This window comes from Leiobunum rupestre, chromosome 1 (assembly GCF_980474605.1).
Source record: "Leiobunum rupestre chromosome 1, qqLeiRupe1.1.hap1, whole genome shotgun sequence".
In the NCBI taxonomy this organism is placed as follows: domain Eukaryota; kingdom Metazoa; phylum Arthropoda; class Arachnida; order Opiliones; family Sclerosomatidae; genus Leiobunum; species Leiobunum rupestre.
In genome coordinates this window covers 83,304,926-83,435,386 of record NC_143384.1, presented here as the reverse complement: position 1 = coordinate 83,435,386, position 130,461 = coordinate 83,304,926, and the positions used below count along the sequence as shown (strand labels likewise).

At 38.9% G+C, this 130,461-nt stretch overlaps 5 protein-coding genes and 115 non-coding genes across 124 annotated transcripts; 89 read left to right on the top strand and 31 right to left on the bottom strand.

The window, feature by feature from the left end:
* The first annotated feature begins 3,142 nt into the window (after positions 1-3,142).
* Positions 3,143-4,801, top strand: LOC149968360 (uncharacterized). Its single transcript, XM_090167795.1, has one exon. The coding sequence runs from the start codon at positions 3,143-3,145 to the stop codon at positions 4,799-4,801; it is 1,659 nt and encodes a 552-aa protein (XP_090023921.1).
* Positions 4,802-37,472: 32,671 nt separating this feature from the next.
* On the top strand, positions 37,473-37,544 carry TRNAE-UUC (transfer RNA glutamic acid (anticodon UUC)). Its single transcript has one exon. It is a non-coding gene; the product is annotated as a tRNA-Glu (tRNA).
* A 115-nt stretch (positions 37,545-37,659) lies between these two features.
* Positions 37,660-37,731, top strand: TRNAE-UUC (transfer RNA glutamic acid (anticodon UUC)). The gene has a single exon. It is a non-coding gene; the product is annotated as a tRNA-Glu (tRNA).
* A 115-nt stretch (positions 37,732-37,846) lies between these two features.
* TRNAE-UUC (transfer RNA glutamic acid (anticodon UUC)) lies at positions 37,847-37,918 on the top strand. Its single transcript has one exon. It is a non-coding gene; the product is annotated as a tRNA-Glu (tRNA).
* Positions 37,919-38,033: 115 nt separating this feature from the next.
* TRNAE-UUC (transfer RNA glutamic acid (anticodon UUC)) lies at positions 38,034-38,105 on the top strand. The gene has a single exon. It is a non-coding gene; the product is annotated as a tRNA-Glu (tRNA).
* Positions 38,106-38,220: 115 nt separating this feature from the next.
* TRNAE-UUC (transfer RNA glutamic acid (anticodon UUC)) lies at positions 38,221-38,292 on the top strand. Its single transcript has one exon. It is a non-coding gene; the product is annotated as a tRNA-Glu (tRNA).
* A 115-nt stretch (positions 38,293-38,407) lies between these two features.
* Positions 38,408-38,479, top strand: TRNAE-UUC (transfer RNA glutamic acid (anticodon UUC)). The gene has a single exon. It is a non-coding gene; the product is annotated as a tRNA-Glu (tRNA).
* A 115-nt stretch (positions 38,480-38,594) lies between these two features.
* On the top strand, positions 38,595-38,666 carry TRNAE-UUC (transfer RNA glutamic acid (anticodon UUC)). Its single transcript has one exon. It is a non-coding gene; the product is annotated as a tRNA-Glu (tRNA).
* A 117-nt stretch (positions 38,667-38,783) lies between these two features.
* On the top strand, positions 38,784-38,855 carry TRNAE-UUC (transfer RNA glutamic acid (anticodon UUC)). The gene has a single exon. It is a non-coding gene; the product is annotated as a tRNA-Glu (tRNA).
* Positions 38,856-39,157: 302 nt separating this feature from the next.
* Positions 39,158-39,229, top strand: TRNAE-UUC (transfer RNA glutamic acid (anticodon UUC)). The gene has a single exon. It is a non-coding gene; the product is annotated as a tRNA-Glu (tRNA).
* A 117-nt stretch (positions 39,230-39,346) lies between these two features.
* On the top strand, positions 39,347-39,418 carry TRNAE-UUC (transfer RNA glutamic acid (anticodon UUC)). Its single transcript has one exon. It is a non-coding gene; the product is annotated as a tRNA-Glu (tRNA).
* A 115-nt stretch (positions 39,419-39,533) lies between these two features.
* On the top strand, positions 39,534-39,605 carry TRNAE-UUC (transfer RNA glutamic acid (anticodon UUC)). The gene has a single exon. It is a non-coding gene; the product is annotated as a tRNA-Glu (tRNA).
* Positions 39,606-39,720: 115 nt separating this feature from the next.
* On the top strand, positions 39,721-39,792 carry TRNAE-UUC (transfer RNA glutamic acid (anticodon UUC)). The gene has a single exon. It is a non-coding gene; the product is annotated as a tRNA-Glu (tRNA).
* Positions 39,793-39,907: 115 nt separating this feature from the next.
* On the top strand, positions 39,908-39,979 carry TRNAE-UUC (transfer RNA glutamic acid (anticodon UUC)). Its single transcript has one exon. It is a non-coding gene; the product is annotated as a tRNA-Glu (tRNA).
* A 492-nt stretch (positions 39,980-40,471) lies between these two features.
* Positions 40,472-40,543, top strand: TRNAE-UUC (transfer RNA glutamic acid (anticodon UUC)). The gene has a single exon. It is a non-coding gene; the product is annotated as a tRNA-Glu (tRNA).
* A 492-nt stretch (positions 40,544-41,035) lies between these two features.
* TRNAE-UUC (transfer RNA glutamic acid (anticodon UUC)) lies at positions 41,036-41,107 on the top strand. Its single transcript has one exon. It is a non-coding gene; the product is annotated as a tRNA-Glu (tRNA).
* A 317-nt stretch (positions 41,108-41,424) lies between these two features.
* Positions 41,425-41,496, top strand: TRNAE-UUC (transfer RNA glutamic acid (anticodon UUC)). Its single transcript has one exon. It is a non-coding gene; the product is annotated as a tRNA-Glu (tRNA).
* A 492-nt stretch (positions 41,497-41,988) lies between these two features.
* Positions 41,989-42,060, top strand: TRNAE-UUC (transfer RNA glutamic acid (anticodon UUC)). The gene has a single exon. It is a non-coding gene; the product is annotated as a tRNA-Glu (tRNA).
* A 492-nt stretch (positions 42,061-42,552) lies between these two features.
* Positions 42,553-42,624, top strand: TRNAV-UAC (transfer RNA valine (anticodon UAC)). The gene has a single exon. It is a non-coding gene; the product is annotated as a tRNA-Val (tRNA).
* A 116-nt stretch (positions 42,625-42,740) lies between these two features.
* TRNAE-UUC (transfer RNA glutamic acid (anticodon UUC)) lies at positions 42,741-42,812 on the top strand. Its single transcript has one exon. It is a non-coding gene; the product is annotated as a tRNA-Glu (tRNA).
* A 306-nt stretch (positions 42,813-43,118) lies between these two features.
* TRNAE-UUC (transfer RNA glutamic acid (anticodon UUC)) lies at positions 43,119-43,190 on the top strand. The gene has a single exon. It is a non-coding gene; the product is annotated as a tRNA-Glu (tRNA).
* A 116-nt stretch (positions 43,191-43,306) lies between these two features.
* On the top strand, positions 43,307-43,378 carry TRNAE-UUC (transfer RNA glutamic acid (anticodon UUC)). The gene has a single exon. It is a non-coding gene; the product is annotated as a tRNA-Glu (tRNA).
* Positions 43,379-43,494: 116 nt separating this feature from the next.
* Positions 43,495-43,566, top strand: TRNAE-UUC (transfer RNA glutamic acid (anticodon UUC)). Its single transcript has one exon. It is a non-coding gene; the product is annotated as a tRNA-Glu (tRNA).
* Positions 43,567-43,869: 303 nt separating this feature from the next.
* Positions 43,870-43,941, top strand: TRNAV-UAC (transfer RNA valine (anticodon UAC)). The gene has a single exon. It is a non-coding gene; the product is annotated as a tRNA-Val (tRNA).
* Positions 43,942-44,057: 116 nt separating this feature from the next.
* On the top strand, positions 44,058-44,129 carry TRNAE-UUC (transfer RNA glutamic acid (anticodon UUC)). Its single transcript has one exon. It is a non-coding gene; the product is annotated as a tRNA-Glu (tRNA).
* Positions 44,130-44,435: 306 nt separating this feature from the next.
* Positions 44,436-44,507, top strand: TRNAE-UUC (transfer RNA glutamic acid (anticodon UUC)). Its single transcript has one exon. It is a non-coding gene; the product is annotated as a tRNA-Glu (tRNA).
* Positions 44,508-44,623: 116 nt separating this feature from the next.
* TRNAE-UUC (transfer RNA glutamic acid (anticodon UUC)) lies at positions 44,624-44,695 on the top strand. The gene has a single exon. It is a non-coding gene; the product is annotated as a tRNA-Glu (tRNA).
* Positions 44,696-44,811: 116 nt separating this feature from the next.
* Positions 44,812-44,883, top strand: TRNAE-UUC (transfer RNA glutamic acid (anticodon UUC)). The gene has a single exon. It is a non-coding gene; the product is annotated as a tRNA-Glu (tRNA).
* Positions 44,884-45,187: 304 nt separating this feature from the next.
* TRNAE-UUC (transfer RNA glutamic acid (anticodon UUC)) lies at positions 45,188-45,259 on the top strand. The gene has a single exon. It is a non-coding gene; the product is annotated as a tRNA-Glu (tRNA).
* A 116-nt stretch (positions 45,260-45,375) lies between these two features.
* TRNAE-UUC (transfer RNA glutamic acid (anticodon UUC)) lies at positions 45,376-45,447 on the top strand. The gene has a single exon. It is a non-coding gene; the product is annotated as a tRNA-Glu (tRNA).
* A 116-nt stretch (positions 45,448-45,563) lies between these two features.
* TRNAE-UUC (transfer RNA glutamic acid (anticodon UUC)) lies at positions 45,564-45,635 on the top strand. The gene has a single exon. It is a non-coding gene; the product is annotated as a tRNA-Glu (tRNA).
* Positions 45,636-45,751: 116 nt separating this feature from the next.
* TRNAE-UUC (transfer RNA glutamic acid (anticodon UUC)) lies at positions 45,752-45,823 on the top strand. The gene has a single exon. It is a non-coding gene; the product is annotated as a tRNA-Glu (tRNA).
* Positions 45,824-45,939: 116 nt separating this feature from the next.
* Positions 45,940-46,011, top strand: TRNAE-UUC (transfer RNA glutamic acid (anticodon UUC)). Its single transcript has one exon. It is a non-coding gene; the product is annotated as a tRNA-Glu (tRNA).
* A 116-nt stretch (positions 46,012-46,127) lies between these two features.
* Positions 46,128-46,199, top strand: TRNAE-UUC (transfer RNA glutamic acid (anticodon UUC)). Its single transcript has one exon. It is a non-coding gene; the product is annotated as a tRNA-Glu (tRNA).
* A 116-nt stretch (positions 46,200-46,315) lies between these two features.
* TRNAE-UUC (transfer RNA glutamic acid (anticodon UUC)) lies at positions 46,316-46,387 on the top strand. Its single transcript has one exon. It is a non-coding gene; the product is annotated as a tRNA-Glu (tRNA).
* Positions 46,388-46,503: 116 nt separating this feature from the next.
* On the top strand, positions 46,504-46,575 carry TRNAE-UUC (transfer RNA glutamic acid (anticodon UUC)). Its single transcript has one exon. It is a non-coding gene; the product is annotated as a tRNA-Glu (tRNA).
* A 117-nt stretch (positions 46,576-46,692) lies between these two features.
* TRNAE-UUC (transfer RNA glutamic acid (anticodon UUC)) lies at positions 46,693-46,764 on the top strand. The gene has a single exon. It is a non-coding gene; the product is annotated as a tRNA-Glu (tRNA).
* A 116-nt stretch (positions 46,765-46,880) lies between these two features.
* TRNAE-UUC (transfer RNA glutamic acid (anticodon UUC)) lies at positions 46,881-46,952 on the top strand. The gene has a single exon. It is a non-coding gene; the product is annotated as a tRNA-Glu (tRNA).
* A 116-nt stretch (positions 46,953-47,068) lies between these two features.
* On the top strand, positions 47,069-47,140 carry TRNAE-UUC (transfer RNA glutamic acid (anticodon UUC)). The gene has a single exon. It is a non-coding gene; the product is annotated as a tRNA-Glu (tRNA).
* Positions 47,141-47,256: 116 nt separating this feature from the next.
* On the top strand, positions 47,257-47,328 carry TRNAE-UUC (transfer RNA glutamic acid (anticodon UUC)). The gene has a single exon. It is a non-coding gene; the product is annotated as a tRNA-Glu (tRNA).
* Positions 47,329-47,444: 116 nt separating this feature from the next.
* TRNAG-UCC (transfer RNA glycine (anticodon UCC)) lies at positions 47,445-47,516 on the top strand. Its single transcript has one exon. It is a non-coding gene; the product is annotated as a tRNA-Gly (tRNA).
* A 303-nt stretch (positions 47,517-47,819) lies between these two features.
* On the top strand, positions 47,820-47,891 carry TRNAV-UAC (transfer RNA valine (anticodon UAC)). Its single transcript has one exon. It is a non-coding gene; the product is annotated as a tRNA-Val (tRNA).
* A 116-nt stretch (positions 47,892-48,007) lies between these two features.
* TRNAE-UUC (transfer RNA glutamic acid (anticodon UUC)) lies at positions 48,008-48,079 on the top strand. Its single transcript has one exon. It is a non-coding gene; the product is annotated as a tRNA-Glu (tRNA).
* A 306-nt stretch (positions 48,080-48,385) lies between these two features.
* On the top strand, positions 48,386-48,457 carry TRNAE-UUC (transfer RNA glutamic acid (anticodon UUC)). The gene has a single exon. It is a non-coding gene; the product is annotated as a tRNA-Glu (tRNA).
* A 116-nt stretch (positions 48,458-48,573) lies between these two features.
* TRNAE-UUC (transfer RNA glutamic acid (anticodon UUC)) lies at positions 48,574-48,645 on the top strand. Its single transcript has one exon. It is a non-coding gene; the product is annotated as a tRNA-Glu (tRNA).
* Positions 48,646-48,950: 305 nt separating this feature from the next.
* Positions 48,951-49,022, top strand: TRNAE-UUC (transfer RNA glutamic acid (anticodon UUC)). The gene has a single exon. It is a non-coding gene; the product is annotated as a tRNA-Glu (tRNA).
* Positions 49,023-49,514: 492 nt separating this feature from the next.
* Positions 49,515-49,586, top strand: TRNAV-UAC (transfer RNA valine (anticodon UAC)). Its single transcript has one exon. It is a non-coding gene; the product is annotated as a tRNA-Val (tRNA).
* A 116-nt stretch (positions 49,587-49,702) lies between these two features.
* TRNAE-UUC (transfer RNA glutamic acid (anticodon UUC)) lies at positions 49,703-49,774 on the top strand. Its single transcript has one exon. It is a non-coding gene; the product is annotated as a tRNA-Glu (tRNA).
* Positions 49,775-50,080: 306 nt separating this feature from the next.
* Positions 50,081-50,152, top strand: TRNAE-UUC (transfer RNA glutamic acid (anticodon UUC)). Its single transcript has one exon. It is a non-coding gene; the product is annotated as a tRNA-Glu (tRNA).
* Positions 50,153-50,268: 116 nt separating this feature from the next.
* On the top strand, positions 50,269-50,340 carry TRNAE-UUC (transfer RNA glutamic acid (anticodon UUC)). Its single transcript has one exon. It is a non-coding gene; the product is annotated as a tRNA-Glu (tRNA).
* Positions 50,341-50,456: 116 nt separating this feature from the next.
* Positions 50,457-50,528, top strand: TRNAE-UUC (transfer RNA glutamic acid (anticodon UUC)). The gene has a single exon. It is a non-coding gene; the product is annotated as a tRNA-Glu (tRNA).
* Positions 50,529-50,832: 304 nt separating this feature from the next.
* On the top strand, positions 50,833-50,904 carry TRNAE-UUC (transfer RNA glutamic acid (anticodon UUC)). The gene has a single exon. It is a non-coding gene; the product is annotated as a tRNA-Glu (tRNA).
* A 116-nt stretch (positions 50,905-51,020) lies between these two features.
* Positions 51,021-51,092, top strand: TRNAE-UUC (transfer RNA glutamic acid (anticodon UUC)). The gene has a single exon. It is a non-coding gene; the product is annotated as a tRNA-Glu (tRNA).
* A 116-nt stretch (positions 51,093-51,208) lies between these two features.
* Positions 51,209-51,280, top strand: TRNAE-UUC (transfer RNA glutamic acid (anticodon UUC)). Its single transcript has one exon. It is a non-coding gene; the product is annotated as a tRNA-Glu (tRNA).
* Positions 51,281-51,396: 116 nt separating this feature from the next.
* TRNAE-UUC (transfer RNA glutamic acid (anticodon UUC)) lies at positions 51,397-51,468 on the top strand. The gene has a single exon. It is a non-coding gene; the product is annotated as a tRNA-Glu (tRNA).
* A 116-nt stretch (positions 51,469-51,584) lies between these two features.
* TRNAE-UUC (transfer RNA glutamic acid (anticodon UUC)) lies at positions 51,585-51,656 on the top strand. Its single transcript has one exon. It is a non-coding gene; the product is annotated as a tRNA-Glu (tRNA).
* Positions 51,657-51,772: 116 nt separating this feature from the next.
* Positions 51,773-51,844, top strand: TRNAE-UUC (transfer RNA glutamic acid (anticodon UUC)). Its single transcript has one exon. It is a non-coding gene; the product is annotated as a tRNA-Glu (tRNA).
* A 116-nt stretch (positions 51,845-51,960) lies between these two features.
* On the top strand, positions 51,961-52,032 carry TRNAE-UUC (transfer RNA glutamic acid (anticodon UUC)). Its single transcript has one exon. It is a non-coding gene; the product is annotated as a tRNA-Glu (tRNA).
* Positions 52,033-52,148: 116 nt separating this feature from the next.
* TRNAE-UUC (transfer RNA glutamic acid (anticodon UUC)) lies at positions 52,149-52,220 on the top strand. Its single transcript has one exon. It is a non-coding gene; the product is annotated as a tRNA-Glu (tRNA).
* Positions 52,221-52,336: 116 nt separating this feature from the next.
* Positions 52,337-52,408, top strand: TRNAE-UUC (transfer RNA glutamic acid (anticodon UUC)). Its single transcript has one exon. It is a non-coding gene; the product is annotated as a tRNA-Glu (tRNA).
* Positions 52,409-52,711: 303 nt separating this feature from the next.
* Positions 52,712-52,783, top strand: TRNAV-UAC (transfer RNA valine (anticodon UAC)). Its single transcript has one exon. It is a non-coding gene; the product is annotated as a tRNA-Val (tRNA).
* Positions 52,784-52,899: 116 nt separating this feature from the next.
* On the top strand, positions 52,900-52,971 carry TRNAE-UUC (transfer RNA glutamic acid (anticodon UUC)). The gene has a single exon. It is a non-coding gene; the product is annotated as a tRNA-Glu (tRNA).
* A 306-nt stretch (positions 52,972-53,277) lies between these two features.
* TRNAE-UUC (transfer RNA glutamic acid (anticodon UUC)) lies at positions 53,278-53,349 on the top strand. The gene has a single exon. It is a non-coding gene; the product is annotated as a tRNA-Glu (tRNA).
* Positions 53,350-53,465: 116 nt separating this feature from the next.
* TRNAE-UUC (transfer RNA glutamic acid (anticodon UUC)) lies at positions 53,466-53,537 on the top strand. The gene has a single exon. It is a non-coding gene; the product is annotated as a tRNA-Glu (tRNA).
* Positions 53,538-53,842: 305 nt separating this feature from the next.
* TRNAE-UUC (transfer RNA glutamic acid (anticodon UUC)) lies at positions 53,843-53,914 on the top strand. Its single transcript has one exon. It is a non-coding gene; the product is annotated as a tRNA-Glu (tRNA).
* Positions 53,915-54,406: 492 nt separating this feature from the next.
* Positions 54,407-54,478, top strand: TRNAV-UAC (transfer RNA valine (anticodon UAC)). Its single transcript has one exon. It is a non-coding gene; the product is annotated as a tRNA-Val (tRNA).
* A 116-nt stretch (positions 54,479-54,594) lies between these two features.
* Positions 54,595-54,666, top strand: TRNAE-UUC (transfer RNA glutamic acid (anticodon UUC)). Its single transcript has one exon. It is a non-coding gene; the product is annotated as a tRNA-Glu (tRNA).
* Positions 54,667-54,972: 306 nt separating this feature from the next.
* Positions 54,973-55,044, top strand: TRNAE-UUC (transfer RNA glutamic acid (anticodon UUC)). The gene has a single exon. It is a non-coding gene; the product is annotated as a tRNA-Glu (tRNA).
* Positions 55,045-55,160: 116 nt separating this feature from the next.
* TRNAE-UUC (transfer RNA glutamic acid (anticodon UUC)) lies at positions 55,161-55,232 on the top strand. Its single transcript has one exon. It is a non-coding gene; the product is annotated as a tRNA-Glu (tRNA).
* Positions 55,233-55,348: 116 nt separating this feature from the next.
* Positions 55,349-55,420, top strand: TRNAE-UUC (transfer RNA glutamic acid (anticodon UUC)). Its single transcript has one exon. It is a non-coding gene; the product is annotated as a tRNA-Glu (tRNA).
* Positions 55,421-55,724: 304 nt separating this feature from the next.
* TRNAE-UUC (transfer RNA glutamic acid (anticodon UUC)) lies at positions 55,725-55,796 on the top strand. Its single transcript has one exon. It is a non-coding gene; the product is annotated as a tRNA-Glu (tRNA).
* A 304-nt stretch (positions 55,797-56,100) lies between these two features.
* Positions 56,101-56,172, top strand: TRNAE-UUC (transfer RNA glutamic acid (anticodon UUC)). Its single transcript has one exon. It is a non-coding gene; the product is annotated as a tRNA-Glu (tRNA).
* A 116-nt stretch (positions 56,173-56,288) lies between these two features.
* Positions 56,289-56,360, top strand: TRNAE-UUC (transfer RNA glutamic acid (anticodon UUC)). The gene has a single exon. It is a non-coding gene; the product is annotated as a tRNA-Glu (tRNA).
* Positions 56,361-56,852: 492 nt separating this feature from the next.
* On the top strand, positions 56,853-56,924 carry TRNAE-UUC (transfer RNA glutamic acid (anticodon UUC)). The gene has a single exon. It is a non-coding gene; the product is annotated as a tRNA-Glu (tRNA).
* Positions 56,925-57,040: 116 nt separating this feature from the next.
* On the top strand, positions 57,041-57,112 carry TRNAE-UUC (transfer RNA glutamic acid (anticodon UUC)). The gene has a single exon. It is a non-coding gene; the product is annotated as a tRNA-Glu (tRNA).
* Positions 57,113-57,228: 116 nt separating this feature from the next.
* Positions 57,229-57,300, top strand: TRNAE-UUC (transfer RNA glutamic acid (anticodon UUC)). Its single transcript has one exon. It is a non-coding gene; the product is annotated as a tRNA-Glu (tRNA).
* Positions 57,301-57,416: 116 nt separating this feature from the next.
* On the top strand, positions 57,417-57,488 carry TRNAE-UUC (transfer RNA glutamic acid (anticodon UUC)). The gene has a single exon. It is a non-coding gene; the product is annotated as a tRNA-Glu (tRNA).
* A 116-nt stretch (positions 57,489-57,604) lies between these two features.
* Positions 57,605-57,676, top strand: TRNAE-UUC (transfer RNA glutamic acid (anticodon UUC)). The gene has a single exon. It is a non-coding gene; the product is annotated as a tRNA-Glu (tRNA).
* A 116-nt stretch (positions 57,677-57,792) lies between these two features.
* On the top strand, positions 57,793-57,864 carry TRNAE-UUC (transfer RNA glutamic acid (anticodon UUC)). The gene has a single exon. It is a non-coding gene; the product is annotated as a tRNA-Glu (tRNA).
* A 116-nt stretch (positions 57,865-57,980) lies between these two features.
* TRNAE-UUC (transfer RNA glutamic acid (anticodon UUC)) lies at positions 57,981-58,052 on the top strand. The gene has a single exon. It is a non-coding gene; the product is annotated as a tRNA-Glu (tRNA).
* Positions 58,053-58,168: 116 nt separating this feature from the next.
* Positions 58,169-58,240, top strand: TRNAE-UUC (transfer RNA glutamic acid (anticodon UUC)). The gene has a single exon. It is a non-coding gene; the product is annotated as a tRNA-Glu (tRNA).
* Positions 58,241-58,356: 116 nt separating this feature from the next.
* On the top strand, positions 58,357-58,428 carry TRNAE-UUC (transfer RNA glutamic acid (anticodon UUC)). The gene has a single exon. It is a non-coding gene; the product is annotated as a tRNA-Glu (tRNA).
* A 116-nt stretch (positions 58,429-58,544) lies between these two features.
* On the top strand, positions 58,545-58,616 carry TRNAE-UUC (transfer RNA glutamic acid (anticodon UUC)). Its single transcript has one exon. It is a non-coding gene; the product is annotated as a tRNA-Glu (tRNA).
* Positions 58,617-58,732: 116 nt separating this feature from the next.
* TRNAE-UUC (transfer RNA glutamic acid (anticodon UUC)) lies at positions 58,733-58,804 on the top strand. Its single transcript has one exon. It is a non-coding gene; the product is annotated as a tRNA-Glu (tRNA).
* A 116-nt stretch (positions 58,805-58,920) lies between these two features.
* On the top strand, positions 58,921-58,992 carry TRNAE-UUC (transfer RNA glutamic acid (anticodon UUC)). The gene has a single exon. It is a non-coding gene; the product is annotated as a tRNA-Glu (tRNA).
* A 116-nt stretch (positions 58,993-59,108) lies between these two features.
* TRNAE-UUC (transfer RNA glutamic acid (anticodon UUC)) lies at positions 59,109-59,180 on the top strand. Its single transcript has one exon. It is a non-coding gene; the product is annotated as a tRNA-Glu (tRNA).
* A 116-nt stretch (positions 59,181-59,296) lies between these two features.
* Positions 59,297-59,368, top strand: TRNAE-UUC (transfer RNA glutamic acid (anticodon UUC)). The gene has a single exon. It is a non-coding gene; the product is annotated as a tRNA-Glu (tRNA).
* Positions 59,369-61,290: 1,922 nt separating this feature from the next.
* On the bottom strand, positions 61,291-61,362 carry TRNAE-UUC (transfer RNA glutamic acid (anticodon UUC)). The gene has a single exon. It is a non-coding gene; the product is annotated as a tRNA-Glu (tRNA).
* A 116-nt stretch (positions 61,363-61,478) lies between these two features.
* TRNAE-UUC (transfer RNA glutamic acid (anticodon UUC)) lies at positions 61,479-61,550 on the bottom strand. Its single transcript has one exon. It is a non-coding gene; the product is annotated as a tRNA-Glu (tRNA).
* Positions 61,551-61,666: 116 nt separating this feature from the next.
* On the bottom strand, positions 61,667-61,738 carry TRNAE-UUC (transfer RNA glutamic acid (anticodon UUC)). The gene has a single exon. It is a non-coding gene; the product is annotated as a tRNA-Glu (tRNA).
* Positions 61,739-61,853: 115 nt separating this feature from the next.
* On the bottom strand, positions 61,854-61,925 carry TRNAE-UUC (transfer RNA glutamic acid (anticodon UUC)). Its single transcript has one exon. It is a non-coding gene; the product is annotated as a tRNA-Glu (tRNA).
* A 304-nt stretch (positions 61,926-62,229) lies between these two features.
* On the bottom strand, positions 62,230-62,301 carry TRNAE-UUC (transfer RNA glutamic acid (anticodon UUC)). The gene has a single exon. It is a non-coding gene; the product is annotated as a tRNA-Glu (tRNA).
* A 116-nt stretch (positions 62,302-62,417) lies between these two features.
* TRNAE-UUC (transfer RNA glutamic acid (anticodon UUC)) lies at positions 62,418-62,489 on the bottom strand. Its single transcript has one exon. It is a non-coding gene; the product is annotated as a tRNA-Glu (tRNA).
* A 116-nt stretch (positions 62,490-62,605) lies between these two features.
* On the bottom strand, positions 62,606-62,677 carry TRNAE-UUC (transfer RNA glutamic acid (anticodon UUC)). The gene has a single exon. It is a non-coding gene; the product is annotated as a tRNA-Glu (tRNA).
* Positions 62,678-62,792: 115 nt separating this feature from the next.
* TRNAE-UUC (transfer RNA glutamic acid (anticodon UUC)) lies at positions 62,793-62,864 on the bottom strand. Its single transcript has one exon. It is a non-coding gene; the product is annotated as a tRNA-Glu (tRNA).
* Positions 62,865-63,544: 680 nt separating this feature from the next.
* Positions 63,545-63,616, bottom strand: TRNAE-UUC (transfer RNA glutamic acid (anticodon UUC)). The gene has a single exon. It is a non-coding gene; the product is annotated as a tRNA-Glu (tRNA).
* A 116-nt stretch (positions 63,617-63,732) lies between these two features.
* On the bottom strand, positions 63,733-63,804 carry TRNAE-UUC (transfer RNA glutamic acid (anticodon UUC)). Its single transcript has one exon. It is a non-coding gene; the product is annotated as a tRNA-Glu (tRNA).
* Positions 63,805-64,108: 304 nt separating this feature from the next.
* TRNAE-UUC (transfer RNA glutamic acid (anticodon UUC)) lies at positions 64,109-64,180 on the bottom strand. Its single transcript has one exon. It is a non-coding gene; the product is annotated as a tRNA-Glu (tRNA).
* Positions 64,181-64,296: 116 nt separating this feature from the next.
* TRNAE-UUC (transfer RNA glutamic acid (anticodon UUC)) lies at positions 64,297-64,368 on the bottom strand. Its single transcript has one exon. It is a non-coding gene; the product is annotated as a tRNA-Glu (tRNA).
* Positions 64,369-64,484: 116 nt separating this feature from the next.
* TRNAE-UUC (transfer RNA glutamic acid (anticodon UUC)) lies at positions 64,485-64,556 on the bottom strand. Its single transcript has one exon. It is a non-coding gene; the product is annotated as a tRNA-Glu (tRNA).
* A 116-nt stretch (positions 64,557-64,672) lies between these two features.
* TRNAE-UUC (transfer RNA glutamic acid (anticodon UUC)) lies at positions 64,673-64,744 on the bottom strand. Its single transcript has one exon. It is a non-coding gene; the product is annotated as a tRNA-Glu (tRNA).
* A 116-nt stretch (positions 64,745-64,860) lies between these two features.
* On the bottom strand, positions 64,861-64,932 carry TRNAE-UUC (transfer RNA glutamic acid (anticodon UUC)). Its single transcript has one exon. It is a non-coding gene; the product is annotated as a tRNA-Glu (tRNA).
* Positions 64,933-65,048: 116 nt separating this feature from the next.
* TRNAE-UUC (transfer RNA glutamic acid (anticodon UUC)) lies at positions 65,049-65,120 on the bottom strand. Its single transcript has one exon. It is a non-coding gene; the product is annotated as a tRNA-Glu (tRNA).
* A 116-nt stretch (positions 65,121-65,236) lies between these two features.
* On the bottom strand, positions 65,237-65,308 carry TRNAE-UUC (transfer RNA glutamic acid (anticodon UUC)). The gene has a single exon. It is a non-coding gene; the product is annotated as a tRNA-Glu (tRNA).
* A 116-nt stretch (positions 65,309-65,424) lies between these two features.
* TRNAE-UUC (transfer RNA glutamic acid (anticodon UUC)) lies at positions 65,425-65,496 on the bottom strand. The gene has a single exon. It is a non-coding gene; the product is annotated as a tRNA-Glu (tRNA).
* A 304-nt stretch (positions 65,497-65,800) lies between these two features.
* TRNAE-UUC (transfer RNA glutamic acid (anticodon UUC)) lies at positions 65,801-65,872 on the bottom strand. The gene has a single exon. It is a non-coding gene; the product is annotated as a tRNA-Glu (tRNA).
* Positions 65,873-65,988: 116 nt separating this feature from the next.
* Positions 65,989-66,060, bottom strand: TRNAE-UUC (transfer RNA glutamic acid (anticodon UUC)). The gene has a single exon. It is a non-coding gene; the product is annotated as a tRNA-Glu (tRNA).
* A 116-nt stretch (positions 66,061-66,176) lies between these two features.
* Positions 66,177-66,248, bottom strand: TRNAE-UUC (transfer RNA glutamic acid (anticodon UUC)). Its single transcript has one exon. It is a non-coding gene; the product is annotated as a tRNA-Glu (tRNA).
* A 116-nt stretch (positions 66,249-66,364) lies between these two features.
* Positions 66,365-66,436, bottom strand: TRNAE-UUC (transfer RNA glutamic acid (anticodon UUC)). The gene has a single exon. It is a non-coding gene; the product is annotated as a tRNA-Glu (tRNA).
* Positions 66,437-66,552: 116 nt separating this feature from the next.
* Positions 66,553-66,624, bottom strand: TRNAE-UUC (transfer RNA glutamic acid (anticodon UUC)). Its single transcript has one exon. It is a non-coding gene; the product is annotated as a tRNA-Glu (tRNA).
* A 304-nt stretch (positions 66,625-66,928) lies between these two features.
* Positions 66,929-67,000, bottom strand: TRNAE-UUC (transfer RNA glutamic acid (anticodon UUC)). The gene has a single exon. It is a non-coding gene; the product is annotated as a tRNA-Glu (tRNA).
* A 116-nt stretch (positions 67,001-67,116) lies between these two features.
* TRNAE-UUC (transfer RNA glutamic acid (anticodon UUC)) lies at positions 67,117-67,188 on the bottom strand. The gene has a single exon. It is a non-coding gene; the product is annotated as a tRNA-Glu (tRNA).
* A 116-nt stretch (positions 67,189-67,304) lies between these two features.
* On the bottom strand, positions 67,305-67,376 carry TRNAE-UUC (transfer RNA glutamic acid (anticodon UUC)). Its single transcript has one exon. It is a non-coding gene; the product is annotated as a tRNA-Glu (tRNA).
* Positions 67,377-67,492: 116 nt separating this feature from the next.
* Positions 67,493-67,564, bottom strand: TRNAE-UUC (transfer RNA glutamic acid (anticodon UUC)). The gene has a single exon. It is a non-coding gene; the product is annotated as a tRNA-Glu (tRNA).
* Positions 67,565-67,680: 116 nt separating this feature from the next.
* On the bottom strand, positions 67,681-67,752 carry TRNAE-UUC (transfer RNA glutamic acid (anticodon UUC)). The gene has a single exon. It is a non-coding gene; the product is annotated as a tRNA-Glu (tRNA).
* Positions 67,753-67,868: 116 nt separating this feature from the next.
* On the bottom strand, positions 67,869-67,940 carry TRNAE-UUC (transfer RNA glutamic acid (anticodon UUC)). The gene has a single exon. It is a non-coding gene; the product is annotated as a tRNA-Glu (tRNA).
* Positions 67,941-74,115: 6,175 nt separating this feature from the next.
* On the bottom strand, positions 74,116-79,626 carry LOC149968244 (uncharacterized). Of its 2 annotated transcripts, none has more exons than XM_090172773.1 (2): positions 79,572-79,626; positions 74,116-74,761 (listed from the first exon to the last, which is right to left on the bottom strand). In XM_090172773.1, the coding sequence occupies exon 2, from the start codon at positions 74,747-74,749 to the stop codon at positions 74,189-74,191; it is 561 nt and encodes a 186-aa protein (XP_090028899.1). In that variant the 5' UTR covers positions 74,750-74,761; positions 79,572-79,626; the 3' UTR covers positions 74,116-74,188. The 2 variants fall into 2 exon arrangements, with proteins under 2 accessions (XP_090028899.1, XP_090028902.1); XM_090172776.1 differs by lacking the exon at positions 79,572-79,626 and adding an exon at positions 77,858-77,937.
* A 13,775-nt stretch (positions 79,627-93,401) lies between these two features.
* Positions 93,402-96,214, top strand: LOC149968243 (uncharacterized). The gene is made up of 4 exons (XM_090154749.1): positions 93,402-93,661; positions 93,735-93,885; positions 94,348-95,464; positions 96,024-96,214. Exons 3-4 carry the CDS (start codon positions 94,349-94,351, stop codon positions 96,033-96,035), a joined length of 1,128 nt encoding a protein of 375 aa, XP_090010875.1. The 5' UTR covers positions 93,402-93,661; positions 93,735-93,885; position 94,348; the 3' UTR covers positions 96,036-96,214.
* A 123-nt stretch (positions 96,215-96,337) lies between these two features.
* Positions 96,338-99,101, top strand: LOC149968242 (uncharacterized). 2 transcript variants are annotated; one of them, XM_090154737.1, is made up of 9 exons: positions 96,338-96,499; positions 96,705-96,908; positions 97,112-97,351; positions 97,652-97,717; positions 97,782-97,895; positions 97,993-98,202; positions 98,297-98,526; positions 98,584-98,743; positions 98,828-99,101. In XM_090154737.1, the coding sequence occupies exons 2-9, from the start codon at positions 96,710-96,712 to the stop codon at positions 98,956-98,958; spliced, it is 1,350 nt and encodes a 449-aa protein (XP_090010863.1). In that variant the 5' UTR covers positions 96,338-96,499; positions 96,705-96,709; the 3' UTR covers positions 98,959-99,101. The 2 variants fall into 2 exon arrangements, with proteins under 2 accessions (XP_090010863.1, XP_090010856.1); XM_090154730.1 differs by having other exon boundaries at positions 97,993-98,223.
* A 4,011-nt stretch (positions 99,102-103,112) lies between these two features.
* On the bottom strand, positions 103,113-124,300 carry TBC1D16 (TBC1 domain family member 16). 3 transcript variants are annotated; one of them, XM_090154702.1, is made up of 11 exons: positions 124,219-124,300; positions 116,054-116,655; positions 113,284-113,500; positions 111,967-112,126; positions 110,273-110,550; positions 109,293-109,548; positions 108,468-108,708; positions 108,238-108,379; positions 107,149-107,432; positions 104,299-104,485; positions 103,113-104,233 (listed from the first exon to the last, which is right to left on the bottom strand). In XM_090154702.1, the coding sequence occupies exons 2-11, from the start codon at positions 116,647-116,649 to the stop codon at positions 103,718-103,720; spliced, it is 2,877 nt and encodes a 958-aa protein (XP_090010828.1). In that variant the 5' UTR covers positions 116,650-116,655; positions 124,219-124,300; the 3' UTR covers positions 103,113-103,717. The 3 variants fall into 3 exon arrangements, with proteins under 3 accessions (XP_090010828.1, XP_090010837.1, XP_090010845.1); XM_090154711.1 differs by lacking the exon at positions 124,219-124,300 and adding an exon at positions 124,102-124,157; XM_090154719.1 differs by having other exon boundaries at positions 103,114-104,233; positions 112,000-112,126.
* Positions 124,301-130,461: the final 6,161 nt, after the last annotated feature.

The window sequence follows — 130,461 nt, the reverse complement described above, 5'->3', positions numbered from 1 at the left end:
TAAAATAAATTACTATAAAATAAATAAAATAAATTACTATAAAATAAATAAAATAAATTACTTTAAAATAAATAAAATAAATTACTATAAAATAAATAAAATAAATTACTATAAAATAAATAAAATAAATTACTATAAAATAAATAAAATAAATTACTATAAAATAAATAAAATAAATTACTATAAAATAAATAAATAAAATAAATTACTATAAAATAAATAAAATAAATTACTATAAAATAAATAAAATAAATTACTATAAAATAAATAAAATAAATTACTATAAAATAAATAAAATAAATTACTATAAAATAAATAAAATAAATTACTATAAAATAAATAAAATAAATTACTATAAAATAAATAAAATAAATTACTATAAAATAAATTACTATAAAATAAATAAAATAAATTACTATAAAATAAATAAAATAAATTACTATAAAATAAATAAAATAAATTACTATAAAATAAATAAAATAAATTACTATAAAATAAATTATTATAAAATTAATTACTATAAAATAAATAAAATAAATTACTATAAAATAAATAAAATAAATTACTATAAAATAAATAAAATAAATTACTATAAAATAAATAAAATAAATTACTATAAAATAAATAAAATAAATTACTGTAAAATAAATAAAATAAATTACTATAAAATAAATAAAATAAATTACTATAAAATAAATAAAATAAATTACTATAAAATAAATAAAATAAATTACTATAAAATAAATAAAATAAATTACTATAAAATAAATAAAATAAATTACTATAAAATAAATAAAATAAATTACTATAAAATAAATAAAATAAATTACTATAAAATAAATAAAATAAATTACTATAAAATAAATAAAATAAATTACTATAAAATAAATAAAATAAATTACTATAAAATAAATAAAATAAATTACTATAAAATAAATAAAATACATTACTATAAAATAAATAAAATAAATTACTATAAAATAAATAAAATAAATTACTATAAAATAAATAAAATAAATTACTATAAAATAAATAAAATAAATTACTATAAAATAAATAAAATAAATTACTATAAAATAAATAAAATAAATTACTATAAAATAAATAAAATAAATTACTATAAAATAAATAAAATAAATTACTATAAAATAAATAAAATAAATTACTATAAAATAAATAAAATAAATTACTATAAAATAAATAAAATAAATTACTATAAAATAAATAAAATAAATTACTATAAAATAAATAAAATAAATTACTATAAAATAAATAAAATAAATTACTATAAAATAAATAAAATAAATTACTATAAAATAAATAAAATAAATTACTATAAAATAAATAAAATAAATTACTATAAAATAAATAAAATAAATTACTATAAAATAAATTATTATAAAATTAATTACTATAAAATAAATAAAATAAATTACTATAAAATAAATAAAATAAATTACTATAAAATAAATAAAATAAATTACTATAAAATAAATAAAATAAATTACTTTAAAATAAATAAAATAAATTACTATAAAATAAATAAAATAAATTACTATAAAATAAATAAAATAAATTACTATAAAATAAATAAAATAAATTACTATAAAATAAATAAAATAAATTACTATAAAATAAATAAAATAAATTACTATAAAATAAATAAAATAAATTACTATAAAATAAATAAAATAAATTACTATAAAATAAATAAAATAAATTACTATAAAATAAATAAAATAAATTACTATAAAATAAATAAAATAAATTACTATAAAATAAATAAAATAAATTACTGTAAAATAAATAAAATAAATTACTATAAAATAAATAAAATAAATTACTATAAAATAAATAAAATAAATTACTATAAAATAAATAAAATAAATTACTATAAAATAAATAAAATAAATTACTATAAAATAAATAAAATAAATTACTATAAAATAAATAAAATAAATTACTATAAAATAAATAAAATAAATTACTATAAAATAAATAAAATAAATTACTATAAAATAAATAAAATAAATTACTATAAAATAAATTACTATAAAATAAATAAAATAAATTACTATAAAATAAATAAAATAAATTACTATAAAATAAATAAAATAAATTACTATAAAATAAATAAAATAAATTACTATAAAATAAATAAAATAAATTACTATAAAATAAATAAAATAAATTACTATAAAATAAATTATAAAATAAATAACTTTAAGATAAATTATAAAATAAATAACTTAAAGATAAATTTCTAAAAAATAAATTATAAGATAAAGTACTTGAAAATAAATTATAAGATAAATTACTATAAAATAAATAAAATAAATTACTATAAAATAAATAAAATAAATTACTATAAAATAAATAAAATAAATTACTATAAAATAAATAAAATAAATTACTATAAAATAAATTATAAAATAAATAACTTTAAGATAAATTATAAAATAAATAACTTAAAGATAAATTTCTAAAAAATAAATTATAAGATAAAGTACTTGAAAATAAATTATAAGATAAATTACTTGAAAATAAATTATAAGATAAATTACTTGAAAATAAATTATAAGATAAATTACTTGAAAATAAATTATAAGATAAATTACTTGAAAATAAATTATAAGATAAATTACTTGAAAATAAATTATAAGATAAATTACTTGAAAATAAATTATAAGATAAATTACTTGAAAATAAATTACTATAAAATAATTAAAATAAATAACTATAAAATAATTAAAATAAATAACTATAAAATAATTAAAATAAATATACTGTAAAATATTTAAAAACCGATAAGGTAATAGATTTAACAGTAAATATTTATAGAAGAATGTCCAGAACGTGGTTTTCCGTTTTTATATTTTATGGAGCTGCCGTTTCTTTTCCCCCACATTCACTATTTTTAACGCAACGGTCGCGCCACCTATCGAAACTTAAGGGTTATCTAGCCTTTGATAGTGTAATCATTGTGATTATTTCAACTTATTGGTGCCCATTGATAAAGTTGTTCGGCCGTCTTGGTAGATTTTCGCTAATATTTAATTTTTAATTGGTTTTAGGCCTTGGTATAAGCAACAATACTTCATAAATCCAAAAGAGCCTTTAATTCAGAGTGAAATTGGCAAAAATGAGCAGCAGAGAAGTGAAGATACACAAGTGCTCAGAATGCGTTTATGCAACGAACTATAAGTGTAATTTCATTTGCCACAGAAGAACTCACACCGGCGAGAAACCCTTCAAGTGTGACCAGTGTAACTTCGCATCTGCACACCAGAGTGCATTGATTCAACACAGAAGAACTCACACGGGCGAGAAACCCTTCCAGTGTGACCAGTGTAACTACGCATATGCATATAAAAAGGATTTGATCAACCACATAAGAACTCACACGGGCGAAAAACCCTTCCAGTGTGATCAATGTAAATACGCATCTGCATATAAGAAGGATTTAATCAACCACAAAAGAACTCACACGGGCGAGAAACCCTTCAAGTGTGACCAGTGTAACTTCGCATCTGCACGCAAGAGTACATTGATTTGCCACAGAAGAACTCACACGGGCGAGAAACCCTTCCAGTGTGACCAGTGTTACTTCACATCTGCACAAAAGGGTGCATTAATTGGACACAGAAGAACTCACACGGGCGAGAAACCCTTCCAGTGTGACCAGTGTTACTTCACATCTGCACAAAAGGGTGCATTAATTGGACACAGAAGAACTCACACGGGCGAGAAACCCTTCCAGTGTGACCAGTGTAACTACGCATCTGCATATAAGAAGGGTTTGATCAACCACAAAAGAACTCACACGGGCGAAAAACCCTTCCAGTGTGATCAATGTAACTACGCATCTGCATATAAGAAGGGTTTGATCAACCACAAAAGAACTCACACGGGCAAGAAACCCTTCCAGTGTGAACAGTGTAACTTCGCTTCTGCACAAAAGGGTGCATTAATTGGCCACAGAAGAACTCACACGGGCGAGAAACCCTTGCAGTGTGACCAGTGTATCTACGCATATGCATATAAGAAGGATTTGATCAACCACAAAAGAACTCACACGGGCGAAAAACCCTTCCAGTGTGATCAATGTAACTACGCATCGGCATATAAGAAGGATTTGATCTACCACAAAAGAACTCACACGGGCGAGAAACCCTTCCACTGTGACCAGTGTAACTACGCATCTGCATATAAGAAGGGTTTGATCAACCACAAAAGATCCCACGCGGGCGAGAAACCACGTCACTCCCAGGCGGCAAAGGCCCACAAATGCCCCACTTGCGACCGGAACTTCGCTAAAACCTCTCAAGCGCGTTGTCGAATTCATAGTCCATTTGAAATCCAAACTTCCGATTCAAACAGTCACCACACAGAACCAGAGCGCCAATCTCAGCCTCGTAAATTTGACCTCTCTGGTCGTCAAACGGGTGGTAGGTATTGTTTGGTGCGACTGCGACGTTTAACGGCGGAACAGATTGGATCCCTCATTGAAAAGTCCCACTGCGCCCACGCCTTAAAAGCTGAAGCTGCCCAACCTGACGCAGACACCGCAGCTGTCGACAGAGAAAGGGTGTTTGGTTCCGATGGCGACAAACTTGATGTCAGCTGCGTCAAACTAGAGCCATTTTATGACTTCATCGACCAAGTTCCAATTGCGACAGTCGTCACTAGAGAAGAGTTGGAATATCGCCCAGTTGGGGACAATAACGACGGTGTCCCAAGGAACCCAGACACCCCGATCAAGATCGAGTTCTCTCTTGAAGAAGAATTTTCTTTTGGCTGAAAGACAGTGATCATTTTAATTTCATATTTTCATTTGTTCCCAGCTAATTTGAGAGAGGTTGAGCAAGGAAAATACTTCTCAAAGCATATTTTTTTAAACTTAACGCAAGCAGTTTGTAGTGTTAGCAAATGCCTTGAGAAAGACTGATTTTGCAGACGTCTTCAAAGACGTATTTTGCATTTTTGAAATTTTTGCAATATTGTTCGTAAATTAAATATGAATTTGAGACGTTTCATTTTTTTATATTGGTTAAACATTATTTTTATGGCAACATAAGTCGTATTTGCAGGTGTAACTCGCCCAGAAATTGTTTTGACAGTAAACTAGATGCTATATATAATTAGAAAATTATTAAAGTGATTTAAATAATCAAGTTTCCTGTGGCATTAGATAAGCCTCGTTGCTTTGGCTAAATTAAGCGTTAGTTTCATTTTGAAAGCTTTTTCAAGTCTTGACCTCAAATGGTAACGGAGGATGGTAATATGTATTATTCAATAAATCGCTACAAGATGGCGTAATTTTGGGACATTCAGTGCCGTATTTCCGCCTAGGCCAACCTAGGCCGTGGCCTAGTGGCCCATCCTTGGAAGGGGCCCTCCAGTGACCGTAATTACTGTATTCGAAGGCATAAATCTATAATATCAATCGAAATTTATATTGGAGAAATTCCTTGGTAGAAGATTTTGTTTTAAAATTACCAAAATTTCTGCCTGGCAGTTTACGTTCGCAGCCTTAAATCGCAATGTTGCATAATTATCGCATATTTAGTCGACGATTGTTAAGAGCTTTTATTTAGTAATATAACCGTAGAGCTCAGACTTCTACGCTGAATCAGGGAAATTCGGGGACAGCCTAGTTCCAAGGATAAGAGTAAATGCAGCGCGTGAAAAGGGGTCCGGCCCTGGGGACATTAAACAGTTAGTAGGCCCAATTTGGTACTTTTGCTAATTTTACTTGTCTTGATCATTTTATAGCTCTTGGACTCTTTGGAGCCCAGAGCACGCCCACCTCTGAGTATTACACTTACCTTGTCCAACATTATCACACTTACCCTGTCCAAGAATATCACAATCACCCTGTTCACCACTATCACTAACCAAGAACATATCGTAGTTCTGCAGTTGGAGAGAAAGTCACATGGCATTGTTTACAAAATTTACATTTTATGGCGTTTTTCTTTTGGATGGTCCGATTGTTCCGTAAGGGCTCTTAATCCAACTTCCAGAATGCTCTTTGAGGCGCTTCGGGTGCAGTCGGAACAGGCCAAACAAAAACTCCTTTAGTTTCTCGGCTTACCGACGATGGCGCCGTGATCGCTATCCCAGGGCAGTATCACAATGACTTGTACCATTTCGTTGTCTTCCCCCATTCCTCCCCCTTTCGGGTAGGAACCTCTGGAGCTTATTGGGCATATTCGGCGCGTATCACTTGTAAACTGTAACAAATTTCAGGTTTCAAAACTTCCGCAGTCGCCCTTAAGAAACTATTAATAAGCGCGGGAGTTCATCAACTTTGAAGAGCGTGAACGGGACTCGCCGAAGCTGACGCTACACGTCATCATCTTTTAAAAATATATTGGAAGGGATTAAAGGGGTTCAGACTTTTGGCTGGCAACAAACGTGATTCCTTTCTCTCCCGTTGGTTTGTGGATCATGTTTTAAGGTCACTGATAATATATTAAGAGCCTAAAAAACACTCTTTCCTTTTTTGTTTTTGAAATATATCTTAATTTAGTGTCGCAAATGCACGATAGGTGGCGTCATGGTAAAGGCTAGATTTTAAATTATTTTTTAGCTGGACAATTATTGCAACAGATGGTGTTTTGGACGCTACAATTTACTGAACGTAGCGCATCAGCGTGGGTTCGTTTGCAACTAAACTGTTTTTGAATAAACCTAGATTGATGAACTAGCCTAATCTTACGCTACTCATGCCGTCATCTAAGATCATGAAATTTAACCTGACACAGCAAAGGCCTCATCACGCTATCCAAAGTTTTTGCTGAACTTTGTTTATGAGCAATTTTCAACTCGTGTTCCCCAAACATGTTGCGTTTCGTTCACTCGCTCCACAAAAAGATGTCGAGATTTCACGCCTTAAAGGTACACAGCATCGTTAGCAAAATTCAGGTCAAATTTCTGGTAGCTCCTCCTCAGGCATATCTTTCCGTTTTCTATGACACGTGGATCTGTTGCCCTACTTTCAAAATCCAAACGATAACCAGCAATGAAAATGACTCGTAAATATTTTAAAACACCTCTTCTACTACAAAATTGTCAATTAACACCAATAATTAATTTTTTTAATGATATTATCATTTTATTTTGTGTAACGAAAATGAAATTATTATATTGAAATAATTAGAGCTAAGCTTCTTTTTTGCACCCAATTTATTTTCCAAATAATAAACAAATGTTTCGCAAAAATGCGGTCTGATGTGAATAGCATTGAATTTTAAGTAATTGAAGAACTTAACGACAGATAATTGAAGTAATGACGAATAGAGATCATGGCCATTACACGTGGAGACAATGTTTACCAAGGAGAACCTTTCGTCCATTCTTTGCTCGGTTTCAAAAGTGGATCGTGTTGCGACTTCTGCTTCAGGAGTGAAGACGAGCCTGTTTATGATCCGGACGATATTGCTAGACTTCGGAAGAAAAGGGCCAGCCCAAAACGTTGCAGTCGTTGCAACCTACTCTGTTTCTGCGACGTTAACTGCCAAACGAAAGCGTAGACTAGCTACCACAAATTGAAATGCCAGGCAAGGACCTAGCTATTGTAAGGCTGTTCGTGAAAATTAAAAGTTCTGGTCAGAATATGACGGAAAACATTGGCGGCTATAATCGTTCGTTTGCCGATTTAGTTGACCACAGAGGAAAGTTTGATGTAGACAAAAAGTATTATTAACTCGGTTCTGTCCCGACCTCTTCGATGAAAACAACGAAGGTGACCGGAATCTGCTGGTTGAAGTGATTTGCAAACTGATGATAAACGGTATTGAAATTATCGATTGGAAATTCGACGTGATCGGTTTTGGATTGTACTTGGGTCTTAGCATATTTAATCACAGCTGCAATCCCGATGCCTATTTGACATTTAACGGCAGGTCGTGCGTCGTCAGGTCGGCTAAAGACGTGGACCACGATGACGTTAAGCGAATCACAATTGCTTACTTTCACGACGTTCACGAAATTCCCAAGGCTGATAGGCAGCTACTATTCGACAGGGTGTTTGGATTTAAATGCGAATGCCGTTACTGTTTCGATGATGGCGGAAAAGAAGAGTCGTGGTTTGAAGTCCAGGATCAGGAAAAGGCTACTTCAACCAAAGTTCTCGACTTATCTCTAAAATATTATTAACTGCGTCGAGAAATTCGTAGACCGGTTTCCCTCAACGAAAAATGCATTGCAATTTTGGAAATTCAGAACGGTGTGGTTGGCTAAAACCACATCTGGTGTTTTCGCATGCTTGATGTAGTTTTTGAAGAGTGCTTCCTTATGGGCGACAACGCAAATGGCGTCAAATTCGGCCATGAATTTTTGGAATTGCACAAATTACGCTACGGAGCAACTCATTTCTTCCACGGTGTTTTGTTCTACAAGATGGCACTCCTCTACTTTGAGAATGGTAATATTAACACAGCCATCTCGTACTTCGAAAAGGCAACAACCGTGTTCGACAGTATGGTCGATGGCGATCACACTTTGTTTCTTTCTTTAAAGGACATGTCAATTAATGCAAAGAGCATGATGTCTTGGATATCACAACAGGTATTGGTTTTGAGACCCATTTTTTAAGTGATGTTTTTATATCAAATCAGGTATGGTTTCTGATATCCATTTTTTTGAAGTGTTTGGATAATTCCATTTATCCTCTTGGTGCGTTAAATAATTTTACAGCGATTGCCTTTATATCGAAAGTTTCTATATCTTTGAGCACATTTCATTTCCATTCATAAATTAGATAAAAAATTATTTCGTTTCAGTAACATAATTTTAAATTCTTTATTTAATTGTATCTTTAGGGTATAAGACGTAAAAATATTTGTAACATATTCCTCTAAGTTTCGAATGAAAACTGTTATAATTTTAATAGATAGTTTTAGCAAATTATGAAAATTTACAAATTACAGTGTTCGGGAAGTTTCTTTTTCCGAAAATGTTTCAATTTCAAATGCCTCTTATGCCAATGTTTAGACGTCAAAGTCTTTGAATTCGACGTATAAGTTCGCATTGATAACTTTCATGGCATGCTAAAACTTCATTCCTTAATTTTAAATGCTTACCTGTAAGATAACGTTGTTTAAGCATTCAATTGGTCGATTCCTAAGAGTCTTAGTTGAGACGCAATATCTGCCCTCTACTGTAGCGTTGGCGAGGAAACGGAGATCATAAAAATGTCACCTTTAGATCTGATTGAAAAAATTTGTGGCTAATATTTCAGATTGTAACTATTCGTTTTTATTAAAGCAAGTGTCGGCTCTAGTATAATTGCGTTCTTTATCGACATTTGTCGCCACCGTGCAAATTTAAACAAGCTGATTAGGCACATTACCCAGCATAATTTACCTATATGGCGTGGCCAAAAAGCATGCTTTTAGTTCATTGGGTAATCGTAATAACGTATCAGAAGGATTATTTGTAATCACGTGCTCATTCGACCTCGCTTGGATTGGCTTTTCGGCAAACACGTAATTGTCGACTTGAAAATAAACGAAAAAATGTTTTTGCAAGTCGATACTAGGTGGAAGCACCTTCCCAGCGATCTGAGCAACCATAGCCATCTTCGATACATAGACCCAATCAAAAATAACGTAGGCAATGATAGAGCCGACACTTGCTTTAATGTTAAGTTTTACTAACATTTTGTATGAATAATATGCTTAAATTAAAAGGAAGTATGTAATTATAAACCTATGTATATTTCAATGCCTAATAATAAAACCATTTGATAACTAAAAAGGATGCCATTTGTGATTTGAATAGATCGATTCATATTTGATAGGGAAAAGTTAGTTTCACAGGGGTAACGCTATAAATAGTCAATTTTTAAATAACTGCATTCTTACTAGAGTCTGAAAGAAGTAAAATTAAGATTTGTTACAATTGATTATTTGCATATTTTATCTGAGCTTCCGGTTTCTGGTTCGATTCCCCTCGTTACAATTGAAGATTTAAACGCTCAAGGTTGAACTTAAGAGTATCCTAGAAAAAAAATATTCAATATAAGTTCTTTTCGACGGTAAAATTAAAAAAAAATTAAAAAAATCTATTTTGCACGTAGATTAGGTAGTCCGAATTAGAATTTTCATATGAAATATTCGAGGTCAGAAGCAACTCCATTTTTAGTTCTATGAGCTATTCCTGGAAACAGGTAGAGCCGAGATAGACTGAAATGTTGTGTTTATTGCGAGGGGCGGAAAACTCTGGGACCGTCGCAGCTAATGGCCACTGCGAATTATTCAATTCGGAGCTGAAACAAGATAACGATGCTCAGAATACACACAAAACTTCTAATGTGTTAAGTTTGGTTGAGCTATTCACAGCAAACCGCAACGCCGGTATCACTACACTGGTTTCTGTAACAGAAAGTGTACGCAATGTTGAACGAATAAGCAAATTAACAATTCTACCCTTTCATAAAATAATAATAATTTTAATTAACAGCTTTATTCGGATCATCTTTTCAGTATAAAATACTGCTTTACAAAAGAGTCCAGAGATCTTTCCTAAATTAAATTAAAACTCAAAACCAAAACAAAAGTCCAATGAAGTCTCATGGAAATTACATATTTAAGAGGAAAAATTAATATTTCTTTAAATTGTTATTATAATTAGAAATTTATAAAACAAAAATGTTGGGGAGATTATCCCGCATTTGAATACCAATATATTCCAAATTTTTTACACATACTTATTGTAGACTTTATCCTTGTAGAAATTATCTATTGCAACTCTTGGAATTACAGATTGTCATTTCCGAAAAGTCATATTTGATCGGCCTCTAAGGCGAGTTTTCCTCGATGAACGATAGCGTTGTATCCCCTGAGGATATGGCCAATTTTCTAGGTTCCATATAATTGCATCATACTTTACTTTTGGCAAAATAATAAGAAGGCGCTTCTCGCTTGAACTTTAATTTAACTAGAGTCTCAGTGTGAAAATGCGATCAATGGTTTCACCCATTTTATCTTAATTAAATCTCTTGGGCAAAATACAAGAGTAGCTCCTGCAAAACATTTACATTTGAAGCCTATAGTTTTAAACTACTAATCTCGTTGTGTTTTTAAAATTATCTTCACTAGTGAACGTTACCCCATTCCATCTTCAGTTCACTGTACGGATATGCTTGTCCGAATAGACCTATACTCTCCGCGCTGTGTTCCGCGCTGTGTGTCAACGTAGCGCTACCTTAAAATAAACTTGAACTGCCGAATCCGACGTTACTCGAGTCCCGTTTGGTGCAAAAGAGATACATTTCGATACTCCCTCGGAAAATTCGTTCCCCCGCGTAGGAAAAAAACTCGTTTTTTCTATTGGTTTATTTTTCTCACGTAACTTAACTAAAAAGGCATGGTTATTGGCTAATGAAAATAGCCGACAGTTTTAACGCGCGAATGGGAGCGATGTTTCTATTTGATGTGTTGGAAGTTTAAATTTCTCAAGTTATAATAATTTTAGTCTGGCTAATTTGTCTATAAAACAAAGTCGGTGCAATCTTGCGGCTGAAAGAGGTATTATATTGTGTGGGGAAAATCATCCCAAGTCGATATTTAAGAGAGACATTTAAAATCAAAAATCGTTAAAAAACCATTAAATCAATAGCGAAATCAAAAGCTAGATTTCGAAAACCGCTGGAACAAATGTCCAGAGGATAGTTTGCAAAATAATTGTTATGTGGTTATTTCATTAAGAATTTATCTGTTTTAAAAGTGCAATCACATAAACTAGTGATAATTCTTACTATTTTTAAAGAGCTTAATAAACAAATAGTTATATTTTTAAATGAAATTGAACTTTTATTTATGGACGTTATACTGTTGTACATAAATACATTATGTGTAGGGATTTTGTAACGTCTCAAGAAATGAGATTTCTGGCTAATTCGCGGGACCTTACTTAGACTACGTCAACTTGAAAATATAGACATAGTACAGGCTATAGTCGAGTTTTGGAATCAAGTCAGTACACTGCTATTACACTACGATCTTAACCTAAAGGCTGAGAAGCTGCCCGTTGCTGTTTGACTGGTGGTATATTTTCAGGCGACTAATTCAACAAATGATAATTCAACTAAGCAAAACATGAAATTTTTTAGTATTTACAGCGCGATGGACATTAAGCATACACCAGTAGTGCAGCTGGATAGAAACCAGGGTAATGTTAAAAATTATCTGTCAGAAATAACCTTTTTGTCAAGGAAAATAAGGCTTAGTAATGAATATTTAAGTCATGAAAATCCTCGCAAATGGGAAATCCGCTCTAATGAGAAACTGTGCAAACGGAAATCTGCGCAAACTGCGTAAATTTGGTCTTAACCAACTTGTTAGAATGGGAAAACAAAATCACGTGACTACCTTTTCACAGCGAACTTCGATTCGGTAACTCGTCTAAATAATTGGCCGTGTGACGTTAAAGAAAAAAATTATTCCTTCCAGATACGGCAGACAGCTAATTAACTTACACTTTTCTATTGCAAAATGTTTTAAATAATAATAATAAATAAATTATTTAGACGAATCGATCAAAATTTAAACCACCATTAGCAAAATACAATGAATAAAAGTTCGTATTTCTTAGGATAGATGGCGCTGCAGTTCTCCAAAACGTCACGTGACTACCATCTTTTCAGCCCCCCTGGACTTTATAGTTTCGCCTATTGTCAACTGCGCAAATGTCAATTTTGCAAATGGGAAACGAGCAAATGTAAAAGTGCTACGTTGTCGTCTCTTCGTTTACGGGTTTTCTCGTTCCTCGGTTTACGTTAGATGCCCGACACACGCACTTCACAGAACGGGACGTCTTTGGGGATTGCTTGTTTACGCGTTTCTTTTTTCAAAATTTCCTTTAATTATCTTTATTTACTCGTCTACGGTTTGGCGGCCGGATTGCTTGTGTCTTCCTATATTCTTTTACTTCACAAGCTGAGGGGGGCATAGGTACTTCGGGTTTCGGTCTAAAATGTCCGGTTAGGCTAGGAAATCGGTCTCGGGTATCTGGCGGGGATGCGGGTACTCCTGATGAAATGGCTGATAAAGGACCCTCCTCAATTTTATCGTTAAGCGCGGCTAAGAGACTGATTTCTACTTCCACTGGTAGTGACGATGGTGTCCGCCCCACTGGTAATTTGTCTTTGCCCGCCTCGACTAGTAGATCGTCACATTCTAAAAGGCTCCGTGACAATAAAACTTTTGAGAAGGCTATCGCTATCAGGCGGTTTGGTTCGTGGGAAAAGCTTCGGATGGAGGCGCCAGAGAACGGGGATCAGTTGGCGGCGACGGAGAAAGTGGATGGCGGTGGGACCTAAGTCTCTATGCTGCGTTTGGCCAGTTGTAATATTCGTGGACTGCGGGATGATCAGAAGATTTTAGAGTTTTTGGAACTTAGTAAGCCGTATGACATTATTTGTCTTCAGGAGACGCATTGGTTAGCGGAGCACGCGCATCGGTTTAAGTCTCTTTGGCGTGGGCAAGTATTTTTTGACAATGATTCGACGACCGGTTTTCGCGGCGTGGCTACCCTAGTTCGTCCGGGTTTCAACGTTACCATTTCCCGCGTTGTCGTCAGAAATGAAGGACGGTTCGTGATTGTTTCACTTACATTGGATGACGTGGCTTTTGATGTTGTCAACGTGTACTTACCCAACGACGCGAATGATCGGGTGCCGTTTTACGCGCGTCTCCGGGCGGAAATATCTCGTTTGCAGCGCCCCGTGGTTGCGGGGGATTTCAATGACGTTGTTCTTCGCAGTCAGGATCGTTGTCCTATTCCTTTGGTCATCACGCGCTTCCGACATACTGATCTGTTTCGCTTCAAAAGTGCCTTAAATCTTGTCGATGTCTGGAGGGACACACACCCCCATGTTTTCGACTGGTCATGGGCTGGTTATGTTTTTGGGAACTATGTACAATCTCGGATCGATTATATTTTTGTACCGGCGTCGGAGCGTAAGAATGTAAAGCTTTGCCAAATTATACCATGTTCACTTACGGATCATAAACTAGTTGAACTCCGCTTCAATTTGGACGGTGTCGCTATGGGCCAGGGCACATGGTCTTTCAACGCGAACTTCCTCGACTTAGACTCGTATCGCGACGCGGTGGCTCGTATTATTCGTCGAAGTCGTACGTGGCCGGAATTTTCTACGTCGGTTATTGACTGGTACGAAAAGTTAAAGTCTTCTTTGAGTGATCACGCGATGTTTTTTGGTAAAATACAAGCGGCGCGCTCGCGTGATTATCGTACCGCTTTACGGTTAGCGGTGGTCCGCGCTCAGGAGGACTTTACGAATGGACTAATTGACGTGGTGGAGTTAACTTCCAAGGTGGACGATCTGAAATTGTTCGACCGGAATGTCCTTCGTGGAACTGTAGCTCGTTCTAATCAACTGTGGCGCACAAAGGGTGAACCACCTACGGCGTATTTTTTACGCCTTGCGAAGTATCGCCAAAGTAAGAAAAATTTACGATACATTTATTCCGCGTCCCAAACTCTTCTCGAGGATCCGTTATGTGTCAGGCGCAGGGTTTTTGAACATTTAAGCGACATGTACCGCGGTAGACCTACTAATAACGCCAGTGCTGAAGAATACGTATCATATATCCCGACCCGGTTGTCGGAGGCCGATTTCGCTATCTGCGAGAGTTCAGTGACTTGGGCGGATGTATCCTTAAGCCTCCGGAACCTTCCAAATGGTAAGAGTCCCGGAAAAGATGGCCTAACTAATGAGTTTTGGAAGTTTATTTTCCCGCAAATCAAGGACGAATTTTTAGCGTTGATTGCCTTTTGTCAAAGTGAGGGCCGTTTGCCTCCGAGTATGAAAGAAGGCATGATCGTTCTGCTTCCGAAGACTGGCGACTTGCGGCACATATCTAATTGGCGTCCAATTACCCTCTTAAATGCGGATTATAAGATTTTAGCGAAAATCCAGGCAATGCTGTCTGCAGGTCAACTTAGGCAAGGGCAAAACTGCAACCTCTGCGCTTAGGCAGTCTTGCCAGGAAGGCTCTATAGACATTGCCTTACTACAGGAACCATATGCAATTAACGGTCGGGTAATAGGTTTACCCATGGGAACAAGGATCGTCTGTTCCCAGGACAATCCAAAGGCAGCTGTAGCTGTCTTCAACCCTCAGGCACAAGTGATCGTGCTCTACGAAGACTCTCACATGGTTGTGGTGGACGTGCTTTTGGGGAATCTAAGCTTATGCCTGTTCTCCTTTTACATACCACCAAATGATGACATTGAATTCCATATCGATAAGATTGCGAATCAATTGGAAGTACAGAGTGGAAAAAAGGTTATCTTGTGTGGTGACTTTAACGCCCATCACGCGCTTTGGGGATCAAAGCATCACGATGAGAGGGGTAGGTTGTTAGTCGACTTGTTCAACTCGTTTGATTTGAATGTCGAGAACGATCCGGGTAGTGGCCCGACGTTCTGGACCGTTAATGGTAAGAGCTGGGTGGATCTTACGGTATCCAGTATGGCAATTGCGAGTAGAGTAATTGAATGGCGTGTCAGCAACGAGGAAACATGCAGTGATCACAAATACATTTTCTTTGAAATTGGTGATCTTGTCCTGGAGAATGATTCGAATGCAATTCGTGTCAAGGATATCGATCTTGAAAGGTTACAAGATATTATCGTGCCTGACTTGGAGAGGTTGATGGAGTCTCCACTCAACAATGAGGTTGAGGTCGAGGCATGCGCGGTGGAGATTAATAATCTCATTATTGAGCGTTCAAAAGAATGTTCAAGGTTGCGTAAGAATAAGGGGCACAAGTCCACTCCCTGGTGGACGAGCGAACTCAGTGAGAAGAGGAAGGAGTTACGAACGCTCAGGAGGAGGTTCCAAAGAACCAGGAACCATGCAGCCCGGGAGGCGCTAAAGGTCGAGTACCGTCGTGAGTCAAAAAGCTATAAAGCACTTATAGCGGACTCAAAGCTTAAGTCCTGGCAGGATTTCTGCACTAGGGTTTCAAGGGAGGATCCTTTCTCCCTACCCTATAAGTTGGCCACAAAGAAGGTCAAATGTAAGAATGCATTAAATTGCATCAAGAAACCGAATGGTTCTTTGACCTCAGGTATTGAGGAGACGTGGTCTACTCTGATGGATACTCTTTTTAAAGAGGACTCCTTAAATGATGATGAGGAGGTTCATACGACGATAAGGGAGTCATTGCACGAAGACTTCATGAGTCAGAATGATGAGCCATTTACGAGTGATGAGGTCTTGGAGACTATCAACTCTTTTAAGAAGGGCAAGGCTCCTGGTGAGGATGGTATCACCATCGAGCTATTCAAGATATTTTTCTTAGCTTGCCCAGCGTTGTTTGTCAGGTTTTTCAACACTTGCCTCAGTATGGGATACTTCCCAAAACTTTGGAAGGTTGCTAAGTTAGTTTTTCTTTATAAAGAAGGCAGAGACAGGCAGGACGCTAAGGCCTACAGGCCAATCTCGCTTCTTCCGGTGGTAGGGAAGGTGCTTGATAAGCTGTTGTCAAGAAGGTTGTATTACTTTCTCCACAGCAACAAATTGCTTAGCGATAAGCAATTTGGGTTTAGACATAGTCGATCCACGACTCACTGTCTAACCAATATGGTGAACCAAATCAGGGATAACAAAGAAAATAATTGTCACACCAGTCTGATATCTCTAGATATCGAGGGTGCTTTTGACAATGTGTGGATTCCAGGAATCCTACACGGTTTAAGGAACTTTAAGTGTCCGAAGAACATATATGAGACATATGTTAACTATCTGAAGGATAGAGTTGCAGTGGTGAGGGCAGGTAGTACCTGTGTACGGAGAGTACTGACCCGCGGCTGCCCTCAGGGTTCATGCAGTGGACCTCTGCTATTCAATGTGGTTATGGATAGCGCACTGAGGATTGAGTATCCAGAGGATTCTCTAATCCAAGCCTTCGCGGATGACTTGCAGTCATTATTTTGGGGCACGTCCAGGCGTGCTCTTGAAACCACGGGTAAGGTGATCGTGGATAAATTGACTAAGTGGAGCCAAGTCTATAAGCTGAGTTTTTCCATTAAAAAGTCGGCGGCTATCACCTTCGCCGCAAAATCCATAATGAAAAGGCTCCCAATCTATAAGATGGGAGCCGTCAACATTGCAAATGTTGACAAGTTGAAAGTTGTCGGTGTCACCATCGACAGCAAGCTTTCCTTTCTTCCTCATCTCGAAGAAGTAAGTGTCCGGGTGACGAAGCTGGTGCAAAGCATTGCTTGTTTTGCAAAGGTTGAGTGGGGCCTCGACCATAAAGCGTTAAGGACTATCTACAATGGGTGTATTGTGAGAGTAGTGGCTTACGCTTGCGGTGCTTGGTGGAAGAGCACGCAAAATAGTGTGATGGTGAGGAAGTTGAGCTCAATTCAGAGAATTGCGGCCCTTCGTATTACTTGTGCTTACCGGACTGTCTCGAGCGATGCGCTGCGGATCCTTGCTGGTATTCAACCGTTAGACCTGGTGGTTAGTCAGGAAGCTGCTGTGTTCAGGTCCTTTTCTTTTAGAGAAGATAGTAAGCACTGTGGGGTGGAGTTACGCGGTGGTAACTACCTCTACCCAGGCGACCCATGGGAGGACCACCCAGCGGTCAGTAGCAGTATAAACATCACAGAGCAACTACCCAATGGCAATGGGATAGAGGTGTTTACTGACGGTTCGTTATCCGGTCGGGGTGCCGGAGTGGCATTTGCTGTGTACAGAGATGGTGTGGAAGTGTACAATGAGGTCACTCGCATTAAGGGTAAGGTGGATGCGTTTTCTCTTGAGCTGTTAGCAATACACGAGGGTATTTGCTGGTTAAGGACGCATGGTCAACGTCCTGGTGATGGTGCAACGGTTTTTACAGATTGTCTTTTTGCTATCAACGCTTTAAGCAATCATAAAAACAATCATGGTTTATGCCATGATATCCGTAAGGTGTTAAAACGGATGGAGACTCAAGTCAACTTTACTTGGATAAAGTCGCACACTGGGTGTGCAGGGAATGAAAGGGCTGACTTTCTTGCAAAATCAGCAACCGATCTTCCCGAGGAGAAGGAGATGAAGCCAACTAAGTTGGTGATTAAAAGGTGGCTCAATGAGGTGACGACTCAAAGGTGGCAGGAGTCATGGGATGAGAGTGAGAAGGGAAAGGTAACTAAGAGGTACTTTCCTAAGGTCAATGGTAGCTTCAACACGAATTACTATTTGACGCAAATACTAAGTGGACATGGTAAGTTCCCACTCTACCTGTTCAACTTGGGTCATATTGCATCGCCCAAATGCATATGCGGTGCTCTGGAAGCAGACTCGGAGCACTATGTTCGTAATTGTCCTAGAACGAACCATTTGTTAAGGAGACCAATCCGCGAGAATGGTCTCCACAATCTGGATAACGAAACGATCAACGATCTTGAACGCGTAATGCGTTATATCGTTGTGAATTTTGACGAACTCACGAGTGAGTCGTGAGTAGGAGATGCAGGTATACGGGTGTATACCGTTGTGTGTATGTGATTTAGGAAGCATTTCCTATCTTTGTATACAGGTCGACGGCTCGGCCGGGACAGATGATGAGTAACCCCTGTAATGCTTTGGCGGTGCACGGGGTATAAAAATACAACAATCTGATGTCCCACAGAGCATTCCCACTGTCCCTATCTAGTGGTGTGATGGGGTCACTGGAGCCTGTGGGGGGCTCCATACCCGGCTCTCAAGGTCATGTGATCGGGGCGCTGGGTCACTGGAACCTCATGGGTGTTCCACACTCGTCATTCTGTGACCTACTAAGGAGGGTAGTTTGCAGTGGAAGAGGAAGCCACTCTAGTCCTCAGCTGTGCGAGGGTGGGTCTCGGGGAGCCCATGGTGTCGCCTTTTGTTGGGCCGTGATGAGGGCGTTTGTTTGCTATATGTGAGGCGGTCAAAATGGCTGTCTCACTGGCCGAACGTTGTTTCGCAAAGTGCACTTTTGTCCAGGGCTGGTTGTTTAAGGTGGCCGCTGTAGTGCTTAAGGCGGAGCAGCGGGGTACAAATACATATACTTATGTCCCACAGAGCAAGGTGATATTTCTAATTCTCTCAAGAAGAGACTAGAGAAGGAGGTTGATCCCTCCAAACTGCAAATAAGTGTTCAGAGTGTCCGGTCCTGTAGGAACGAGGGTCTGGTGGTACAGGTTAAAGCCGCTGAGGATATGGAGAAGCTGAAGAGGGGAATCAGCGATTGTGCTGCCTTGGCAGACAAAGTTAGTGTTAGAGCTCCAAAGCTCAATAACCCTAGGGTTTTCCTTTACGGTGTTGATGAGGACATCGTAAAGGAAGAAATTGTTGCTAAGCTTATAAGCAACAATAAGCTCTCCTGCAAGGAGACGGATATTGTCCCTAAGTTCTCGTTGAGGAACAGAAAAGGTGGTGTTAACTGGGTGCTGGAGGGGCCTCCAGCCCTGCTTAATTCGTGGAAGGCGAAAAAGAAGCTCAATTTGGGCTACTCTGTGGTTGGAGTCAAAAGTTATGTGTATCTTCCAAGATGCTTTAAGTGCATGAAGATTGGACACATAGAAGGTGGGTGCATTGAAAATAGAAGGTATTGTTCCCTATGCTCAGAGGATCACAGCTACAAGGATTGTAAGAGTGATCTTAAAACTTGCAGAAACTGTGCCCTGAGTAATAGGGACAAGAATACCAAACACAACACTGCGCATTCAGCCCTGGATGGCCAGTGTCCTGTGTATAAGAAGGAGTTGGAGTTTCTAAAGAGTAGAACCAACTATGGAGGTGAGTAGGAAGCTAAGCTGTCTGCAGGTCAACTTAGGCAAGGGCAAAACTGCAACCTCTGCGCTTAGACAGTCTTGCCAGGAAGGCTCTATAGACATTGCCTTACTACAGGAACCATACGCAATTAACGGTCGGGTAATAGGTCTACCCATGGGAACAAGGATCGTCTGTTCCCAGGACAATCCAAAGGCAGCTGTAGCTGTCTTCAACCCTCAGGCACAAGTGATCGGGCTCTACGAAGACTCTCACATGGTTGTGGTGGATGTGCTTTTGGGGAATCTAAGCTTATGCCTGTTCTCCATTTACATACCACCAAATGATGACATTGAATTCCATATCGATAAGATTGCGAATCAATTGGAAGTACAGAGTGGAAAAAAGGTTATCTTGTGTGGTGACTTTAACGCCCATCACGCGCTTTGGGGATCAAAGCATCACGATGAGAGGGGTAGGTTGTTAATCGACTTGTTCAACTCGTTTGATTTGAATGTCGAGAACGATCCGGGTAGTGGCCCGACGTTCTGGACCGTTAATGGTAAGAGCTGGGTGGATCTTACGGTATCCAGTATGGCAATTGCGAGTAGAGTAATTGAATGGCGTGTCAGCAACGAGGAAACATGCAGTGATCACAAATACATTTTCTTCGAAATTGGTGATCTTGTCCTGGAGAATGATTCGAATGCAATTCGTGTCAAGGATATTGATCTTGAAAGGTTACAAGATATTATCGTGCCTGACTTGGAGAGGTTGATGGAGTCTCCACTCAACAATGAGGCTGAGGTCGAGGCATGCGCGGTGGAGATTAATAATCTCATTATTGAGCGTTCGAAAGAATGTTCAAGGTTGCGTAAGAATAAGGGGCACAAGTCCACTCCCTGGTGGACGAGCGAACTCAGTGAGAAGAGGAAGGAGTTACGAACGCTCAGAAGGAGGTTCCAAAGAACCAGGGACCATGCAGCCCGGGAGGCGCTAAAGGTCGAGTACCGTCGTGAGTCAAAAAGCTATAAAGCACTTATAGCAGACTCGAAGCTTAAGTCCTGGCAGGATTTCTGCACAAGGGTTTCAAGGGAGGATCCTTTCTCCCTACCCTATAAGTTGGCCACAAAGAAGGTCAAGTGTAAGAATGCATTAAATTGCATCAAGAAACCGAATGGTTCTTTGACCTCAGGTATTGAGGAGACGTGGTCTACTCTGATGGATACTCTTTTTAAAGAGGACTCCTTGGATGATGATGAGGAGGTTCATACGACAATAAGGGAGTCATTGCACGAAGACTTCATGAGTCAGAATGATGAGCCATTTACGAGTGATGAGGTCTTGGAGACTATCAACTCTTTTAAGAAGGGCAAGGCTCCTGGTGAGGATGGTATCACCATCGAGCTTTTCAAGATATTTTTCTTAGCTTGCCCAGCGTTGTTTGTCAGGCTTTTCAACACGTGCCTCAGTATGGGATACTTCCCAAAACTTTGGAAGGTTGCTAAGTTAGTTTTCTCTATAAAGAAGGCAGAGACAGGCAGGACGCTAAGGCCTACAGGCCAATCTCGCTTCTTCCGGTGGTAGGGAAGGTGCTTGATAAGCTGTTGTCAAGAAGGTTGTATTACTTTCTCCACAGCAACAAATTGCTTAGCGATAAGCAATAAGGGTTTAGACATAGTCGATCCACGACTCACTGTCTAACCAATATGGTGAACCAAATCAGGGATAACAAAGCAAATAATTGTCACACCAGTCTGATATCTCTAGATATCGAGGGTGCTTTTGACAATGTGTGGATTCCAGGAATCCTACACGGTTTAAGGAACTTTAAGTGTCCGAAGAACATATATGAGACATATGTTAACTATCTGAAGGATAGAGTTGCAGTGGTGAGGGCAGGTAGTACCTGTGTACGGAGAGTACTGACCCGCGGCTGCCCTCAGGGTTCATGCAGTGGACCTTTGCTATTCAATGTGGTTATGGATAGTGCACTGAGGATTGAGTATCCAGAGGATTCTCTAATCCAAGCCTTCGCGGATGACTTGCAGTCATTATTTTGGGGCACGTCCAGGCATGCTCTCGAAACCACGGGTAAGGTGATCGTGGATAAATTGACTAAGTGGAGCCAAGTCTATAAGCTGAGTTTTTCCATTAAAAAGTCGGCGGCTATCACCTTGTAGAGCTCGGAATTGGATAGCCATTATCTAAAAATATTGCCAAATATAGCAATAATTATTAACAGGATAGATTTATGCAAATGAATAAAGTGCGTTGATCAAGATAATAGACTAAGAGTTATATCAACTATCTTCAAAACACGATGACTGTGGTTCTATATTTGAACATTATTAATTCGGATAAAACTACTTTTTTTTAAACATTGTTTTTTGGAAGTTTTGCATTTTGTTTATAACATTTGTTTTTAAAATACGGAAACATATTTCAGATAAACATTGTTTAAATCAACAATTCAACAGTATTTCTTAGAATCACGAATTTATAACTAAGCTTTTTTCTTTGAAGAATTAACAATTTAAAATTTTTTCAATATCTAGGATGTAGAACTTAAGCCAATAACCCGAAATTATTAATTTCCATAATATTTGTGGATATCACTACGTTCACGCATGCAGCTGGGAATCGTTTCGAAACGATTTAAATATGTTTTCTATACGGTTCCAAACAGTGGCGTAGCCAAAAATTAGCCAAGGAGGGGGAAAATATTTGAATGTTAATAAGGAGTCAAGGAGGGGGTGGTAATTTATCACAGTCAAAGGTAGGCCCAAGGGGTGGGTTTGACACGGGACCTCCCCTTTGTTTACGCCACTGGTTCTAAATCGTTCTGAGTAGACAGCGCTGCCGAAAATGCCACAATAGATCGGGACCGCAAGACGGAGACCGGCTAGTACTAGCGATTGCCTATTGGGGGCGCCACAATGAGGTCTCGCACAACCGGAAAAACGTGCTAGGGCCGCTACTGTGAGTAGACAAACCAAAAACACCCTCAGCTAGGCTAATACCCAAGGCACCACTACGGGCCTAAGTCATCTTGTGACTTGTAAGACCTTTTAACCAGTGGCTGGGTTATATTGCGTAGGAGAGTGGTGGAAAGCCCTACATGCCACGCGAGCTAACCATCAGCTCCCTACAGTTAAGCCGCGTTCACTCGAAAGATTTTGGAAACGTTTTGAAACGGTTTAAAAAGATCAAATTGTAAAATTTCGGTATCAACTGAAATAACAACCAAACGATATAAAACGTCGTCTTATTACCGTTAACCTCCGCAATAAACCTTTTAAAAAATGTACGATTTTCTAAAGACATTGAAACGGACATTTGAAATCTTTCATGTCCTGACTGGCTAGGTCGGCTGGTCGGCGATAGCAGGGAGCCCCAGACTGAAGGGGTCCCAAACGGAACCCCCTAGCAAGAGGGGGACAAAGGACCAGGTGTTCCATGCCCCGGGCACCACTCATATGTTTGACCAACTTTTTTTTACGAACCACCAGTCATTAGGGGGCACACGGCCGTAAATTAGGGGGCGCATTTTTAGGTATTTTTATTGCAAAAAATAGTTTTGCCCGGGCACAACAAACCCTCGCTACTTCCCTGCCCCCTAGTGACTAATGTTTTTTAGCTTAGGTAATATGATTGTTGAGCTGAGTTGATAGGTGATAGCAGAAGTAAATAGGAGAAGTGTCCCTATTAAATATTTTGGAGAAGCGTCTCGCTTTCTCAAATATTTAGCACCTTTCGTTTTTCGCTGGAACTCACGCATGAATACGCTCTTCAAAATAAATATTTTGCTGCTTTACAAAACGTCTTTATTTTAAATTTTGTACAGTTACAGTTGACCAATAGCAGTTTGACAAAACGATAAATTGATAGTTCAGGATATTTAGTATAATCGCTACAACATTGTAACTTATTTCGACTTATTTTCTGATTTAAAAAATATATGAACAAGCCAATTAGGTTACCATAGATCCTTCTAGCGGCCAACGCGAGAAGTTTGCTAAGCTACTGGATTTACGTCTGCTAATTCGTGTACTGAGTACTCACAGTCTAGAGTAGAGGCTAATCTGTGATTAGACGAATTAGCAGACTGAAATCCAGTAGTTTAGCGAACTTATCGCGTTGGCCGCTAGAAGAATCTATGGTAACCTAAATTTGGCTAATTAAACATCAATACCAAAATCGTCATTCAAAATTGATTTAAACTACAACAGCGCCCTCAAATAGTTGATGAAATCAGGGTTTCCTTATATCCTAATCAGCAGGTGGTTTTTAATTTAACGTCGACTTCTGCTCTACTGAGTCACGTAGGTGTGAAAACGGCTAGGCTTGTTGAAGCTGGCACCGACGCAGATGGGATTCCTTCATTGATATAGTTTTTCTTAGATCACTAGACCGTCTTAATCGAAATATTAACCATATACAGATACCAATAACCAAGGTACTAGTGACGTCTTCTTAAAACTTTTCACAACGTCACGGCAACGGAAAACTATTAGTGGCGACATCTGTATCCATGAGAGGAAACTTTCCAAGAGTATAAAGTGAAACTTATGATTGATTAGCTAATTTATGATATTTGCCACCCAAATAAATAGGTCCACCCCATAAATAATAACGTATTAGTTATAGCAGACGAATTTTATTAACACTTTAAACTTTTGTTCGTCATATACAACTTTCCCATTATTGGGTCAAGGGTTTAGGGTTTGAGTTCAACCTTTGGACAAAAGTAAAATACAATTGCGGATATCATGAACAATACAAAAGGTTCAACAATTGTTCAAATCGAATCCGTCCTACGGTAATACATCCTCAAACTGTAGTAGTTTAATGAATAAAGAGAACAACTGCTAACATGATTTGAATTTAGTATTTTAATTTCCATATTTCTTCTTATGCTTTTACATTTTTAAGCCCACCACAATTTAAGACACATCATAGCCGATATGGTTTCTGGCTTCATTGAGCCACGTTTCGTACCAATCAAATTTGCTCCTTCAGAGAAACATCTCTCTGAGGAAACTGACGATCCCTGGATGCATAAGTAGTCCTTTGCCATTGTGCTTACGGTGGGGTAGTTCATTTCATTTTGCTAAAAATAAAAATAATAATTAGGAACGGTTGATCCAAAAGGATCCACCGTATTACCGCTAAAGCTACAACGTAAAATCCTTAAATGATCTGGATTAAAAGACCCAATATAAATGTGTTTAATTGGTAAATTTGATTAATATAGGAAATTAATTCACGACCATCAAGTTTGTTTTGCGTGTTCTCGTAGTAAGAGTTGCGAAATTCGATCATAATTATTGAACGCCAATGTGTGCATTTAAAAGTGTTAATATTTTTTAGCAATAAGATTTATATTTTTGCTATTTACTCAGAAAATTTTAGGATGCTACGACGTAAATTGGCTTTATTGGTTTTGGAACACCCTGTATACATTCCATCAGTGGCGTAACGACACACTGTCCCCCTCCCTTGGCATGTTGGTGAAGGCCGCTGGTAACCGTTAACTTTTGAAAAATTTAAACAAATCATCCCTTCCCGCTGGTAAATTGAAGCGAAAGGGCCCCTAAGCCACACGACCCCCTCGTAAGGTCTGCTTTCCATATTTGTCATTAGTATCTAAAGTACCTGCCACCATTCAAGGATATTGGTTTGTGGAGGAAGTAGATCGTCCTTTAAATATTTTAATATTTCTGCTCCTTTCACATATTTCTTTGCTCGTTTCGGATATGTTGCGTAAAAATCATCTCCACCCTTGGTTTCCAATTCAGCTGTAGCCTCGTCTCTAGTATCGTAGAACTCGTTGTATGTGTTAAGTACGGTATACTTCACTAGTTTAAATTTAGCTTTGCTGTAATGCTCTTTAAAGAAATCAAGTTTCAAGGTTGGATCTAAAGCTAATGGAAATAGAGACGAAGTAATCCGATGAGTTCTTTGTTTATAACCTATTTATTCAAAACCATAAGATACATAACTACAGTAAGTATGACTATTGCTTTAATCTTAATTTTCTAACTGAACCTTTTTTCGACACTGATACTCTTATGAAGCTGCAACTTGGCCTTGCAACTTACCATAATTGGTGACTAATTTGCGTGAAGAATTTAAGCCTAATATCAAAAAACACATCCTGAAGTTGTCAGGAACTTTGCCTATGTTTGCAGCCCGCGTCCGAATCACGTGTGCCAAAACAAAAAACATATTTGGGCTCGTACCGCCGAGAAAAACCCTTTTTTAAATTTATCAGTTAAGCCTAATATTCCGCCGATATATCGGAAACCAGATATTTCGGCTTATGTCTGTCGCTAACGGAAAGCAATACGCCGAAAATTGTACCGCCGAGTTTTTCCGTCCTGCCGGTGATTTTACGCCAAGTGAAAACTAGGCTTTAGGCGAAAAATTGTGTTTGAGACACTAGAGGGCCCTGTGCTAATAAAACCTCTTGATTGCGAAATAACGATAAAAATCAGTTCCGTTGTTAATCTCGTTAATTGTCATACTTTTGTTATTATGTTACTTATATATAAACTTCATCTCACCAACGGCTATGCACGTCGCAGCGGTATTTGAAATTTCTTCGTAATGTAAAAGTTTCCTTTGACCTAAATTGTAGGCTTCTTTAAGAGGTCCATCACTTTCTTCAATCGCTTTAGCAATTGTTGTTAATAGCCATTGATATGTTGGTAATACAAGAGAAATGGTAGGATTATTTGCAGCAGAAATTCTTTTAGTGGCTATGCTGAAATTCTTTTAATCAAAAACGTTTTAATTAACTATTTCCGAATTAAAAAAAAAGATTTTTCGCACTTTTAAGACGTTTACAAAACTTTCAATGTTTTCCCATTCTGCTTCGGTGATATGGAAACTTTGAAAATCGAGATCAGTTCTTATAATTGTCTGAAAAGACTTAAATAGAAAAAACTTTAAACAAAATTTTCAATGACAATCAATAAGCCAAAAAATTACTGAATTACAGTTTTCAAACGTAGTGCTCTTTCTAGCATTGAATACGTCGAATTCCAGCGGGTTTTGACGTCGAGTACTACTTTAACATCGCCCAAACCATTACTAAGGTTTAGTTCACGGAACATTTCTTCTTTTAGGTTAGAAACTCTAATTTTTAAGACTACGGCTCGAATCTGAAACATGTTTAACCTAGTTAAATTGTGATGAAGCCAAATAGTGAACGTCCCGTAAAAATTAGTTTCAAAGTTTTCTACATTTGGCTCCACCTGGGTTGGTCTACAACTAGAGACAACAACTTAAAGTCACTTAGTGTATCTGGTAGCGAAGCTAGAACAATGAAGTTCGAATTAAGAACTTAAAAGGAATATAGCCTCAACTTCCTCAAGGCGTTCTTTATGTAAGACCTATCATAATTCAAGCAAAGAATTGGCTCACTAGCGCCAAAAAGAAATATAAAGCCATAGAAGGAAGCGGTCAACGTTAACTTGCAAGTGTTGGTCTTCCACACCAAACACCTGAGGTTCTATTCGCATTAAATCTTAAGCTTGGTTTCCACCAGTGCGCGTCAAAAAGCGACACTCAACTTTGAAACATGTAAACGTTTTTACGCGCGACAAAAAATTAACATTATGACGAGCTCTTACGCGCGTTGGTGGAAACCAAGCTTTAGGTGTCCAGGACTAGCGCTTTTTGGTATTCAGATTCACATTGAATATATTTAGTAAAAACGCGAATGTTCAATGAATAAATTACCGCTTCCTACCATTATGGTAAGTGATAACAAAGTTCTAGGGCTGCAGCTAGGTTGGCCTCCAATAAACTAAGTAAATTTTACGTCGTTGCCTCAATTCGTACCTATCAGAGAGCTACATGCATTTCAAAAATCATAGTTTGACCACTTACTCATGAGGCTGCGCCAAGCCCAGTGGCATAGTGAGGTTATTTGGCGCCCAGGGCAAAACTCTAAAATTTGCGCCCTCTCCTGCCCTAACAGTAACTTTAAAATAAGTCCAATATTCGTTCTAATACTTTGGGCGCCCTTTAGGCGCCTCCTGACCAACGGCGCCCCTGGCGGATGCCCCCCGCCCCCCCCCCTCACTATGCCTCTGTCAAAGCCTAAAGCTGCATAGATTTACTCATGATTAAGTGGTCAAAATATAACCGTTGAAATAGCTCCATCTCTAAAAACGTACAAAAGAAAATTACCTTTGCTACAGTTCCACCAATCGTGTTGGTTTCAACATTACTAATTTCTTCATCATCTGGTCCATAATCCTCTTCGTTATCGTGGTTAGGTGTTGATTTAAGATTTCCTAAAATAGCGCATAGCGAGAGATGAATAACGTGTGCAGCACATCGAATTCGATTTTCTTTGTTAAATCTTAATTTTAAACTGGTAGTTCTTTGTGCAAGTTCCTTGGTGAATGTGTCGTTGTTTGACGCATTGTCCATGGTTATCGCCAAAATCTAATATGTGCATGGAAATATTATATGAAATACTTGAAGCTCAATGCCTTTGAAATTTTAGTGACTGTTTGACTAAGCTAAGTTGGGTATAACTAATTTTCGTTTAGTTGATTAGATTCATTATGTACCCAGACACTAAAACTCAATTACTCATAGTATACTACTTCCTTAGACCTGCAAATAAGCTTTAGCAGTTACAGCGCAGTTATGAAACTATTTGAAGAGTATTTAATCAGTTTTAGCATAAGTATAACAATCCCAATCATTCAATTCTTAATGATAGTATGTTTCACCAATGGCAACGTAAAGCATCGCGTGAGTAACGACTAAAGCCTAGTTCCCATTTAGCGACTTTTCGATAGTTACGAGACGAATTTAATTTTTGCCGTAGCTTTGGTTATATTAAATTTTATTCGCAAGCGTCGATTCGCCTCACGACAACTAAATTTCACGAATAAGGCGTAACAAATTTCCGCGAATTTTCTTAGATTTTGAAAACTTCCATGTTACGATGCCCAAGAAATCAAATCAAGGCCCATTGAAAACGGAAATGCTTTCAAAAGTGTAAATAACGCCTACTTTGAGGAAATAATCAAAATTATTTAATTGGAAGATATAAATAACTATTATAAACCTTCGCCTAATATTTATAAATTTGAAACCAACGCGTTTTTGCTCGTATTAATAACCATCGAAAAATGGCCGCTATTTTGTCAACGGATATATTATGAAAAGGAGCGTTTCCTCTTTCGAAACTTCAGACAGACCATCATTAACCAAAAACGTGGTGTCATACTTATGTTTATTGTATTACTTATGATTTTAGTTAGATTTTTTAAACAGTACAATATTACCAGGGCCGTACAGAGGTTTATTGGGGCCCGGGGAAAAAAGATACTGGTGGGTCCTTTGATTTGCACCCACCCGTCGAGCCCAGAAAATGTATTCGAAAGCCTCTAATTCGCAACCCCCCTCCCCAGCCCTGAATGTTTTTCCTAGGCCTCTGATTTGCACCCCCCTCGAGGTTTTTCAGTGTGCCCTTACGTCTGCAGCCCCCCTTTCAGTCCCTTGTGGGCCCTTTTTCGCCGAGCCCTAGGGATTTCACCCCCCCTGCCCACCTCTGCACGGCCCTTATTTTTACCTTTCTTGTTTTCATGGCGTTAATTATTGCTAATATTTTTTCGCATATATTTTGGCCCGTATGCCGTATTGGAAAATGAACAAATCCCAGAAGTACACTATTCATCACCCAAACTTCATTAATCCAATGCACTGTTACTCCGACAAATGGAATGCGATTAGGTGATGTCCAGCAATCCATAGTTAATGCTAGCTGACTTGAAACATTCTGTTGTATTTAGAGAACCAAATAAAACATAAAACAATTAAATTGAGATTTAAGGGGTCTCCCAAACCAAAATAGAAATAAATACTGCAATTTAGAAATTGTTTCGAATTTAACATGAACCATAAGTAACATAATTACAATAAGTATGTCACTCCCTATTCACCCATTGATAATTTTTTTAATGATAGTACGTCTCGGCAATGACCATATAAATCATTACAAAATAAGGACTGACAACTCTCCGCGAGTTGGAACACATTTTAAACTTTATTCTGGTTTTTGAAAATAGATCTGTTCGAATTGGATTGTTGCGATCCAAGCAGGCACGTGCCAAGCACGGGGGCAGCTTAGGCGACTTGCCCCCGCTACTTTTAGCTGACTATATATAGTAATATATATAACAGTTGGTTTTTTTTCTATATTTAGGCTTAGACATCTTGTTTTTGCCCCCACTCTCGTAAAAAGTTGGCACGCACCTGGATCCAAGTTCGTACATATTGCCGTAAATTTACCCTTTTCGACGAATTTCCGCTTTAGAATACTCTGATTACGCAATCACCCCGCAACCGATTATCATTAACCGACATCGTTCACTGGCATACTTATTTTATTATGTTACTTATGCTTGAACCTAAATGTACGAGTCTTTCTGTAGGACTCGACCTAGACTCGATAAAATTTTGTACTCGAATGTGTTTTAATGGTCTAACTGGACTTGGAACTAATTAACTAGAACTTCAATGAATGTTTGAGTAGGACTTGAAACCTATAGTTAGAGAAAATGTAGAAATAACTTACCTGAAAACTATCGGATACTTTAAGCTCTTCATCTCTATACAATTTTAGAAGTTCTGTCTTGATAGTTTTAGCACTTTGTATAAGATGGTCGGCTATAATTGTGCAGTGAGGATTAACAGAGCGCAAAAACGCCTGGAAAGTTTGGTCCTCAGCGATAGCGAATGGTTTATCACAAGATACTATCCACTTATACATCTTCATTCGGGCATCATCAATGTACTTCGAATTTATCTAGCATAAGCCATAAGACATTTTATTTTAAAATTAGCAATAAAAATATTTTTCTCGGCTTTTTAACTCTTCCAAATTTACTAAATATAGTTTAATCAGAACAGTTCGTTTTTCAGTTTTAAAGCGTAGGTCAGAAAAATTACTGATTCCGGTAAAACATGAATTAAAGTATGGAATCATAAATATTACCGGTACCCTTAAATATACAGTTACAACACTTCATGGTCAATGGCGGACTGGTCTTAGAGTGAACTGCCCAATGGCTGGTGGGCCCCATGGACCGTTCATGAACTGGGCAACGTTAAACATGATAGCGGCAACCAATAATATTACACCCAGTCTACCACTGTCTATGTTTCTCTGTCGCGGTCAGTTATGCGTAGTGTAGTTCTTAAGGTATTTATTAAAGTTGTTTAATCATGGGTAATTTCGAGAAATTCATAGTGAAAGTAGGAGCGATTTCTAATCAGGACGTCCTTTGTACAGTATACATTGCAAAGGCACAGTTGCGTAGGAACAGGGGGGGGTACAGTCGTAAAATGTACCCTCCTTGAAACTGGACAGGGGCGCCAAATGGGCTCAAAAAGGGATCCAAATTGTGCTAAGAGGAGCGCTAAAAGCTGGATGGTGAGGGGGGGCGCCTAACTAAAATAACTAGCTGTACCCCCCTTAATTCACAACGTTCCTACGCGCCTGCAAATGCATAATGCTAACGTACACGTGGCACATTTTCTAATTATAATTTATTGTTTTACATTTACATTTATTTAAAACAATTGTCACCGGTTGGTAAGCTTATGAACAATAGTGACAATAAGCCTCAGGCAGTAACCTTTCAGTGGCGGACTCGCCATACAAAGAACCTGCCCGATGGCAGGTGGGCCCCGTGGACCGTTCATGAAGTAGGCCTCCTAAACGTGATAGCGTTATAGTTGTTAAGGCTGGGCCCCTTAATGTCCTGTTAAACTAAAATATTGGACCCAGTCCGCCACTGTAACCTCTTATAACAATTTAACCATGACTCACCGAACCGGACGCTCTATTCGATGATAGTTTGTCTGGATGTTTCTTCTCAATATGGTACCACAAGTTTCCAGTACTTATATTTGCACGTGAACCTTGGGTATAGGAGGTGCTGTTAAAAGAAAGTGGGCGCGTAAGAGTGGTGGAAGTTTAAATAAACATATACCATCTTTACATACTTCTGGCAATATAAGCAACTTGCAACCTGCTTAGAAATACCATCCGCCGATGTTTCAACAGAGCGGCGGTAATGATTCCAAACAACGCTTCGCGACTGCGGTATTTTACTTGAAGTGGTTTGTGGGCCTTCAGCCATGATTGCGTTTAAATTTAAACAGGTTTTATGTTAGGTACGCGCTAAGCCGAAATTTACATCACGATTTCGAAGTACCATTCGAAAACGGTTAATTATAAACAAAATAAAATATATTTTTTTAACACACACACGTAGATATCGATTAGTTTAAAAAACGTGAGATTTTGTTCAAATTTTATTTTATCGGTAGTTTTCAGAGTATATGAACAAAGATCTATTTCTACTATTTATTTAACATCTAAAAGCACAATATTTTTTTTAACGGTTGAATTTCACCAATTCTTAAAACATTGTAAAACATTGTTTACGTCCTTCAAACAAAGAAAAATTCTTTATTTAAAAATAGAAAATGTAAGAGAAACAAACAACTTTTTATTAATATAGAGATAAATATTATTTAAATGAATAAGTGTATGAAAGTTAAATTTGCTTACAGATAATTTTATTCATAAAGAAAAATATCAACGTTTCTTTATATGAATAAATAAATATCGATATTTGTAAGCCTTATCTGATGTACAAAAGTTAGAGAAATTCCGACCACCTTCGCCGCAAAATCCATAATGAAAAGGCTCCCAATCTATAAGATGGGAGCCGTCAACATTGCAAATGTTGACAAGTTGAAAGTTGTCGGTGTCACCATCGACAGCAAGCTTTCCTTTCTTCCTCATCTCGAGGAAGTAAGTGTCCGGGTGACGAAGCTGGTGCAAAGCATTGCTTGTTTTGCAAAGGTTGAGTGGGGCCTCGACCATAAAGCGTTAAGGACTATCTACAATGGGTGTATTGTGAGAGTAGTGGCTTACGCTTGCGGTGCTTGGTGGAAGAGCACGCAAAATAGTGTGATGGTGAGGAAGTTGAGCTCAATTCAGAGAATTGCGGCCCTTCGTATTACTTGTGCTTACCGGACTGTCTCGAGCGATGCGCTGCGGATCCTTGCTGGTATTCAACCGTTAGACCTGGTGGTGAGTCAGGAAGCTGCTGTGTTCAGGTCCTTTTCTTTTAGAGAAGACAGTAAGCACTGTGGGGTGGAGTTACGTGGTGGTAACTACCTCTACCCAGGCGACCCATGGGAGGACCACCCAGCGGTCAGTAGCAGTATAAACATCACAGAGCAACTACCCAATGGCAATGGGATAGAGGTGTTTACTGACGGTTCGTTGTCCGGTCGGGGTGCCGGAGTGGCATTTGCTGTGTACAGAGATGGTGTGGAAGTGTACAATGAGGTCACTCGCATTAATGGTAAGGTGGATGCGTTTTCTCTTGAGCTGTTAGCAATACATGAGGGTATTTGCTGGTTAAGGACGCATGGTCAACGTCCTGGTGTTGGTGCAACGGTTTTTACAGATTGTCTTTTTGCTATTAACGCATTAAGCAATCATAAAAACAATCATGGTTTATGCCATGATATCCGTAAGGTTTTAAAACGGATGGAGACTCAAGTCAACTTTACTTGGGTAAAGTCGCACACTGGGTGTGCAGGGAATGAAAGGGCTGACTTTCTTGCAAAGTCAGCAACCGATCTTCCCGAGGAGAAGGAGATGAAGCCAACTAAGTTGGTGATTAAAAGGTGGCTCAATGAGGTGACGACTCAAAGGTGGCAGGAGTCGTGGGATGAGAGTGAGAAGGGAAAGGTAACTAAGAGGTACTTTCCTAAGGTCAATGGTAGCTTCAACACGAATTACTATTTGACGCAAATCCTAAGTGGACACGGTAAGTTCCCACTCTACCTGTTCAACTTGGGTCATATTGCATCGCCCAAATGCATATGCGGTGCTCTGGAAGCAGACTCAGAGCACTATGTTCGTAATTGTCCTAGAACGAACCATTTGTTAAGGAGACCAATCCGCGAGAATGGACTCCACAATCTGGATAACGAAACGATCAACGATCTTGAACGCGTAATGCGTTATATCGTTGTGAATTTTGACGAACTCACGAGTGAGTCGTGAGTAGGAGATGCAGGTATACGGGTGTATACCGTTGTGTGTATGTGATTTAGGAAGCATTTCCTATCTTTGTATACAGGTCGGCGGCTCGGCCGGGACAGATGATGAGTAACCCCTGTAATGCTTTGGCGGTGCACGGGGTATATAAATACAACAATCTGATGTCCATTTGTTAAGGAGACCAATCCGCGAGAATGGACTCCACAATCTGGATAACGAAACGATCAACGATCTTGAACGCGTAATGCGTTATATCGTTGTGAATTTTGACGAACTCACGAGTGAGTCGTGAGTAGGAGATGCAGGTATACGGGTGTATACCGTTGTGTGTATGTGATTTAGGAAGCATTTCCTATCTTTGTATACAGGTCGACGGCTCGGCCGGGACAGATGATGAGTAACCCCTGTAATGCTTAGGCGGTGCACGGGGTATATAAATACAACAATCTGATGTCAGCGGTCTAGTTTCCCACTGTCCCTATCTAGTGGTGTGATGGGGTCACTGGAGCCTCTGGGGGGCTCCATACCCGGCTCTCAAGGTCATGTGATCGGGGCGCTGGGTCACTGGAACCTCATGGGTGTTCCACACTCGTCATTCTGTGACCTACTAAGGAGGGTAGTTTGCAGTGGAAGAGGAAGTCACTCTAGTCCTCAGCTGTGCGAGGGTGGGTCTCGGGCAGCCCATGGTGTCGCCTTTTGTTGGGCCGTGATGAGGGCGTTTGTTTGCTATATGTGAGGCGGTCAAAATGGCTGTCTCACTGGCCGAACGTTGTTTCGCAAAGCGCACTTTTGTCCAGGGCTGGTTGTTTAAGGTGGCCGCTGTAGTGCTTAAGGCGGAGCAGCGGGGTACAAATACATATACTTATGTCAGCGGTCTTACCAACGATAATTTCTGATCGTCAAACGGGAGCCATCAAAGGTCGCGGGTCATTTAGTACCCCCGCGCTTTTATTGGACACGATTGAGTATCTCAATCGCGTGAACACTAGCGGAATTCTTTTGAAGTTGGATTTAGCCAAAGCGTTTGATTGTGTTTCTTAGCCATATTTATTCGCTGTCTTGCGCGCTTTCGGTTTCGGTCCCACTTTTTGCGGCTGGATTCAAACTTTTCTTATCGGTAGTCGGTCGTGCTTGAAGATAAACGGTTATTTAACCGATTTTTTCCAACTCGGTCGTTCGGTTCGTCAAGGGTGTCCGCTGAGCCCACTTTTATACGTGCTGACGTCGGAAGCCTTGTGTTTCGCGTTAGAGAGTCGTCGAGCGATTGTCCGAGTCAATTGGCCTGGTCTTCATTCCGCCCCGTTATTGCGCATCCACGTCGACGACAACACTGTAGTCGTTCGGAACCGGAAATCGGTTGAAGAAGTTGTGGCTGAGTATCACCGCTTTTCGGAAGGATCGGGCGCGGTATTAAATCTGAGCAAGTGTCGCGGCTTATGGCTTGGGTCGGAACGCGCTAATGTCCCCGAGGTCATTTCCGGAATTTCTATTTCTTCTGAACCGCTCGAGGTTCTCGGCGTGTATATTGGTTCATCGTATACCGATACGATTGATCTAAATTGGACTTCACGGTTAGAAAAATTCAAGAAAGTCTTACGGGTTTGGCAGGCGCGGCGTTTGACGGTTACCGGAAAGGTTATCTTAATTAATACTTTGGCCATGTCGCTTTTGTATCATACTCTTCGCTCGGTTCCGTTTCCTGATAGTATAGCCGTTCAGTTTCGCAAAGTCGCGCTGGACTTCCTATGGAGGTCTCGGGCTCATCAAGTTTCGTATACCACTCTCACGCGCCCTACTCGTCTGGGTGGCTATGGACTGGTCGATCTAAAATGGAAGACTTACGCTTTCCGCTTCCGGGAGTTGCAGACTATTCTTTCTCCGGAAAGCCCTTCGGCTCAGCGAGATCTCGTGATTGCCCTTTTAAACCCATTTGACGGAACGGCAAGTCCCGGTATCAACATTCTTCGTTGCGTGTTACCTCAGTCGTGGCTCAGTCGGCTTTCTCCGCGTTATCGAGAAATGTGGATCGCGTGGCGGACGTTTATTGACTCCCAGAATATGCGACTCCAGCTATCTGAGAATCTGTTACACGAACCGGTTTTTTACGGTAGGCACTTTAACTTGCCCGACTTATCGTATCGACAGCGCCTTCCTTTTCTGTCTCACGGTCTACTATGTCTTCGCGAGTTTTGTTACGAGGTCATACCAGACTTTTTACCGGAAGTCAGTATGTTAGAACTGTGCGATATTTCTAACTCTGAAGTGCCCGCGTCGGCAGTCCTGCGTGATTATTCGGTCATTAAAAGTGCGCTACCCCAGAATTTTTTGGCCCGGGTACACGCTATTTCGAATGCGCAGCTGTCTAGTCCCGAGATTAAGATTGATGCTCCGAATGGATCTATCTACGACTATGCATCCGCCTCGGTAAAGGAACTATATCATCGGTATCTTACGATTGGCGCAAGCTTTTGAATCGGCCGCTGAACTCAAATGGCGGGAATATTTTGGGGGTCCATTACCCGAACCAGGGTGGAATTGGCTAAAAGGAAAATTGTTGGGTCCCGAACAACGTGATACTAATTTAAAAATTGTCCATCGCGCTTATTTTCTAAATGCCCGTTTACATGCCTTTGATCCACAGACTTCTGCAGACTGTACATTTTGTAAGGGTGCGGATGAAAATTTAGGGCATTTACTATTAGACTGTCGCGTAGTAAATTAGTTGGTGGTTGTGGTTGTTCGTTGAAAAACTAAAAATAAAAGTTCATTGGTTCACTACCCCGGGATATGTTCGAAATGTATTTCTTGTTTTTCAAGGTAATTGCCCATTAAATATCAATCCTCTCGAGCGGAAAGTTTTGCACTTTTTAATATCCATATTTTATACTCGATAGTAGATCTTTTTCAATTACCCATGATAATGTCCCGCTCTTTATTGTGAAAAAACGATTTATCGCTAAAATTAGGAGTGAAATAAGTAAAACCATAGCAATTTATAAAGATAAGGAAAAAGAATTTTGTAACCTTTTGTTAAAAATATTTTAAAACTCAAGGGTGAATATTTTAATATTTATTTATTTATTTATTGGAAACAAAAAAGAGAAATGTCCAGATATCTTACATTTTGATTTTAATTGGGTATTGTAAAAAAAATCTAATTTGCTAATATGTTGTCAAAAATATTTAAAAAATTCTAATTTAACAGTGTCAATATTTTTTAAACGCAAATCAGACTGTTTTAAGGGGTTTCAATATTGTGCTTTAATTGCTTTCATATATATCGCATTCCAAAAGTGTATTTGTTTGTTTTTTTGGTTAATATATATCAGCACATTAGCATTCCTGTATTTTTATAATAGTTGCTCTTGTTTTGTCAAAATTGCTTTCGAAATTTTGTGATATACATCAACAATGTATTTTTTAATGATATCAGAAACCCCGGGTTTGATTCCTGGTATCGGAGCTTCTCGTTAAATATATTACCAAATCGTTAAATTTTCCTTATCTCGTTTTTAAAAAAACGGTGTTTTCAAGTTTTATAAACGCGCACATTTGCGAGGAAGTAGTGATTACGTTCATCCGATATGGTCTAGTGGCTAGGATATCTGGCTTTCACCCAGAAGGCCCGGGTTCGATTCCCGGTATCGGAGCTTCTCATTAAATATATTTCCAATTGGTTAAATTTCCCTTATCTCGTTTTTAAAACAACGGTGTTTTCAAGCCTTATAAACGCGCGCATTTGCCATAGAGTAGCGATTTGGTGCATCCGATATGGTCTAGTGGCTAGGATATCTGGCTTTCACCCAGAAGGCCCGGGTTCGATTCCCGGTATCGGAGCTTCTCGTTAAATATATTACCAAATCGTTAAATTTTCCTTATCTCGTTTTTAAAAAAACGGTGTTTTCAAGCCTTATGAACGCGCGCATTTGCGAGAGAGTAGCGATTTCGGTCATCCGATATGGTCTAGTGGCTAGGATATCTGGCTTTCACCCAGAAGGCCCGGGTTCGATTCCCGGTATCGGAGCTTCTCGTTAAATATATTACCAAATCGTTAAATTTTCCTTATCTCGTTTTTAAAAAAACGGTGTTTTCAAGCCTTATGAACGCGCGCATTTGCGAGAGAGTAGCGATTTCGGTCATCCGATATGGTCTAGTGGCTAGGATATCTGGCTTTCACCCAGAAGGCCCGGGTTCGATTCCCGGTATCGGAGCTTCTCGTTAAATATATTACCAAATCGTTAAATTTTCCTTATCTCGTTTTTAAAAAAACGGTGTTTTCAAGCCTTATGAACGCGCGCATTTGCGAGAGAGTAGCGATTTCGGTCATCCGATATGGTTTAGTGGTTAGGATATCTGGCTTTCACCCAGAAGGCCCGGGTTCGATTCCCGGTATCGGAGCTTCTCGTTAAATATATTACCAAATCGTTAAATTTTCCTTATCTCGTTTTTAAAAAAACGGTGTTTTCAAGCCTTATGAACGCGCGCATTTGCGAGAGAGTAGCGATTTCGGTCATCCGATATGGTCTAGTGGCTAGGATATCTGGCTTTCACCCAGAAGGCCCGGGTTCGATTCCCGGTATCGGAGCTTCTCGTTAAATATATTACCAAATCGTTAAATTTTCCTTATCTCGTTTTTAAAAAAACGGTGTTTTCAAGCCTTATGAACGCGCGCATTTGCGATAGAGTAGCGATTTGGTTCGTCCGATATGGTCTAGTGGCTAGGATATCTGGCTTTCACCCAGAAGGCCCGGGTTCGATTCCCGGTATCGGAGCTTCTCATTATATGTTTTTTACCAATTGGTTAAATTTTTCTTATCTAATTTTTAAAAACACGGTGTTTTCAAGTCTTATAAACGCGCGCATTTGCGATAGAGTAGCGATTTGGTTCATCCGATATGGTCTAGTGGCTAGGATATCTGGCTTTCACCCAGAAGGCCCGGGTTCGATTCCCGGTATCGGAGCTTCTCATTATATATATTACCAATTGGTTAAATTTTTCTTATCTCATTTTTAAAAAAACGGTGTTTTCAAGTCTTATAAACGCACGCATTTGCGATAGAGTAGCGATTTGGTTCATCCGATATGGTCTAGTGGCTAGGATATCTGGCTTTTACCCAGAAGGCCCGGGTTCGATTCCCGGTATCGGAGCTTCTCTTTATATATATTACCAATTGGTTAAATTTTTCTTATCTCATTTTTAAAAAAACGGTGTTTTCAAGTCTTATAAACGCGCGCATTTGCGATAGAGTAGAGATTTGGTTCATCCGATATGGTCTAGTGGCTAGGATATCTGGCTTTCACCCAGAAGGCCCGGGTTCGATTCCCGGTATTGGAGCTTCTCATTATATATTTTTTACCAATTGGTTAAATTTTTCTTATCTCATTTTTAAAAAAACGGTGTTTTCAAGTCTTATAAACGCGCGCATTTGCGATAGAGTAGCGATTTGGTTCATCCGATATGGTCTAGTGGCTAGGATATCTGGCTTTCACCCAGAAGGCCCGGGTTCGATTCCCGGTATCGGAGCTTCTCATTATATATATTACCAATTGGTTAAATTTTTCTTATCTAATTTTTAAAAAAACGGTGTTTTCAAGTCTTATAAACGCGCGCATTTGCGATAGAGTAGCGATTTGGTTCATCCGATATGGTCTAGTGGCTAGGATATCTGGCTTTCACCCAGAAGGCCCGGGTTCGATTCCCGGTATCGGAGCTTCTCATTATATATATTACCAATTGGTTAAATTTTTCTTATCTAATTTTTAAAAAAACGGTGTTTTCAAGTCTTATAAACGCGCGCATTTGCGATAGAGTAGCGATTCGGTTCATCCGATATGGTCTAGTGGCTAGGATATCTGGCTTTCACCCAGAAGGCCCGGGTTCGATTCCCGGTATCGGAGCTTCTCATTATATATATTACCAATTGGTTAAATTTTTCTTATCTAATTTTTAAAAAAACGGTGTTTTCAAGTCGTATAAACGCGCGCATTTGCGATAGAGTAGCGATTAGGTTCATCCGATATGGTCTAGTGGCTAGGATATCTGGCTTTCACCCAGAAGGCCCGGGTTTGATTCCCGGTATCGGAGCTTCTCACTATGTATATTACCAATTGGTTAATTTTTATTTATCTCGTTTTTTAAAAAAACGGTGTTTTCAAGCCTTATGAACGCGCGCATTTGCGATAGAGTAGCGGTTTGGATCATCCGATATGGTCTAGTGGCTAGGATATCTGGCTTTCACCCAGAAGGCCCGGGTTCGGTTCCCGGCATCGGAGCTTCTCACTATGTATATTACCAATTGGTTAATTTTTATTTATCTCGTTTATTAAAAAAACGGTGTTTTCAAGCCTTATGAACGCGCGCATTTGCTATAGAGTAGCGGTTTGGATCATCCGATATGGTCTAGTGGCTAGGATATCTGGCTTTCACCCAGAAGTCCCGGGTGCGATTCCCGGTATCGGAGCTTCTCACTATGTATATTACCAATTGGTTAATTTTTATTTATCTCGTTTTTTAAAAAAACGGTGTTTTCAAGCCTTATGAACGCGCGCATTTGCGAGAGAGTAGCGATTTCGGTCATCCGATATGGTCTAGTGGCTAGGATATCTGGCTTTCACCCAGAAGGCCCGGGTTTGATTCCCGGTATCGGAGCTTCTCACTATGTATATTACCAATTGGTTAATTTTTATTTATCTCGTTTTTTAAAAAAACGGTGTTTTCAAGCCTTATGAACGCGCGCATTTGCGATAGAGTAGCGGTTTGGATCATCCGATATGGTCTAGTGGCTAGGATATCTGGCTTTCACCCAGAAGGCCCGGGTTCGGTTCCCGGCATCGGAGCTTCTCACTATGTATATTACCAATTGGTTAATTTTTATTTATCTCGTTTATTAAAAAAACGGTGTTTTCAAGCCTTATGAACGCGCGCATTTGCGATAGAGTAGCGGTTTGGATCATCCGATATGGTCTAGTGGCTAGGATATCTGGCTTTCACCCAGAAGTCCCGGGTGCGATTCCCGGTATCGGAGCTTCTCACTATGTATATTACCAATTGGTTAATTTTTATTTATCTCGTTTTTTAAAAAAACGGTGTTTTCAAGCCTTATGAACGCGCGCATTTGCGAGAGAGTAGCGATTTGGTTCATCCGATATGGTCTAGTGGCTAGGATATCTGGCTTTCACCCAGAAGGCCCGGGTTCGATTCCCGGTATCGGAGCTTCTCACTATGTATATTACCAATTGGTTAATTTTTATTTATCTCGTTTTTTAAAAAAAACGGTGTTTTCAAGCCTTATGAACGCGCGCATTTGCGATAGAGTAGCGATTTGCTTCATCCGATATGGTCTAGTGGCTAGGATATCTGGCTTTCACCCAGAAGGCCCGGGTTCGGTTCCCGGTATCGGAGCTTCTCACTATATAAGTTACCAATTGGTTAAATTTTTATTTATCTCGTTTTTTAAAAAAACGGTGTTTTCAAGCCTTATGAACGCGCGCATTTGCGATAGAGTAGCGATAGAGTAGCGATTTGGTTCGTCCGATATGGTCTAGTGGCTAGGATATCTGGCTTTCACCCAGAAGGCCCGGGTTCGATTCCCGGTATCGGAGCTTCTCACTATGTATATTACCAATTGGTTAATTTTTATTTATCTCGTTTTTTAAAAAAACGGTGTTTTCAAGCCTTATGAACGCGCGCATTTGCGATAGAGTAGCGATTTGGTTCATCCGATATGGTCTAGTGGCTAGGATATCTGGCTTTCACCCAGAAGGCCCGGGTTCGGTTCCCGGTATCGGAGCTTCTCACTATATATGTTACCAATTGGTTAAATTTTTATTTATCTCGTTTTTTAAAAAAACGGTGTTTTCAAGCCTTATGAACGCGCGCATTTGCGATAGAGTAGCGATTTGGTTCGTCCGATATGGTCTAGTGGCTAGGATATCTGGCTTTCACCCAGAAGGCCCGGGTTCGATTCCCGGTATCGTAGCTTCTCATTATATATATTACCAATTGGTTAAATTTTTCTTATCTCATTTTTAAAAAAACGGTGTTTTCAAGCCTTATGAACGCGCGCATTTGCGATAGAGTAGCGATTTGGTTCGTTCGATATGGTCTAGTGGCTAGGATATCTGGCTTTCACCCAGAAGGCCCGGGTTCGATTCCCGGTATCGGAGCTTCTCACTATGTATATTACCAATTGGTTAATTTTTATTTATCTCGTTTTTTAAAAAAACGGTGTTTTCAAGCCTTATGAACGCGCGCATTTGCGATAGAGTAGCGATTTGGTTCATCCGATATGGTCTAGTGGCTAGGATATCTGGCTTTCACCCAGAAGGCCCGGGTTCGGTTCCCGGTATCGGAGCTTCTCACTATATATGTTACCAATTGGTTAAATTTTTATTTATCTCGTTTTTTAAAAAAACGGTGTTTTCAAGCCTTATGAACGCGCGCATTTGCGATAGAGTAGCGATTTGGTTCGTCCGATATGGTCTAGTGGCTAGGATATCTGGCTTTCACCCAGAAGGCCCGGGTTCGATTCCCGGTATCGTAGCTTCTCATTATATATATTACCAATTGGTTAAATTTTTCTTATCTCATTTTTAAAAAAACGGTGTTTTCAAGTCTTATAAACGCGCGCATTTGCGAGAGAGTAGCGATTTGGTTCATCCGATTTGGTCTAGTGGCTAGGATATCTGGCTTACACCCAGAAGGCCCGGGTTCGATTCCCGGTATCGGAGCTTCTCACTATGTATATTACCAATTGGTTAATTTTTATTTATCTCGTTTATTAAAAAAACGGTGTTTTCAAGCCTTATGAACGCGCGCATTTGCGAGAGAGTAGCGATTTGGTTCATCCGATATGGTCTAGTGGCTAGGATATCTGGCTTTCACCCAGAAGTCCCGGGTTCGATTCCCGGTATCGGAGCTTCTCACTATGTATATTACCAATTGGTTAATTTTTATTTATCTCGTTTTTTAAAAAAAAACGGTGTTTTCAAGCCTTATGAACGCGCGCATTTGCGATAGAGTAGCGATTTCGGTCATCCGATATGGTCTAGTGGCTAGGATATCTGGCTTTCACCCATAAGGCCCGGGTTCGATTCCCGGTATCAGAGCTGCTCACTATGGATATTACCAATTGGTTAATTTTTATTTATCTCGTTTTTTAAAAAAACGGTGTTTTCAAGCCTTATGAACGCGCGCATTTGCGAGAGAGTAGCGATTTCGGTCATCCGATATGGTCTAGTGGCTAGGATATCTGGCTTTCACCCAGAAGGCCCGGGTTCGATTCCCGGTATCGGAGCTTCTCACTATGTATATTACCAATTGGTTAATTTTTATTTATCTCGTTTTTTAAAAAAACGGTGTTTTCAAGCCTTATGAACGCGCGCATTTGCGAGAGAGTAGCGATTTCGGTCATCCGATATGGTCTAGTGGCTAGGATATCTGGCTTTCACCCAGAAGGCCCGGGTTTGATTCCCGGTATCGGAGCTTCTCACTATGTATATTACCAATTGGTTAATTTTTATTTATCTCGTTTTTTAAAAAAACGGTGTTTTCAAGCCTTATGAACGCGCGCATTTGCGAGAGAGTAGCGATTTCGGTCATCCGATATGGTCTAGTGGCTAGGATATCTGGCTTTCACCCAGAAGGCCCGGGTTTGATTCCCGGTATCGGAGCTTCTCACTATGTATATTACCAATTGGTTAATTTTTATTTATCTCGTTTTTTAAAAAAACGGTGTTTTCAAGCCTTATGAACGCGCGCATTTGCGATAGAGTAGCGATTTGGTTCGTCCGATATGGTCTAGTGGCTAGGATATCTGGCTTTCACCCAGAAGGCCCGGGTTCGATTCCCGGTATCGTAGCTTCTCATTATATATATTACCAATTGGTTAAATTTTTCTTATCTCATTTTTAAAAAAACGGTGTTTTCAAGTCTTATAAACGCGCGCATTTGCGAGAGAGTAGCGATTTGGTTCATCCGATTTGGTCTAGTGGCTAGGATATCTGGCTTACACCCAGAAGGCCCGGGTTCGATTCCCGGTATCGGAGCTTCTCACTATGTATATTACCAATTGGTTAATTTTTATTTATCTCGTTTATTAAAAAAACGGTGTTTTCAAGCCTTATGAACGCGCGCATTTGCGAGAGAGTAGCGATTTGGTTCATCCGATGTGGTCTAGTGGCTAGGATATCTGGCTTTCACCCAGAAGTCCCGGGTTCGATTCCCGGTATCGGAGCTTCTCACTATGTATATTACCAATTGGTTAATTTTTATTTATCTCGTTTTTTAAAAAAAAACGGTGTTTTCAAGCCTTATGAACGCGCGCATTTGCGATAGAGTAGCGATTTCGGTCATCCGATATGGTCTAGTGGCTAGGATATCTGGCTTTCACCCATAAGGCCCGGGTTCGATTCCCGGTATCAGAGCTGCTCACTATGGATATTACCAATTGGTTAATTTTTATTTATCTCGTTTTTTAAAAAAACGGTGTTTTCAAGCCTTATGAACGCGCGCATTTGCGAGAGAGTAGCGATTTCGGTCATCCGATATGGTCTAGTGGCTAGGATATCTGGCTTTCACCCAGAAGGCCCGGGTTTGATTCCCGGTATCGGAGCTTCTCACTATGTATATTACAAATTGGTTAATTTTTATTTATCTCGTTTTTTAAAAAAACGGTGTTTTCAAGCCTTATGAACGCGCGCATTTGCGATAGAGTAGCGATTTGCTTCATCCGATATGGTCTAGTGGCTAGGATATCTGGCTTTCACCCAGAAGGCCCGGGTTCGATTCCCGGTATCGGAGCTTCTCACTATGTATATTACCAATTGGTTAATTTTTATTTATCTCGTTTTTTAAAAAAACGGTGTTTTCAAGCCTTATGAACGCGCGCATTTGCGAGAGAGTAGCGATTTCGGTCATCCGATATGGTCTAGTGGCTAGGATATCTGGCTTTCACCCAGAAGGCCCGGGTTTGATTCCCGGTATCGGAGCTTCTCACTATGTATATTACCAATTGGTTAATTTTTATTTATCTCGTTTTTTAAAAAAACGGTGTTTTCAAGCCTTATGAACGCGCGCATTTGCGAGAGAGTAGCGATTACTCTCATCCGATATGATCTAGTGGCTAGGATATCTGGCTTTCACCCAGAAGGCCCGGGTTTGATTCCCGGTATCGGAGCTTCTCACTATGTATATTACCAATTGGTTAATTTTTATTTATCTCGTTTTTTAAAAAAACGGTGTTTTCAAGCCTTATGAACGCGCGCATTTGCGATAGAGTAGCGATTTGCTTCATCCGATATGGTCTAGTGGCTAGGATATCTGGCTTTCACCCAGAAGGCCCGGGTTCGATTCCCGGTATCGGAGCTTCTCACTATGTATATTACCAATTGGTTAATTTTTATTTATCTCGTTTTTTAAAAAAACGGTGTTTTCAAGCCTTATGAACGCGCGCATTTGCGAGAGAGTAGCGATTTCGGTCATCCGATATGGTCTAGTGGCTAGGATATCTGGCTTTCACCCAGAAGGCCCGGGTTTGATTCCCGGTATCGGAGCTTCTCACTATGTATATTACCAATTGGTTAATTTTTATTTATCTCGTTTTTTAAAAAAACGGTGTTTTCAAGCCTTATGAACGCGCGCATTTGCGATAGAGTAGCGATTTGCTTCATCCGATATGGTCTAGTGGCTAGGATATCTGGCTTTCACCCAGAAGGCCCGGGTTTGATTCCCGGTATCGGAGCTTCTCACTATGTATATTACCAATTGGTTAATTTTTATTTATCTCGTTTTTTAAAAAAACGGTGTTTTCAAGCCTTATGAACGCGCGCATTTGCGATAGAGTAGCGATTTGCTTCATCCGATATGGTCTAGTGGCTAGGATATCTGGCTTTCACCCAGAAGGCCCGGGTTCGATTCCCGGTATCGGAGCTTCTCACTATGTATATTACCAATTGGTTAATTTTTATTTATCTCGTTTTTTAAAAAAACGGTGTTTTCAAGCCTTATGAACGCGCGCATTTGCGAGAGAGTAGCGATTTCGGTCATCCGATATGGTCTAGTGGCTAGGATATCTGGCTTTCACCCAGAAGGCCCGGGTTTGATTCCCGGTATCGGAGCTTCTCACTATGTATATTACCAATTGGTTAATTTTTATTTATCTCGTTTTTTAAAAAAACGGTGTTTTCAAGCCTTATGAACGCGCGCATTTGCGATAGAGTAGCGATTTCGGTCATCCGATATGGTCTAGTGGCTAGGATATCTGGCTTTCACCCAGAAGGCCCGGGTTTGATTCCCGGTATCGGAGCTTCTCACTATGTATATTACCAATTGGTTAATTTTTATTTATCTCGTTTTTTAAAAAAACGGTGTTTTCAAGCCTTATGAACGCGCGCATTTGCGATAGAGTAGCGATTTGCTTCATCCGATATGGTCTAGTGGCTAGGATATCTGGCTTTCACCCAGAAGGCCCGGGTTCGATTCCCGGTATCGGAGCTTCTCACTATGTATATTACCAATTGGTTAATTTTTATTTATCTCGTTTTTTAAAAAAACGGTGTTTTCAAGCCTTATGAACGCGCGCATTTGCGAGAGAGTAGCGATTTCGGTCATCCGATATGGTCTAGTGGCTAGGATATCTGGCTTTCACCCAGAAGGCCCGGGTTTGATTCCCGGTATCGGAGCTTCTCACTATGTATATTACCAATTGGTTAATTTTTATTTATCTCGTTTTTTAAAAAAAACGGTGTTTTCAAGCCTTATGAACGCGCGCATTTGCGAGAGAGTAGCGATTTCGGTCATCCGATATGGTCTAGTGGCTAGGATATCTGGCTTTCACCCAGAAGGCCCGGGTTTGATTCCCGGTATCGGAGCTTCTCACTATGTATATTACCAATTGGTTAATTTTTATTTATCTCGTTTTTTAAAAAAACGGTGTTTTCAAGCCTTATGAACGCGCGCATTTGCGAGAGAGTAGCGATTTCGGTCATCCGATATGGTCTAGTGGCTAGGATATCTGGCTTTCACCCAGAAGGCCCGGGTTTGATTCCCGGTATCGGAGCTTCTCACTATGTATATTACCAATTGGTTAATTTTTATTTATCTCGTTTTTTAAAAAAACGGTGTTTTCAAGCCTTATTAACGCGCGCATTTGCGAGAGAGTAGCGATTTCGGTCATCCGATATGGTCTAGTGGCTAGGATATCTGGCTTTCACCCAGAAGGCCCGGGTTTGATTCCCGGTATCGGAGCTTCTCACTATGTATATTACCAATTGGTTAATTTTTATTTATCTCGTTTTTTAAAAAAACGGTGTTTTCAAGCCTTATGAACGCGCGCATTTGCGAGAGAGTAGCGATTTCGGTCATCCGATATGGTCTAGTGGCTAGGATATCTGGCTTTCACCCAGAAGGCCCGGGTTTGATTCCCGGTATCGGAGCTTCTCACTATGTATATTACCAATTGGTTAATTTTTATTTATCTCGTTTTTTAAAAAAACGGTGTTTTCAAGCCTTATGAACGCGCGCATTTGCGAGAGAGTAGCGATTTCGGTCATCCGATATGGTCTAGTGGCTAGGATATCTGGCTTCCACCCATAAGACCCGGGTTCGATTCCCGGTATCGGAGCTGCTCACTATGGATATTACCAATTGGTTAATTTTTATTTATCTCGTTTTTTAAAAAAACGGTGTTTTCAAGCCTTATGAACGCGCGCATTTGCGATAGAGTAGCGATTTGGTTCGTCCGATATGGTCTAGTGGCTAGGATATCTGGCTTTCACCCAGAAGGCCCGGGTTCGATTCCCGGTATCGTAGCTTCTCATTATATATATTACCAATTGGTTAAATTTTTCTTATCTCATTTTTAAAAAAACGGTGTTTTCAAGTCTTATAAACGCGCGCATTTGCGAGAGAGTAGCGATTTGGTTCATCCGATTTGGTCTAGTGGCTAGGATATCTGGCTTACACCCAGAAGGCCCGGGTTCGATTCCCGGTATCGGAGCTTCTCACTATGTATATTACCAATTGGTTAATTTTTATTTATCTCGTTTATTAAAAAAACGGTGTTTTCAAGCCTTATGAACGCGCGCATTTGCGAGAGAGTAGCGATTTGGTTCATCCGATATGGTCTAGTGGCTAGGATATCTGGCTTTCACCCAGAAGTCCCGGGTTCGATTCCCGGTATCGGAGCTTCTCACTATGTATATTACCAATTGGTTAATTTTTATTTATCTCGTTTTTTAAAAAAAAACGGTGTTTTCAAGCCTTATGAACGCGCGCATTTGCGATAGAGTAGCGATTTCGGTCATCCGATATGGTCTAGTGGCTAGGATATCTGGCTTTCACCCATAAGGCCCGGGTTCGATTCCCGGTATCAGAGCTGCTCACTATGGATATTACCAATTGGTTAATTTTTATTTATCTCGTTTTTTAAAAAAACGGTGTTTTCAAGCCTTATGAACGCGCGCATTTGCGAGAGAGTAGCGATTTCGGTCATCCGATATGGTCTAGTGGCTAGGATATCTGGCTTTCACCCAGAAGGCCCGGGTTTGATTCCCGGTATCGGAGCTTCTCACTATGTATATTACCAATTGGTTAATTTTTATTTATCTCGTTTTTTAAAAAAACGGTGTTTTCAAGCCTTATGAACGCGCGCATTTGCGATAGAGTAGCGATTTGCTTCATCCGATATGGTCTAGTGGCTAGGATATCTGGCTTTCACCCAGAAGGCCCGGGTTCGATTCCCGGTATCGGAGCTTCTCACTATGTATATTACCAATTGGTTAATTTTTATTTATCTCGTTTTTTAAAAAAACGGTGTTTTCAAGCCTTATGAACGCGCGCATTTGCGAGAGAGTAGCGATTTCGGTCATCCGATATGGTCTAGTGGCTAGGATATCTGGCTTTCACCCAGAAGGCCCGGGTTCGGTTCCCGGTATCGGAGCTTCTCACTATATAAGTTACCAATTGGTTAAATTTTTATTTATCTCGTTTTTTAAAAAAACGGTGTTTTCAAGCCTTATGAACGCGCGCATTTGCGATAGAGTAGCGATTTGGTTCGTCCGATATGGTCTAGTGGCTAGGATATCTGGCTTTCACCCAGAAGGCCCGGGTTCGATTCCCGGTATCGGAGCTTCTCACTATGTATATTACCAATTGGTTAATTTTTATTTATCTCGTTTTTTAAAAAAACGGTGTTTTCAAGCCTTATGAACGCGCGCATTTGCGATAGAGTAGCGATTTGGTTCATCCGATATGGTCTAGTGGCTAGGATATCTGGCTTTCACCCAGAAGGCCCGGGTTCGGTTCCCGGTATCGGAGCTTCTCACTATATATGTTACCAATTGGTTAAATTTTTATTTATCTCGTTTTTTAAAAAAACGGTGTTTTCAAGCCTTATGAACGCGCGCATTTGCGATAGAGTAGCGATTTGGTTCGTCCGATATGGTCTAGTGGCTAGGATATCTGGCTTTCACCCAGAAGGCCCGGGTTCGATTCCCGGTATCGTAGCTTCTCATTATATATATTACCAATTGGTAAAATTTTTCTTATCTCATTTTTAAAAAAACGGTGTTTTCAAGTCTTATAAACGCGCGCATTTGCGAGAGAGTAGCGATTTGGTTCATCCGATTTGGTCTAGTGGCTAGGATATCTGGCTTACACCCAGAAGGCCCGGGTTCGATTCCCGGTATCGGAGCTTCTCACTATGTATATTACCAATTGGTTAATTTTTATTTATCTCGTTTATTAAAAAAACGGTGTTTTCAAGCCTTATGAACGCGCGCATTTGCGAGAGAGTAGCGATTTGGTTCATCCGATATGGTCTAGTGGCTAGGATATCTGGCTTTCACCCAGAAGTCCCGGGTTCGATTCCCGGTATCGGAGCTTCTCACTATGTATATTACCAATTGGTTAATTTTTATTTATCTCGTTTTTTAAAAAAAAACGGTGTTTTCAAGCCTTATGAACGCGCGCATTTGCGATAGAGTAGCGATTTCGGTCATCCGATATGGTCTAGTGGCTAGGATATCTGGCTTTCACCCATAAGGCCCGGGTTCGATTCCCGGTATCAGAGCTGCTCACTATGGATATTACCAATTGGTTAATTTTTATTTATCTCGTTTTTTAAAAAAACGGTGTTTTCAAGCCTTATGAACGCGCGCATTTGCGAGAGAGTAGCGATTTCGGTCATCCGATATGGTCTAGTGGCTAGGATATCTGGCTTTCACCCAGAAGGCCCGGGTTTGATTCCCGGTATCGGAGCTTCTCACTATGTATATTACCAATTGGTTAATTTTTATTTATCTCGTTTTTTAAAAAAACGGTGTTTTCAAGCCTTATGAACGCGCGCATTTGCGATAGAGTAGCGATTTGCTTCATCCGATATGGTCTAGTGGCTAGGATATCTGGCTTTCACCCAGAAGGCCCGGGTTCGATTCCCGGTATCGGAGCTTCTCACTATGTATATTACCAATTGGTTAATTTTTATTTATCTCGTTTTTTAAAAAAACGGTGTTTTCAAGCCTTATGAACGCGCGCATTTGCGAGAGAGTAGCGATTTCGGTCATCCGATATGGTCTAGTGGCTAGGATATCTGGCTTTCACCCAGAAGGCCCGGGTTTGATTCCCGGTATCGGAGCTTCTCACTATGTATATTACCAATTGGTTAATTTTTATTTATCTCGTTTTTTAAAAAAACGGTGTTTTCAAGCCTTATGAACGCGCGCATTTGCGAGAGAGTAGCGATTACTTTCATCCGATATGATCTAGTGGCTAGGATATCTGGCTTTCACCCAGAAGGCCCGGGTTTGATTCCCGGTATCGGAGCTTCTCACTATGTATATTACCAATTGGTTAATTTTTATTTATCTCGTTTTTTAAAAAAACGGTGTTTTCAAGCCTTATGAACGCGCGCATTTGCGATAGAGTAGCGATTTGCTTCATCCGATATGGTCTAGTGGCTAGGATATCTGGCTTTCACCCAGAAGGCCCGGGTTCGATTCCCGGTATCGGAGCTTCTCACTATGTATATTACCAATTGGTTAATTTTTATTTATCTCGTTTTTTAAAAAAACGGTGTTTTCAAGCCTTATGAACGCGCGCATTTGCGAGAGAGTAGCGATTTCGGTCATCCGATATGGTCTAGTGGCTAGGATATCTGGCTTTCACCCAGAAGGCCCGGGTTTGATTCCCGGTATCGGAGCTTCTCACTATGTATATTACCAATTGGTTAATTTTTATTTATCTCGTTTTTTAAAAAAACGGTGTTTTCAAGCCTTATGAACGCGCGCATTTGCGATAGAGTAGCGATTTGCTTCATCCGATATGGTCTAGTGGCTAGGATATCTGGCTTTCACCCAGAAGGCCCGGGTTTGATTCCCGGTATCGGAGCTTCTCACTATGTATATTACCAATTGGTTAATTTTTATTTATCTCGTTTTTTAAAAAAACGGTGTTTTCAAGCCTTATGAACGCGCGCATTTGCGATAGAGTAGCGATTTGCTTCATCCGATATGGTCTAGTGGCTAGGATATCTGGCTTTCACCCAGAAGGCCCGGGTTCGATTCCCGGTATCGGAGCTTCTCACTATGTATATTACCAATTGGTTAATTTTTATTTATCTCGTTTTTTAAAAAAACGGTGTTTTCAAGCCTTATGAACGCGCGCATTTGCGAGAGAGTAGCGATTTCGGTCATCCGATATGGTCTAGTGGCTAGGATATCTGGCTTTCACCCAGAAGGCCCGGGTTTGATTCCCGGTATCGGAGCTTCTCACTATGTATATTACCAATTGGTTAATTTTTATTTATCTCGTTTTTTAAAAAAACGGTGTTTTCAAGCCTTATGAACGCGCGCATTTGCGATAGAGTAGCGATTTCGGTCATCCGATATGGTCTAGTGGCTAGGATATCTGGCTTTCACCCAGAAGGCCCGGGTTTGATTCCCGGTATCGGAGCTTCTCACTATGTATATTACCAATTGGTTAATTTTTATTTATCTCGTTTTTTAAAAAAACGGTGTTTTCAAGCCTTATGAACGCGCGCATTTGCGATAGAGTAGCGATTTGCTTCATCCGATATGGTCTAGTGGCTAGGATATCTGGCTTTCACCCAGAAGGCCCGGGTTCGATTCCCGGTATCGGAGCTTCTCACTATGTATATTACCAATTGGTTAATTTTTATTTATCTCGTTTTTTAAAAAAACGGTGTTTTCAAGCCTTATGAACGCGCGCATTTGCGAGAGAGTAGCGATTTCGGTCATCCGATATGGTCTAGTGGCTAGGATATCTGGCTTTCACCCAGAAGGCCCGGGTTTGATTCCCGGTATCGGAGCTTCTCACTATGTATATTACCAATTGGTTAATTTTTATTTATCTCGTTTTTTAAAAAAACGGTGTTTTCAAGCCTTATGAACGCGCGCATTTGCGAGAGAGTAGCGATTTCGGTCATCCGATATGGTCTAGTGGCTAGGATATCTGGCTTTCACCCAGAAGGCCCGGGTTTGATTCCCGGTATCGGAGCTTCTCACTATGTATATTACCAATTGGTTAATTTTTATTTATCTCGTTTTTTAAAAAAACGGTGTTTTCAAGCCTTATGAACGCGCGCATTTGCGAGAGAGTAGCGATTTCGGTCATCCGATATGGTCTAGTGGCTAGGATATCTGGCTTTCACCCAGAAGGCCCGGGTTCGATTCCCGGTATCGTAGCTTCTCATTATATATATTACCAATTGGTTAAATTTTTCTTATCTCATTTTTAAAAAAACGGTGTTTTCAAGTCTTATAAACGCGCGCATTTGCGAGAGAGTAGCGATTTGGTTCATCCGATTTGGTCTAGTGGCTAGGATATCTGGCTTACACCCAGAAGGCCCGGGTTCGATTCCCGGTATCGGAGCTTCTCACTATGTATATTACCAATTGGTTAATTTTTATTTATCTCGTTTATTAAAAAAACGGTGTTTTCAAGCCTTATGAACGCGCGCATTTGCGAGAGAGTAGCGATTTGGTTCATCCGATATGGTCTAGTGGCTAGGATATCTGGCTTTCACCCAGAAGTCCCGGGTTCGATTCCCGGTATCGGAGCTTCTCACTATGTATATTACCAATTGGTTAATTTTTATTTATCTCGTTTTTTAAAAAAAAACGGTGTTTTCAAGCCTTATGAACGCGCGCATTTGCGATAGAGTAGCGATTTCGGTCATCCGATATGGTCTAGTGGCTAGGATATCTGGCTTTCACCCATAAGGCCCGGGTTCGATTCCCGGTATCAGAGCTGCTCACTATGGATATTACCAATTGGTTAATTTTTATTTATCTCGTTTTTTAAAAAAACGGTGTTTTCAAGCCTTATGAACGCGCGCATTTGCGAGAGAGTAGCGATTTCGGTCATCCGATATGGTCTAGTGGCTAGGATATCTGGCTTTCACCCAGAAGGCCCGGGTTTGATTCCCGGTATCGGAGCTTCTCACTATGTATATTACCAATTGGTTAATTTTTATTTATCTCGTTTTTTAAAAAAACGGTGTTTTCAAGCCTTATGAACGCGCGCATTTGCGATAGAGTAGCGATTTGCTTCATCCGATATGGTCTAGTGGCTAGGATATCTGGCTTTCACCCAGAAGGCCCGGGTTCGATTCCCGGTATCGGAGCTTCTCACTATGTATATTACCAATTGGTTAATTTTTATTTATCTCGTTTTTTAAAAAAACGGTGTTTTCAAGCCTTATGAACGCGCGCATTTGCGAGAGAGTAGCGATTTCGGTCATCCGATATGGTCTAGTGGCTAGGATATCTGGCTTTCACCCAGAAGGCCCGGGTTCGGTTCCCGGTATCGGAGCTTCTCACTATATAAGTTACCAATTGGTTAAATTTTTATTTATCTCGTTTTTTAAAAAAACGGTGTTTTCAAGCCTTATGAACGCGCGCATTTGCGATAGAGTAGCGATTTGGTTCGTCCGATATGGTCTAGTGGCTAGGATATCTGGCTTTCACCCAGAAGGCCCGGGTTCGATTCCCGGTATCGGAGCTTCTCACTATGTATATTACCAATTGGTTAATTTTTATTTATCTCGTTTTTTAAAAAAACGGTGTTTTCAAGCCTTATGAACGCGCGCATTTGCGATAGAGTAGCGATTTGGTTCATCCGATATGGTCTAGTGGCTAGGATATCTGGCTTTCACCCAGAAGGCCCGGGTTCGGTTCCCGGTATCGGAGCTTCTCACTATATATGTTACCAATTGGTTAAATTTTTATTTATCTCGTTTTTTAAAAAAACGGTGTTTTCAAGCCTTATGAACGCGCGCATTTGCGATAGAGTAGCGATTTGGTTCGTCCGATATGGTCTAGTGGCTAGGATATCTGGCTTTCACCCAGAAGGCCCGGGTTCGATTCCCGGTATCGTAGCTTCTCATTATATATATTACCAATTGGTTAAATTTTTCTTATCTCATTTTTAAAAAAACGGTGTTTTCAAGTCTTATAAACGCGCGCATTTGCGAGAGAGTAGCGATTTGGTTCATCCGATTTGGTCTAGTGGCTAGGATATCTGGCTTACACCCAGAAGGCCCGGGTTCGATTCCCGGTATCGGAGCTTCTCACTATGTATATTACCAATTGGTTAATTTTTATTTATCTCGTTTATTAAAAAAACGGTGTTTTCAAGCCTTATGAACGCGCGCATTTGCGAGAGAGTAGCGATTTGGTTCATCCGATATGGTCTAGTGGCTAGGATATCTGGCTTTCACCCAGAAGTCCCGGGTTCGATTCCCGGTATCGGAGCTTCTCACTATGTATATTACCAATTGGTTAATTTTTATTTATCTCGTTTTTTAAAAAAAAACGGTGTTTTCAAGCCTTATGAACGCGCGCATTTGCGATAGAGTAGCGATTTCGGTCATCCGATATGGTCTAGTGGCTAGGATATCTGGCTTTCACCCATAAGGCCCGGGTTCGATTCCCGGTATCAGAGCTGCTCACTATGGATATTACCAATTGGTTAATTTTTATTTATCTCGTTTTTTAAAAAAACGGTGTTTTCAAGCCTTATGAACGCGCGCATTTGCGAGAGAGTAGCGATTTCGGTCATCCGATATGGTCTAGTGGCTAGGATATCTGGCTTTCACCCAGAAGGCCCGGGTTTGATTCCCGGTATCGGAGCTTCTCACTATGTATATTACCAATTGGTTAATTTTTATTTATCTCGTTTTTTAAAAAAACGGTGTTTTCAAGCCTTATGAACGCGCGCATTTGCGATAGAGTAGCGATTTGCTTCATCCGATATGGTCTAGTGGCTAGGATATCTGGCTTTCACCCAGAAGGCCCGGGTTCGATTCCCGGTATCGGAGCTTCTCACTATGTATATTACCAATTGGTTAATTTTTATTTATCTCGTTTTTTAAAAAAACGGTGTTTTCAAGCCTTATGAACGCGCGCATTTGCGAGAGAGTAGCGATTTCGGTCATCCAATATGGTCTAGTGGTTAGGATATCTGGCTTTCACCCAGAAGGCCCGGGTTTGATTCCCGGTATCGGAGCTTCTCACTATGTATATTACCAATTGGTTAATTTTTATTTATCTCGTTTTTTAAAAAAACGGTGTTTTCAAGCCTTATGAACGCGCGCATTTGCGAGAGAGTAGCGATTACTTTCATCCGATATGATCTAGTGGCTAGGATATCTGGCTTTCACCCAGAAGGCCCGGGTTTGATTCCCGGTATCGGAGCTTCTCACTATGTATATTACCAATTGGTTAATTTTTATTTATCTCGTTTTTTAAAAAAACGGTGTTTTCAAGCCTTATGAACGCGCGCATTTGCGATAGAGTAGCGATTTGCTTCATCCGATATGGTCTAGTGGCTAGGATATCTGGCTTTCACCCAGAAGGCCCGGGTTCGATTCCCGGTATCGGAGCTTCTCACTATGTATATTACCAATTGGTTAATTTTTATTTATCTCGTTTTTTAAAAAAACGGTGTTTTCAAGCCTTATGAACGCGCGCATTTGCGAGAGAGTAGCGATTTCGGTCATCCGATATGGTCTAGTGGCTAGGATATCTGGCTTTCACCCATAAGGCCCGGGTTCGATTCCCGGTATCAGAGCTGCTCACTATGGATATTACCAATTGGTTAATTTTTATTTATCTCGTTTTTTAAAAAAACGGTGTTTTCAAGCCTTATGAACGCGCGCATTTGCGAGAGAGTAGCGATTTCGGTCATCCGATATGGTCTAGTGGCTAGGATATCTGGCTTTCACCCAGAAGGCCCGGGTTTGATTCCCGGTATCGGAGCTTCTCACTATGTATATTACCAATTGGTTAATTTTTATTTATCTCGTTTTTTAAAAAAACGGTGTTTTCAAGCCTTATGAACGCGCGCATTTGCGATAGAGTAGCGATTTGCTTCATCCGATATGGTCTAGTGGCTAGGATATCTGGCTTTCACCCAGAAGGCCCGGGTTCGATTCCCGGTATCGGAGCTTCTCACTATGTATATTACCAATTGGTTAATTTTTATTTATCTCGTTTTTTAAAAAAACGGTGTTTTCAAGCCTTATGAACGCGCGCATTTGCGAGAGAGTAGCGATTTCGGTCATCCAATATGGTCTAGTGGCTAGGATATCTGGCTTTCACCCAGAAGGCCCGGGTTTGATTCCCGGTATCGGAGCTTCTCACTATGTATATTACCAATTGGTTAATTTTTATTTATCTCGTTTTTTAAAAAAACGGTGTTTTCAAGCCTTATGAACGCGCGCATTTGCGAGAGAGTAGCGATTACTTTCATCCGATATGATCTAGTGGCTAGGATATCTGGCTTTCACCCAGAAGGCCCGGGTTTGATTCCCGGTATCGGAGCTTCTCACTATGTATATTACCAATTGGTTAATTTTTATTTATCTCGTTTTTTAAAAAAACGGTGTTTTCAAGCCTTATGAACGCGCGCATTTGCGATAGAGTAGCGATTTGCTTCATCCGATATGGTCTAGTGGCTAGGATATCTGGCTTTCACCCAGAAGGCCCGGGTTCGATTCCCGGTATCGGAGCTTCTCACTATGTATATTACCAATTGGTTAATTTTTATTTATCTCGTTTTTTAAAAAAACGGTGTTTTCAAGCCTTATGAACGCGCGCATTTGCGAGAGAGTAGCGATTTCGGTCATCCGATATGGTCTAGTGGCTAGGATATCTGGCTTTCACCCAGAAGGCCCGGGTTTGATTCCCGGTATCGGAGCTTCTCACTATGTATATTACCAATTGGTTAATTTTTATTTATCTCGTTTTTTAAAAAAACGGTGTTTTCAAGCCTTATGAACGCGCGCATTTGCGATAGAGTAGCGATTTGCTTCATCCGATATGGTCTAGTGGCTAGGATATCTGGCTTTCACCCAGAAGGCCCGGGTTTGATTCCCGGTATCGGAGCTTCTCACTATGTATATTACCAATTGGTTAATTTTTATTTATCTCGTTTTTTAAAAAAACGGTGTTTTCAAGCCTTATGAACGCGCGCATTTGCGATAGAGTAGCGATTTGCTTCATCCGATATGGTCTAGTGGCTAGGATATCTGGCTTTCACCCAGAAGGCCCGGGTTCGATTCCCGGTATCGGAGCTTCTCACTATGTATATTACCAATTGGTTAATTTTTATTTATCTCTTTTTTTAAAAAAACGGTGTTTTCAAGCCTTATGAACGCGCGCATTTGCGAGAGAGTAGCGATTTCGGTCATCCGATATGGTCTAGTGGCTAGGATATCTGGCTTTCACCCAGAAGGCCCGGGTTTGATTCCCGGTATCGGAGCTTCTCACTATGTATATTACCAATTGGTTAATTTTTATTTATCTCTTTTTTTAAAAAAACGGTGTTTTCAAGCCTTATGAACGCGCGCATTTGCGATAGAGTAGCGATTTCGGTCATCCGATATGGTCTAGTGGCTAGGATATCTGGCTTTCACCCAGAAGGCCCGGGTTTGATTCCCGGTATCGGAGCTTCTCACTATGTATATTACCAATTGGTTAATTTTTATTTATCTCGTTTTTTAAAAAAACGGTGTTTTCAAGCCTTATGAACGCGCGCATTTGCGATAGAGTAGCGATTTGCTTCATCCGATATGGTCTAGTGGCTAGGATATCTGGCTTTCACCCAGAAGGCCCGGGTTCGATTCCCGGTATCGGAGCTTCTCACTATGTATATTACCAATTGGTTAATTTTTATTTATCTCGTTTTTTAAAAAAACGGTGTTTTCAAGCCTTATGAACGCGCGCATTTGCGAGAGAGTAGCGATTTCGGTCATCCGATATGGTCTAGTGGCTAGGATATCTGGCTTTCACCCAGAAGGCCCGGGTTTGATTCCCGGTATCGGAGCTTCTCACTATGTATATTACCAATTGGTTAATTTTTATTTATCTCGTTTTTTAAAAAAACGGTGTTTTCAAGCCTTATGAACGCGCGCATTTGCGAGAGAGTAGCGATTTCGGTCATCCGATATGGTCTAGTGGCTAGGATATCTGGCTTTCACCCAGAAGGCCCGGGTTTGATTCCCGGTATCGGAGCTTCTCACTATGTATATTACCAATTGGTTAATTTTTATTTATCTCGTTTTTTAAAAAAACGGTGTTTTCAAGCCTTATGAACGCGCGCATTTGCGAGAGAGTAGCGATTTCGGTCATCCGATATGGTCTAGTGGCTAGGATATCTGGCTTTCACCCAGAAGGCCCGGGTTTGATTCCCGGTATCGGAGCTTCTCACTATGTATATTACCAATTGGTTAATTTTTATTTATCTCGTTTTTTAAAAAAACGGTGTTTTCAAGCCTTATGAACGCGCGCATTTGCGAGAGAGTAGCGATTTCGGTCATCCGATATGGTCTAGTGGCTAGGATATCTGGCTTTCACCCAGAAGGCCCGGGTTTGATTCCCGGTATCGGAGCTTCTCACTATGTATATTACCAATTGGTTAATTTTTATTTATCTCGTTTTTTAAAAAAACGGTGTTTTCAAGCCTTATGAACGCGCGCATTTGCGAGAGAGTAGCGATTTCGGTCATCCGATATGGTCTAGTGGCTAGGATATCTGGCTTTCACCCAGAAGGCCCGGGTTCGATTCCCGGTATCGGAGCTTCTCACTATGTATATTACCAATTGGTTAATTTTTATTTATCTCGTTTTTTAAAAAAACGGTGTTTTCAAGCCTTATGAACGCGCGCATTTGCGAGAGAGTAGCGATTTCGGTCATCCGATATGGTCTAGTGGCTAGGATATCTGGCTTTCACCCAGAAGGCCCGGGTTCGATTCCCGGTATCGGAGCTTCTCACTATGTATATTACCAATTGGTTAATTTTTATTTATCTCGTTTTTTAAAAAAACGGTGTTTTCAAGCCTTATGAACGCGCGCATTTGCGAGAGAGTAGCGATTTCGGTCATCCGATATGGTCTAGTGGCTAGGATATCTGGCTTTCACCCAGAAGGCCCGGGTTCGATTCCCGGTATCGGAGCTTCTCACTATGTCATCGACCGGTTGAGTTCCAATAAAGGTAAAAGCTTACGAAGACTCCAGATTATCTTAGGCTTAAAAATATCACCAACAATTTCAATTTTAATTTTTGGACATTTTGATTTTAAATATTTCAATGCTTGTTTCAATTACTAAAATACAAACATTATACCCATTTCCATTTCATTTTCAAACCTTTTCATAAAACGGATATAGGCAACAAATTGTTCAGACCTAAACGTTCGCACCGAAATGCCCGGTACTAAATAAACATGTAACCCTTAAAGTTTATCATCCCCGCATAATTACGTTATTTTTTACTGTGTTTTATTTAATTTTGTTATTACATTTTACCTTCACTTTTGACCATCTATAATAATTATTAAATAATAAAATTATTATAAAGCCCCATATATCAAATACCTCAGAATTTAGAGCTCTATTTAATTAAAACTAATCCCAATGTTAAATATAATTAAAATTAATGATAAACTTAAAACTTTAATAAATTTTTAACGCTACATACAAATTAAATATAGTTTATAAATCTGATAGAAAACGATCAACCCTCGATATAAAATATAAAATTAAGAGAATTAATGAAACAGGATACTTAAACTATAAACTAAATGCCTGCCTTCAGCAAGGCTAAAATTAATCCCTCGCCAATGAAAGTGTTTTTCTTTCGGTCACAAGACCATGGTGCCAGACATTCCGAGCCGTCCCCACCCAGGTTTTCCAAAAAACTTTCCGAACTAGACCCCTCAGCTCACAACGATGCTATAGAATCATTATCATATTTGCGGGCCTCTAGCCCACCATCAGGTAGCAAGATCCCAAGAAAAGCGCACGTTTTCCAAGGCTGCCACCATAAGGTCCCGGAGGAGTCTGGACATTTCCGCTTGGAAGCAAAAATTAGAGTAACCTCGAGACTACCTGGCATCCCCCCAGTAGCGGCGCTAAGGTTTTTTCACAGGTGGGCTAATTATTTTGTGGCCCTTAGCGGGAACCTTGGATTGACCATATTTCGGAAAAGTGGTGAAATCGAAAAAACCCAAAATTTTCCAGGAAGCGAGAAGAGCAAGGTCGTTTTATTGTTGCGGCTCTCGTCACGTTTTGTGGACCCCCTACTGACCTTGTATCTGACCTGGAGGGGACACGTGCATGCCTGAGATATTTCCCTAAATTCCCATAAGCCCCTTTCTTTTCAACTTTATCTCAATTTCCGCTACCTTCCTCCCGAATCCATATGTTTATGGTCTACTACCTTTTTGAGTAAACAAATTGATTTGGAAAGTTTTTTTTTCCAGAGAAAAGGTTTCTTGGCAATAAAACAAATTTCTAGAGATAATGAAAATTCATAAATTAAAATATGTGGCCTCTTAATTATGAATATGTGGCCCTTTTAATATAAATATGTGGCCCCTCTCAGAAATGCAGGGGGGCTAAAGCCCACTTCAGCCCACCCTTAGCGCCGCTACTGCATCCCCCCGCAACCCCGAGCGACCTATCGTAAATCAGACGACGTCATACGTACCATGCCAGGACACGAGTCTTAGGTACACCAATAACCCCCGTAATGGGAGGTCACCAATTAATTTTTGTTTTCAACTCCGCCCAAAAATCCCAGGAGCAAAACCAAGAGACAGAGCAAATGCGCGCGTTCATAAGGCTTGAAAACATCGATTTTTAAAAAAGAGATAAGGAAAATTTCACCAATGGTGAAATATACGGAGAAGCTCCGATACCGGGAAACGAACCCGGGCCTTCTGGGTGAAAGTTAGATATCCTAGCCACTAGACCATATCGGATGAACGAAATCGCTACTCTCTCGCAAATGCGCGTGTTCATAAGGCTTGAAAACATTGTTTTTTTAAAAAAGAGATAAGGAAAATTTAACCAATGGTGAAATATACGGAGAAGCTCCGATACCGGGAATCGAACCCGGGCCTTCTGGGTGAAAGCCAGATATCCTAGCCACTAGACCATATCGGATGACCGAAATCGCTACTCTCTCGCAAATGCGCGCGTTCATAAGGCTTGAAAACACCGTTTTTTTAAAAAACGAGATAAATAAAAATTAATCAATTGGTAATATACATAGTGAGAAGCTCCGATACCGGGAATCGAACCCGGGCCTTCTGGGTGAAAGCCAGATATCCTAGCCACTAGACCATATCGGATGACCGCAATCGCTACTCTCTCGCAAATGCGCGCGTTCATAAGGCTTGAAAACACCGTTTTTTTAAAAAACGAGATAAATAAAAATTAACCAATTGGTAATATACATAGAGAGAAGCTCCGATACCGGGAATCGAACCCGGGCCTTCTGGGTGAAAGCCAGATATCCTAGCCACTAGACCATATCGGATGACCGAAATCGCTACTCTCTCGCAAATGCGCGCGTTCATAAGGCTTGAAAACACCGTTTTTTAAAAAACGAGATAAATAAAAATAAACCAATTGGTAATATACATAGAGAGAAGCTCCGATACCGGGAATCGAACCCGGGCCTTCTGGGTGAAAGCCAGATATCCTAGCCACTAGACCATATCGGATGACCGAAATCGCTACTCTCTCGCAAATGCGCGCGTTCATAAGGCTTGAAAACACCGTTTTTTTAAAAAACGAGATAAATAAAAATTAACCAATTGGTAATATACATAGTAAGAAGCTCCGATACCGGGAATCGAACCCGGGTCTTATGGGTGAAAGCCAGATATCCTAGCCACTAGACCATATCGGATGACCGAAATCGCTACTCTCTCGCAAATGCGCGCGTTCATAAGGCTTGAAAACACCGTTTTTTTAAAAAACGAGATAAATAAAAATTAACCAATTGGTAATATACATAGTGAGAAGCTCCGATACCGGGAATCGAACCCGGGCCTTCTGGGTGAAAGCCAGATATCCTAGCCACTAGACCATATCGGATGAAGCAAATCGCTACTCTATCGCAAATGCGCGCGTTCATAAGGCTTGAAAACACCGTTTTTTTAAAAAACGAGATAAATAAAAATTAACCAATTGGTAATATACATAGTGAGAAGCTCCGATACCGGGAATCGAACCCGGGCCTTCTGGGTGAAAGCCAGATATCCTAGCCACTAGACCATATCGGATGACCGCAATCGCTACTCTCTCGCAAATGCGCGCGTTCATAAGGCTTGAAAACACCGTTTTTTTAAAAAACGAGATAAATAAAAATTAACCAATTGGTAATATACATAGAGAGAAGCTCCGATACCGGGAATCGAACCCGGGCCTTCTGGGTGAAAGCCAGATATCCTAGCCACTAGACCATATCGGATGACCGAAATCGCTACTCTCTCGCAAATGCGCGCGTTCATAAGGCTTGAAAACACCGTTTTTTAAAAAACGAGATAAATAAAAATTAACCAATTGGTAATATACATAGAGAGAAGCTCCGATACCGGGAATCGAACCCGGGCCTTCTGGGTGAAAGCCAGATATCCTAGCCACTAGACCATATCGGATGACCGAAATCGCTACTCTCTCGCAAATGCGCGCGTTCATAAGGCTTGAAAACACCGTTTTTTTAAAAAACGAGATAAATAAAAATTAACCAATTGGTAATATACATAGTAAGAAGCTCCGATACCGGGAATCGAACCCGGGTCTTATGGGTGAAAGCCAGATATCCTAGCCACTAGACCATATCGGATGACCGAAATCGCTACTCTCTCGCAAATGCGCGCGTTCATAAGGCTTGAAAACACCGTTTTTTTAAAAAACGAGATAAATAAAAATTAACCAATTGGTAATATACATAGTGAGAAGCTCCGATACCGGGAATCGGACCCGGGCCTTCTGGGTGAAAGCCAGATATCCTAGCCACTAGACCATATCGGATGAAGCAAATCGCTACTCTATCGCAAATGCGCGCGTTCATAAGGCTTGAAAACACCGTTTTTTTAAAAAACGAGATAAATAAAAATTAACCAATTGGTAATATACATAGTAAGAAGCTCCGATACCGGGAATCGAACCCGGGTCTTATGGGTGAAAGCCAGATATCCTAGCCACTAGACCATATCGGATGACCGCAATCGCTACTCTCTCGCAAATGCGCGCGTTCATAAGGCTTGAAAACACCGTTTTTTTAAAAAACGAGATAAATAAAAATTAACCAATTGGTAATATACATAGTGAGAAGCTCCGATACCGGGAATCGAACCCGGGCCTTCTGGGTGAAAGCCAGATATCCTAGCCACTAGACCATATCGGATGACCGAAATCGCTACTCTCTCGCAAATGCGCGCGTTCATAAGGCTTGAAAACACCGTTTTTTTAAAAAACGAGATAAATAAAAATTAATCAATTGGTAATATACATAGTGAGAAGCTCCGATACCGGGAATCGAACCCGGGCCTTCTGGGTGAAAGCCAGATATCCTAGCCACTAGACCATATCGGATGACCGAAATCGCTACTCTCTCGCAAATGCGCGCGTTCATAAGGCTTGAAAACACCGTTTTTTTAAAAAACGAGATAAATAAAAATTAATCAATTGGTAATATACATAGTAAGAAGCTCCGATACCGGGAATCGAACCCTTGCCTTCTGGGTGAAAGCCAGATATCCTAGCCACTAGACCATATCGGATGACCGAAATCGCTACTCTCTCGCAAATGCGCGCGTTCATAAGGCTTGAAAACACCGTTTTTTTAAAAAACGAGATAAATAAAAATTAATCAATTGGTAATATACATAGTGAGAAGCTCCGATACCGGGAATCGAACCCGGGCCTTCTGGGTGAAAGCCAGATATCCTAGCCACTAGACCATATCGGATGACCGAAATCGCTACTCTCTCGCAAATGCGCGCGTTCATAAGGCTTGAAAACACCGTTTTTTTAAAAAACGAGATAAATAAAAATTAATCAATTGGTAATATACATAGTAAGAAGCTCCGATACCGGGAATCGAACCCGGGCCTTCTGGGTGAAAGCCAGATATCCTAGCCACTAGACCATATCGGAAGACCGAAATCGCTACTCTCTCGCAAATGCGCGCGTTCATAAGGCTTGAAAACACCGTTTTTTTAAAAAACGAGATAAATAAAAATTAATCAATTGGTAATATACATAGTAAGAAGCTCCGATACCGGGAATCGAACCCGGGCCTTCTGGGTGAAAGCCAGATATCCTAGCCACTAGACCATATCGGATGACCGAAATCGCTACTCTCTCGCAAATGCGCGCGTTCATAAGGCTTGAAAACACCGTTTTTTTAAAAAACGAGATAAATAAAAATTAATCAATTGGTAATATACATAGTGAGAAGCTCCGATACCGGGAATCGAACCCGGGCCTTCTGGGTGAAAGCCAGATATCCTAGCCACTAGACCATATCGGATGACCGAAATCGCTACTCTCTCGCAAATGCGCGCGTTCATAAGGCTTGAAAACACCGTTTTTTTAAAAAACGAGATAAATAAAAATTAATCAATTGGTAATATACATAGTAAGAAGCTCCGATACCGGGAATCGAACCCGGGCCTTCTGGGTGAAAGCCAGATATCCTAGCCACTAGACCATATCGGATGACCGAAATCGCTACTCTCTCGCAAATGCGCGCGTTCATAAGGCTTGAAAACACCGTTTTTTTAAAAAACGAGATAAATAAAAATTAACCAATTGGTAATATACATAGAGAGAAGCTCCGATACCGGGAATCGAACCCGGGCCTTCTGGGTGAAAGCCAGATATCCTAGCCACTAGACCATATCGGATGACCGAAATCGCTACTCTCTCGCAAATGCGCGCGTTCATAAGGCTTGAAAACACCGTTTTTTTAAAAAACGAGATAAATAAAAATTAACCAATTGGTAATATACATAGTGAGAAGCTCCGATACCGGGAATCGAACCCGGGCCTTCTGGGTGAAAGCCAGATATCCTAGCCACTAGACCATATCGGATGACCGAAATCGCTACTCTCTCGCAAATGCGCGCGTTCATAAGGCTTGAAAACACCGTTTTTTTAAAAAACGAGATAAATAAAAATTAATCAATTGGTAATATACATAGTGAGAAGCTCCGATACCGGGAATCGAACCCGGGCCTTCTGGGTGAAAGCCAGATATCCTAGCCACTAGACCATATCGGATGACCGAAATCGCTACTCTCTCGCAAATGCGCGCGTTCATAAGGCTTGAAAACACCGTTTTTTTAAAAAACGAGATAAATAAAAATTAATCAATTGGTAATATACATAGTGAGAAGCTCCGATACCGGGAATCGAACCCGGGCCTTCAGGGTGAAAGCCAGATATCCTAGCCACTAGACCATATGGGATTACCGAAATCGCTACTCTCTCGCAAATGCGCGCGTTCATAAGGCTTGAAAACACCGTTTTTTTAATAAACGAGATAAATTAAAATTAACCAATTGGTAATATACATAGTGAGAAGCTCCGATACCGGGAATCGAACCCGGGCCTTCTGGGTGAAAGCCAGATATCCTAGCCACTAGACCATATCGGATGACCGAAATCGCTACTCTCTCGCAAATGCGCGCGTTCATAAGGCTTGAAAACACCGTTTTTTTAAAAAACGAGATAAATAAAAATTAATCAATTGGTAATATACATAGTGAGAAGCTCCGATACCGGGAATCGAACCCGGGCCTTCTGGGTGAAAGCCAGATATCCTAGCCACTAGACCATATCGGATGACCGAAATCGCTACTCTCTCGCAAATGCGCGCGTTCATAAGGTTTGAAAACACCGTTTTTTTAAAAAACGAGATAAATAAAAATTAATCAATTGGTAATATACATAGTAAGAAGCTCCGATACCGGGAATCGAACCCGGGCCTTCTGGGTGAAAGCCAGATATCCTAGCCACTAGACCATATCGGAAGACCGAAATCGCTACTCTCTCGCAAATGCGCGCGTTCATAAGGCTTGAAAACACCGTTTTTTTAAAAAACGAGATAAATAAAAATTAATCAATTGGTAATATACATAGTAAGAAGCTCCGATACCGGGAATCGAACCCGGGCCTTCTGGGTGAAAGCCAGATATCCTAGCCACTAGACCATATCGGATGACCGAAATCGCTACTCACTCGCAAATGCGCGCGTTCATAAGGCTTGAAAACACCGTTTTTTTAAAAAACGAGATAAATAAAAATTAACCAATTGGTAATATACATAGTAAGAAGCTCCGATACCGGGAATCGAACCCGGGCCTTCTGGGTGAAAGCCAGATATCCTAGCCACTAGACCATATCGGATCACCGAAATCGCTACTCTCTCGCAAATGCGCGCGTTCATAAGGCTTGAAAACACCGTTTTTTTAAAAAACGAGATAAATAAAAATTAACCAATTGGTAATATACATAGTAAGAAGCTCCGATACCGGGAATCGAACCCGGGTCTTATGGGTGAAAGCCAGATATCCTAGCCACTAGACCATATCGGATGACCGCAAGCGCTACTCTCTCGCAAATGCGCGCGTTCATAAGGCTTGAAAACACCGTTTTTTTAAAAAACGAGATAAATAAAAATTAATCAATTGGTAATATACATAATGAGAAGCTCCGATACCGGGAATCGAACCCGGGCCTTCTGGGTGAAAGCCAGATATCCTAGCCACTAGACCATATCGGATGACCGAAATCGCTACTCTCTCGCAAATGCGCGCGTTCATAAGGCTTGAAAACACCGTTTTTTTAAAAAACGAGATAAATAAAAATTAATCAATTGGTAATATACATAGTGAGAAGCTCCGATACCGGGAATCGAACCCGGGCCTTCTGGGTGAAAGCCAGATATCCTAGCCACTAGACCATATCGGATGACCGAAATCGCTACTCTCTCGCAAATGCGCGCGTTCATAAGGCTTGAAAACACCGTTTTTTTAAAAAACGAGATAAATAAAAATTAACCAATTGGTAATATACATAGTAAGAAGCTCCGATACCGGGAATCGAACCCGGGCCTTCTGGATGAAAGCCAGATATCCTAGCCACTAGACCATATCGGATGACCGCAATCGCTACTCTCTCGCAAATGCGCGCGTTCATAAGGCTTGAAAACACCGTTTTTTTAAAAAACGAGATAAATAAAAATTAATCAATTGGTAATATTCATAGTAAGAAGCTCCGATACCGGGAATCGAACCCGGGCCTTCTGGGTGAAAGCCAGATATCCTAGCCACTAGACCATATCGGAAGACCGAAATCGCTACTCTCTCGCAAATGCGCGCGTTCATAAGGCTTGAAAACACCGTTTTTTTAAAAAACGAGATAAATAAAAATTAATCAATTGGTAATATACATAGTGAGAAGCTCCGATACCGGGAATCGAACCCGGGCCTTCTGGGTGAAAGCCAGATATCCTAGCCACTAGACCATATCGGATGACCGAAATAGCTACTCTCTCGCAAATGCGCGCGTTCATAAAGCTTGAAAACACCGTTTTTTTAAAAAACGAGATAAATAAAAATTAACCAATTGGTAATATACATAGTAAGAAGCTCCGATACCGGGAATCGAACCCGGGCCTTCTGGGTGAAAGCCAGATATCCTAGCCACTAGACCATATCGGATGACCGAAATCGCTACTCTCTCGCAAATGCGCGCGTTCATAAGGCTTGAAAACACCGTTTTTTTAAAAAAACGAGATAAATAAAAATTAATCAATTGGTAATATACATAGTGAGAAGCTCCGATACCGGGAATCGAACTCGGGCCTTCTGGGTGAAAGCCAGATATCCTAGCCACTAGACCATATCGGATGACCGAAATCGCTACTCTCTCGCAAATGCGCGCGTTCATAAGGCTTGAAAACACCGTTTTTTTAAAAAACGAGATAAATAAAAATTAACCAATTGGTAACATACATAGTGAGAAGCTCCGATACCGGGAATCGAACCCGGGCCTTCTGGGTGAAAGCCAGATATCCTAGCCACCGCCCACCCTCAGGATTCACGGGCGGGCAAACCAATACAAAAGCTGTTGAGGCCATGTGATTTCCTATCTTTTGATATATAATTTACCATCCTATGTTAAAGAGTGGCCACTGCCCACCCTCAGGATACCCGGGTGGGCAAACCTATACAAAAGCTGTTGAGGCCATATGATTTCCTAGCGTTTGATATATAATTTACCATCCTATGTTAAAGAGTGGCCACTGCCCACCCTCAGGATACCCGGGTGGGCAAACCTATACAAAAGCTGTTGAGGCCATATGATTTCCTAGCGTTTGATATATAATTTACCATCCTATGTTAAAGAGTGGCCACTGCCCACCCTCAGGATACCCGGGTGGGCAAACCTATACAAAAGCTGTTGAGGCCATATGATTTCCTAGCGTTTGATATATAATTTACCATCCTATGTTAAAGAGTGGCCACCGCCCACCCTCAGGATACCCGGGTGGGCAAACCAATACAAAAGCTGTTGAGGCCATATGATTTCCTAGCGTTTGATATATAATTTACCATCCTATGTTAAAGAGTGGCCACCGCCCACCCTCAGGATACCCGGGTGGGCAAACCAATACAAAAGCTGTTGAGGCCATATGATTTCCTATCTTTTGATATATAATTTACCATCCTATGTTAAAGAGTGGCCACCGCTCACCCTCAGGATACCCGGGTGGGCAAACCTATACAAAAGCTGTTGAGGCCATATGATTTCCTAGCGTTTGATATATAATTTACCATCCTATGTTAAAGAGTGGCCACTGCCCACCCTCAGGATACCCGGGTGGGCAAACCTATACAAAAGCTGTTGAGGCCATATGATTTCCTAGCGTTTGATATATAATTTACCATCCTATGTTAAAGAGTGGCCACTGCCCACCCTCAGGATACCCGGTTGGGCAAACCTATACAAAAGCTGTTGAGGCCATATGATTTCCTAGCGTTTGATATATAATTTACCATCCTATGTTAAAGAGTGGCCACCGCCCACCCTCAGGATACCCGGGTGGGCAAACCTATACAAAAGCTGTTGAGGCCATATGATTTCCTAGCGTTTGATATATAATTTACCATCCTATGTTAAAGAGTGGCCACTGCCCACCCTCAGGATACCCGGTTGGGCAAACCTATACAAAAGCTGTTGAGGCCATATGATTTCCTAGCGTTTGATATATAATTTACCATCCTATGTTAAAGAGTGGCCACTGCCCACCCTCAGGATACCCGGGTGGGCAAACCTATACAAAAGCTGTTGAGGCCATATGATTTCCTAGCGTTTGATATATAATTTACCATCCTATGTTAAAGAGTGGCCACCGCCCACCCTCAGGATACCCGGGTGGGCAAACCAATACAAAAGCTGTTCAGGCCATGTGATTTTATATTATCTCGGTGATAAAATTAGTATTTTCTTAAAGCAGATATTTAGCACTAATATGGACTAATGGGAGCATTGTTAGGCGCCAGGCTTATGTAAAATCTGAGGGAAACTTTAGCCTATGACCCAAGTACCATCCATTTATGGACAGACTCAACTATAGTGTTACATTGGATCAGAGGATCAGCCGCTAAGTGGAAGCCATTTGTTTCCAATAGAGTTAGAGATTAGAAAAAATTAGTTGATCCAACTTGCTGGCAACACTGCCTCGGTAAAGAAAACCCGGCTGACTTACCCACTAGGGGTAAGAAGCTTAACGAATTAAAAGAAAGCGAGTTATGGTGGCATGGTCCATCTTTTCTTCAAAATCAAATTAAGTTAGACCCAGATGTAAAACCAGAAGTCGATGAAAACGAGCTTAAAAGTGAATTGCGTGCTAAAAATGAATATGTTTGTTTGGTTTCGGGAGAAGCCGAAAATCAAACTCCCACTTAAAAATTATAGTTCCTTGGTTTTGGTTTTAAGGATCACGGCTGGGCTTAAGAGATTTCTAAATAATACAAACCAAATGTTAAAAATAAAGACCCCTTACCAGCTGAAGAATTAATTAGCGCAGAAAAATATTGGATAGGAGTAGCCCAAAATGATAGTTATCCAGAAGAGGTTAATTTCTTAAAATTAGGCAAAGAAATACCAAAAACGTCAAATATTTTAACTTGGAGTCCATATCTCGATAAAGATGGTCTTATACGCGTAGGAGGTCGTATAGACGCGGATAATCTTAGTTATAGAGAGCGTCACCCGTGGATTTTATCCCACAAACACAAATTATCAGAGCTAATTACTGACCAATGTCATATTCGACTAAAACACGCTTTCGTAAATGAAACGTTGACGGAAATTCGAGAACAATACTGGATACCAAAATTAAGACAACTTGTAAAACAAGAAGTGCAGACTTGCCCAAGGTGCAAACGTTTTCGCGCGCGAGCTTCAACGGCCACAATGGGCCCATTACCCGACGCCAGAATAAACCCGTCACCCCCGTTTTCAGTGTGCGGGATTGATTTCGGCGGACCGATGTACACCAAGCAAGGAGACAAATGTTACATCGCGTTATTTACTTGCGCGGTAACCAGAGGAGTGCATTTAGAGATCGTATCAGATCTAGTTTTTGTTGGCATTTCGTCGTTTTATAGCGCGTCGTGGAATGGTGCGAGTAGTGTATAGCGATAATGCTAAAACGTTCAAACGAGCTGAAGCAGACTTAAACAGCCTATTGAGCAATTTACGTCATCCTGAAGTTGCAAATATTTTCGGTACCTTCCGTATCTCTTGGACGTACATCGCGGATCGCGCCGCTTGGTGGGGCGGGTTCTGGGAGAGGATGGTCAGATCCAGTGGCGTAGCCAGGGGGGACATGGGGGCACATGCCCCCCCCCCCCGAAACGTATGGTCGTACGTACAAATATTTTTATTGTTTTACTTTTTTTTCAATGGTGTGCCCCCCCCCCCCCCCCCGAAACCAAATCCTGGCTACGCTACTGGTCAGATCCGTCAAGTCATCTTTGAAGAAAACACTCTGGCAGGCCCGCGTTACTTACGAAGAATTAGAAACTATCTTGATAGAGATAGAAGCTACGGTCAACTCGAGACTTATAAGTGATGTTTATCAAGACGCCGGAGAACCAGCCCCGTGAACTCCATCGCATTTTCAAGTCGGCAAACATTTGACAGCTCTTCCTTCGCGAGTATATTCCGCAAACGAAGTAAGGAATTATCAACGGGACGAATTAACAAAACGGTTAAAATATCGACAAGCTCTGCTGGACCGATTCTGGGTGCGTTGGAAAAAGGATTATCTCTTAGAACTAAGATCCGCGCACCATAAACCAAATTGCGTAACCAGCAAGGAATTGAAAGAGGACGACATGGTTCTACTGGAAGAAATAAAGACTCCGCGACTATTGTGGAAAATTGGAGTAGTGGAAGACGCAATCCGAGGTCTAGACCAAGTAGTCAGATCGTGTATGGTGTGTCTTCCTAACGGAACCCGTGTAAAACGCCCGATCAATCTTCTTTATAATTTGGAAATTTAAGTTGTTGAACTAAAGGTTCAACTCGGGGAGGTTGTTAAATATCGATTCTATTAAATTGTTTTTGATTTTAATTAATTAATTAAATGTAAACTAATAATATTAATGTATATAGGTAAATTAGTGTATTGTTATGTTGAATTTAATTTTGTAATATTTGTAATTTCGGTAGTGTATTGTGTGTATTTTTGTCATTTAGTTATCGGTATTTCCCCACGTATTTTGTAGGCGCCATTTGGGCCAATACCTTTTGTTAAAGAAATAGCTTATAGCCGCCCTATGAAGGGAAGCGAAAAAAATAAAGTGTGGAAATTCCCCAAGTAGCTAGAGGGAGTTGTTTCCTCATGTTGAGAAAGGAAAGGGAATGTATATAAAGTGTCGACCATCCGCGGGATGGTCACGTGTCCAGAAAGGAGCGACTGCGGGAGTTCGGCCGTCTCCTAGTTAAGCGCCCCTTGTGTTAGGGCATTTAGTAAAATAACTTAGTAAAATCAGTTTATATAAAGTAGTTGTTTTGTTTTTAAAGAAGTTTGGTTGGTTTCAATTCATTTTAATTCTCACGTAACCCATCGTGTCAGGTCAAGAAATCAGCGATTGGAGTGTTTCAGTCCGCTTTAATCGCCAGTCAATTTAAGCTCTCCCTACAAGTGCGTTTTGGTTTTAGTTTTCAACACGTCCTACGCAGTGTAACACGGCCACCTGAATTAATGACATTCTATAATTAAATTAAAATATTACTATTGTGGTTTTCTCGACAAAAGTTCGGTTTCACGGATTTAGATGGCGACCAATTTTGCCTTTAGATGGTCTTCACGATTGAAAATTTATCTGAAACGTTAGTTTAATCTCAGTGGCGTAGCTAGGGTTAGGCAGCGGGTGTGGCCCACCTCGGGTGGGCGTGATTTGGGGCTGACACCAAACCGTGAAAAAAATTAACACAAACTAGGGACTAGTAAGTAGCACACCACGATATCCACCCCGGGTGTCTGTCACCCATGCTAGCTACGCCACTGCTCCAAATAAATAAATAATAATTCCAACACATGTGTAAAACGTTTCAAATGATGCGAAAATCTTGGCAGATCTAGCCAATCAGAGGTTGGGCGCATTGCTTGATTTTCCCGAGGATGTCGTGGGTGTTTATTAAAAGAAAGGCACGTGCACGGTGCAGTCTGCTTACGGAGGACCTGTAGCTCGGTCACGCTACTAGTGGAGACAGTTTCTTTTTAAAAACTGAAACTATTTACCATTTTCATTATCGTATTTGAAAAATAACTTGATTTCAACCAGTGCTTAAAATATTTGAATTAATCAATCAAACAAATAACGCTAGAAATTTTATTTAAAAAAAATATTCCACGAACATTCATAATTTAGCTTTGATATACATAAATGACAATTTCTTGTCATAAATTAATTTGGTTTACTAAGGTGTCATCAACCTATTGCTAAAAGTAAAACTGTGATGAAACAACAAGTGCATTCTTAATTTGTTAAAATTACGACTTTGATATACATTAATAATAAATTATTTTTATAATATACCATTTCAATTTAATTCAAACTTGTGTAATCGATCTATTTTTAAAAATAATAAGATACAATTTTGATTTCACAATGAAATATAATATTTAAAATTTTAAAGTACTTCGAATTTTTATTAATTAAAATGAATTAAACGTAGTATGTGGTATTTGAACACCGCCCCCAAAACCCAAAGTCAATTTCTAATGAACTAATAAACAATGAAGTTTTATATATTTATATTTGCATTTTCGTTAATGGTAGCTTAGACCAAGAAACACAGGGACGTCGCACGGGAGATATTTCGCGCCCGAAGCTTCGTTGCGGCTGCATATTTCCTATTTATCTCGCGCTGTGTCGCGAAGGTGAGTCAATTTTTATTGGCTATTTGAGTCACGTGCACAGCCCTACAATCTGTCAGCACGTGGCCTCCAACAGCGTGACTCCAAAAAAACTAAATTTCTGCTATGTTGTTTAATATTTGTGTCCCTAAAATATTAAAAAATATATAAAATAATTTAAAAATATGTAACTCTTAGCTGATTATTTTGTTTCGAGTTCTTTAAGAAACGTTATTTTTATCTGTCATGGATGGCGCCCATTGACTATCTGTATCACCTAACCCCCCTCTTCCTACCGCAGCCGCAACAAAGCCCCGCCGAAAAATAAAGCGTTGGGTATGCTATGAGCGAGACGTCCCTGTGTTTCTTGGTCTAAGATGGTAGCACCATAACTATGATTAATATTGGCACTTGGAATTAAAATTATTGAAATTATTGGCACTTGGGTGTAAGTTAAAGTACAAAAGCAGCCATCCAAAGCGAATGGGCGAATAGTACGTTTTGGGATTTGTCATCTTTGTTAGTTCTCGATTACAAATGGATAGTACCATTGAAGTTTCGTTTTTTGCCAACCGCGGAATTCCTGGTGTTCTTGGCTGGAGTTGAGGGCGACTGAGATTTCTTTTTCAGTACTTCGGTGATTTTTATTGCGACGCACAAATCCGGGTTGCCGAAGTGCGTTATCTGGTGGACGACTTTCTCTTCGTCCACTATCTTCTCGAAATATAGCGTGTCCTCCTTGATGACCACTTTACCCTCAAAGACGACGATGAGGTATTGCTCGTTGCCGTTACTTCTGCGAGTGTAAATGCGGACAGCGTAGCTGCTCTCTTCCGTGACGTCCATCCTGCGCTCAGATCTGGCGGACAGCCGGAGCACGTGTTTGTAGACGTCAGCGTTGTGGTCGGGTTTCTGCATGACCATTTCCAATTTGGCCGTCCATATCCCTCTGGGTTTCGGACCGTCCAAAGGAAATCGCTCGCTTTGGCGATTCAGGTCGACCACTCTTTCCCTCGGGTCCACAATGTCCTTATTGGCCATTACCCACACGAATGACTTAATTCTGGCGTTTACGTTTCCCGAGGGGCTCATTTTGTTGTCTTGCTGAAAATAACAAAATCAATAGTAATATACAATTATGTTCTGGGTAGGCCTATTTTTCTTTTAATACAGTAAAACGAAGACAGGGTTGCCACAAAATCTTCATATTCAAATTCGCTTTTCCAAGTTTTCCTTTATATTTTACTGTTATCAAAAGTTTTTAATTCAAGAAAGAAAACTTTGTTGAAACACTTAAAAATGGCGGACCTTTTAATCATAGAAATTCTCACCGAAATGTAGCAAAATTACCTTCAAATATTTTGAAGATAAAATTTAATTCCCCGAATATTTTTTTATAATTCCCAAACTTTTTATGCAATTTTCAAATTCCCAGACCTTAGGAATTATATTATAATCATGCCGCATACGTTTAGATCGAATGTCGTACAATACAAAAGGTCTATAATAACTATTCATAAATGTGACAGTTAGTCGAAATAAGCATAAGTATATGTATTTGTACCCCGCTGCTCCGCCTTAAGCACTACAGCGGCCACCTAAAACAACCAGCCCCGGACAAAAGTGCGCTTTGCGAAACAACGTTCGGCCAGTGAGACAGCCATTTTGACCGCCTCACATATAGCAAACAAACGCCCTCATCACGGCCCAACAAAAGGCGACACCATGGGCTGCCCGAGACCCACCCTCGCACAGCTGAGGACTAGAGTGGCTTCCTCTTCCACTGCAAACTACCCTCCTTAGTAGGTCACAGAATGACGAGTGTGGAACACCCATGAGGTTCCAGTGACCCAGCGCCCCGATCACATGACCTTGAGAGCCGGGTATGGAGCCCCCCACAGTGATAGTTCTATGAGGACCGTCTGGACTACGTCGGTCATATATTAATGTACACTAAAATACCGAATATACGAAATAAGAAGTAGCCAGAAAACCGTTGTAGAGTATTCGGTGCTTCCACGTAGTGCCTTAAAACAGTCGCCGACAGTGTGAGAAATAAGGCACTATCACAGGCCAATCGCCAGTTTAAAAATTAGCTGGGCCCGTTTAAATTTAATGATTGTGGTGTTAGTGACCCTGGTGACCACTTAATTAATTTTTTCCCTTCAAGATTTTGGTCTTTGCTTCTAGCACATATTGTCAAGAATAGATTATTTGACCATAAGTTATGAAAGCCTGATTTTTAAGGTTAAAAATGGTAAGTGGCCAGTTTTTTAATTAAACTACCTAGGCTCTACTGGCCACAGGTCCTGTTTCAAAAAATTCCTTATTTCTCAGCCTGGTCGCCGAAGCCACAATGGGCATCTTAATGTCGAGGCCAACCTCAACTCGTTAGTTACCATGACAACGAAAATAGGCCCCACCCCCGAGTGGCCTACGATTATTAATGGGCGTTTCCAAAAAGTAAAACAAAAAATTAAAAATATAAAATGTTTTTCTCCGCGTCACGAGCTAAGCCTTTTTATTGCTTTATTGGCACGCTCGTTTCGCACGTGGACTTCTTAATTTCAAAATCTTTATCGACCCGAGCGCGTGCTATCTTCAATAGCTAGTGAGGTAGAAAAAAACATTTACCTATTTTAGCAACCATACCATATAAAAGCGGACTCTAACACACATTTATTTATGTGTATTACTCTACAAGGGTAGACAGTTTTTAGACAAGATAGTGAATATATGAATTGTTTATCGTCGTTCTGTTTATTTTTCAATAAGCAGTATTGAGATGTGGATTTTTTTTCGAATGAGCAGATTCTATACTATCGATTTAACTTAATTTATCAACAACGTGGAACCCAACTTATGACTACAAAGTCTACAATGCTTCGAAAATTGCAATTCTTAGAAAGTTTGATTTTTATTTTAACGAAAATGACCCTTATAGAAAGGTTTAATAACGTCTTAAATCAAATAAACAACTTATTATCTTATCTGGTCAACAAGAATGCATTTATTTATACCAATCATGGTTTAAATACTTGTAACCGGTTTGTATTCTTTGATCAAAGTTCGAGTCACACATTTAGAATAATGTTTCCAATGCACCGCAATTGACCCATTTTTAAATGACGTTTTTGCGCGTGACAGTACTTTTACATTATGAGGTATAGCAGGCATATTAACCTAGTTTTATACTCTAACATGGCGGCGTATTTTCAAGCGCAAAATTGATTTTAAGATCCAACAATTGTACAGGGTGTTTCAAAAGGTTATGCAACAATTTTAAGGAGTTGTAGGGGGTGAGTTGAGAAGTATGCCTGTTTTTCCCATTTTCCTACGATGAGTTAAAAGAGCGCCAGAGAGCTTCCAAGTGTGGGCTACTAGCCCCTGGAAGTAGGCTGCAACAAGCGCAAAACCAAGCAGCGGGTAAATGCGAACATTAAGGTTTGGGTTCGTGTGTTAGGTTAAAAAAGGGACTTTGTAAACAAATCGAGGTAACCAGCGTAAAAAAAGTATACTTAAACCGTATTTAAAGTCCCTGTTGCTTGGTTATGTTGTTGTCGCAGCCTACTTTCAGGGGCTAGTAGGCCACCCTTTGAAGCTCTCTGGCACTCTCTTAACCCATCGTAGTAAAATGGGGAAAAAACCTCCTTAAAATTTTTGCATAACCCTTTGAAACACCCTGTAGTTCTTTTTATGAAGTAACGTGGCCTTCTTGACGTTTAAATGTTGCTCTTACGTCACAGTCTCTTACTTTTACAAGTCTACGAGCGCGCGCTACAGTCTCCAGAGGAATATAGCTTTTTCTAGCACGTGCAAATCGCTCGTGCAAGGAATATACTAATAAAGCAGGTTTTGTCGTAAGAGCAACATTTTACAACAATTTACTGTTTTATTCCTATTTGAAATAATAGCAACTTTTAAAGTGTAAAAAGAATGTTGTGCTTTCGTTAAGCTTTAATATGAAAAAATTGCTACCTGGTTAAAATGTAGCACTAGTTTCATACCGTACCAGTGAAAAGTTTCCATTATTTCAAAAATCGCTATATAAACATTAGCTTGCAGGTCTTGGCTCTGGGAAATATTACTTCCTTGATGATGATTTATTGAAGTGTCTATTGCATACATAGTTTGTGAGTGAAAATGGAAGTTAAACCAATTCTTATTGCTGCAACAAAAATTTAAGTTTTCATAATATACATTTAATTGGAAAGTCAATTTAAATGCAGACCAGATGATCGAAAAAAGTTGTGAAGTGATAACGCCACAGTTTTAACAGCAGCTATTGATATGGTTTAGGCCTATAATCTACAAAGATATATAAAATACAGGAAATCACGTGTTTATGTTAGATTTATTGTACTGTTAAAGATAAGAGCGCGTGCTATTTTAGAGACCACGTGCAAAATTTCGTGAGTAAATTTATATTAAATAATTAAACAATGCGTGCCAATATACCACTTTTATACATGATTTGACTGTATTGTATTATAAGAGCTAATACCTAATAGCCAAGGAAAATGAAAAATACAGCTATATTCTATATTTAATCTATTTATACTAGCATCTAATAGATATTGCTATAAAATAAAATTAATAACAGTAAAAAAATAGAATATGTTGGCTCTTGCGTCACAGCCTCTTTCTTTTACAATTCTACGAGCACGCACTACAGTCGCCAGAGGAATATAGGTTTTTTTAGCGCGCGTGCGAAGAATACACTAATAAAGCCGTGTTTTGTGACGTAAGAGCAACATATTCTATTTTTTTACTTCTTATTTATTTTATAGAAACATCTATTGTTCAGAATAAAACCTGAATTTACTAGTACTTTAAATAGGCTTCGTGAGTAGTTTAAATTTTGGTCATAACTATCGCCGCCTACCGACCGAGTTTTAATTTGAATATATGAAATCTGTCTGCTCGTTCAAAATTCTCTTTGCATAACAGTTCAACCGGAAACCTAGAAATTCCAAAGGTGTCTGGTATTTCTTCCCATATTTAGTTTGCGGATATTAAGGCAGATGGCCCTATATTTCCTATAGGTGTTACTATAAAATACGGGAGGATATGGAAGCGTAAAATTCTAAGGAATTCTTCTCTCGCATATTATTCTCCCCGTGAGAACTGGCAAAAAAGCGTCAAAATAATTCTATTATAAAAAGATTCTTCTAAAGATGGCAGCTTACGAGAATATCACGAACGTTGTCAACTAAGCTTTTGACAACATATTTTATTTTTACACGATTTCACGACAATGTATGAAGGAAGAATACATTTTATTTATAATTTAAAAGTCTAGGTTTCATCTGAAATTCATTTTCATCCACAAAAATTCTGTTCATTTTCTTCAGCATCAAGTAAACTGACTAGAATATTAGTTGCCATTTTTAATTATAATTTCCAACCCTTTTTGACCAAGTGAGAATGCTGTCAAGCGAACTAGGGAGAAGAGATTACGTCACTTCCTGTGAGAAGGACCGTAAAAATTTTGAGAAGTGAGAATTCTCACTATCAAGGGAAGAATTCTCAGAATTTTGACGCGCTCCATGTTACAATGTTTTGTCTACGTTACTTAGCTATAGCTCTTGAAGCAAAAATATATAAAGATTGCAGTCGAGATACCTTTCGGAATTTGAAAAACGCGCGTGTAAATAAAGCACTAAAATAACTCGCACTCGTGAGTGACTCATAAAAACATTTGATTCTTCAATTTTTTGTTTTATATTATAGAAACACCTATTATCTAAGTGTAATGAAATGCTCGCCATAAAACAGGAAATTACAAAAAATTTATGTTTAAGTTACCGTAGGCCCCAAAACCGGAAATTACTATCTGAATAACTAATAAGTTGCTCAAATATGGTTCTGTAAAAAAAATATATTTTCTAGTAAAATTTAAAAGCATAGTTACCTTCAATTAAACAAATAACAGACCATCTGCAGATCTCCGTACTTCGACTTTCGACTACTTTTAACTACTGTGTGGCGCGATTGTAGTCAGAGAGATACGTCCTCCTAGGAGAGTGTCGTCTGAGAGAGTGAGAGACTGGCGAAATGAGAAAGCCCGAATTTTCCTCCTCGCATTGCCCTTTTGATACCCCCCCCCCCCCGGGAAACTGAGAGTTTCACTTAAGGTTCCATTTATCCCCCAGACACCTATTCTCCTCAGAGTATCCAGACGCTGGACACCAAGTCCGTTGCGACACAATGCAACATAAGGCCATTCCTTCCCATGCAGATTACGTAACTATTGCTATCGCGAAACTCACAAGACGCCCCGAGGTGTAACCCACCGATTTTCTTTAAACTCGAAAATATGGTAGACCTTAACCTTAAAGGGATCCCTCAACAACAGGGGAAGGCACAGGGGTCACCAAAAACTGGTTTTGAAACACACTGTCAGTCTGGATTTTATGTTACCCCTATGCCTCCCCCTGTTGTTAGTGATGGATCCCTTTAACGTAACTTGAAAATTCCTAATGGGAAAAGTTATGCTGGGCAATAGTGTTGCCATGGCAACCGAAAATGTTATTGACAACATAAAATTAACTTCTTAATGTGTGACTTAACATGGGAAAATCACAGATAACAAGTGTGTCCCCCCCCCTGTAAAAAAAATTAAATTTTAAAAAACTAACATTTTTTTATATTTTTTCAAAATTTAAATTGATTACAATTTTTGGGTAATAGAAATTAATTTTGGGTAAATTCGCCCGTCGTTGGGTAAATGCGACCAAATTAAGGTAAATTACAATCAATTAAGGTAAGTTCAAGTATTTGTTAATAAATGATATTAAAAGTAACAAAATCCAATTAAGTAATTTCGACAAAGTTAAAATAAATTGACACAAAAAGTAGATAATTCTGGTAAATTAGAATAATTTCGGTTAAATAAGAGTAAGTCTTAGTAAGATAAGTCAAGTTGGATATATCTAAATAAATTTTGGTTAATTCCGCTAAATTGGACAACGGTCAATAAATTGGGTAAAACCGTAAAATCTAGTAAATTCGAATGATTTTAGTTAAATATGAGTAAAATTCAGTGAGATCAGTCAAGTAATTACATAAATAAATTTTGGTTAATTCGTCTAAATTGGACAAGGTTTAATCAATTGTGTAAATACTAGTAAATTAAGATAAAAATACTAGTAAATTAAGATAAAAACACTGGTAAATGAAGGAAAAATACTAGTAAACCAAGAATAAAATACTAGTAAGCCAAAAAATACTAGTAAACCAAGAAAAAAATACCAGTAAACCAAGAAAAATACTAGTAAACCAAGAAAAAAATATCAGTAAACCAAGAAAAATACTATCAAATTAAGAAAAATACTAGTAAATTAGGAAAAATATTTATATATTAAGGAATATTAGAGTTAAATTTTGGCTCTGAAACATTTGCAGTTCTCTAATGAAATGCATTTTCCAAAAAAATTATCTTACTTTTTTATATTTTCCCTAATGTATTCGAATTTACCCAAATTAGTTTCAATTTCCCCACCTTCATTCGATCTTATTTATCCAACATACTGTTTTTCCCTATGTAATCAAGCATAAACTCTATTTATGTCGTATTCAACTTGTTAAAAAGGTCCACGCGCGTTTTGATATTTTAGCGTAAATGGGCTCAAGCGATTTCGCGCGTGCTCCCCGAAATAAAAAAAATTGCGCGAGCCTTTTACGCTAAAATATTGAAGAGCGCGTGGAACATTTTAACAAGTTGAACAAGACGCGAAGAATTTATGCTAGCGCCTATTTAGTAGAATTAACGGTAAATTGGAACAATAGCCCCGCCACTCCCTTTGTTCCCCTTTCCCGACCCCCCTTAAAGTACTTTTGAAGGAGATCCCTATGGTGCAAAAATAATTCCCCGCAAAGCATTATTTAAAAAGTTAATTAAAAAATCTCCAAAGACTATACATTGGTCCCTGACGGCGCCGCGCACTCACTTCGCTTGAGCGCCGGGGCCTCAAGTATTAATTGCCGAAAAATAATGTTTCGCAAAACAATTAAAGAAAGGCTAATTTTCGACAGGGCAAAAACGGCGCGACGGCGAGCTCTGTTCTACGCGCCGAACCGTTCGGTTCGTACATCTTTAAAATTAGTATATCTTAATAATTATTTGCGCCCCCGCCATGTGACTTGTTTATTTGTTATTACACCCATAGCTCAAGATGTCTTTTAGCACCCCCTCCCCTTGGGTTTTTTCTGTATCCGCCAGTCCGCCACTCGTGCCTCGTCGAATTTACTCTGTTCGTTGTAAAACGTCATCGATATGTCACCCGTGACGCAGCAGCAACATCTAAACAAGGAAGTCAATGTTACCAAGAACTAATTTACGCCTCTAAGAACTTTGAGCCGTAGCTTTGGCGTGTGCTAGCATCCTCGACGACTTTATACATGAACCGTCGTCTGCTTCCTTATTGGTTCCGCCCCCAAAACGAGTATAGCGCGCCATCTCGTTAATAAAATTAAAATTAAATTATTCGGAAAGAAATGGCGCGTGAAATGGAAGATTCGACTTGTCAGGAACTTGACTTAACTCCCAGTTTAGTGGAATTAATCATTAAAAATGAAATTCAGCGTTGTGGTTTTGAAGATTTAGGTGCTTATTTGTTTTTAAATGATAGTACGACAGATAGTTTTTCTCTCGTAATTGTTAGAAATGGCCAGTACTATTTTCCTCGGGTTCCAGAACCAAGGCATAACGCGTCTGGGATTAGAAATCAAGGTAATAAATCTTCACATTAATTTCGTTACCAGAGTAAACCAGGCAAAATACATATCATCTCACTTTACTTTCTTTTAGATTCATTTGCAAGACAGCTAGTTTTAAGGGAGCACAACTACTGTGATCTTTCATTTGGAGAACCAGACCGAAGTGTAGAGCGGGGTGAACAAAATATAATTTTGAACCCCTTTCGAATTGTGATTTGCGGCTCTAGCCTACGGGCAAGTTTTCAAGTATTTGGTGTAGAAAAGGCTTTCATCCCATGTACAATTGAGTGGAACAATGTTCGTTTCAAGTTTCAGAAGAACTTCTTTCACTTTTAAATTATGTCTCTGCTAAAGGAAACTATCGGTTGTGTGAAGGCATTTCACCTGATGAAATGTACTTTAATTCGGAACAAAATATTAACAGCACAACCCTAGTTACTAAAACATCTCCTTATTTGAGATATGAATCCCAAAGTTGTTCGTTTGTAGAGTCCAGTCAACTAAAAACCACCACAAAATGCAAAGAGTGCCAGAATTGGATTAATAATCGACGAAGCTACTTGAAACGGAAGGCAGTGATTGACTCTGCACCATGTAAGAAACCAAAAGTGGACGTTTCATCCAAAATAACACTTGCTAACCTCACACCCCGAAGTTACAAAAAAAGGTTGTCAAATGTGAGAAATCAAAGAAATTGGCTGAAAATGATAAATAAACAGCTCGAAGCGAAGTTGAATGACCAAAAAGTCCCACTTAATACAGCGCAAAATGCTGAACTGACTGAAATTATTCAAACCATTGATAAGAACTTTAGCAATGAACTAAATGAAGCTATTGATGTGTGTAATAACCCAACAGTTTCTAAGCGATTAAGAAGTGTTTGGGCTGAAGACCGAAATAAAATACACAGGGATCAAGCTAGCCAATTTTTTAAAGATCAGCAAAAAAATGGTGAGTGAAATATTTTCAAAACAAATAGTAGATAGGTAAAATATCCTTCATTTCATTATAATTTTATATAGAAACTGGAAAAAGTGGCCACGTGTGGTCAATGATAACATATCGTCTCGCTCTAGCAGTGTACCTCAGAAGCCCTTCCGCTTATCGAGCATTAAAAGGTTTCCATATTTTGCAACTTCCCTGCGAAGATTCCCTTAAAGACTTAACAAGGGCTAGACTCCAAAGACCTGGAATAAGATACGACTACTTAGAAGACCAAAAACACCGCTATGAAGAAATTCAAGTTGAACAAGTCAAGAAAGGCCTCCTAAAACCACTAGGCGAAGGTATTCTCATTTTTGATGAAGTACATTGCATATCAAAAGTGGTTTGGAATTCTAAGAGTAATGAATTAACTGGATTGGCCTTACGTCCTGAAGAATGTAGATCTCTTGTTGACATGTATAACATGGTAGAAAACGAAAACCCGGCTCCTTCTGATTATATATTGCAGTTTCTTTGGCGGGATATTTCCTACAAATTTGATGTTATAGGGCCTTATTACCCATCAAATGGACCAATAAAATACACAACTCTGTACCCGATTGTCCTTGATATTTTGGATTCATTCCATAGCTATGGTTTTAAGACCAGAGCTTTGGTTTGTGATGGAGCCAGCTCTAATTTGACTTTGATCAAGTTCACACTAAAATTGCAAGGATCCTTCGGATACACTCAAAATGAAGATGGACGCAGGAACCATAGTATAACGGCCTCTTTCAAACATCCTTGCTGGCCCTTGCATAAATTGGCTTGGATCATATGTCCTTCACACGAACTTAAAAGCATGGTAGCTGCACTCTATTCTATTATGATTGTTTTTATTGCATTTTACGCTATGTTTTAACAGATTGGCCTTATTTAATTTAAATTAAACTTATTATTACTTAATATTTTGTATATTTAAACAACGCATCAACAATTTCAAAAGGTAAACTTTGCGATATTTTTAAAGGGGCCTACCAGAGACATACCGACGATTAATTGATTTTTTGTTCTGTTCATCGATTATTTTAAAATTTAAAACAAATTTTCTCTATTTATGAAAGGGCCTACCAGTGGCCTACCTCCCGTTAATCTTTTTTTTTTATTTTGAACGAATTTTCGCTATTTAAGAAAGGGCCTACCAGTGGCCTACCTCCCGTTAATCTTTTTTTTTTATTTTGAACGAATTTTCGCTATTTAAGAAAGGGCCTACCAGTGGCCTACCTCCCGTTAATCTTTTTTTTATTTTGAACGAATTTTCGCTATTTAAGAAAGGGCCTACCAGTGGCCTACCTCCCGTTAATCTTTTTTTTTTCTTATTTTGAACGAATTTTCGCTATTTAAGAAAGGGCCTACCAGTGGCCTACCTCCCGTTAATCTTTTTTTTTTTCTTATTTTGAACGAATTTTCGCTATTTAAGAAAGGGCCTACCAGTGGCCTACCTCCCGTTAATCTTTTTTTTTTCTTATTTTGAACCAATTTTCGCTATTTAAGAAAGGGCCTACCAGTGGCCTACCTCTCGTTAATCGATTAGTTTCCCATTTTTTACGAATTTTTGCTATTTTAGAAAAACCCTACCAGTGGCCTAACTCCCGTTAATCGATTATTTTCCCATTTTTTACGAATTTTTGCTATTTTAGAAAAACCCTACCAGTGGCCTAACTCCCGTTAATCGATTATTTTCCCATTTTAAACGGATTTTCCCTATTTTAGAATGGGCCTACCAGTGGCCTACCAGTGGCCTACCTCCCGTTTGTATCTACGAGGAGAAAAGGCATACCATCAAGACGTCGCGTTGGATTTATTTTATACGAGTCCCACCGAATTTTATCGTTAACTTTACTTCGTTTTAATTCGTGTTTTACTTGAGCGAAGATACTATTAGCAACTTAATGTCGCGTTATTTAAAGATTTAATTAACACTATTCAATTTAACGTTAATTTAAACTATTTTAGCACCAATTCGATCCATTTTTAAAATTCATACTTTCGCTTCCAATCGATTGATTTTACTTAAATTTAATGTGAAAACGTTGAGCTTTAGATTTTTTATATTCAATTAAAACATTTTGTTTACAATTTCTGAAAACCATTTTTTTGGAAATTTTTTAGTAGTATTATATCCTAAAATTAATATATCTTTCAATTTATTTATTTATATCTTTATTTATCTATTTATTTATCTATCTATATATTTATTTATATCTTTATTTATCTATTTATTTATCTATCTATATATTTATTTATATCTTTATTTATCTATTTATTTATATCTTTATTTATCTATTTATTTATATCTTTATTTATCTATCTATCTATTTATTTATATCTTTATTTATCTATCTATCTATTACTGTATTTATCTATCTATCTATTTATTACTGTATTTATCTATATATCTATCTATTTATTACTGTATTTATCTATCTATCTATTTATTTATTGCTGTATTTATCTATCTATCAATTTATCATTTTATCTTTCTAAATCTTTACTAATACTTATCTCTCTCCCTCTCTTTGTAATTATATATTTCTATTTATCTATATAGAGAGTACATCTATCTTTTCGAATATATTTTATCTATGGAACATTCCAATATACCGCTTTGTCCATTTTTTAGTGTTGTTAATTTTCCGGAAAAATAAAACGCGGAAAAATTTCCAGAAAATTTCCCGGAAAATTTTACGAATTGCGTAAACTTTTCCGCAAATCGGAAAAATAAAAAATTGAAACATAAATTACTTTTTAAGGGTTTTTAATGTTTTTAACTTTTTATCGATGTAAAATGTCTAATATCAGTAAACATACTAAAAAACATTATAGTGTTACATTGTTAATCAGTTTAAACTAGTCTAGAGGTTTAGTTTTACTTTTAGATTCGAAAAAATTAGGGGAAAATGCCGCTTTATTTAAATTTGCAAACAATATGGAATAAAAAGTTTTTTTATTTTTTTTCGGAAAAATACGTAAAATTTTCCGCGCAAAATTTTCCGACTTACAACACTACAATTTTTACTTTCATGGTTAGCCATCCATAGCTATTTAAATTACAATGTTGATGAGTAAGTCTATTATTGTTTGCTTTTTTTTGCCTTTTCAATTGGTGGTCAAACTATAATAATAATAATCAGCTAGGCTAATACCCAAGGCACCACCTTAGGCCTAAGTCATCAAGCGACTTTTGAAGCCATTAATTCAAGTGGCCAAGTTACAATGCGTAGGTAGGTGGTGGAAAGCCCTGCATGCCTCGCGATCGAGCCAACAGCTCTCTACACTTTGCCAGTGGTGAGTAAATGGGCGATCTTTTTAGTAAATTGCCATGTCAAACTTTATTGTTTTATTATCTCTAAAAGATAATAATATCCTATAATACAGATCAATTACTATAAACATGACGATTTTGACCTTTAAAAGGGCTTTCTTTGGGATCACCGCTGTATTAGACTATAATTTTAAACATCATCTACCAGGGTTGGCACATTTTTTCCAGGGGTGGAAAAACCGGGTGGCAAAAATAATTAGTTTTGCCGATAAAAAGTGGGTGGCAAAATCTGAATTTTTCCGCGGTTTTTTCCACTTTCAATGGCAACATTAAAAAAAAACGGGGACCTTATTTCTATAGATGAGAATTTAAGTATATGGAATATTATAGTTGTTTAAAACTTTAAATAGATACCTAAGCCTATACTTAAACGTAAATACTTCAGTAACAATTTAGTAATTTTAAGTCATATATCAATTATTAATTTCCATTTAAAATATTTTTTCCATTTTTTGCCACGTGTCCCGGAAAAAATTCAATTTTGCCGGGTTTTTTCCAACCCTGTCATCTACTTACCGAACAAAAGTGTTGTGCTTTATTCGTTAAATTTCGGTGTAAAATACACCCTCGACGCATTCAAATCTGTGATTAAATTCACTATAGATTAATAAAATTGTTTGTCCAATTAATTGGTGTAGTTAGGTTAAAAAGAACGATAAAAAAGTAAATCTTTAAAAAAAAATCTAGAACTAGATATTTTATCGTAGTTCAAGTGATATTTCCTAATTTAATTGACGTGTTTCACAAATTATGTAACGCCCAAAAATCACATTCCCCGTCATTGAAAATGGAACATTAACAACCCGGAAGACTTACATTGGTCGAAAGATTTTATGAAAGGCGAACCGAAGGTCGCGAAATAGAAATCAGTGAATACAGTTTTTAGGAAGGTTTGTTCAACGAATGCGACATTTGGGTGGAGGACGACTGCTTGTGTGGTTTTTATGCGGAAGAAACATGGATATAAGGTTAATTTTAAAGGCATGGAAAGTCGCTAGATGACTTGAACCTAGTGGCGTAGCCAGGGGGGAGGGCACAGGGGACGCATGCCCCCCCGAAACGTATGGTCGTACGTACACATATTTTGATTTTTTTCCTTTTTTTTCAATGGTGTCCCCCCCCCCGAAACAAAATCCTGGCTACGCCACTGCTTGGACCTAAGGTGGTGCTTTGGAAATAAGCCTAGCTACTTATTATTATTAGTATACACTGAAACTTCATTGACCGTAAACTCAACTACCCTAACCATACTTCACCGAATTATTTTTCGCGACCTTCGGTTCGCCTTTCATAAAATCTTTCGACCAATGTGAGTCTTCCGGGTGGTGTTTGTTCCCTTCTTTTCAATGACGGGGAATGTGATTTTTGGGCGTTACATAATTTGTGAAACCCGTCAATGATAATTTATTTAATAAATATCACTTGAACTACGATAAAATATCTATAGTTCTTGATTTTTTTAATTTACTTATTTTTCATTCTTTTAAACCTAATTACACCAGTTAATTGAACAAACAAACTTATTCATCTATAGGGAGTCTAATCACAGTTTCGAATGCGTCGAGGGTGTATTTTACACCGCCAAAAAGAATTAGGCACATAACTTTTGTTCGGTAAGTAGATGTTTAAAATTATTGTCTAATACAGCGGTCGAGGGGGTAGCCACTAGGAAAAAAATTGTACACCAGATTTCTGATTTCCAAATATTTCCGATATTTCTCAAATATTTTCGATTTTTCTCAAATATTTCCGATTTTTCTCAAATATTTCCGATATTTCTCAAATATTTCCGATATTTCTCAAACATTTCCGATATTTCTCAAATATTTCCGATATTTCTCAAATATTTCCGATATTTCTCAAATATTTCCGATATTTCTCAAATATTTCCGATATTTCTCAAATATTTCCGATATTTCTCAAATATTTCCGATATTTCTCAAATATATCCGATATTTCTCAAATATATCCGATATTTCTCAAATATATCCGATATTTCTCAAATTTTTCCGATATTTCTCAAATATATCCGATATTTCTCAAATATATCCGATATTTCTCAAATATTTCCGATATTTCTCAAATATTTCCGATATTTCTCAAATATATCCGATATTTCTCAAATATATCCGATATTTCTCAAATATATCCGATATTTCTCAAATATTTCCGATAATTCTCAAATATTTCCGATAATTCTCAAATATATCCGATATTTCTCAAATATTTCCGATATTTCTCAAATATTTCCGATATTTCTAATATATCCGATATTTCTCAAATATTTCCGATATTTCTAATATTTCTCGTGGATTTCTAATATTTCCTATATTTCTTGTGGATTCCTAGATTTCCGGAAAGAATTATTTGTATTTCTCGCTATTTGCACACCATATTTCTTAAGTGGCTACCCCCTCGACAGCGGTGACCAAGTTAGTGATCCCAAAGAGAGCCTTTTTAAAGGTTGAAATCGCCATGTTTAAAGTAACTTTTTTATGTATTATAAGATTTTATTATCTTTTAGAGATAAAAACCTTTTAATTTGACATGGCCATTTACTAAAAGGATCGCCCATTTGCTCACCTATGGCTAAGAGAGCTGTTGGCTCCATCGCGAGGCATGCAGGGCTTTCCACCACCTTCCTACGCATTGTAACCCGGCCACTTGAATTAATGGCTTCAAAAGTCGCTTGATGACTTAGGCCTAAGGTGGTGCCTTCGGTATTAGCCTAGCTGATTATTATTATTATTATAGTTTGACCAACAATTAAAAAGGCAAAAACATTGCAAATAATAATAGACTTACTCATCAACATTGTAATTTAAAATTAAAAAATAAATTATTCCAGAGCTGCGGAGGGATGGGGAAGCACCCCACATCACAAAATCAGGGATGGGGTGCATTTGACCGAGTCCTTATTTGGCCGAATGCTCATATGTCCGAATGCTCATTTGGCAGGCTGCTCATTTGGCAGGCTGCTCATTTGAACGACTGCTCATTTGAACGACTGCTCATTTGAACGACTGCTCATTTGAACGACTGCTCATTTGAACGACTGCTCATTTGAACGACTGCTCATATGAACGACTGCTCATTTGAACGATTGCTCATTTGAACGATTGCTCATTTGAACGACTGCTCATTTGAACGACTGCTCATTTGAACGACTGCTCATTTGAACGACTGCTCATTTGAACGACTGCTCATTTGAACGACTCCTCATTTGAACGACTGCTCATTTGAACGACTGCTCATTTGAACAGCAGTGGGATTAAGAGTGGATGCTATAGCAACTCCAGCCGACACCCTACCTATGAAGGTAAAGAGTCAAACCCTTTGGAGAGACCTCCTAAAGGGGAACGACGAGCACACAGCAGCCCGCATAACCCGGCACAGCTGGCACCGGAGATCCCGTTGGGAGTCCAAAAGGCCGGGAGATGGGTCCGCCGTGCCCACATACGGAGGCTCGCCGCCCCACAGCAGGCTATCCAATCCGCCGAGGCGACCAGTTTGCCCGGACCCTCTCCGTTAGCCTGAACCGAAGTTCAGTATCCAGCCCAAACCTGACCTAAGTCGGAGATGGAGATAGGACCATTTGATCAGAGCTAACATCTCCCAGTGCGCCACCGCCCTTATGGGTTACAAGAGCCGGACCCCGACTCCCCGGTAAAGCCACCAGTTATTGCACACTCTAACCCATTTAGGGCCGGCCAAATGGACAGTCGGCGTAACGTGTATTTTGTGGTCGGCCAAATGAGACGTCGGCCAAACGAAACTCTCTCAAAATCAGTAGCTATGGATCGCTAATCATGAAATAAAAAATGGACGAAAAACGATGGAAAAGCGGGATAGGCAAGAAACTGCAAGACTTAATGCTCTAAAAAAATGCCTCCGTCCCTATTCATTCCCTTCAACCACCATTTTCGCAGAACCTAGTAACCAGCTATTTAGCAACCGCACCTTTACGGCGCGAATTCAACAGACACCATCGTCTGGGCAATACTATCGTGCAACTACACCTTCACAACAAACTGATGGAGGTATGCCTTTTACAACTTACAAATGTTTCAACTTGGCGAACCATTTCTACACTCACAAGGCCGTTTAGGTTGCTCAGCCAGTACTGAGAACTACAAACTGTAGTTGGTGTGGACGACTAGGCCATTTTGAATAACTTTGAAAAAAAAAAGAAGCCGAACTGAACCAACATAGAGATCATATTTAGAGGTCAAGGTCATTTTCTAAAATGTGACTATTCTGTAACTCTACAACCGCTCAACCGATCTTCTTGAAAATTGAACATTCGACTACTACGGCCCAAATAACCTGAAATACAAGTTTTCACAAAACATTGGCGATGGTAGGGTGAACAAATCGGTGAATCTGTCCGGGAATTACCCCAGGAAGCGTTGATCCAAACTCTGATTACCAATCAAATGGTACATAGTCCAGTGGCCACGAAGTCTGAACTGAATAAAATCTTCGATATAGATATGGAGGCACTTATCGATACCGATGCTTCAGTAAATATAATAAACTATCCCACATAATTGAGGCTAGCACCACCAACTACTCTTAATGCGCCAAAACTCAAGGTTAACCCATTTGCATCCTAGGAACCCTTACCGCTTCTTGGCACATTCGCTTCTACAATTTCAATTAACTATATCTATTGAAGCAACTTTTCATGTCTTACACCGATCTAAATGATGAACCAAGCCGACGTAATCCGACGATCAATTGCACACTCCTTCAATCTAGGAGATAAGGTCCTCCCTAAACTCATTCCACGACATAAATTTCACCCATTGTATGACTAATTAGGAATTGTTCCTTGCTAAAACCCTTCAAGTCTACCGTAACTGTACAAAACGAACAACCATGTATTGACATTTATCAGAATGCATATGATGACCCCAAAGGATTGCCACGAATCTACCCTCAACGGCATCTAAATCAAGCACCAGTACATCAAAACCCACAACGGAATCAAGCACCAGTACACCAAAACCCACACGCTCAGGGTGTAATAATTCAAGGACGGCGACCTCGTCGAAACATATCGCACCTGAAATGCAGAGAAATTGCGATGGGAGAATTACACTTCGCCCAAGAGTAAACATGAGATCGCCGAACCATCCTAATTCATAAAAAAGGACGAGGAAAGAAAAAGTGTTTTGGTTTTTAGTTTTGTTTTTTTTTCCTCTTCAAATAACCTGTTAAACCAAATTTTATTTTCGCCAAAAAGGTAAAAATGTAACATCTACCATATTATTTTATATCACTCTTTTTTAACCTCGTAATTACAAGGAGCTGCCACCCGCGGAGATCGCGTGCTTTAATAATTATAAAAATGGGAGGTAGGCCACTGGTAGGCCCTTTCTTAGATAGCGAAAATTCGTTTAAAATGGGAAAATAATCGATTAACGGGAGGTAGGATACTGGTAGGCCCTATCTTAAATAACGAAAATTCGTTTAAAATGGGAAAATAATCTATTAACGGGAGGTAGGCCACTGGTAGGCCCTTTCTTAAATAGCGAAAATTCGTTTAAAATGGGAAAATAATCGATTAACGGGCGGTAGGCCACTGGTAGGCCCTTTTTTTAATAGCGAAAATTCGTTTAAAATGGGAAAATAATCGATTAACAGGGAGGTAGGCCACTGGTAGGCCCTTTCATAAATAGACAAAATTCGTTTGAAATTTTAAAATAATCGATGAACAGAACAAAAAATCTATTAATCGTCGGTATGTCTCTGGTAGGCCCTTTTAAAAGTATCGCAAATTTTACCTTTTGAAATTGTTAATGCGTTGTTTAAATATACAAAATATTAAGTAATAATAAGTTTAATTTAATTTAAATAAGGCCAATCTTTTAAAACATAGCGTAAAATGCAAAGGAAACAATCATAAAAAGTTGACTCAATTCGCACTTATCTTGGCTAAAGGTAGGCCACTGGTAGGCCTTTTAGTACTTGCCCAAAACTTTTGCTTGGGCATTGATCGCCAATAAGCCCATTGCTACTGCAACTTATAAGTAAATGTTCTATACAATAAAGTTAAATGGAGTATGAACTATGATGTTAATGATGATCAATGAATTTAACCAGTAGCGTAACTAGGAACTCCGCCCCCCCCCCCCGCGAAAATCGACTCGGGGCCCTTTTAAATAGTACCGATTTTAATCATAAACGTTTGGGGGGCCCCCCCGCGCCGCGGGGTCTGCGGGGGCGCTATTTACGCCACTGAATTTAACATTTCTGCCTTCAGGTTTAACATACGCTAGGGATGATTGGTGCTAGTTACATTAAAATTAAGTTGTAGTGTGCCCAGCAAACACAAAAGACCCAAGCGATGTCCGAAAAAGATCCAAACCTCCCTTTCTGGCCCCATCGAAATTTGAATTTCTAGGAATATACCTGGAATATCCAAAAAAAAAATCCATAACCCCATAACCTAGGGATATCTCTAAGATATCCATATAACTAATTCCACAATCGGCTTCACGAAAAACGTTCCTAAGATATCCAAAAAACAAACATCACCAGCGCCCCAGAAAAGCTTGCGGCGTATATCGCACGTGATAAGAAATATTCCGAAAAAAAATAAACAGTTTGTTTTTATAAATATTTAAAAAAATAATAAGGATTTATTTTAACATCATTCATTATTTTTAAATTAATATCATTGATTTCTTATATTTTTTATTATTCTGAAGCATTTGCATATAGGTGGCACGGCAAACACGTGATACTTCCAGACAGGGGGGTTAGGTTATTAAAAAAAAGGAGAACTCCGGTCACGGCGTGCTTACTGTGCTTCGTATTTCCCTTTATTCGACGCCATTTTTGCCTATCGTGTAAGTGTACGGTTTACGCGTTATCCGGCTCCAAATTTTTATATTTGCGTTGCTTTTCTTTTAAATCGGTGTAGTTTTGTTGGTGGATTTCGACGATTAGCTTTACTAGAATCGAAGGTAACTATTAAATTACATGTCATTTCGTTTAACCATATTTTTATTGATATTAATTAATGGGTTATTATTGTAGATTGAGAGTTAGGCCTTTGGCTCTATAAGCCTTAAATCAATTTATGACTAGCACCGTGGGCCACGTTCCAGCCCTCGAGGTTACTGAGCTGTTTTCCGTAAACGATAACTAATACCACTAACGAAGGCCGTCGGGTTCATAGGCGTAAAATGTAAGTAATAATGGCTTGAATTTACAAATAAGTGGCTGAAGAAGTATTTTAATTTTTATTTTAATGTTAAGTATGTCAACTAGAAATGGCTGATTTAGATATTTATAATTTTAATCAATTTAAGTTAAAGCTTAAGATGTGTTCAGTGTGTTGGTTGACTTAGACAATTATTAGAAATGATTAGATTTCGAATTTTGCGTAGTAATTAATATAAACTGCAGGTACAAACGCATAATATTTACGTGAATTTTATAAAATTAAAAAATTCTATATGTTTAAAAAACTTGATTTGAGCTTAAACTTTATTTAAATTTTTAGTTAGAAACCTAGTTACTTAATAACGAGTTTGTGGTGCTAAACTAAATTAAAATGTTTCAGGCTCATTAAATAGTAAAATATAGTCCATAAATATATTGCTTAGAATTTAAAACAACTTATATATTTGTATTACGTAAATGATAGAATGCCGAAAGGGAGATACAAGCCGTTATCTTCATTGTCTGCACGCCAGCGAGCCAGGCGAATTAGTGCTGTTACAAACGAAACATCAGATCAATTTTTGAAATACAATGATCGAAATAGCCAAGAACAGGGTGAAAAAAATTTCGATTATAAAAGCTCTTCAGAAATAGAGATTGATGGGAAAGTAGATGGGTCACCCTCTGATGAAGAATTTGATGGATTAACTTCTGACAAAGAACTAGATGGTTCAACTTCCGACGAAGTAGATATTCAACTGTTAAACTCTGAGTCTGAAAACAATAATGAAATTGAAGGAGAAACTGTTATTACTAATGGTATACCTGATGACGAAAATAATTTTGAATCTCTACAAGACATAGCTGGTGCTGATAATGTAAAAGTTAGCCTAGCGAGATGGGTGACTGCCTTTGGAATCAGTAAAAATTCGGTTAATGGTCTTCTGAAAATCCTCAAAAATCATCAATGTTTTAAAGATCTTCCCTTGGACTCGCGAACGTTACTACAAACACCTAGATCTTCAACAGTCGAAGAAATACCTCCTGGCCGCTACTATCATTTTGGACTAGAAGCAGGTATTCGGCACATGGTTAGTCATCAACAGGAACAAGCTGCTACAGTACCCGTCTTCAAAATATTGATAAACATCGATGGCTTGCCTTTAGGAACAAGTACTACCAGCAACTTTTGGCCCATATTGGGAGCCATTTCATCTATGGAAAATTCCAAGCCGTTCGTTATCGGATTATATCACGGTTTAAACAAACCAAAGTGCTCTGATTTGTATTTGTCGTTATTTGTATCAGAGACCAACGTTCTGATAGATAGTGGACTTATAATAGACGGTGTGCAAAAAACAATTGAAATATTTGGGTTCATTTGCGATACCCCGGCAAGGGCATTTATTCGTAAAGTGAAAGGCCATAATGGGTACTTTGGTTGCGACAAATGCACCCAGGCAGGGATAAGACGTAGAAAACGGCACTGCTTCCCTTTAGTTGAATTTGAATTAAGAACCGACAATAATTTTAGAAATAAATTTCAAGAAGGACACCACCATGGATCTAGTATTTTGGAAGAACTAACTAACATTGACATGGTAAATGATTTTCCTCTAGACTATATGCATCTTGTTTGCTTGGGGGTTGTCAAGAAAACTCTTAAATTGTGGATGGGAGCCGAGGGTAAAAATGCACTATATAAATTTCGGCCAGATCAGATAACGGAGGTGTCTAATCGTTTGGAAGCGTTAGCACCTGTAACATGCTCAGAATTTGTTAGAAAGCCGCGATCGCTAAAAGATGTTGATAGATTTAAGGCGACGGAGTTCCGTCAATTTTTATTTTATTCAGGCATTGTTGTTTTAAAAAATATTCTTCCTAAAGCTCATTATGAGTTGTTTAGAGCATTGCATGTGGCAATGCGAATTTTAGCCACACCTCACGAAACGCTTGAAAAGATAGAATTCGCTGAAAAACTACTGAAATATTATGTTCAAATGTATGGGGTCCTTTATGGGAAACATCTTATATCGTATAATGTGCATGGCTTACTCCATTTACCTAAAGATTGTTTAAAGTATGGAAATTTAGATGTGTTCAGTGCTTTTCAATTTGAAAATTACCTTTTCACGTTAAAAAATAAAATTGCTAATGCAGGTCATCCTCTGAAACAAGCCATTAATCGCATTACAGAAGAAAGACAAATTGAGAGTGGGTTAAAGGCTAGAAATGAAACGACATTTAGCAAGATACATGAAGATGGACCACTTTTACATGGTTGTACTGACCCTCAATACAAAAAAGTAATTCTATCGAAATTTCAAGTCTCCATTTCTAAACGTGACAACTGCTGTATAGTTGATGACTCTTCAATTGTGGCAATTGAAAACATAGCTTCTTGCGAAGATGACCAGTCAAAATTATTCATAATTGGAAGAAAGTTCATAACAGTTAAAGACTATTTTATTTCACCTTGCCCATCGTCAGAAGTTGGTGTATTCTGTGTTTCAAATTTATCTACGTTAATGAAGTGGCCTCTTTGTCAAATAGTATCAAAAGCAATGAAATATCCAATAGAAAACACAAATACGTTCATCGTAATGCGACTTCTGCATAACCCTACTGAATAAAAGGTAGATCGTACTTACAATTTATCTAATTTTTTGAAACCCGTATGCTCAATGCTTTTAATTATTCATATTTAACAAGCTATAATAATCCATGAATGAATTTATTTCGGTGTTTAAATTTTTGCTAGCTATTTAGTTTTTAACTATTCTTTTACATTCATATTTATTTATTTATTTATTTTATTTATAATCAGTATTGTTTTTATAGTTTAAATGTTTGAAAAGTTCAAAATCGTGGAGTTCGCACACGGTGGGGTGGCCGTGATACCATATTCTTGGGTTTTCAATGGAGACAAAAAACCAAGTTGTTACTGGCCAGGGGACAAAGTGGCTTCCCGTTATGCGAAGAAGCAAGCTACGCCAATAACTGAAGAGTGGGAAACTTATGAAATATCAATCATTTTGAGCTGTGGTAATTAGTGAAATACAATATGATCCTAGAATATCAGGACCAATAGTAACTATAATATCAGGACAAATGTGCATTGAATTTATACTTTGTATATTTTTGCAATTTTTCGGTTCTACGAAATTAAGAAAAATACTATTGGTTCAAATATTTTAAAACCACTGTAAAGTTTGGTATTTAACAAACTTTTCAATATATCATTTCAGAAACGTTTGACGAAGCTTGGAAAAAAATGGTAAAGTATGTAAAGGACACCGATATTTCCAATAGCGAACGCGAGACTGAACCCGGAAAAAGAAAAAGAAAATCAAAAAAGAGTGCTGATCTGCCAAATAAGATACTGACCTCATCCTCATCTGAGGATGAAATAGAACAAGACTCTACTGATAACATCCCGGAGCTTCCAGTGTTGAAATCCATCCTACCTCATTCATCAACCTCCAAAGGTGCAATAAGGTTTAATATATTAGAAGGAAGTAAAGAGGCAACTTTATATTTACACAGTAAAAATTCTTTTAATTAATAAAATAAAATTAAAAGGTCAGACCTGATGATGCCTCTGTAAGAGGCGAAACTAGTCGTTGTTGACCTTTTAATTTTATTTTATTAATTAAAATAATTTTTACTGTGTAATTATAAAGTTGCCTCTTTACTTCCTTCTAATATTACCATATACACAGGTGTTTTAACTCTAAATTAAGGTTTAATACAATTAATCAACCAAATGTTAAAAACTCCTTTTTTAGTTGGAAACTCAACGAATGGCCTCAAAAAAAATGTCAAAAAAAGACCTGTGGAATTGGCAGAATTTGGTAAACTGGTTTAAATTTGCTTGAATTATGTCCCGAAGAGCTTCACTTCATTTTCTATTTTTAGATTCGATCGACGATCAATCACGTAAAAAAACTACAACTACAACTATTAACACGCACGCATCTCTTGTAGATATGGTTAACCTCCCGAACTACGATGACTTGAGTGTCAGTGAAGGTAATTCAAAATGGAAATTTTTTATACTTATTACCGGTTATAATTATAATTACAAGGTCAAATATAATGGTTTGGTTTTTTTATTTCGATTCTGTAGAGTCGACTGATTTTGTTGTAGGACCTATTCGTAAATCAACCCCTGCGAATCAAATAGACAAAATTAGGAAAGTGCCAAACGCAACCTCCGTATGTTCTGAAGCAGATCAAATTTCGCAGTCGCAATCAGGAAATAAATTTGGACAAAGCTTCACCCCAAGTACTCCAAAGAATTGCTCTGACATTGGCCGATCAAAATCTGCATCTAGTCGTATGGTTTCTGTTAGCGAATGTAAGTCATTCAGAAGGTTACAATATTTAAATCTAATATATAATTTCTAATTTCAATGCCCATTTTTATATAGCATGGCTACGGAGTATCTCTCGGAATTTAGAAATTATGAAAACTAACCAAAGGGAAATACTTGAAACCTTAGAAGCAGTTGTAAAAAATACTAAAAGTGCCAGTAAATCTGCCGCATCCGGGGAAGACGTTGAGCAGCTGAGAGAAATATTTGGATTCCCTTTAGAACAAGAAACAGAACTGGATTTTCTAGAAGAATCTTTGAAATCCGTGGAAAATGTCAACAAATTGGTAAGTTGATCTCGTTGTAATTATAAAATATTAAAATAACTTTTGTTAAATTTTTAGAGGTGCTATTTAAAACAATTTGGTGGCGTGACGTTGTACGACGCAGTTAAACGGATATTAAATCACGTCTTCACTGATCTGTTTGCGAAGGAATACAGCTGGGAGGGAAGAAAGGGGAAAAGAACGTTAAACAACCTAAAATTAATGAAAATAGTTATAGGTGAGATAATTAATTCCTACTCTTGTAATTTATTCCTACTTTGTTTTTATGTTTTAAAAACGAATTTTTTATCCTTTAAATCAGACACTGTTCGAAGCTCCAAAACCTTCCAAGAGGCTACAATTACTGATATTGAAAAACAAATTAAATCCTGGTTTAACCACTCCTCCGACAGAGTGAAATCTAAGGAATCCATCACATCGAAGAAAATCTAATTAAGCTCTATTTGAAGATTAATTACTAATTATAGCCTTTTCTTTTAACATATAAAATTACAAATTAGTGTACATAATTCATTAGTAACTGAATGTAAACATTAATTTTTAAAAATGTTAAACGTTATTTTTAGCAAATGTACCTAAATCATGAATTTTAAAATTAAATTGTTTAACAATTTAATAAGCGTGTGTACATTTTTTGCATATTTATGAAAAGCTTAGGATATCTCTATAATGTCCAATTTAATATTCGTTGGACGTTCTATGGATTTTTGTGGATATACTATGTACATACCTGGGGAAAATATAAAGTTTTTATTACTTAATTTAATGTTCTCAGAATATACCTGGGAGAAAACGGGATATCCCAAAATTAAATCCAATATCCCTAGAATATTCCTAGCACCAAAATAAGAACTAATGAAATTCCCTCCAAAGTCCGTGGGATATCGGTTAACCGTCTCAACTTTCCTCTACCGGATGTCTTGGGGATAAGGATACTGATGACATTTGGTTACCCGATGGACATCCCCAAATCGACATTTCTTGTTTTTTGGATATCATATGGATAACATAAATCTCCCAACCTGAGGTCCCTGGAATGTCATAGGAACCTTTTGTGTTTGCTGGGTGTGTTAGCCGACTATTTCTTGATTAAAGGCCTTTTCACACGAGCCAACTTTTTGACCCAACTAGATGAGTCAACTTGAGTTTAGTCAACTAGTTGGATCGTGTGAATAAAAGTTCGATGAGTTGATCTACCCGAAAAGTACGCGAGAAAAAAATGGATCACTGATCCATTTTTGCTGACTCAGCATTTTGATTTGAAAAGTTGGCTCGTGTGAAAAGGTCTTTAGTTCATACTCCCTTTAACGTGGGTATGCCTGTGATTAGCCATGGTTGGCTGGCTACAAACTTCACTTTTTTTTCAAAAAACGTCTGCATTTTTTAAAAAGAATCCTGGTCGCATTAGGTTATTGTAACATATGGTAACAAGCGGTATCTCAAAGGGCGTCAGGCGCCAATACGGGGAGTTACTATTTAAGTTGATACGATTTCACTAATTACGATGCCACTAGGTACGATTACAGAGGGGCCACAGACTCCACAGTCAATGCTCGGAATGGGGCTGGGGCGCGTCTGAAAAGTTGTGTCGACGGATACACGACGAAAGTATATTTTAAAAAACGTTACTAATCCCCTAAAATGACTATTTTTTAAAAATTAAGTTAATGAAAAAATTATCATTTGCGGCCCAAAAAAATAACTACGTAATCTACGCGTCAAGCGCTACTTTATCCGCAAAAAATAAACAGTAATCCCCTAAAATTACTACTTTTTTAAAATTAAGTTAATTTAAAAAATAATCATTTGGGGGCCCAAAAAAAATAACTACGTAATCTAAGCGTCAAGCGCTACATTCTCCGCAAAAAAAAGTAATCCCCTCTAATTACTACTTTTTTAAAATTAAGTTAATTAAAAAAATTATCATTTGCGGCCCTAAAAAAAATAGTTTCGTAATCTACGCGTCAAGTGCTACATTCTCCGCCAAAAAAAAGCAAAATTACATGATGCCGCTGTAGTTCAATTTTGCCGTAAGAAGCATTTTTTATAGAATATTTGTTATCATGAATATATATTTACCTGCAATGAAGTGAGCTCTTTAGAGCTAGAAAAAATACTCATGATACTTCAGTTGAATTGTGAATTGAACCTACAAAGCGTTCTTTATGGAAAACCCCACAATTTTTGGGATTACCTCTGCAACAAACCACTAGCATTGGAAGAAGCGCCATAAGCCATAAGTTAGAGTGGCCAATATTGGAACTCTTAATCCCTTACCAAAAAATAAGTTGGATTTCAGTTTGTATACACATTATTAGTTGGTATTAAGTAGGGTCAAGTTGTCAGCATATTTCAAGTTACTATTAAAGGGGTAATAAGTTGTTATTCAGTTGGTAGGAAAATACGGCTTTTGCTAAGTTTATAATTAGTTGGTTTTTAGTAGTCAGGAAATTACATAATATTTTTCAGTTGCTTTTAAGTAGTTAAATGTAAATGTTGATTCTGGTTTAGTTGGAAATAAGTTGATTAATAAAGAGGATTTAAGTTATTTTTAAGTAGGCATTTGTCCCAAATACAAACTGAAAACCAAGTTGAAATACAAGTTATACTAAGTGGGTTTTAGCCAACTTATTTTTTGGTAAGGGATATAGGAGTGACAAAAATGCAAGAGGTAATATTCCCTGTAAACTTGGATGAAACTTCTCAGAAATTATAATGAATTGAACTAGAAGCTATAGTTCAATCTCTTCTTAATTCATTGTATGGCCTGAAAACCTTAGAACTACTCCTTCCTAATAAATAATAATGGGATGGTTCACAAACAATTGTGTGAAATTAAGACTTAAGTCTTCCACGAGATGGTACCAGAGGTGGCGAGTAAATGTGTCAATATAAGGGATATAGGATAAAAATTGAATAGTATGTGCTATAGTACCGCCTAGAACAAAGTTCACTAAGCGAGCGCTCGCTTAAAGCGGCGCTTATGGGGGGGGGAAACATGTGCTAGGGCTGCTGCAAGACCCCCGCTTCGCTTTGTTCTAGGCGGTACTGTAGTTATTTTAGAGTTCTAACCCTTACCAAAAAATAAGTTGGCTAAAAACCACTTAGGACAACTTGTTTTTCAACTTGGTTTTCAGTTTGTATTTGGGACAAATGCCTACTTAATAATAACTTAAATCCTCTTTATTATTCAACTTATTTCCAACTAAACCAGAATCAACATTTACACTTAACTATTTAAAAGCAACTTAAATCCTACTAGGGAAACATCTAAAAACCAACTTAAAATATTATGTAATTTCCTGACTACTAAAAACCAACTAATTATAAACTTAGCAAAAGCAGTTTTTTCCTACCAACTGAATAACAACTTATTACCCGTTTAATAGTAACTTGAAATATGCTGACAACTTGAGCCTACTTAATACCAACTCAATATCAACTAATAATGTGTTAACAAACTAAATACAAACTGAAATCCAACTTATTTTTTGGTAAGGGAATGGTGCCGTTACCACACAGATAGCCTACGAAAAGTTTATAAACAATTTCCTTTTAACTGTATAAATGTAGTCAAGAAATTATTTTTGTTAACTGAAAATATACAGGTGCAACGATCTGGTTTCATGATTTAGGGGTGATAGTCTCAGTCTACAAAGGTAAGAGAGAGCCTTTGACAATGAGGCAAGCGGTGTGTCTTTCCTATTAGCTATCTTGCCCCTAAGCTAGGAAACAATGTTTGTGGATTTTTTTCCGTAGAACATGAGGTAAACAGCCATCTTCAAATTCTCGGTTAAAATTAATTCATTCTTGCTGCCCCTAGTTAAAAGCAGTGTAAAGATGGGGGATAACAATTTCACATTTATGCCACCATGTATGACAAACATTAAGGGTAACTGGCACCTAGGAGCAACCAACACACCAGCTCCACACAAGGAGAACACAGCTAGCCTTTAAACACCCTAACACAGTGTTGTGTACAAATTGCATTGGACAAGCCTTTACACTGAAGGTTTTTTGGGTGGGGGGAAAACATTTAAAAAATTTTCCCCTTCAGATGGCAGCAGGCGCTAAAGCGACTAACCAATGAAAACTGTACACAAGAAAATGCACAACTTTTGATGGGTTGCGTTCTCCTTGTGTGCTGTGTTTGTTGCTTCTAGTTAACACTAGTTATGTTAAAAAACAAGACATAGCACGTGTTAGTAGACAATTTTTGGGAGTAGAATATACTCCTATAAAGCAAGCATAAAAGCCTAGTGATATTAAAATTGTCTACCATATTCAATCATTAACCAGTGGCATAGTTAGAAAAATCTGACCCTTTCTACGCTTACGTCACTGACAGGTCAGCCATTGTATGCCCCTATCAAGGGCTCCAGGGTCGTTGTTAGATTGAGGCCAAGCTTGGTGGCCAACCAGGGCTGCAAAAATTTTACCATAGCGATGTATATACCAGAGGGCTGCTGCACTTAGTTTCGCCCAAGGCCGTGAGACCTCTAAGCATGGCCCTGGGGGGGCTCCAATGTACTGTAATGTAATGACTTGGTTTTTCATTGAGTCATCATTGAAATTCAAGTGAGCCTAGAGTTATTGTTATAATTTATTCCATACATTTCATCAGTCAAGTGTAAGTAAATAGTTTTTCTTAATCACATTCACAATATTTAAAGCTCTCATGAAATTAAACAATCTCATTTTACATGGTGATTTTAAATAGTGGCCCAACATAATTAGTAATCATCCATTCTAATTATTGAAGAGGAAAATGAGATTCCAATAAACTTGCAAAATGTAACAAAAAATTATCTAAATTATCCTATATTTCGATAATTTTAAAGTAAATAGTAACCACATAGTTAGCTTAGTAATGCCATACACAGTAATTGTATTAAAAATAAAACATGAATTTCCTCTTAAATAATTAAAATTTCAAAGTGAACTATAATAGCAGTGTTCAAAACAATTTTAAAAATGACTAGACACTTTCAGGCACGTTTAATATGTATTAAAATCTATAGATACTCACCAAGTAACTTTAAAAAAATTTCTTTGGGTTTCATTTGTTTTATAATAAAATAATTTAAAACAATTATGTTCTTAAGGTGGGAATCTTAAAAAATATAAAATAAATCCTATAAAATTAAAATAAATGTGTCACTGGATAGATAATTCCAATGGAGACTAGAACTTATTGGTTTTGCTTGATATTAGGTGGTTCTTGGCCACCAAAAGGACACGAGAGACCTGGATGACCTCCCCTACACTCCAACAATGGTACATGTCCACTGTCCCACATTCCAGGACCACACAACTGGCATAAATTTGACAAAGTACATGGAATTACAGCTAATGTTCGAAACTGGTGCAATAAGCCACGTGCTTTCCGTAAGATTACTTCTCCATCCATATGGAGAGATAAACTACTAAAATGCAAAAGCATTTCATCAGACCGCAAGCCTTGTTCTATGACGTCGCTTCCGTAAACGGCAACAATGGCGAGACATAGGAATAAATGGAAATAGTCAGTTTGATAATGCGCCCAACACGCTTCCCACATTCTTAAGGCTTCAGATTCGGGAAATTCTCGTTTAAAGCACAGTAAAATCCAGCGATGTGCAAATAATAATTCATATCCATCTTTAATACTCGAAAGGTATTCGTAAAAATCAGCAGTCATCAGACGTAGAAGTTCTAACAAATAATTCTATATGGGAAATAAATTACTGTTAGGCAATAATTGGAAAAAAAAATAGAAAGTTAAAAAAGTACCAAATTGACATCCATATCTGTATCCTTTGGCGAACTAAAGAATATTGTTTTCTGCATAAGCCCTACAAAGCACCAGAAGCTTTCAGCTTCATCATGGATTTCTGCTAAAACAGGTGCCAGAAGGTCTGACATTCCTTGAGTATATGCAATAGATGGATTATATATGGCATAACTTAGAAGAATATTTCTGAAAAAAAAAATTATAGTTACATCAGCCCTCATAAAAATCCACACAAAAAATTGTTGGGCATAAAAATGAGTTTCCACAATTCTACCTAAGTACCTATTATATGGAGTTTGGTTTCTAGGTCCTTATGGGCAATGGGAAAGTGCCAGATATAAGCTACCAGTAAAGTTGTTTTATTATAGGATATAAAGTAGTAAGACCATAAACCTTTTATTGGTTAAAATGTGCAAATGATAATTTTGATGGAAGGACAAATCATGTACTCTGACAACATTAAAGGGCAACACAAGTGGCCTTGCAGGGGGGTAAATTATCTTATAGATAAAAAGAATGACTGAACATGCGCTATCTGCCATAGCCTTCCCCTCTTTAAAAAAACAGAACCATATTTGCTGAATTAATTTTGTATCAATGCACCTCTTGCGGTTCTTATGTGATAGCAAAATACATGCATTCCGAGGAAAGTGAAGTTTTCGAGGTTACCAACAAATCAGATCCCTTATACAAAATAATGTAATAAATTGGGTATAATGATTTGGAAATTGTTAGGACCAAGTGTGTGAGGCTACCGGCAGAGATAAACCGCGTCCAAGACCTAATGTTTCAACCTCCAAAATGATTTTTTCAAAAACATTGTTAAATCGAAAATATAAATGTCAAACTCTCGGAAACTAACTCAGTTCTTTTCCCCATAATAAATAAATTAAGCTAATCCTAAAATGCTCGGTTCATTGGTGCTAAGCTAAAAAAAAATTGAAAAATTTGCTAATGAGATTGAATTTGCACCACGTGGCTACACCAAGGAGAATAAGGTTTCCGTGCGGTATAATATCCTCCTTGGAAAAATAACTTATGACTTAAATAAAACAGTTCCAAATCAAGCACCCCCTATACATGGCCACTTAAACAACAAAAAGTTAACAAATATGTAATTTACACAAGTTATTTCCTAGTATAGCCGGAATAAAGTCTTAACAAACATTTGTATTTAATTTATACACAATTAGTATAATTGCACAACAGTCCCATCTTCAGCTGCAAAGCTTAGGTTCTTACATTATGGTGAACCCTGAAGTTTGAAAAGGACTTATTTAAAGGCTTAAACTGAATCTTTGTGGAAAGCGTTTCCTATTCATTGTCAAACCAGAAAAACCCAGTATTCTACAATAATGCCACCCAGTATTCTACAATAATGCCACCCAGTATTCTACAATAATGCCACCCAGTATTCTACAATAATGCCACCCAGTATTCTACAATAATGCCACCCAGTATTCTACAATAATGCCACCCAGTATTCTACAATAATGCCACCCAGTATTCTACAATAATGCCACCCAGTATTCTACAATAATGCCACCCAGTATTCTACAATAATGCCACCCAGTATTCTACAATAATGCCACCCAGTATTCTACAATAATGCCACCCAGTATTCTACAATAATGCCACCCCGTATTCTACAAAAATGCCACCCCGTATTCTACAAAAATGCCACCCCGTATTCTACAAAAATGCCACCCAGTATCATACAAAAATGCCACCCAGTATCATACAATAATGCCACCCAGTATCATACAATAATGCCACCCAGTATCATACAATAATGCCACCCAGTATCATACAATAATGCCACCCAGTATCATACAACAATGCCACCCAGTATCATACAACAATGCCACCCAGTATCATACAACAATGCCACCCAGTATCATACAACAATGCCACCCAGTATCATACAACAATGCCACCCAGTATCATACAACAATGCCACCCAGTATCATACAACAATGCCACCCAGTATCATACAACAATGCCACCCAGTATCATACAACAATGCCACCCAGTATCATACAACAATGCCACCCAGTATCATACAACAATGCCACCCAGTATCATACAACAATGCCACCCAGTATCATACAACAATGCCACCCAGTATCATACAATAATGCCACCCAGTATCATACAATAATGCCACCCAGTATCATACAATAATGCCACCCAGTATCATACAATAATGCCACCCAGTATCATACAATAATGCCACCCAGTATTATACAATAATGCCACCCAGTATTCTACAAAAATGGACCGTGCATAGAGTGAACTCATCTTTGAGATCAGGGCTAATGAAACTGAACTTTCAAATCATTCACTACTCTTACTGAATTTATTTCAATAACGTTCAAGCAAAATTTTTCAATAGACATGAATTTCATTGAAATGTTAAGTCACATTACATTACATGGAGGAGAATGGGACTCAACCATTAACTCTATGCATACTGTTAATGCTGGAATTTAAAAGGCAACACAGATGGTCCAGCACAGGATGACCCAAAAAGTCGGTGTAAAAAACTTTTGTGGGGAAGGATTTCACAAAGCCTAATTACCTCACCCCTTTGACAAGATGGGTCGCAATAAAAAAACTACATCTGGACTGGGCTACATTAACCTATTGTCAGAGATAAGGAAAACTGGAAATTTTGAAAAATGTGGCCTATAAATATTTTTCAGCCACCATGTTCTGAATAACATGTGATACATGTGATGCCTTTTAACTAATCAGAGTGATGAAGAATAAGTCTTGAAACTAAGAAAACTACAGCAATTACATTCAACCAATACTATCACTTTTCATTAAATATTTAAAAAACTTACTCCATGATTTTGATATTAGGGTTATTTTCACCAGTGAAAAATGGATTTGATCTGTCTGTCCTTACAACATCCTTTTCAACTATACATTGTACAGTTCTCCAGAAATTTTCCTTCTCCTCAATGCTCATCAACTCTCGCTTTCTCCTGATGGCCTGATATTCAATATAACTATCATTTCTTATCTGTTCCCTTTCATCAAATGTTGTTTTAAAGCCATAATGCCTTAACAAGAATGGCCAAATTTCCTTGCGTAGATTTTTTTCAAGACCTCCAAAAAATATTGCCTAAAAAAAGTTTCAAGTTTCTGTTAACTACTGCAAGCTCTACGTAGGAGTTGTTCCAGGTTTTTACAGCTCTATGCAGGAGTTGTTCCAGGTTTTCACCCAGTGCTACAACCTGGGATCAAACCTGGCTCCTCTTGCCGTGGGGTGAAAGTGCTAACCTCTCTACCACCCCATTTTGTGAGTAGTTGTCAAATAAGTCTCAGAGCAGCTCCATATTTTCTTCGATCTAAAAATTATTAATTCATATCTTTCTGCATTAGACAAACATATGCTAATTTACTGTTGACAGAACTAACATTATATACTTATATACATTTCCTTTTATTCTCTGCAGAATTCTTTTATATCCGATACAATAACCATGAAACTATGGGAACTTATTGCAGTTTGTATTTAGTTAAAAAAACTCAGTACAAACTTGAACTTAAAGTAAAAAAAAAACTGCATAACCTGTGGGATAACCCTGTGATTTATACAGGGGTGTCTCTATAAAATAAGTAGGCCTATAAAATGTTTTTATCTATGTCCGGAGCTTAACCTTTTTAATACTTTATTAGCACATGCGTTGCGCGCATGGATATCAAATTTAAAAATTGTTATAGACTCCAGTATGTGCTCTTCATCTTCAATAACTATAGCCAGTGACACAGAAAATAACATTTACAAGTGATCTAATGTATTTTATAGAAACACCTATTGACCTAGCCCATGGGGTATTGTAAATTTTAAAATTAAATTTCTTCACGAGCCTCATTTGACAACCATTTTGGCCTTTAAATTAAAGTTCATCCTTTAAGGCACCGACCTTTCTTAGTTGAAAATCATCCTCAATTTGCCCATCTTGATTAACAAATTCCCTCCACATGTCTTCGTCAATTCGTCCATAAACACCTTCTTCAGGATGACATTCAGCTTCAGTAAATTGTGGACGACAAACCCAGAACTGCCTTTAAAAATTTAAAACAAATAAGTGATAGACAATACATTTTCCTGCCAAATAGCAAATAATGTATACAGCATAGTGGTGTGATTTACCTATAAGGACAATTTTTTTCTTTTTCTTTCTTTTTGTTTCTAAATAAACCACTGGACATATTGCCTTTGGTGCTAGATCCTGACAGAAGATGGTTGAATTCTTCAAAAACTTGAGCTAACCTGTCTAGGCCACCATTATGGAAGTGCAGAATCTTATATTGACTCTCACGACTGGCTATCACGAGTTGCCCGCAAGTTTGCTCCTTATCACAGAAGAACAACCTGAGAGAGCGCATTTGACCTAGGATAAAAAAATAATATGTTATAAAACCGAAATTGAGATACCTAATTTTGGAATTTTAGCTTAATAGAAGTTATTTATTTAAAATCTTTGATCTAACACACCTTACATTTAATTTTTTTTAAATAGAACACATTGTAAATCGAAAGAGGCAGCAAAGACACAATAGTTAGTGTAGGGAGCTGTTGGCTTGCGTGGCATGAAGGGCTTGCCACCACCCTCCTACACAATTGTAACCCAGCCACCTGAATTTATGGCTTTAAAAGTCGCTTGATGACTTGGGTATTAGCCTAGCTGATTATTATTTATTTATTTTTTATTATTAACATAAAAAAACTATTGCAAGCTAACAATTGTCTTGGAAATTCTTCATTGAAAAAAAAGACTTAAATGCTATAGCCTTTTAATATTTTGAAAACCTTATTACAAGAAATGTCTATGTGTTTTCTCTACAGGACAGTCGGTATTATATTGAAAACATTTTATTTAAGTGTTGAATTGAGACATTTTGCATTTGTAAATTTTTGCAATTGGCCTCATTACTTTTATTTATCAAATCAGAGAAAGTAAATATTGGTACTTACTTAAATCAACTGAAAACAGTCCACACGAACTTTCTCTAACACTGGAATAATTTGAAAACAAAGAGGACGAAGCAGATATCCTTCCAGGGCTGTGAGAGCCATCACCGTAGCCATTATTTTGACTAGACCAGCCACCAGTGAGGGATACACTGCCTGCAATACTGCCTCGTCTATGACTGTGATTAGCAGCACCATCGGGAAATGTTAAATTATGAGCATGAGCTAAAGATTCTGGAGTACTCTCAACATACATAAGCTATCAGTGATAAAAATAATATATAAGCTTTTGAAATACAGTCGAAATGAAATGAACCAAGTTATCAAAATTTTATACTTCCAATGTAGTAGGCATTTTCCTTACGAGACTACCCTCTAATTGTCATTTTAACTATGCTGCAGGAAAAGCTGTACTATAGTCCAGTAGCACTTTCTCTTTTTAATAGATTTAAGTGTCAACACCCAAAATTACTTAATATTATCAGAAGTTTATAAATATCCCTTGTACAAGAGAAGTATCCATCTCTGCCATGAAAATAAAACATGTACCTTGGGAGGCATGACGCAGAACATGTTAGGCGTTAACTTTCCGTCAAATAGCAGATGTATAACAGCACGTCACGGTTAAAAATTTGCATAGTATATTACTTCACTTAAAAGATGTAAAAGTTAAAAATTACACTGTGTAGGGATATTAAATTGCTGAACTATTTTCCGATGAAATAGTATTAGAAATTCAATATATTGTGGTCTGCGCCCAGCACTATTTTTTCATCAACAGGAGCCAGCTAAGCTACATGTTTCAAGTGAATAACATTAGCAAGACAGGTAAAAAAAATACTCTTTCATAAAAGTTACGTTATTTACTTCTGGTATTACTTTTATGGGAAAGGAAGGGGTCGAGTCTGATTTAAAGCACCCCATAAAGAAAATGACTTTTTAAGACAATTTCAATAACTTGGGTATGGTATTAAATCATTCACCTCTAATTTCGACAGACATTTAGGAGTAGAAGACGTTGCTAAATCATCTTGTATATCTTCCTCTGCACTATCAGGATAATCTTTGTTTGAGGTGGTGGGTGTAGTGCTGGAAGAGGAACCTTGCTCCCCATATTGGTTAAGGTCTAAAATTTGATTTTTCAAGGTACTAGTAGTTGAGCCTCCATTTTCTACGGAGTTATTAGTTATTTCGGAATCTTCTTTGGGTGATGTTGGAATTTGACTAGATGTTGCCTTTGCTTCTTTAACATTATCATCAACTAAAAGAGAAATTAAAAAGGAAATGATTTGGAGAGTATAGTACTGTAACCCACAGATTCCATCTATACTCAAACCAACAAAAAAACATGTGAAAAGTAGCCCTTCTAATACAAAATCATAAAAAAAATTGTTTATCTCCTAAAACTTTCAACCTTATGGCCATGTGCACCCCACAGTAAAGTGACATATTTCGTCAATGATGGAACTAGGAACGTTTCCACCAGAGGCGCAACAATCTCCAAAAGCTAGGGGGTGTCAATCAAGTTGCTACATTAAACTTTAAAAAAAAACATGAGACACCTTGCGAGGGGATATCCGTTGGACTCTAGGGGGTGTCCAGACACCCTAGACACCCGCCCCCTGTTGTTGCGCTCCTGGTTGGTCAAAAACACTTTAAATTTACTAAGTTTTAGCTCCAAATATTTAAATTTCATATAAATCCTTTGATGTATCTTTTATAATTTTAATTGTACTATTTTGTAGTAGATAAAGAATTTATTTTATAATTGCGAGTAGATTAAAAATTTAATCATCAGTTGCTGCACGAAATCCCTACATTTCATAACGAATGTGAATCAAAATGCAATGTGTTTTACTGACTAATTGACAAAGTTCAGCAAAATTTTTGACTCGTGTTAATAAGCCTTTAGTCTTGAACAGTTTTATATTAAGTTGACATTTCAACTTGGAGATAGTCTTAAGGTCCAACACTTCTAAATTTTTCACACGGGATTTTGAATCTTAGTTATTTCAGCAAATCAGAAAATTATTTTGAGATTTAAGAGCATGATTTTTGTGTCAATTTCTGCTTTTTTTAGACTAATTATGAGATTTTGCAACTGATTTCACCAAAGGTTTTCTAAAATAAATATTAGAGGGAGAGCTAGAGCCCACGTGCACGTTCTTCTCTTTCAGAGGGAGAGCTGGAGCCCACATTCGCGCTCTTCTCTTTTAGAGGGAGAGCTGGTTAACACATTCGCGCTCTACTCTTTTAGAGGGAGAGCTGGTTAACACATTCACGCTCTTCTCTTTTAGAGAGAGTGATCGAGCCCACGCTAGTGCTATTATTTTTCTTTGGCAGAAGTTGGAGCTAAAATAACCCTGGTGCTCTTTCATGAGAAGAGATCGTCCATCTTTGTTTTTGAGCCACTACAGTTAATGATGAAAAATGATTTATGGATAGGAAATGACTTCAATTACTTTAAATCCCTTGAAACAAGGTCAGAGTGCAAAACAAATTCTCGAATTATTAAGTTATATATGCTATTAAAAAAACACTTACTGCTTTGTGTGTGCTGATAATTAGTGTATCAAAAACTACATATTAAGGTTATTTGATTTAAAATTGATATATTTAACACTAGTTGGATACTTTTTAAATTCAATAAAGTAAAAATTTAAGCATGACAACCCACAGTTTATGTGGCTGTCCATGTCATTCAACCCACTAATCATAGACTCCAGTGCCGCTGTGACTTCTTCTGGACCAATTCCAGAATCTGACTGGCTTTGACAAGGATTTGGTTGGCAATTCGTATCCCCCAATGTATTTTCCTTTTTATCCATGAGACTAGTCTGCAATACCGAGAGAAATACTTTTTGAAACAGTCAACACCTAAGTAAAAATTAAAGGGATCCGCCAGATTCACAAGGTGATCGAAATATGTATCATATCCTCAACCTGTCTAATGAGACAGAACAGATGAGAAACCAGCAAAGGTAGAAAATATCTAGAATAAAATCCATACAGGTTGGGGGAGGACACATTACTCCCTTTTCGTTACTCTGGTGGAACCCTTTAAAAGTTGTGTAAGAATAATAAATTAAAATTTCAATAAACCTTGTAAAATGTTATGTTAAATTATGTTGGAATGGAAAAATGTGACCCCACCCCTTTCCTCTAATTTAAGGCTCTCAGGGCTCCCACCAAAATCTTTAAAAAAAAGATAGGGAAAATAGGGACTTATTGCAATGAAAAGAAAAGTACAAGAAAATAGGGAGCAAATTTTCCAAAATTAAAACCGAATAGGGACGAATGTAAAACAAAATGAGATCTTTATGAACTAAATTCCAAAACTGAATTGGTATTTATATTTTCTTAAAATTTTACAACCTAACAGTGAGGGTCTATCCTACAATTTAATGATGTTACCAAGCTTGCGGCGCTATGTTCGAACTATTTTATCGTCAATCCTCAGATTTGACTATTTTGTAATCAGTAATTGAAGAAAAATAATTTCTTTTGGGCATTTACAGGACCTTGCATGGGCTCTGCAAATTGTCTTGGAAAAGTGTTTTAAATTGCTTAAAAACTAGCAATTTCCTTCAGCAGAGTGTTTGCTCTTGTAAGTATAACAAAACATCTGGCCCTATGCTATAGCTGATGGCTGGCAAAAAGTGCATTACCTAACTTTTTGATCCAGTATTTTAAATCATTTATTTATTAGTTCAAACAATTTCTAGTTTCTACTAATAAGTACTCGCCTCTTGCACAATCTCTATTTTTAGGTGAAGCGTTCACCTCTAAGGTATGCTCACTTTCAGCTCAAAGGAGACCCTCCACTCTTCTGCTCATTTAATAGCTGAATATAGGGGCAGCTAGGTCTGACCTTCTCTCATCCCGACTCCAAACAGCTCTAAAATGAGTGGAGTTTCGCCCATCACTGTGAACTTCACTTACTAATTTTGACTTAGTTGCATTGTTAAACAGTATTTAATATTTTCACACACACCTGTTTTGGAGAACTTGATACTGTAAGCGGCGCAATGTAGGAGCTTTCGCAAGAATTGCAGGAAAAGTCAACAGTATTGTCCTGAGATATGGATGACCCTGGAGTTGACATTTCTAGAGCATTATCTACAGTAGTCCAACTGTCCAAACTCTGTAAGTCATCTCTAGGACTTCCAAGATCAGACATTGTGCTACTTATACTTCTTCGATCACTATCACTGAAAAACAATAAACAGGTTTCAATTAATTGAAGGTTTTTGGTTTATTAGAAATAATTTTTCTTATAATTTGGCAAGGTTGAAACCAATATGGTTGGGTTATCTAGTATTAAAAATTATAACATTCATCTTAGTATCATTTGAATTTTGATTTAGATACCATTTAGAAATTTTGTTTAGTCATGTTGTGTGTTCGAGTTAACTCTTAACTCATTAAATTCAAAGAAAAGTTTTAGCATTAGGAAATTCTATATTTATTTTTATTATTAGTCAAAAATCCATAAAATCTATAACTGAACATACTATCCTTTAACTTATACTCTCACAAGATAACAGCGCTGTTAACCTGAATTTTCAAACATAAATTATGAACAAGTGTTAAATCATTAACTAAGGGGTTAATTGTAGTTCAAGTTATTGGGTATGTTAGCAAACTTTAAATTTTGAAAAGTTAATTGTCATCATAAGTTTAACTTAGGAACATTAACCTAAAATAAGGTATTCTCTAACGTCTCAATCACAACTTCATTTTCCTGGAGATAACATTACTTAAGCCAAGCCCTGAAATTTTTCTGACACAACATTTTAAAATTGGAAGATTTTCGGTGATTAAATTACCTTAATGTTAAGCCTACAAGAAAATTTACCCACTGAAAAACTCTAGGCATTTTAGAATAGGTTTTAAGTTAAATTTACTGTAATTGATACAAAAGCCTTTAATTTGTTTCAGTTTTTTTTGGGTTCTAGTGTTCCTACAGTTTTTCTTTGGATCTTAAATTCATTATGATAACATTAAAAACGATCATATGAGTCACAAAATTTGTAGCTAATGTGAAAAAAAAAACCGGGTTGTTCAAAATGCAACATAATTAAATACTTTCACCATAGCTCAAAACGCAAAATACCAAATGCATTTCAAAAATTGTTTTTTTCTAAATGGACTCTGTTCACTTTTAACCCAAACTGTGGTCACTAATTATTAATTAGTGACCACAGTTAGATTGCAATTATTAATAATAAATAAGTAAATAATTATTAATAATACATAAGTAAATAATTATTAATAATACATAAGTAAATAATTATTAATAATACATAAATAATTATTAATAATACATAAATAATTATTAATAATACATAAATAATTATTAATAATACATAAATAATTATTAATAATACATAAATAATTATTAATAATACATAAATAATTATTAATAATACATAAATAATTATTAATAATACATAAATAATTATTAATAATACATAAATAATTATTAATAATACATAAGTAAATAATTATGAATAATACCAAGTAAATAATTATTAATAATACATAAATAATTATTAATAATACATAAGTAAATAATTATGAATAATACCAAGTAAATAATTATGAATAATTTATTATTATTATTAATTAGTAATTAATAATAATTACATAGAGATTCCAAAACCATTCTCACATCCAGCGTGTTAAATAAAGCTGTGGCACTGTACGCATGTTAATCTGCTTATGAGTAACTGAATATTGCCATTTATGATTACTTAGGAGTAAATAGCAGACAAACTTCTTCTACAAGAGCTGCAATGATGGTACCAGAGTAAAAACATTTCAAAAATGTTTTCCACACATCAAACCCGCAAAATGCAAAAGTTTCCTAGAAACTCAAAATGTAAAACAGTTTCCTAGAAATTTAAAATATAAAATGTAATTAAATACTTTTTCAAACTCAAAATGCATTCTGAACAACCCTGAAAAAGACCATAGCACCACTATACTGAACCAAAGCTATTGAAATATAGGCTCAAAAACTGGGTGGCATTTCTAAAATGGGGAACTAGTTAAATCGAAGCTAATGCCCAAACCCTTCTTTTTCAGTGAAAAATATACTAGGGAATAATGACCATTGATGCCATTGCCTCTTTTGGAAAAGAAGCTGCTATTTTAAGTGGTGGCAACAGTTAAGCTTTGTGCTATAATGTAGGAAAATACACCATTCTGTGGACTTAGGTTCATTTACTTACAATTATTTCAGTTTATTCACAGTATAGAGGGCTTTCGTCCGATACGATTTTGAGAACTTGTAATGTCACAACTGTTGTGTTAATAGTGGTCACCATGACAGTTAGTTTTTATCAAAAGGCAAATTACATTGGTGACGTTGTGAGTTTTGAATTGAAAGCCCTCTATTGCTGTCAATTTTGATACTCCAGTACCTAGCAGGGATAGTGAAATTTTTGGAGATAACTGACGAAGATTGTTCAACAACACAGCGGCAAAGGAAAAAAAACCATGGAGGTGTTTTTTACTTTATCTTTCCGCTATATTTTTATATTTGTTTTTTAAATTTATTCCGCTTGGGTTTTAATATAAAAACCCTTTACACTGCGTATCAGTGTGTCACTAATTAACCAGCTTTCAATCATGTAACTTGCTCTTATTATATAAATAAATTAACCCAGTTTATCATGTACCCGAGTTCTTGTTCAACACTGCGAAGCGCTGCTGCTATAAAACTTCCAACAGAAATTCATGATAAATTGGTTACTAACCCTCTGCACAAGAATCCTATTGATCCAATTTCTGCATAGCAAGATCTGTCATTACTTGGTGAGGCACTTTCAGATTGTTGATTACCAGATAAAGGCGTTTGGGAGTGTGAATGACTTCCACAACCAGACAGTGAAGATCCTGCTAAACCAGAATGTGTAGGACTGGGACAAGCGCTACTACGCTGACTTCGGCAAGGCGAGGTTCCTGGTGTTCTATTCTCTAGGCTGCGAGGGTTTTTCTTCAGAGTAGCATTAGGGATCCAATTTAATATTAATGTACTTCCCAAATGTTCATCTTCTCTCGTTCGAATGCATAGGTAGCCGGGATGATGATCAATAGAATCTGCCCTGATAGGTACCGGTGGATGCACGCATACATTGTTTTTACAAAATACAACTTCTCCCTCTGTCAAGGAGTTTGGCCTCACACTCCCACTATGACTACTAGGATGCCTCCGTCTTTGTTGACTTATTGATATATTGGAGCATGAAGAGACAATTGACGGTGAAGGTGGTGGACATGGAGTTACTTCTGCTTGGCTTCCGAGGCGAAGAAAACAAGATGCCTTATGAAAGAATGTGTTCAAACTAGCCATGAGTTACTGCAATAGAAATATGTAAAATACCATTAGCATATATAAAATAATAAAATTGGACAGGGTTGGCACAATATTTTCAAATTCATATTCCCTGTTTCCCCTGACCATTAAGAGATTTTCCCTTACTTTTTAAGGCCAAAATAATACCATTTATAACTTTATAGTTTACATTTATCAGAAGTAGGTAAATTTAAATCAAATTACATTTCAGTTTAGGATTATTTTACGCAAAAAATTGGAAAACTTTCAAGGTACTAAATACTAATTAAACATAATTTGTCACATAACTACAATAAAATTATCTTTAAAAAGTGTCAAGATAAAATTGAATTCCCTAACTTTTTGCAAATGCTTAAAGTTACCTGACCTTTCCCTAACTGTATAGGTCTACTTTTCCCTGTTTTCCTGACCCGTGTCAACCCTGTTAGAAATAAGTTCTACCAGAATAATTAAATATACTAAATGGATAATTATGATAAAAAATAACATAAGCACCACCTAGTAGCAACTTAGTTAACTTATTGGTAATGCTTCTGCTCATTTATCATAAGAATCAATGCCAAGTCCTACCAAAATACTAAATGTTTTGAAAATCAAAACACTTATTTTGGAAAACTAATTATAAACCATTAAATTATCAAAATATAAAAATTGATTATTAAAATTAGTTCATTCATCACCAGAGGTAATAATTTTAGCATTTAAGACTCCTTTTTAATGGAGTTTATGAACATTAATTGAGTTAATTTTAATTTGGCTGACCAATAAGTTTTATCTTCTAATACCATGCCGTTTTCTCTGAATTAAACATAATTTCTACTAAGAAAAAACTGCTATTTCTTCCAAATTTTGAACTATCAATCGTCTTGGGGGAAAAAACCACAATCGTCTTGGGGGGACTTCAATCGTCCCGGGGGGGGGGGAACCTACAATCGTCTCGGGGGGGGGAACCTACAATCGTCTCGGGGAGGGGGAAACCTACAATCGTCTCGGGGGGGGGAAACCTACAATCGTCTCGGGGGGGGGAAACCTACAATCGTCTCGGGGGGGGGGAAACCTACAATCGTCTCGGGGGGGAAACCTACAATCGTCTCGGGGGGGGGGACCTACAATCGTCTCGGGGGGGAACCTGCAATCGTCTCGGGGGGAACCTGCAATCGTCTCGGGGGGGAACCTGCAATCGTCTCGGGGGGGAACCTGCAATCGTCTCGGGGGGGAAACCTGCAATCGTCTCGGGGGGGAAACCTGCAATCGTCTCGGGGGGGGGGGAAACCTACAATCGTCTCGGGGGGGAAACCTACAATCGTCTCGGGGGGGGACCTACAATCGTCTCGGGGGGGAACTGCAATCGTCTCGGGGGGGGGGAACCTGCAATCGTCTCGGGGGGGGGGGAACCTGCAATCGTCTCGGGGGGGGAACCTGCAATCGTCTCGGGGGGGGAACCTGCAATCGCCTCGGGGGGGAACCTGCAATCGTCTCGGGGGGGAACCTGCAATCGTCTCGGGGGGGAACCTGCAATCGTCTCGGGGGGGAACCTGCAATCGTCTCGGGGGGAACCTGCAATCGTCTCGGGGGGGAACCTGCAATCGTCTCGGGGGGGAACCTGCAATCGTCTCGGGGGGGAAACCTGCAATCGTCTCAGGGGGGAAACCTGCAATCGTCTCGGGGGGGAAACCTGCAATCGTCTCGGGGGGGAAACCTGCAATCGTCTCGGGGGGGAAACCTGCGATCGTCTCGGGGGGGGGAACCTGCGATCGTCTCGGGGGGGGGGGGAACCTGCGATCGTCTCGGGGGGGGGGAACCTGCGATCGTCTCGGGGGGGGGGAACCTGCGATCGTCTCGGGGGGGTAACCTGCGATCGTCTCGGGGGGTAACCTGCGATCGTCTCGGGGGGGTAACCTGCGATCGTCTCGGGGGGAACCTACAATCGTCTCGGGGGGAACCTACAATCGTCTCGGGGGGAACCTACAATCGTCTCGGGGGGAACCTACAATCGTCTCGGGGGGAACCTACAATCGTCTCGGGGGGAACCTACAATCGTCTCGGGGGGAACCTACAATCGTCTCGGGGGGAACCTACAATCGTCTCGGGGGGAACCTACAATCGTCTCGGGGGGAACCTACAATCGTCTCGGGGGGAACCTACAATCGTCTCGGGGGGAAACCTACAATCGTCTCGGGGGGAAACCTACAATCGTCTCGGGGGGAAACCTACAATCGTCTCGGGGGGAAACCTACAATCGTCTCGGGGGGAAACCTACAATCGTCTCGGGGGGAACCTACAATCGTCTCGGGGGGAACCTACAATCGTCTCGGGGGGAACCTACAATCGTCTCGGGGGGAAACCTACAATCGTCTCGGGGGGAAACCTACAATAGTCTCGGGGGGAAACCTACAATAGTCTCGGGAGGAAACCTACAATAGTCTCGGGAGGAAACCTACAATAGTCTCGGGGGGAAACCTACAATAGTCTCGGGGCGAAACCTACAATCGTCTCGGGGGGAAACCTACAATCGTCTCGGGGGGAAACCTACAATCGTCTCGGGGGGAAACCTACAATCGTCTCGGGGGGAAACCTACAATCGTCTCGGGGGGAAACCTACAATCGTCTCGGGGGGAAACCTACAATCGTCTCGGGGGGAAACCTACAATCGTCTCGGGGGGAAACCTACAATCGTCTCGGGGGGAAACCTACAATCGTCTCGGGGGGAAACCTACAATCGTCTCGGGGGGAAACCTACAATCGTCTCGGGGGGAAACCTACAATCGTCTCGGGGGGAAACCTACAATCGTCTCGGGGGGAAACCTACAATCGTCTCGGGGGGAAACCTACAATCGTCTCGGGGGGAAACCTACAATCGTCTTGGGGGGAAACCTACAATCGTCTTGGGGGGAAACCTACAATCGTCTTGGGGGGAAACCTACAATCGTCTTGGGGGGAAACCTACAATCGTCTTGGGGGGAAACCTACAATCGTCTTGGGGGGAAACCTACAATCGTCTTGGGGGGAAACCTACAATCGTCTTGGGGGGAAACCTACAATCGTCTTGGGGGGAAACCTACAATCGTCTTGGGGGGAAACCTACAATCGTCTTGGGGGGAAACCTACAATCGTCTTGGGGGGAAACCTACAATCGTCTTGGGGGGAAACCTACAATCGTCTTGGGGGGAAACCTACAATCGTCTTGGGGGGAAACCTACAATCGTCTTGGGGGGAAACCTACAATCGTCTTGGGGGGAAACCTACAATCGTCTTGGGGGGAAACCTACAATCGTCTTGGGGGGAAACCTACAATCGTCTTGGGGGGAAACCTACAATCGTCTTGGGGGGAAACCTACAATCGTCTTGGGGGGAAACCTACAATCGTCTTGGGGGGAAACCTACAATCGTCTTGGGGGGAAACCTACAATCGTCTTGGGGGGAACCTACAATCGTCTTGGGGGAAACCTACAATCGTCTTGGGGGGAAACCTACAATCGTCTTGGGGGGAAACCTACAATCGTCTTGGGGGGAAACCTACAATCGTCTTGGGGGGAAACCTACAATCGTCTTGGGGGGAAACCTACAATCGTCTTGGGGGGAAACCTACAATCGTCTTGGGGGGACACCTTCAATCGTCTTGGGGGGAAACCTACAATCGTCTTGGGGGGAAACCTACAATCGTCTTGGGGGGAAACCTACAATCGTCTTGGGGGGAAACCTACAATCGTCTTGGGGGGGAAACCTACAATCGTCTTGGGGGGGAAACCTACAATCGTCTTGGGGGGGAAACCTACAATCGTCTTGGGGGGAAACCTACAATCGTCTTGGGGGGAAACCTACAATCGTCTTGGGGGGGAAACCTACAATCGTCTTGGGGGGGAAACCTACAATCGTCTTGGGGGGGAAACCTACAATCGTCTTGGGGGGGAAACCTACAATCGTCTTGGGGGGGAAACCTACAATCGTCTTGGGGGGGAAACCTACAATCGTCTTGGGGGGGAAACCTACAATCGTCTTGGGGGGGAAACCTACAATCGTCTTGGGGGGGAAACCTACAATCGTCTTGGGGGGGAAACCTACAATCGTCTTGGGGGGGAAACCTACAATCGTCTTGGGGGGGAAACCTACAATCGTCTTGGGGGGGAAACCTACAATCGTCTTGGGGGGGAAACCTACAATCGTCTTGGGGGGGAAACCTACAATCGTCTTGGGGGGGAAACCTACAATCGTCTTGGGGGGGAAACCTACAATCGTCTTGGGGGGGAAACCTACAATCGTCTTGGGGGGGAAACCTACAATCGTCTTGGGGGGGAAACCTACAATCGTCTTGGGGGGGAAACCTACAATCGTCTTGGGGGGGAAACCTACAATCGTCTTGGGGGGGAAACCTACAATCGTCTTGGGGGGGAAACCTACAATCGTCTTGGGGGGGAAACCTACAATCGTCTTGGGGGGGAAACCTACAATCGTCTTGGGGGGAAACCTACAATCGTCTTGGGGGGAAACCTACAATCGTCTTGGGGGGGAAACCTACAATCGTCTTGGGGGGGAAACCTACAATCGTCTTGGGGGGGAAACCTACAATCGTCTTGGGGGGGAAACCTACAATCGTCTTGGGGGGAAACCTACAATCGTCTTGGGGGGAAACCTACAATCGTCTTGGGGGGAAACCTACAATCGTCTTGGGGGGGAAACCTACAATCGTCTTGGGGGGGAAACCTACAATCGTCTTGGGGGGAAACCTACAATCGTCTTGGGGGGAAACCTACAATCGTCTTGGGGGGAAACCTACAATCGTCTTGGGGGGAAACCTACAATCGTCTTGGGGGAAACCTACAATCGTCTTGGGGGGAAACCTACAATCGTCTTGGGGGGAAAGCTACAATCATATTGGGGGAAACCTACAATCGTCTTGGGGGGAAACCTACAATCGTCTTGGGGGGAAACCTACAATCGTCTTGGGGGGAAACCTACAATCGTCTTGGGGGGAAACCTACAATCGTCTTGGGGGGAAACCTACAATCGTCTTGGGGGGGAAACCTACAATCGTCTTGGGGGGGAAACCTACAATCGTCTTGGGGGGGAAACCTACAATCGTCTTGGGGGGGAAACCTACAATCGTCTTGGGGGGGAAACCTACAATCGTCTTGGGGGGAAACCTACAATCGTCTTGGGGGGGAAACCTACAATCGTCTTGGGGGGGAAACCTACAATCGTCTTGGGGGGGAAACCTACAATCGTCTTGGGGGGAAACCTACAATCGTCTTGGGGGGGAAACCTACAATCGTCTTGGGGGGGAAACCTACAATCGTCTTGGGGGGGAAACCTACAATCGTCTTGGGGGGGAAACCTACAATCGTCTTGGGGGGGAAACCTACAATCGTCTTGGGGGGGAAACCTACAATCGTCTTGGGGGGGAAACCTACAATCGTCTTGGGGGGAAACCTACAATCGTCTTGGGGGGAAACCTACAATCGTCTTGGGGGGGAAACCTACAATCGTCTTGGGGGGGAAACCTACAATCGTCTTGGGGGGAAACCTACAATCGTCTTGGGGGGAAACCTACAATCGTCTTGGGGGAAACCTACAATCGTCTTGGGGGGAAACCTACAATCGTCTTGGGGGAAAGCTACAATCGTCTTGGGGGAAACCTACAATCATCTTGGGGGGAAACCTACAATCGTCTTGGGGGGAAACCTACAATCGTCTTGGGGGGAAACCTACAATCGTCTTGGGGGGAAACCTACAATCGTCTTGGGGGGAAACCTACAATCGTCTTGGGGGGAAACCTACAATCGTCTTGGGGGGAAACCTACAATCGTCTTGGGGGGAAACCTACAATCGTCTTGGGGGGAAACCTACAATCGTCTTGGGGGGAAACCTACAATCGTCTTGGGGGGAAATCTACAATCGTCTTGGGGGGGAAACCTACAATCGTCTTGGGGGGAAATCTACAATCGTCTTGGGGGGGAAACCTACAATCGTCTTGGGGGGAAATCTACAATCGTCTTGGGGTGAAATCTACAATCGTCTTGGGGGGAAATCTACAATCGTCTTGGTGGGAAACCTACAATCGACTTGGGGGGGAAACCTACAATCGACTTGGGGGGGAAACCTACAATCGACTTGGGGGGGAAACCTACAATCGTCTTGGGTGGAAACCTACAATCGTCTTGGGTGGAAACCTACAATCGTCTTGGGTGGAAACCTACAATCGTCTTGGGTGGAAACCTACAATCGTCTTGGGTGGAAACCTACAATCGTCTTGGGGGGGGAACCTACAATCGTCTACAAGAGTACTATATCCACCTAAATAAAACATCACCTGTAACTGTCAAACTTGCAAAACATCAAAAATAACCATATGTGATTTGAAATTAATAACAAAAGTGTAAAACATATTGCTTCCTCTTAGTGGGAAAAGCGTTAGAGAGATCCACACTCCACAGTCTCATGGAATAAGACGAAAATCTATACTACAGTAATAGTATGTGTAGGGAACTGTTGGCTTGCGTGGAACGAAGGGCTTGCCACCACATTTCTATGCAATTTAACCAGGCCACCTGAATTAAAAGCATTAAAAGTCGCTAGATGACTTGGGCCTAGGTGGTGCCTTGGGTATTAGCTTAGCTGATTATTATTATTATTACCTTGAAGTGGTTTGAAAATTGTTCGTAAAAATTGTGGCCAAAAAACATAATTTCCAATCTCGATTTCAAAAAAAAAGCTAAGCACTTCTGTAAATTCTGTACACCAAGTACAGAGAGTACAGCCTTATGAAATACATTTACGTGTAGTGATCAACCCCTCGGGCAAATCTAAACTCCAGTATATTATAAAAAGAGTTTCTTCAAAATTGAAGTAGCAAGTCAATATAATTATTATAAGTCTGGAAAGAATAATTTTCCACTTAGCTTAGGGAAATACCTGTGAGATAAGCACACATCGAAATTTTGCATTAGGAGGTAGAATTAGAGGCACCTAAAGGATTTATGTTCTAAAAAATAACAGTTCTCCTATCGGCAAAAACCCATTTCATGGATCCGCCATCAAACATTCTACTTCCTTCAATTGCTACTACTATCGAAGGATAGACAAAACATTTTACATTTAAGCTTTAAATTTGTAAATTTGATTTGCCACAAAGAAATTATAGATCATTCTTCCATGGGGCCACTGAGATACCCAAGCAAATATTAATATTTTCATTCCAATCACCTAACTAAAGTAAATATAATTATGACCATAGTCTACAATAACTTATTAGATATTTCCACAGTATACTTTTAAAATTTATACTGTTTTAGAAATACCATTACTATGATTGATAACAGGGTCAAATAAAAATACTGTCCATATTGAGGTGCCCATTCTATATCATAGTGTTCCATATGTTACACACTCCACACAAGCTGTCCTCTTCCCAGCAGTACAGATACACCGAGGCTTACTAATGCTTGAGTTTACCATTAATATTTACGAATGAAAATAACATAAAACGTGATGAATGTAAGTAAACAATACATATTTGTATATTACTAACAAAATTAATTATAAAGAACACAAAAAAGTTACATAAATTACCATTTGGCTTTCCCCAATACCGCAAGTATGGTCACTTCTCCGCACGACAAGCAGGGCTACCGTTTCTGGACTCTGGAGTTGCTAACTTGCTATTGTATATTTGCATTTTTATTCGCGACCGAAACGAGTCTAGGACCATAGAAATCTCATAGGTAACTAGAATGCTGCCGTGTAACTGGCAAATGGCCCAAACGCCGTGGCAGACGACGCCAGATCTCAGCCAATCAGAGCTCAAAGAGTGGTTCTGCCAAGAATTTAATGTCACCGGAGAGAATGACGTCATCTATCTCCCGCTATAGTAACGGAACCCAGGATGATTATTATCCTCCTTGGCGGAACCACTCTACGACCTCTCATTGGCTGAAGGTTCAAGACGAACTGGCGTCAAGCTCGGCCGTAGGCGGCAGCATTCTAGTTACCTGTGAGATTTCTATGTCTAGGACTGGTGGTCTAGCGTCTGCTACAGACCAATTAAAAAGTTATAAGAACGTTTTTTCTTAAAAAAATTTATCAAAATATAAGCAAACGATGCAAAAATTATATTAAAAGGCAAGTATCATTATTTATAATGTCAAATTTACGAATAATGATGAGGAAAAACTAATAGCGTCAGCTTTAACTCTACACCAAAGACTATATAACGCTTCGCTTACTAGACAGGCGTGTTCTATGGCCCAACTTGCATACCGATTGTGGCTCCATCTCGACGCTGGCCCAAAATTTCCCCTAGCTTGAGCTGTGTTACTAGTGGCGCCTCTAGCCGCGGGTCCAAATATTACCCCAGCTTTGACAGTGCTACAGAGGTGTTAACAGGTTTTTCCTAGGAACACGCCTGTCTAGTAAGCGAAGCGTTATATAGTCTTTGCTCTACACCAGCCTACGAAGCCAAGAACTACTTATGTGTAGGTATCAAGATATGTACAAGTATTCAATGCGCATAGTAAAAGAACAAAAATTAAATCTAATATAGGACGGGGATAACCATTGAATTGGGAATAGTACCGCTAGAATGACATTAGTACTATTAATTCAATTGTATAGTATATAGTTCTCGCTGCTAACAGCGGATGGCGCCACCGACAAATGATAGTGTTCTCAATTTTGAAAAAAAAATTTCGCGGAAGGCAGATTGAAATTGTCAATCTAGCGGTACTTTTCACAATTCAATGGTGATAACGAGGGATATAATTACCATAGAAATCGGAGAAATAACTAGAACGCTCATTCGAATAGAGGGAAGCGCGCCTATTAGAAGCTGTAGCTTTGGCCGTACTTTTTGTTTGGCGGATGACGAAAGTATCGCCATCTCTGCCGTACCTTGAAAGTTCATTTTCTTAAACGTTCAGGCCTTCTTTATATATAATGTAGGCACCCGTATAAATAATTATGGAAAAGCGTTGGGTGATATATTTTCTTATAAATACTTTTTTATTGTTACTTTATTTAAATAAGTGAGTTTGTGGTATTTTTTGGCTATCAAACTGTCAGCATCAAAAATAAATAGACATAAACAGTGTCAGCATCCATAAATTTAGGAAGGTTCAGGCTTAGATCAAGGTTTGTAGAGAAAATTCGCTTTAGAGGTTGGCTCTTGTAAGAGTGTCGGGAAAGGAAAGTTCAGCAGCTGGGTTGGAAGGGGGGGGAGATAGTCTCGTTTCCCATAGATGCTGGAGCCAGAAAACGAAACAAGACGCCACGTCAAAAAGTTTCGGTTGAAACCATTCTGCTGCAGAGTGCACTGTGCACAATTCCTTTTGCGGCAATTCCAAAAAAGGCATTATCATTACTTCTGAATCAATGATAGGTTTATATTTTTACTTAAAGGGCAACGCAAGTCGTCATGCAGGGGGGGGGGACTATGTTTTCTTCAACAAGCCGTAAGTAGGTTTTCCAAGGATGATTTTATACAGCGCGAAAGCCTTATTCTCCTTGGTGTAGCCACGTGGCGCAATTTCGCTCTCATTCGCGAATTTTTCGATTTTCTTCGCTGAGTTAGCTCGCAATGAACGAACCCAGGAATTTAGGCCTAGCTTAATTTATTTATTATGGAGAAAAGAACTGGGTTAGTTTCCGAGAGTTGGACTTTGATATTTTCGATTTAACAATGTTTTGGAATAAAATTATTTGTGAATTGAATATTTTTAATAATGGAAGTTGAAACATTAGGCCTTGGACGCGGTAAATCTCTGCCGCTAGCCTCACATTGGATTAAGAAAATTCAACACCACACACTCCTATATCCCGTCTCCCTTAACAATTTCCCTATCATTATACCCCGTCAGAATATTTATCTTTTTTTATTACATTTATTTTGTAGAAGTTTAGGATCCGATTGGTCGGTAAGCATGGAGACTTCACTTTCCTCGGCCATTTTCGCGACTAAAGAATGCATGGATTTTGCGTAAAAACCGCGAGAGGCGCATTTATACAAAATAAATTCGGCAAATATGGTTCTGCTTTTTTTACAGAGGGAAAGGCTAGGGCAGATAGCGCATGCGCAGTCGTTCTTTTTATCTATAAGATAATTTACCCCCCTGCATGGTCACTTGCGTTGCCCTTTAAGAGATAACTTCAATGTGAAATATATTTTAACTCACAGGGTCAATCAAGATTGTTTGGAGAATTTTTTCTAACAATTAAGAACGCGTGGGCGTCTTGATGACCATCCAACTCATCTCAACGCATTATACAGAATCAGAATGTAAATTATCTTGTAAAAGCAGAACCATATTTGCCGAATTTATTTTGACTTTTGAATTTATTTTGTATAAATGCGCCTCTCGCGGTTTTTATGCAAAATCCATGATTGCTTTAGTCGCGAAAATGGCCGAGGAAAGAGAAGTTTCCGAGCTTACCGACAAATCGGATCCTTTATACAAAATAAATCTAATAAAACAAAGATAAATATTCTGTCGGGGTATAATGATAAGGAAATTGTTAATGGAGACGAGATATAGAACCAAGTGTGTGAGGTCTTGGATTTTCTTAATCCAAGGTGAGGCTAGCGGCAGAGATTTACCGCGTCCAAGGCCTAATGTTTTTACCTCCATAATTAAAAATGTTCAATTGGCAAATAATTTTATTCCAAAACAATGTTAAGTCGAATATATCAACGTCAAACTCTCGGAAACTAACTCAGTTCTTTTCTCCATAATAAATATATTAAGCTAAGCCTAAAATCCTGGGTTCGTTGGTAAGGAAATCGAAAAATTCGCGAATGAGAGTGAAATTGCGCCATCCGCCAGGTGGTTACACCATGGACTAATCAACAACAGGGACGGCCCAGGGAGGCTATTCTCTAATTTATCTCGATCTCACTCTCGATGTCGACTCGAAGTCGATCTCGAAGGCGATCACTTCGATCGAGAAGTCATTTCTCGATAAACGCTATTCTATACTTCATCGAAATCGACTTCGAAGTGATGCATCTCGACTCTCGACAAGCGAGTAGACCAAGTGGGTTCTACATATTTCCGGTTGTAATCGCGCATAGGCTCTCTATTTTCCGACCAATAAGAATACACCATCACATAAACAGCTGATTACAAACGCCCATGTTTTATAGTTTAGAGAAAGGATATTTATTTTCATTGTAATACTACAGTATATATATTTAAAGTCCAAATAGAGCTCGGCGAAACAGCTAAATTAACCGCTCAAGTTTTGTTTAACCATAAAAATTACGATTAACTGTTTATCCATGGATATTATCCACGGCTATATAGCAATTTAACATGTAAAATAATCGGGGTTTTTTTCGTTTGTGGATAAAAATGAATAAAGTTATTATTTCTTATCCAAACGCCGAGCTCTAAGTCCAAAGGATTTGTTGTTTGGTCTCTTATAACTCTTTATCTTTGAAAATTACGCCTATTATCGATTTCTAATGCTATATTTAACAATACAAGCCGAGCTATAGCAAGCGCCATTGCTTTTTTCCCTAAGAAAGACGGTTTGGGTAGTGGTAGCTTTTTGGCAAGACGGGAGAAGGGGGGGGGAGGCAGTTAAAAAGAACTACTAGCTCAATGACTGGTTGAAACCTCTGTCGAAAGCGATCTCGTAAGCTTCGGACACGACGAGATCGACTTCGAGAAGTCCATCGAATTCGAGTAGCATTTTTCGACAAATATTTTATAGAATAGCGTTTTTCGACATCTCGTGAGAACGATTCGAGATCGAGAGAGATCTCGATCGAGAACTGCTTACAGAATAGGGCCCCAGATCTATAACATTTCTCTATAAAGACCCCAAAAAAAAGTGTTAACGCGTTCAGCAGCGTTGCCAGGCAAATATTTTTTATCCTGGTGATTCAAACGTCATAAACAGGAAACAGATTTATAACGGTTTTAGCGGTTGTGATTTGAATTTTCAGATTGTTGTTTACCAAGGCAACCCCAAACGTCTCTCATAACCATCCATGTTATCACGTTAAATAACTATAATTATAATTATTATTTTAGCATAATTGGTATAGTTAAATGATATTTTTTCCACCTCCGATTCTAAGATAGATTCGAAATTATCTCGGAAATTATTCATCATCATATTTATGAATAATATTATATTATGATAATAATAATAATTACCGTAACAAATTTGGGAATTGCTTTCAGACGGTAAGCAGAATATTTTACTATTTGTACGATTGAAAAAGCTCGACATTCTAAATTGTTAATTAGTCCATGGTTACACCAATTAGAATAAGGTTTTCGCTTTTCGCACGGTATAAAATCCTCCTATTAAAACCAACTTACGACTTGTAGAAGAAAACATAGTTCCCAACCAAGCGCCCCCCTACATGGCCACTTGTGTTGCCCTTTAAGGCTTAAGCCACCGAGCGCTACTATTCAGCGTTTAAAATAAATTAATGTGATCAGCTGATATCTGAATTTCAGCTACCAGTTTCACGTTAATAAGACAGACAGAGAAAGAGACAAACGTAGGTACCCCCGTAACTCGCACCTTTTGAAATCTAACCAGTGACGTCACTGGTGAGATATCTGATACCATCTCTCGTACCGTTTCGACTTTCTCTCCAAAAACCAGTTACAGAGATGCGCCCCCGTTGGGCTTAGATATCGGTTTCTAAAATATTTTTTGTGGCCTGTGGCTTACCCCCTTTGTAATATCTTATGTTATGCAAGGAAATATAAGTTACCTAGGTAGTGCATTTCATAAAATAAGTGGTTTATACCACGTACTATATGAAAATTGGTCCAAATAATGAGGAGGAGCTTAAACTATCTACCCATATTCTTAGATACCCAAATGCATTCTTGAAGTCATACAAATGTAGAATGCATCAAATTAGTTGAAAGTTGTAGGAAGTAAACTAGTCAGGGTGGGATACGACAAATCCGAACGTATTTTACAAAAACTTGACTAAGGAAAGTTAATTTTAGGTCCATCGAAAAATTCTTTAAACACATTATCCCAACATTTCAGCTTCTAATAGCGTTTTCCATGAAAAGGACCGTCAAAATTTTGAGAAGTGAAAATTCTCACTATCAAGGGTAGTGGCGGCTTAAGAAGGCTGGGTCCCCGGGGCGGCGGCAGTGTTGTGTGACACCCCCCAGGACCGCGCAGAAGTTTTCACGTCCGTCTGCTTCAAGTTGAATCGTTCTGATTTGCACCCCCCCCCCCTCCCCCTCGAGCTTCTCCGATGGAACCCCTGGCTACCCTGGTACCCGGGGCGGCCCGCCTCCCTCGCCCCCACCTTACGCCGCCACTGATCAAGGGAAGAATTCTTAAAATTTTGACGCCCCCAAGGTAACTCCCAAACCCCTCTCTCTAACTCCGAACACACAAGAATGAGTATGTATCTTAGGTAAATATCTAACCTATCTTATAACCTATATGACATACTAGTTCTTGAATGTGAACAGTTAAAATGATCAAGAAGCCGGAGTTTAAGGCGTCCCGCTTGAGGCGTCCCGCTTGAGGCGTCCCGCTTGAGGCGTTCCGCTTGAGGCGTTCCGCTTGAGGCGTTCCGCTTGAGGCGTTCCGCTTGAGGCGTTCCGCTTGAGGCGTCCATCGTAAATCCGCCCTCACCATATGCAATGATCGCGAAAACTTTCCGTTAGGCCTAGGCTTGCGACGCTAATACAGTTTTAGTTAAGTTGTTTAATTTAAAATTTCTAATACTAACCTGAGAAAAGATATATTTGGGTTTGAGTAATTACTCTTACAAGATTTAGTAACACAGTTTTGAATCATTGCTCAACTTTTAATAAAAAACCGCGT

What these genes read in the sequence shown, in the direction of transcription:
- LOC149968360 (XM_090167795.1), top strand. Translation starts at nt 3,143, where the DNA reads ATGAGCAGCAGAGAAGTGAAGATACACAAGTGCTCAGAATGCGTTTAT.
- LOC149968244 (XM_090172773.1), bottom strand. Translation starts at nt 74,749, where the DNA reads ATGAGCCCCTCGGGAAACGTAAACGCCAGAATTAAGTCATTCGTGTGG.
- LOC149968243 (XM_090154749.1), top strand. Translation starts at nt 94,349, where the DNA reads ATGCCGAAAGGGAGATACAAGCCGTTATCTTCATTGTCTGCACGCCAG.
- LOC149968242 (XM_090154730.1), top strand. Translation starts at nt 96,710, where the DNA reads ATGTTTGAAAAGTTCAAAATCGTGGAGTTCGCACACGGTGGGGTGGCC. An exon ending in ATCAATCATTTTGAGCTGTG is followed by an intron (nt 96,909 to 97,111) that starts GTAATTAGTGAA and finishes ATATCATTTCAG; the next exon opens with AAACGTTTGACGAAGCTTGG. An exon ending in TGACTTGAGTGTCAGTGAAG is followed by an intron (nt 97,896 to 97,992) that starts GTAATTCAAAAT and finishes TCGATTCTGTAG; the next exon opens with AGTCGACTGATTTTGTTGTA.
- TBC1D16 (XM_090154702.1), bottom strand. Translation starts at nt 116,649, where the DNA reads ATGGCTAGTTTGAACACATTCTTTCATAAGGCATCTTGTTTTCTTCGC. An exon ending in ACTGTTTTCAGTTGATTTAA is followed by an intron (nt 108,709 to 109,292) that starts GTAAGTACCAAT and finishes TTTTTATCCTAG; the next exon opens with GTCAAATGCGCTCTCTCAGG. An exon ending in CAGATATGGATGTCAATTTG is followed by an intron (nt 104,234 to 104,298) that starts GTACTTTTTTAA and finishes TTTCCCATATAG; the next exon opens with AATTATTTGTTAGAACTTCT.